This window comes from Pyrus communis, chromosome 3, assembly GCF_963583255.1.
Source record: "Pyrus communis chromosome 3, drPyrComm1.1, whole genome shotgun sequence".
In the NCBI taxonomy this organism is placed as follows: Eukaryota; Viridiplantae; Streptophyta; class Magnoliopsida; order Rosales; family Rosaceae; genus Pyrus; species Pyrus communis.
This window is the reverse complement of record NC_084805.1, coordinates 11,959,787-12,103,965: the sequence shown is the minus strand read 5'-3', so window position 1 is coordinate 12,103,965 and position 144,179 is coordinate 11,959,787. Positions and strand designations below refer to the sequence as shown.

Here is a 144,179-nt window from a genome sequence, read left to right as displayed (position 1 = left end):
TAAGTGTTAGTCAATCTATCGTTTTACGAATTCTCCAAAACTAATTTCAACGATCCAAACCGTCAAAATTGTTTGTATATGCTTGGAGATCACATCAGCAAAAAATCACAAAAAAAAAACATTCAGAGATCAAGGAACGGGACAAAGCTTTTCAATGGTTATAAACGAAAAATCACGATTTAACGGTTATTTTAACTCCGATTTTGATGATTTTTTATAACTACACTCCTTAACCCTATATGAATACAATGAATGAATTCGATCTTCAATTTAAAATATTTACACAAGTGGATACCATAAAATCTTATGTTATACTTAATGAAAGTATAAATAAACTCTAAGTGTTAGTCAATCTATCGTTTTACGAATTCTCCAAAACTAATTTCAACGATCCAAACCGTCAAAATTGTTTGTATATGCTTGAATTTTCGAGTGTAGATATAGTACTTGAACGAGAAATGTTTTAATGTTTTGAAGTAATATTTATGTGGCAATGTGTGGTATGTGCAAAATTTTAAAAAATATATTTTTTTCTTAACGAGTCATAACGGGTCGGGTCACTTTACCCGTTGGGTAAAGTGACACGACCTGTTAAGGACCCGTTAAGATAACGAGTGTGACACGACACGACCCGTTAAGATAACAGGTGTTACACGAAAACGACACGAACATGATAGACACGACCCGTTTGCCAGGCCTAGTTTTGATGTAAGACTTCTGGTACAATTTTGTTGGCTTTGGCCTTGATTATCTTCGAGGGAAAATCGTGATATTTTCTTTTTGTTTGACAAAAAATAAAGATTTTTTTGCTACCCTTTTCTGGACATGGATTGGAGGATGAGGAGTGAGGACTTTGTTAAAATGAAAAGAAATACTTTTTTTTTTCTTCTTAAAACGTTAGGGTAAAGTACATTTTAGCACCTTAATTTTGGTTCACATAATAATTTGATACCTCATGTCTTAAACATTTTAATATCATACATCAACTTACGAATTCATTGCAATGTTAAATCTCTGTTAAATTTTTTGTTAATTTTTCTATTAAATGATGATGGTGGTCCACTTCTCGCCTAACTGAACTCCACGCTAGTATGAATCCTCCACGTGGAATAAAAAGAAATTTTAAACAAAATAAATAAATAAAAAATGAAAGAATCGAAAAAAAAAAAAAAAACAAAGTTCATGAGCTGCCCGTGCCCCCAGCCAAAAATCCACCACCCTCTCAAGAACCCTAACCCCCAATTTCTAGCAAAAAGCTTCCCTTACCACTCCAAATCTCGATCCTCACTTCCCTCAAACACCATCTCGAGCTCCACCTCCGGCCTTCTCTAGATTTCACTGATCTCAGTCCATCTCTTTCGATCTCTTTGCTCATCCTCTCCATAGACCTCTCGCTCCTTCATTTCTCTCAATTTAAAGGTGGCTCATCTCTTACCTCTATTCTCTCTATTTGATGGTGGGGACCATTCTGTCCTCTTCAAACACATCCATCAATGGGATGGGCAACAATTATGGTAGATGAGTAACCGCGATTATTTACGCATAACCATTTACGTTCATACCCGCATAATCGTTTACCTGTTGGTTAATTGCATAAACGGTTATACACATACCCATAACCGAAACGGTTAACCATACTTATAACAATGTATCCATTTAACCATAACCGTTTACCCATTTTTGAACTCGTTTATCCTTTTTTTACCCATTTACCCCTTTTTCACCCGTCTACATGTTTTTTTTTCTTTTAACAACTTGAAAATTACAAAAGAAAATTTTGTTATAATTTTCGTTTTCTAACAATTAAACACCGTTATAGGTACATTTTAGTATGCATTTCCCTATTTTAATTATTTAAATCCTCATACAATTTCAATAATTGAAATAATGGTTTATGAAGGATATTTTTCTGCTACGCCCAAGCAAGTCTTTAATTATAATCCATATGATTACAAAGTAAAGCTTCTAAAAACAAAATATAGTCATTATCTTGAATACTAGATGATTCAAAGCTCCAAAATATTTCGAAACTAAACTCTTTCAAACACTAATGCTTTAGCACGTTCAGTCACAAAGTCTCATCGACTTGTTGTCACCAAAAGAGGCCTTCAAAAGAAAAGTATAAATTGAATTAGTATCCCATTTAGGAACACTAACACCAATTAGCATGAATCCAACAGAGGTAAGTAATTACAAAATGTTTACATTGTACACTCAGTTATCAGGAAGAAAAAAAATAAGGCAAACAAAAACGAAGTACCAAATCAATTGAGTTAGTATTGATAACAGTGTTCTTGATATATGGCACCCAGGAAACCAGAAAATACGATAGAGAAGAGTGAGAAAGAATGATAGAGAAGAGAGATAGAGAGAAATGATATCTTTGTGTATTACAATCTGATTGCTCCTTACAAGATCTTACACACTTATATACACAAGTGTTAGCTTATCTCTTAAGCCTTTTAACCACCACACTCTAACTAATTAACTGTCTTTTATATCACTTTTGCACATTTTGACCCTGACCATACTACCCTTCTTATGCTAGTCAATATCCCCCCGCAATCTTAACTTGGGGATCCAAGCTTAAGATTGGAACAATGTTTGACAAACAAAGGCCCATGTAACCCCTTTGTAAGAATATCTGTAGATTGATCTTCAGTGGGAATATAAGAGACTTCCAAATCACCTTGTTGCACCTTTTCTCTAACAAAATGATAATCCGTATCCAAGTGCTTGATTCGAGAGTGAAAAACCAGATTGGCACTTAATGCAATTGCAGACAAATTATCACAATGGATAACCGGTGATGTGGGCAGAAACACAGCCAAATCTTTCAAGACTGCCCTTATCCATGCTAGATCAGCTGCAGTGTAAGCCAAGGCTTTGTACTCGGCTTCAGTAGATATGCGAGAGACAGACCCTTGTTTCTTGGACTGCCATGAAATGGGACTATTGCCAAGAAACACAAGATAACCAGTCACAGACCTCCGAGTGTTCAAATCTGCAGCCCAATCAGAGTCTGAAAAAGCCTCCAAACTCGGTGTTGTCGCTGCAGAATATACAAGACCATATTGAATGGTACCCTGAAGATACCTCAAGATTCGCTTCACAGCTCCAAAATGAACCTCAGTAGGTGCTTTCATAAATTGACACACTGAATTAACTGCAAAAGCAATATCCGGCCGAGTAAATGTCAGGTATTGAAGAGAACCAACAATGCTTCTGTAAAATGTAGGATCAGGTAAAGGCATTCCTTTAGTGAGAAGCAACGAGCTGTGTGGCTTACATGGTGTGGAAGATGGTTTACAAGAATCCATTCCAGCTTTATGAAGCAAATCTTTGATATATTTCGATTAATTGACAAAGATATCCCCATTTGAAGGATATGAAATCTGTAGGCCCAAGAAATAGATGAGTCGGCCCAAGTCTTTCAATTCAAATACTTCGGAGAGTTCATGAATGACCTGTTGAATTTGGACAAAATTAGAGCCTGTCAAAATTATATCATCCACATAGAGAAGGAGAATGATGATATCAGCACCAGTGTGCTTTACAAACAAGCTTGTGTCAGACAATGAAGCATGAAATCCCATAGCACACAGATAGGTGGTAAACTTAGAATTCCAGGCCCTTAGTGCCTGTTTAAGGCCATACAGGGATTTAACGAGTTTACAGACATAATTGGGATAGGTGGGATCAACAAAACCTTGAGGTTGGTGCATATAAACCTCTTCCTGTAAATCCCCATGCAAAAAAGCATTTTTAATGTCCAATTGGTTCAACTTCCAGTGATTCATCGCGGCTATAGCAAGAATAATGCGCACTGTTGTATGTCGAACAACAGGACTAAATGTCTCGGAATAATCAATGCCATGCTCCTATGAAAATCCTTGAGCCACCAATCGAGCTTTATATCTCGATACACTACCATCAGACTTCTTTTTGACCTTGTAAACCCATTTACTACCAACCATAAATCTGTTACTTGGATATGGAACTAGCTGCCAGGTCCCCTGAGCCCTGAGAGAGTGATATTCTTCCTGCATAGCTTGCTGCTAATGGGGAAGACTTGCAGCTTTTCGAAAATTTGAAGGTTCTTTAGTATCAGTGATCTCTGTCACAAAGGAATAACCACCAGAGAACACTTCATCTGCTGTAACCTGTAAAGACTGTAATTCTGGAAAAGATGTCAAATAAGCAGCATAATCTTGTTGTTGTATAGTCCCACTTTTCAATCGTGTGACCATGGGATGAATAGACACTGCATCTGGGGACATGGAATGATTGTCAGAATGTGCACTGAATGAATGAGAGATAGGAATTACTACCTCCAGTGGAGAACTCGGTTGGACAGACAACAAGGGTGATGCATTGACTTCTGTATTGGAGTGATGATGGGATTCAGATGGTTGTGAGTAGTTAGACCGATTAGCAGAGTCATGAGATGCTGCCATTTGAAAACTTGATTGCACACTTGACATTTGCAACTGAGAGACTGAATCTAACATTGAAGCTGCACCTGATACTGTACTATGCACTGTAGGAATAGGCATTTGAACCATAACCACATCTTCTGATATGTGCTTAGACTGTCCAGAACGAAGGCACCTTCGAGATAGGTCTGCCTTATAGGGAAACACTTCCTCATTGTATATAACATGCCTAGACAAGATCAATTTTCCAGTGTTCAGATCATAGCAGATTGCTCCTTTGTATCCTAAAGCATAACCAAGAAACACACATAGTGAAGATCTAGGTTGAAACTTGTTACTGGTATATGGGTGTAGGAAGGGATAAATGGTTGTGCCAAAGATTTTAAAGTTGTGAATATCTGGTGTGTGTCCAAACAACATTTGATAATGAGACTGAAATTCTAAGACCTGAGATGACATTCTGTTAATTAAGAAAACTGCATGAGCACAAGCATGATACCAGAACATTTGAGGCAAACTTGCTTCTGTCATTAAAGTAATGGCAGTTTCTACTACATGACGATGTCTCCTTTCAGCAATACCATTCTGCTGAGGAGTATAAGGACATGAAATCATGTGTGAAATACCCTTGCTTGCTAGAAACTCCTTAAACTATTTACTCATATATTCACCTCCCCCATCAGACTGATTGAAGCATGAAACTTATTAAGCACAAACGCAGTGAACTTCACAAAAATTGAACAAACTTCTGATTTATTAATCATAGGAAAAATCCACATGAATCTGGAAAATTCATCTACAAAAGTAATGTAGTACTTATATCCTTCTATAGACTGAATTGGAGATGGACCCCATACATCTGAATGGACTTTCTCAAACAAACACTTAGCTTTATTCTGTCTTACTGGAAATACTTGTCTACACATTTTTCCTTGTACACAAGAAGAACACAAAGTTGGACAAGAATCTTTATTAGTACTAATTTCAGCAATCTTCAACATTCTAGCTAAAATGTCCTCTGATGGATGTCCTAGCCGTTGATGCCAAATTGCAGTCCTTACTTTCTGTCCCAAGAATGCAGCACATCGACTCAACCTTGTAGCAAATGAGTTATCAAAAACAGTGGCTGGAATCATGAAAAGTTCCCCATCATCACTCATTCCGTGGTACAAAATCACCCTTGTTGCTTTGTCCTGTATAAAGAAATCCACATCATCACAAATAAACCAACAACCATTATCTTTGCATAACATCTTAACAGAAAGAAGATTGGCAGTAATTTGAGACACATGCAAAACATTATGCAGAAGTAAAGCATTATTTGGAGTTGTAATTGTAGAAGAACTAATGTTCTTGACTGCCAAACCTTCACCATTTCCAATTGTTATCTTCTCATCACCATTGTAAGAATTGACTTGAGAGAGTGCATGAATATTGGAAGTCATGTGATGTGTAGCTCCTGTGTCTAGAATCCAAGTATCCTCAGTGGATAGCCCATGTCCATTGTTTTGTGGTGCATTCTGTCCAATATGAGCCTGTGCAGTCATTGCAGTCAAGGAAGAAGGTGGTGGAGTACCCTGATAAGCAAAATTACTGCGATGATAACACTCCAGTGCAATATGTCCTCTTTTCCCACAAATCTGACAAGCAAGAAATCCAGAATTTCCAGTGGCAGCTCTGTGATAGCAATTAGCTGCTGTATGGCCCCTCCTAGAACATATCTGACACTCAGGTGACACCCCAGATCTGCAAGATGTATTGCCATTCCAGGTATTACTCTTGTGAAAACCATTACCAGAGAAACTACTTCCATTCTGTGACTGAACACTTTTACCATTACCAGAAAAATTGCCATTAAAACTGCCATTGTTCCCTCTGTGACCAGATAAATTTCCATTACCAGAAAAGTTTCTTGAACCATTAGTACTTCGATGATCAAAATTCCCATTGTTATAATTGCCATTATACCTCCTATTGCCCCCTGAGAAATTGGTCTTCTGAACAAACATGTCATCATTCCCCACAAAGCCTGAACCACCATGAAATGCATTGGAATGGTCACCATCATACTCCCCTTGAAATCTGTGAGAGTTGGAACTTTCCCCAACTTCAAAACCAGTATGACTATTCTGAAAAGAACTGGAGCCTGATCTATCTCCCTGAACATACATTGCTGCCATGGATGTACTCAAAGACTTCATTCGAGATTCAATATTAGCCTCTGCCCCAAGAAGTTGAGCCCTTAAATCTTTATATGAAATAGGAGAATCCCGAGCCAATATCACAGTCTTTATCATCTCAAACTCAGGAGGTAGGCCAGAGAGCATAGCTATAAGAAAATCATTCTCAGTGATCATTTCTCCAGCAAACACTAGTTGATCCTTAATGGCTTTAACCCTTAAAAGAAACCTATCCACAGATTCCCCACCTTTTTGGATAGTGTGGAACTCACTTTTCAATTGATTGATTCGAACCATAGAGACGGACGCAAATCTTTCTTGTAAACAAGTCCAAGCCTCACACGCAGTCTTACTACCAATAATGTGTTCCATAACATCATCAGACAGTGTAGCAATAAGAAGACTTAACAACGCTAGATCCTTCTTCACCCAATCTTTATATGCCATCGTAATTTCAATAGTAACTCCTGACTTTGTATCAATAACAAATCTCGGAGGACATGGATCTTCACCCGTGAAATGATCAAAAAGATCATATCCCCGAAGAACAGACTGGAACTGGAAACTCCATTTAACAAAATTGTCATCCTGAAGCTTTACTGTAAGCATCCCAAACAACCCTTCAATCTTGACATTAGACGCCATTTGAAAACCAAACAAAGTATAACTTTGACCCTTAAAGATACTACCCTTCTTTGCCAATGGCTATCGGCCTTTTTCCTTCCTCGACAAACAAGCACGTTTCACAATCAAACAATGGCTATTGGCCTCGTACTAACTCAAAAAATGGCTATCGGCCTTTGATCCTACTAACAATGGCTATCGGCCTTCAAATTCATAGAAATAGAACACACACACTTCACCTAGAACATATCACAAACAGATGGTGTGCAATGCGAAAACAGAAACCAAGAACCTGATATGAACGAACCCCTTGACCCTTTTTGACAGAGAAAAGTAGCCAGCATCAACCATCTCTCGCAGTTCTTTAATCGTCAGCGGAAGAGAACGGCACCCAGAATCGTCCGAGCGATTGATACCATGATAACAGTGTTCTTGATATATGGCACCCAGGAAACCAGAAAATACGATAGAGAAGAGTGAGAAAGAATGATAGAGAAGAGAGATAGAGAGAAATGATATCTTTGTGTATTACAATCTGATTGCTCCTTACAAGATCTTACACACTTATATACACAAGTGTTAGCTTATCTCTTAAGCCTTTTAGCCACCACACTCAAACTAATTAACTGTCTTTTATATCACTTTTACACATTTTGACCCTGACCATACTACCCTTCTTATGCTAGTCAATAAGTATCACCACTCATCAATATGCATAAATAGAAGGTTTACAATCTATGATTTGTCACACACCCATATGCATAAATTGAATTAGTATCACCAATAACTCCAAAGTAAAAAACAAAAATAAAGATTAGTTTTTACCACATTCACATCAGTATCATCACCGAATGAGGAATCTTTAACATGAGGAGTAGAGTTTGAATCTGGGTCAATAGTAAAAATTAAAATTAGGCTAAAATAGTAAATTTTTGAACATATACATAATTTATATGAAATTTTACAATAAGTACCTCGCATCTGACTCCACAACCAATCTCGAGAACACATGAGTGTTTCCACTGCTTGAATGAAGTCGGCTACGGTGTGGACTGATAATCCTACCACCAGTACTAAATGAAGACTCTAAAGCTACTGTAGATACAAGATTAGCCAAAATATCTCTAGCTATTTGGTGCAAAGTAGGATATTTAATCCCATTTGTCTTCCACCACGACAATATATCAAAATTTTGAGTTCTGGGCAAGACTTTCTTTCCCAAATATAGGTCTAAGTTAGATTGTTCATTGCCGATGGTAGAATCTATAACAAACTAGTCATAGGATGTTAAATGATCACCATCTCTGAAATCACATGACTGTGATGGAAAATCAGTCGAAGAAGAAGATTCAGAAGATCGAATCCCATGTCTATGCTTCAATTCATACTCTTTAACCAACTTAACAGCCAAGTCAAAGACTTTCTCAATTTCTGATGAAGCATTCTCTTTATAAATAAGAGAAAAATAATACTCGATCAATTTCATCTTGAACCTTGGATCCAGAATAGCAGCAATTGCCATAGCACCATGAATTTTATGCCAATACTTTTCAAACTTGATTGACATCTTTGTTGCCATTAACTTAACTTCAACATGTTCAGACTCAAGCCACTTACAGATTGCAATCCTAATCCGACAGACATTTGGAAAATAAAGATTTGATGTGGGATACTTGATCCCAGAAAATAACTCAATCACTTGGTGAAAGATCTCCAACTTTTTAGCAATCATGTTAGTCTTCGCCCAATCTTCTTCACTTGGAACATTTTTATATAAGGGCTCACACTGCTTTAAACGAGGAAATACATCTTTATATACCAATTCAGTGGTAAGCATCACATACTTCGAGTTCCACCTAGTTTTACAATCAAGGACTAACTTCCTAGAGAACTTAATTTTCATTTGTTGAGCTATCTCAACAAATTTTTCCTCTCTTTTTGCTGTCCCAGACCAATATGCAACACTATTCTGAATAGTATCAATATTATCCCTAATCACATTCAATCCATCTTTAATTATCAAATTAAGTATGTGAGCACAACAATGCATATGAAATAATTCTCCGTTTAACACAAGTGAAAGCTTGCAATGTGTCACTATATCCTCAATCATGGCATCATTTGTAGAGAAGTTATCTATTGTGAGAGTAAATAACTTACCATCAATATTCCACTCTGATAAGCAATCTATCATTATAGCAGAAAGTGTCTCGACATTATATGGGCATGGAACATATGCAAACCTGATATAAAACACCACTTAATTACCATAACTTTGAGTCTGGCGGAGAGATTGAAAATTTAGGATTTTTATTTTATTTTATTTTACTTTTTTATAGAATTTTACATATATTAAATTAAATGGGTAAATGGATACCCGTTATAATCACAGGTAATATCCATAATCGATGGATAACTGTTATAACCGTGGGTAATACCTATAACCGTCCATTTAAATTTCACAGATAAACGGTTATGGGTATAACCGTTTGTTCGTCTAAACGGTTACCCATAACCGTAATAGTGAACTTTAAATAGACAGCAACCGCGATTACCCAAACCCATGGGTATTTTACCCATCCTTACCCACCATCCTCTTCTCCCACAAACTCGACCCTTCGGCCCTAGCCTAACTCTTTACTCTGCAGCCACATGAACCACTTTGATTAGCCTAGGAATCGAAACCCTTTGGCCACAACTCTATGCACAGGATCACGCGACACTGGAAAAAATCCATTACGCTCAGAGACTGCTCCAAGCCTCCAACGGCTTCAAACCCTTGAACTTCTTGAAAGCTTCGAAGAACGGCATGGTTTCCGGGTCAGTCTGGGCTGGGTCCTTAGACATTGGAGCTCAAAGATTTTGGGATGTGGGTTTTTCTCTGATCAAGTTTTTTAAAGAGAGAGAGCAGAGAGGTGTGGTGTGACATTTCCAAGCAAAAGGGCATTCATTTCCAAGGAATTTTGGGAGATAAACAAAAAAAAATTAGAAACTTTAACGAAAAGTTTCGGTACTATTTATTTTAACAAAAAATTACATTTTTACACTAAAAGGTCAATCCTAATACTATTCATTTTACTCTTTATTTTTCTTTATTGTTAAAACTCAAAAACTTTTAAACTCTTTTCATTAGTTTTCCTAAAAAAAATTCCCTTTTTTGGTTGTTTGCGGTTGATCAAGATGAAGAACAAAGATGGGAGGAGAGAGAGAGGACTGAGGTGCAAACTGTGCACAGTAGGAAGGTGGGGAGGAGAGAGAGCACAACCCTTTTAATATTTTTTATTAGTTTTTGGTCTACGTGGCTTAAACTTGACATCTATATCCTAGAAAGAGATCATTTCCGGATCTCTTCCACTAAGGCCATTGAATCAAGTGATCCGGACCTTCCAAATTTCATCCAACGGTAAAAAATTATCATAACTTTTAAGGGGTTAAAACAAGTAGGCCGTTGGATGAAATTTGGAAAGTCCAGATCACTTGATCCGGTGGCGTTGGTGGAAAAGATCTGAAGAGGATCTCTTTTCCTATATCCCAACAGGATCCTCTTTGGGTCCTTTTGGTAAGGATCCTGGGGATTCGTGAATCGTATCCATTCATCGTACATCGTGTAATCAGTTTTTTTCAAGTACTGTTTATATTTATTTTTAAATAAAAATATTTAAAATTTTTTCTAACTGCATGATATACGATGAACGAACACGATTCACAGATCTCCGAGATCCTCACAAAGAGGATCCGGACTCATCCATATTAGCAAAAATATGGGCCCACATTTACCACGTCAGCATTTAACAGAAAAATTAGCAGAACAGTTAACAGGGGTGTAACATTGTAACAAATTTCTAAAATGATGTATGGCATCGTAATTTTTAAAACATGAGGTATGAGATTGTGGTTCAACTTAAAGTTGAGGTGGTTTTATGTAATTTACCCTAAACGTTATTATTTTCACTAAAAGCAAGGAATGTTGGTTTAACCTCACAATAGGCTAGCAATAATATGGTTCAAATTCGTCTCTGGTAAGAATCAAACTTAAGATCTCTTACTTACATGTAAAGAGTAATACCACTAAACCGTAGTACTAGTGGCACATAAAAATAAATACTTAAATTAGAAAGAAAGTTATGTTATGCAGTTTTTCATTTACTTATTTAGGGAATTGTTATTAGCGCTCCAAAAATCTCATTTGGCACTCCAACCTTTCCATAATTAGAAAGAAAAATACCACTTGTGAGGAGTGTAAAATGAGATTTTTGGAATGCTAATAACAATTCTCCTTATTTAATATATATATATATATATATAAGTTGCATTAAGTACTTGTTGAAGTTCAATTCATCTCTCATAGCAAGTCCATTCATTTGAGGAGGGCAAGGATAGGGTTAAGGAAAAGGCACTTGAATTGCCTTTACGATTCACTCTAGCCATTAGTTGTCTTTGTACAACTCTACTCATTTGGAAAAGGGTTTTTTTTTTTTTTTTTTTTTTTTTTTTTTTTTTTTTATCAAGAAAAGAAAACTTAATTAATAGAAAAACCCCGAATACAGCCAGTTGCACCACAATCAAAGTTTAGAGCTTAGACCGCAACAGAGGGAATAGTGAAATCCCAAATAAGAATATTAGGACTACTGAATCCTACACTAGTAATTGCATGAGCAAGAAAGTTAGCCTCCCTAAATACATGCTTCCATGAGATGCTTTGAAAAATAGTGGCCAGACTTCTGATATCCATAATATTGTTCTTGATCGTCCATGGAATACTAGACATGAGCAAGAAAGTTAACAAATTCCAATTATTTTTTACATTACCTTAATGATACTCTTTACCTATGACATAAGCCCTCATTTGAACTTTTGCAGGATGAGCTTTAATGTTTCTAAATATTGGGTTTTTTCTTTCATTCCAGATCTGCTAACATACAAGCAAAGCTTTACTTAAAGGGGACATATTATCATTATCTTTAGCAGGTAATTGGTTTAGTCAATTAACAATATTATTTATACTCGAGCTTGCATTTGGGTTGAGGTCCCTAATATAGACCAAGCATTCTTAGCAAAACAACAAGATATAAACAAGTTCATTCACTGAAAGCGTTTTTAGAGAATATTTTTTTGTTCCAAAAACACTTGAAGTGTTTTCTGGAAGAAGCATCATAATAGAAGCACCAGTTATATATTCTTCTTCCAGGAAGCACTTTAAGTGATTTTTCAGAATTTACTTGCATTTTTACTAAGGATTAGTTTCAAAAACATTTTTACCAACAGTGCTTTCAGTCATTTTAAAAGCACTTCTAAACGAACTCTTAATCTTGTGGGGGATATTCAGTTTCCATGGTTTACCTATAAGACTCTGTCTCGGATGGTTGTTCTTAATCTCATTCTGTACCCAAGTTGTAGATTTGCCCCAAGTCATCACATCTCTCTCCCCTGAGTAGGTAATGGTATACTACAATTTGTTTTAACGATATTATCCTCTAAGACTTGTAGCAAATTATTACCATCCCAATGTCCATCGTGATATATTCACTAGCAATCCATCTTATGTTGCGGCTTATTTAATCTGTCAAGGGAGAGAGAGGGGCGCAGCAAAGAGAGAGAAAGAGAGAAATGTGTTGTAGTGAGGGTTGTAGAAGGGTGTGTTATTCCCCCTACGCAGTGCCCTTATCTTCCAAGGAAATACAGTCGTGATAGGGAGAGAATAACTAGTACCAAATCTAATCTAGGATTTACACAATCACACTTTAATATAATATCTAAACACTCCCCCTTGAGTGTGTAAATACTCAAATAGATTCGTCATCAGGTAGAGTTGAGGAAGTCAATGTTGTGTTTGGCTCATATACTTATGAGTTGGCAACAATTTTGCATGTGTATAACTTTGTGAATGCTACAAGGAAATGGCAGCATCCATTTGTGACTTTGTGTTTTGCTTTCGGTTGTGGCATGGAAGTCTTCGTTCAAGAGAATACATGGTAACTGCCACAAGCAAAGTTGGAAGCAAGCAAGTCTTTACTTTGTGTTTGCTTGCATGCAATTGTGCATGTTTTCTTTTCTATGCATTAAATGGCAAATGGAAAAAAGGGTTGCACTCTATAGGCTAGGTACAACAAAGGGGTGTTGAACATGCCATGTGAACTTAAGATTTTCTTGGTCTTGGTTGTTGGCATAATTCTTGGTGTATGCCTATAAGTGAAGGTAATATTCATGCATTGTATAAGCATTCGGCGGAGAACACAGATGAGCGAAAACAGAGAGTGAGAGTGAGATACTCTTGGGGTAGAGTGAGCTCTTGGGAAAATTTTGTGAGTGGGTGTACAAAGGATTTGGGTTTGGGTTATGTCGATTTAACTCAAGTATATCTTGCACTAGTTATTCTCATAGTGAAAAGCAATATCTTTCTAGGGACGTAGGCAGGATTTTGCAGAACATCGTAAATCTCTCAATGTCTTTATTTATTGTAATTTATTCTGTTAAACTGTGGTATTGTATTTTGGTGACGTTGTAATCAGAATCTCGCACTGACTGGCCAAAGCTCAACAATTGGTATTAGAGCATCGTTGGGGGCTTTGGTTCGTTAGAGGTCCATATTTGTTGTTCACCATGGAATTTTCAGTTGAGAAATTTAATGGGAGAGACGGTTTTACTTTTGCAGAGGAGAGTAATGGAAGCCTGAAGAAATGGAAGATGTGCAAGGACGCTTGGATCAACTGCGAAAGTTGATGTTGAGGAAGAAGACAAAGGCCTCTTTCTTCTTACCTCACTTACAGATTCGTACAAAAACCTGGTGAAACTTTACTTCATGGAAAGATACAGTAAGTTTGGAGCAGTGCAGGCTGCTTTGGTGTGGAATACACACAAAAAGAGACCATGGACGATGGTGGGCACGAGACTCCTTTAGCTGTTCAAGGTTGGAATCATGGAAGAAAATTGGAAAGATGATCTGAGAGAAACAGCAGGTTCATATCCGGTTCTGGAGGCAAGGGTCCACAGTGCTACGATTGCAAGGCTGGGTTGTAGCAGGTTTGTGGCGGAAGACTTTGAGTTCTAGGTACTTGAAGCAACACTTCTCCTTGTGATGTATAGACTCCAGTGTTGCAAGGGTTTTGCTGCAGGTGGAGCTATAAGATTCACAGGTGATCAGATGGCCCTGAGGAAAGAGGAAGTGTGGGGAATTTTGTCTGGCTCGACAAGTTGTTGCTCAAAACAGACACTCTGACAATCTTCTAGGTTGTAGACAATGAAGAGGGGGAAATCCTGCTGGAGGAGACAAGGATGTGTCGAGATCTTATCTGAAGCTAAATGATGATTTTTAGCTTGCAGCAGTTGCACATACATTGGCAGTGACTGAATCGGTATAAGACCAATGAAGTTGATTCAGGGTGTGCATGCTGGTAAGTAAGCCAATGAAGGCTTTGGTGATGGATGCAAGGATTTTTGCATGGTATATTTGCCAAGGCGGAGATTGTTGTGTTTGGCTCATATACTTATGAGTTGGCAATAATTTTTCATGTGTATAACTTCGTGAATGCTACAAGAAAATGGCAACATCCATCTGTGAATTTGTGTTTTGCTTTCGGTTGTGGCATGGAAGTCTTCGTTCAAGAGAAGACATGGTGACTATCTCAAGCAAAGTTGGAAGAAAGCAAGTCTTACTTGCATGCAATTGTGTATGTTTTCTTTTCTATGCATTAAATGGCAAATGGAGAAGGGGTTGCACTCTATAAGCTAGGTACAGCAAAGGGGTGTTAAATATGACATGTGAACTTAAGATTTTCTTGGTCTTGGTTGCTGGCATAATTGCTGGTGTATGCCTATAAGTGAAGGCAATATTCATGCATTGTATAAGCATCCGTTGGAGAACACAAAGAGAAAACAGAGAGTGAGAGTGAGAGTGAGCAACTCTTGGGGTAGAGTGAGCTCTTAGGAAAATTCTATGAGTAGGTGTACAAGGGATTCGGGTGTGGGTTATGTCAATTTAACTTAAGTGTGTCTTGTGCTTGTTATTCTCATAGTAATGAGCAATATCTATCTAGAGACGTAGGCACGATTTTGCTGAACCTCGTAAATCTCTCGGTGTCTTTATTTCTTTTAATTTATTCTATTCAACTATGGGTTCGTATTTTGGTGAGGTTGTAATCAAAATCTCGCACTGACTAGCCAAAGCACAACAGTCGACTCATCGACACTGATTATGGGAACACGTTAGTCTCAAACAAAGGAACTTGCATATGGAACTAAGTCTCACAAAAACCCAATGGCTATGGTAAAACCCGAGGCAGGACAAAAACCCGTAGTCTAATGAAAAGTGTGTGAGAAAGCGCAAGGTCAAATGAAACATCTACGGGATGTGCATTAGGGATTTGACAAACCCAGGATGGATGCCTCGTCAAAACCTCGTTAGGTAGCAAAAATCCAAAGGGAAAAATGCTCCTAATCGTAGGAAAAAAGAGTAAATTAAGATCAAGCAAGTATACTTTGGATACTCCTCCTAAGTTTGACATAATTCCAAAAAGGACTAACATTGTTTCAACTCAAAAAGTTCATGTATACCTATTCCTTGAACAAGTTCTGAAACGTAATCTTCGACAGTGATTTGTTGAAGAGGTCGGCCAGGTTGTCTTGGGACGAATTTGTGTGACTTCATTCTCATGATGCTCTTGTTGTTAATGTGAGAAGAAAAACTTCGACGCAATGTACTTAGTGTTTTCTCCTTTGATGCAACCCTTCTTGAGCTGTTCAATGCATGTTACGTTATCTTCATAAATCGTCGTAGGGACATCGACGATGGGCCAAAGATCACAAGTGCTTCAAATATGGCCCACAATTGCTCTTAACCAGTAGCATTCCTGAGTAGCTTCATGTAAGGCGAGTATTTCAGCATAGTTTGACGAAATGGCAACTAAAGTAGAGACAAGTTCTAAAAGATGCTAGGTGCTAGTTAGGCGGCGGGTTGGGGCCTAGCGCCTAGGCGGTTAGGCGGGGACTAGACGGATTTAAGTAAATCTATTATATTTCGTGTAAATAAGTGTATGTTTATACTTAAAATATATATAATTTCATCATAAACTACAAAATAGAATGACATATATATTATGGAGTATTGGAACATAATGAAAACATGGGAAACAAGCATATAATGTGTGTTCATTTAATTATTCAGCAAGTCTCTTACAATTTATTGAAAAAAATAAAATACAAAATGAAATTATCTATTTTTTGTCTAAGTAAGTCGCAACCTAAGCGGGTGCCTAGGCGGGTTTGGGCGGACTAGACAGGTGCCTAAGCAGTCTAGGCGGGTGCCTTTGTAGGTGTAGGCGCCCTTTCTTAATTTTCAAACGCCTAGGCATTCATCAGGGCAGTGGCCAATGCATGTCGGTCCCATCTTTATTAGAGAGATGGTAATGATGGTACAACTAGATGATAAATAACATTTTTGTAAAACTATTAAATAAAAAAAATTAAATGAAAATTGGGAGATTCCTGAGTATGAGGGTTAGAATACTTTTGTGGTTGGCAGTGGTGGGGGGGGAGGATGACAGCCATCTCTCTTCCCCTTTCTAAACTATCACTCTCATAGCACGTTTGGCTGGCCGGATGAGATTGGACTTGGATTTGGATTTTGGGATAGGAGATGTCACGAGGGCAAACCACAATTTACTCTTGAAATAATTGCTTATGAACCTTATCTCAAGTGGAGATTGAGATCACCTTCGGATCTCACACATAGTTGCCGACGGAAATCTTGCAACCCCCCATTAGCCTCATCCCACTTGCCCACTTCACACATAAAATCACACCCTCATCTCTCTTTCTCTTGAATGGTCTGGATTGTTGGGTTGGTCGGGCTCATCTCCATCTCTCTTTCTCTTGAAAGTGTGAGATCTAGAGATGATCTCAATCTCTTAAGTGCCATGGCCCGATGATTGGGCAAGGTTTAGGGTTCAGGAAAGGGATGGAGTTTCCTCTTTCCTTTTATTTTCAATTTTATATGGAGGTTAATTTCAATGAAAAAAAAGACTCATGTTTAAGTCTTAAATTCAAATAGAACCACATTTTGCCCCAAGTACTGGAGAGCATTCACTGCCACCATGCTATCCCTGTCCAATAATGTTTTATCGCATGGAGAAAATCTTACACATGACAATGCATTATTTGACCAAAATGCTATGTGGCGGTAACTCTATTCCATGCATTATTTGACCAAAATGCTATGTGGCGGTAACTCTATCCGAGTACTAACCACTCTATGAGGAAATATAACAGCATGAATTAAAACTCTTGGACCCCAATAGTTCCACAAAATTTAAAGCTTTTCAAGCAATGCAGACCCAGAAGTGACATTGCTTAATATAGAAAGCCTACCACATAAAAAGGAATCCAAAAGCAAAACTCTAACTATAGCTAAAGTTCCTTAAGTACAAAAACTAAACACTTAGAGAAGCACAATGCAGAAGCATGACTTTTCACCAGTACCAAAACACAACCCCCACATACAAAAACATTTTGCTTCTTAAATGATCTGCAGTTCCAAATTCTTTCCTCCGACATAAGGTTCATTCAAAGGAAATGGGGGGTGATCAATCCAGCAACCTCAAGAAATCCAACACGGTCCTTCCCGGCAAAGATCTGCTTCAGCTTCTCATCACAGACTATGATCCTCTTGTTTTGGGGGTCCTAGAAGAATGATATCAAAGGACAAAGTCAGCAAAACTTAAAGGCAGTTAACACAAAACGTAGACATTCTAAGCAGCATACGGGGAGATAATAAGATAGTTTAACATTAATAAAACAGAATACAATCCTAATCAAAGTTCACAATAGGAATCAAAACCACAAGCAAGTACACTCACTTTATCGGACCCCTAAACGAACTTGGAAAACATCTATTATTTGAATCCTACGTACTATATATACATCTATATATATATATATACACACACACACACACACGTAGCCCCCAATAGAATCTTTAGATAGTCACAAGAAAGGAATTAAACTGTATAACCAGTACATGAAACACCAGATTCAGAATGGAAATGGGGAAAAATTATATAATTGACCTCTTTTACGTATATAAACTGAACCCGAGCAACACCACCATCCTACTAGTACTACGGAAGAATAAGTATACGAAATACTGTATGGAAAGAAAAAGTAAAGGTAGTATATAATTCCAGTCACCCAAAAGTTCAAATAACTTCCACAAGTGCTGCTAACTAACACAACTATCAGTCTAGAAACACTGAACTCCAACAAACATAAAAGCATCCAGAAAACAACATAGAGAAAGATTTAAGAATAAAATAATAAACTTCCTGACATATCAAATTAGAACAGCCTTATCCAGTCCTATCTAAACAGGATAACAAGCATAGCAAACCCCAGAAACCCTGAGTACCAACCTAAGCTATAACAGCACTCCTCATTTTCCATTCAAACATTGCCTAAATCCTACATATAAAACCCCACAAAATAGCGACAGGATAAACCCGCCTAAACACACGGCAGAAATGAGCTCTCGAATCCAGAAATAAAAAAAACCCAATTCTCATACACATCAAGATAGTCCATTCCAAGTTCAAACAAGCACAAGACATCCAAGAATTTGAGCTTAAACCGGTTGAAAAACTTATTGTAAGCAAACCAACTTTTAAAAATCCACATTTTATCTATGCCGCCGTAACCTTGTCCGAACAAAAATCCACTCACATTCACAACATCAAGTAATTTCAGCACAAAAACAAGAAAACCTACATTTCATTCATTGCATACCAACATAACCTTATCCACACTTGTCTTCTCTAAAAAATAATAATTATACCAATTAAACCCCAAATGGACAAAAGGGTTTTAAAAAATTCAACCACAAAGTGAAAAAATGCAAACTTTAAAATTAAAAAAAAACAAAAACAAAAACAAAAACAAAAAACAAAAATTCAAAGTAAACCTGAAGATTGTTCTGCTTAATGTGGGCCCAAATCTGCTTCAGAGCTTGGGTGCGAGAAATCTCAGGGGCACCCACAAGGGCTTGCATCTCGAGCGAGACTTTGCGAGGCTTCATGATGCCGCGGGGCTCGCGGGGGGTGGTGGTGGCCGGCTTCGAGGCAGTGGCAAGGGTTGGGATGCGCACCATGCGCAGGTTAGCGGGGGCGAACCTGAGGGAGGAGGACGAGGAGGAGAAAGGAAGGCTGACGAACGACGACGTCTCGCCGGAGAAGAAGGTGGAGGAGATGAGGCCTGTGGTCACCGCCATGTCGTTTGGTCCGCTTAAGGGATAGCGTTTTGAGAGTCGGGAGTCTTGTAGGGTGGAGGAGAGTGAGTATTCTGAGCCCGCCTTATTCCCTTTTATCTTGGCTCGTCTTTATTTGACCTTCAATTTGAATAAATTTTCTTTTTTAATTGAGAGGTGTTAGGTTATCCTCACTTTTATCTTGGCTCATCTTCACCTTGTAAGTGAAAAGTGTTAGGTTCGATTTTCGTCAAAGATAAATTTGAACTACATTATTGTTAGTCCATTATGAGGCTAAGACCACCCCCTCCCCTCAGTATAAAATAAATAATATCGTTTGTTCAAAAGAAAAAAAAAATTGTAATTACAATCTTATCCGATTTCACATGCTTACTTTTACTTCTCACACATGTTTCTCAATTTTTTGTTTGTCGGGTCCAATTAGTTTAAAAATATTAATGGCAAAATATTAAGGCTTTTTATATTAGCACTCTACAAAATGTTGAATGCAATCCACATTAAAATTTAATATTAATTGACTTTTTTACCCTAATATGTAATGGCAATTTTGACCTTATTAGGTTTAAAAAAAAAAAAATAATTCTAAATACACCCCAAATCACTTTTAACGTATTATTTATCTTCTTCCACTATCAAACTTCTCCGACCCTCCATTGTCGAACAAAACCCTAACCAATGAAACTACAAACATGTTGATTGAGAAAAATTATTTTTGACAAATGAAACATGAAATTGATGTTTTAGAAGCTTCACATGAGGTAGGACTTCATATTTTTTATTGTTTTAGTGATTTTGACAACATCAATAATTATTTAATCTTGCTTTTGCTGCGTTATTCAAGTTTCTATATTCATATTCATCTTATAGGGATCACAAGGATTACATGAAGAATTAAACACCTAAAATTATCACCGAATATTAAAAACAAACGACATGGGTTTTAATGGTGGAATTGAAAACAACCCACATATGCTTTAAATCCCAAGTGGCATCTTTTGTCAAAATTCCAGTCGGCATTTTTTGTCCAAATTAAAAGCTTTATAAGATTTGAGGAATGTGAGGTGTATAGAAAATATGGGATGCATGTAGAAAATGTAAGGTGTATATTGAGAATGTGGGGTGTGAAGGTATCATGGAGAAGTATATGGGGTGTATTAAGATAATTTTTAATTGAAAAAGCAAATGTGGGGTGTTTTAAGTATATATGATTTATTCAACAATTTGTGAGATGTTAATATAATAAGCCAATATTAATAAAGTTGTGTGGGAGGTAAAAACTGGTGTGCGTATAGCACTATCCTTTTAATTTTGAAATAAAAAGTGATGTCTGTAGACTTTTTTTTTTTTTACTTTTTTTTTTAGTACATCGATATTTTTACATTAAGAGGAGGGGGAGTTCGGCTGAGCCACACAATGGGTAGCCTAAGTTGGTATCGAATTCGCCATCCACGAGATTCAAACCTAAGACCCCTTATTTCCAAGTGAAGAGGAATACCACCAGACTATAGTACTAAGTGGCTTTTTTCTGGTTTTAGGACATTTGAATTAAATTGAAAGAAATAGGAACAAACAAGTGTGTGCAAAAATGAGACAATGTGTTCGCTCCTTGGGCAACAAGCTTGATTCTCTCTATCCATCTCAAATGAGTGCATTTTTACTTACTATCCTAAAGTTACAATAACATCACCACCGCAATAAATGCAGTTAAATGAGTGTGATTAATCTCTTCTAACAGTGAGTACCACAATGGGTGATGCTCACTATTATCAGTTTTGGCCCATTGTTGCTATTATGATTAATGAGATACAAAATGTGTTCTAGGGAGCACCAAGCACCTATTTAATTAATTAAACAGGTAGGGCTTTTTATACAATTCAGCTTCCAAGATTGGGTTGCTCTAATACCAAGTTAACTATTAAAGAGTATCAAAGATGATTTAGTTGCCCACTACATATTGATATAGTCTTCAACTTAATCACATGTACAATCCAATAAGTGTAGAGTTTTATATAAAAGGCCTAAGCATTCAACATAAGGGATAATTTCACGAGGCTTCAAATGTAGGGAAATTGCTGTTAAATATAAAGGTTTCAGTAGTGCCAGTTGTTAAATGTATAGCTTGTCATGTGTCATGTACCATTGATTCTTGTAGTAAGCCTTGAGTTAGTTATGGCTGTGTATTTATAAGATAAGTCAATGCCTTGTAATCATTATGCAATTGTAATGAAAATATTGTTTAACAAGATTTTCTCTCTTCACTCTCTCTACATTTTTGAAAGTGTTACATTTCTTTGCCTTCTTTGTTATCATGATATCTTCGCCGATTGAGGCTCACGCCGTTGACGACCATACTGCTTCCACTTGTCTGGTTCTTGTTAGAGTTGATTGGAGTTTTGCATCAGCTAATTTGCTGAGGTTTGTTTGGCGTAATTTGCTCAGGTGTTACTTGTCGATGTTGTTGTCGAAGTTCGTTTGAAACCCTAGCGATTGGGGTTTTTCATTTCGTCATTACGGTCGATCTCTTTTCTTGCTTCAAAGAGGTTATATTCTTTCTTTTGTTCTTGCACAGATCTATTGATTCTTGGTTGGTTAGGTCTTGTCGGCATATAAACCCTAGAAATTGAGGATTGTTGTCTAATTTGTTGATTGCTATTGTGAATTGTGATTCTTTGTTTTGTAATTTATCTGTGTTGTGAGTTGCTTAACTGTTAAGTAATTGATATGTGTTTGCATATTCACAATGGTTACCCCTGCCTAACTCTTACACAATCACCTATTTCTTCATTGATTCCAAGTGTGGGAAACACAGTCACTGTGAAATTAGATGATTCGAACCATGTGACTTGGAATTTCAAATGGAATTGTTATTAGATGGTAATGAAATTTGTGGATTCATTGATGGATATATTCCTTGCCTTGAAAAATTTGTTGATTCTGATTCTGAGGGAGAGGTTGATGACAATACACAAGTTATTTCTAATGCTTATAAGGTGTGAAAAATACATGATAAAGCCTTGATGACCCTTCTTATTGCTACATTGTCCACTGTTGCATTATCTTGTGTAATTGGTTGTTAGAGTTCTCAAGAAATGTGGACTAATCTTTGACAACGATTTGCTAATATGACTAGAACTAGTATAGTGATAGGAGCATATTTATGCGACTTTGTTAGTTTAATTCCTTGCATTTAATGAGTTAGTTTCTATTTATTATAGTGATTTAAGCTATTTTCTTGTGTTTGTAGGTTCAATTGGCTAAAGTGGCAGGAAAAGGCAATTTGTAGCATTTTAGAGCAGTTTTGGGCTTGGAATGGATAGCACATGCATGGAGCAAGGTGGATGGACGAAATTGAGGTTCAAGAAAGGCTAAAAATATGCTAAAGAGATGGAAGAATTAATTCAAGACAAAGAAGATATGGAGCTCAGCAAAGAAAGAATGAAACATGAGACAAACTACCTTATTTTGTCTTAGCCAATCCTAATCCTACACTACCTAAGTTCCAGCTGTTAGGGGGTCCCTAATTATATTAGGACACTTAAAGATATGTTTCTAGAAGGCTTAATCCTATTCCTAAAGGGATGCCACACCTTGTCCTTCTAAAAGACATTTCCTTGCTGTGTAAGCCCTTTCCCTTTCTCTCTAGGATCTGTCGCACCACTCTTTCCCTTTTCCTCTTGGATTCTAACATTTATTTACCCTTTTTCCTTGAGGATTTGGTGTAAAAATCTGTCTCCAAAATTAATTAGGGTTGTGACTCTCTTGCCATATAAATTCAAGTATCTGCCGCATAATGGGGGATTCCTGACCACCATCATTCAACCATCCGTCATTCAACATAATTCACACCAACCATCCATCACACACAATAACCCAATTTCATACACAAACACCCTTGTGCCGCAACCTTGCAAGGAGAAAGGAGATGAGACCCTTGAAGTCGTGCCCTGCCATTCAAGTTTAGATTGTTGGAGCGTTTCTAAGTGTATTTAATCTTTTGTTTTCAATGTTTAATTTAAGTTATCTTTCTTTAAGTGCGAACATGATGAGCTAAACTCGTTTTGGCTAGAGGAGAATTCAAAGCCATGAACATATATGTGATATGAATTGATTTCATCCAATTATTGTTTCGTAAAACATGAATGTGATTTGCTTAACTGCTTGATTGATAACTTATTCTTGTATGTTGATTGAGGGTGCACACTTAGTTTGCATGCATGAATTTGATGCTAAAATATAAAGGATTTTCACATAATTGTTATGAACTTATATTTGCAAGTAATGGAGGTCGCTAGTCACGATCGTGTTAAGTAAATTCCTGGCAAGAGTATCATGCTTTTCATAGTTACGAATGACATGTCAATGTTTATGATTTCCATAGAACTCAATGATCTTTGATATGTATCTTTATCATGTTGTTCATATAGGGAACTTGATAAGAATAATTTGATTGCGTCGCTGAGTCCAATTCAATGAAATTAGGAAAATCTGATGGTTAATTTGTGCAGTTCACGATTAACTTGGGGGCATTGTCATTCATGGTTTATTGGAATAATAATTGGAAATCGCTTTGTATGCATATGTGTCATGTGTGGAGAATGACCCTCCAGTTAGCCATTCACCCATTAAAACACCTAATCTCGTCCCAAGTTGTTTAGAGTCTTTAAATCTATTTACTTTTACTTTAAATTCGTCAAAACCAATTCCCCTTTTAATATTTCATGTTTACTTAGTTAGAACCTGTTTGAATTTGTTTCTTTTAGTGTTTTGAGTCAAAGTTAAGTTAGAATTCATCCAAAATCACCCTTAGTTTCTGTTTTGAGTCATTAGAGTCTAGTTTTCTGTTTTTGAGTCTAGTTTAGTGTTTTCAAAGTTTAAAATTGAGAGATTAGCATCTATTCTAATCCCCGGCCTATAACGATCCTTACTTATTCATACTACAACTATATAAAAAGGGTTTAAATTTGTGTGCTATTTTATATCACATCATATAGTTCAAATGAAAATTGCTTTGCAAAATATCAAGAAATGACCTGAGACAATTGATGATTATCTTCAAAGGATTAAGGATGCTAGAGATCAACTAGTTATATAGTTGGGGTTGTTATCTCTCATAAGGACATTGTGATTGTTGCTCTTAGAGGACTTTCTCCAGAGTACAACACAATTAAGGTTGTGATTTGTGGCCATGAAAATTTTGTGTCATGGAAATGAGTTGAGATCACAACTTGGGGCTGAGGAGTCTACTCTAGAAGAAGTTAGCAAGTAAGTTCCTTTAATGTCTAATATGCTTGCTCATCATTCCTCAAATACTAGAATTGATATGGGAAGTTCTTCTAGTATAACACAGTACCATGCAACACATGCATCTAGTGACTAATTTGGTCCTCCATTATCTTTTCAATTGTTTCCTCAACTTCAACAAATGTCATTTCCAACTCAATTCCCATAAATGAATATTCCTGGATCATTTGCATTTGTATCTCAAACTGGCTCAAGAACTTAGAACAATTTCAGGGGGAACAATTTTAAGAACAAGGGCAAAGGCAAGAGGTTTTTCTTTGGATCTTAGCCTCAGTATTCACAACCACAATTCTATGGAGGAAATCAATTTCAACAACAGTCTCAACTTGGTTTTCAATCTTCAGGACAACAAATGTCACCCTCTCAGTCTTATCAATCTTTTCAGACATGTCAAATTTGTGACAATAAAGGGCATTCTGCTCTTAATTGTTTTCAAAATGGTTGTCAAATATGCCATTGTGTTGGTTATATAGCTGCTACATGTTTTGACAGGAATAACTCCAACTCTCAGTCATTCATTCCATCACAAGGTTATCAACCATATTCACAAGGTTATGAAGCTCCACAAGCTTCTATTCCTCAATATGCTTAATCTCCTGGAATTCTATCTCAATATCAACCTCCAATTGGTTTTTCTCCTCATCAATATTATTCATCTGGTAGTGTTCCTTAGACTTACTCGCATACTGAACTGAACGTTAAAACCACTAGATCACCTTTAGCTCCATAACAAGAGTTATGATTACTTGATTCTGGGGCAACCAATCACATGACATCTGAGCTATCAAATCTTCAAATGGCAGCACCTTATCCTTCTATAAAGACTATTACTGGTGAAAATGGTAAAGGTTTACCTATTGCACATATGGCCACTCTATCTTCATACTAAGTCTCATAATTTTAAATTGATTTAGTCTTACATGTTCCTCAGTTATCACAACATTTGTTGTTAATGAATCAATTATGTGGAGATAACCATTGCAGATGTATTATTGATGAAACTTCTATATATGTACATGATAAGGTCACCCAGAGAGTTATGTTCCAAAGGCTGAGTAACAATGCATTTTATCCCATTCTTGTGTTCAAATCTTCACACAATTCTCTAACAGCATACTTAGCTCAAAAGTTTCTTCTACTTTGTGGTATTGTAGGTTGGGTCATCCAACTAATTGAGCTGTTAAACTAGTTGTTAGTAAGTCTTCTATACCTTTCACTTATAATTCATACCCTTAAACATGTACAACTTGCTTGCAATACCTTTTCCTTCCATTGCATCCAAGTTTGTAATACCTTTTGAGGTCATTCATTCAGATGTATGCTTCCTGCACCTCAAATGTCTATAGAATGGTGTAGGTACTATGTGCATTTATAGATGAATGTACCAGATATACTTGGATTTTTTCAACAATCAATAAAGCTGCTATGTTTGGAGTATTTTTGCAATTTCAAGCTTTTGTTCAAAAAAATTTCAACTCCAATATTAAAGTTTTTCAAAGTGATGGAAGTGGAGAGTACATTAGTCATCAATTTCAATCTTTACTCAGAAAAAAAAAAGATTTCATTCACCAAAAATCTTGTCCATATACACCAACTCAAAATGGTTTAGCTGAGAGAAAAAATAGACATGTTACTGAGAGTGTTATTACCCTACTTCAAAAAGCTTCTCTAACCTCTAAGTTATGGTCTCGTGGTTGTGCCACTACCACTTATTTGGTATATAGGATGCCTACACCTACTTTGGGTATGAAATCTCCTTGTGAATCATTGTATCACTCTCCACCTAGGCTAGATCACTTAAGGGTGTTATGATGTGCTTGTTATCCTTCTATGAAGCCTTTCAGATCTAATAAACTTCAACCTAAGACCACTAAGTGTATTTTCATGGGGTATTCAGCTTAATAAAATGGATACATTTGTTATTCTGTCAAAGGTCACAAATTAATTGTCTCCAGACATGTTTATTTTTATGAAGATATATTTCTCATTTTACCAAAAGTTATTTCCATAAGATCCAAGTCATCTGTGCCTACTCCAGTTGTTCATAATAATACTTTTGTGTCTACCCCAGTTATTCATGTACCTCTACTAGTTGTATTTAAACACAATTACACTACATCCTCTCCTGTTACTTAGTATCATTCCTGCAATATTGGTGATCTTAACCTCACTGGTTCTTTTTCAACCTCAAGGCCAAATTCAGTGTTCTAAGTTGTTTTAGAGTTACATCCAACTACTACTACTTCTTAAGTATCAAAATTGCAGCTTGTGCCTATTCCAGCTCAAAATACTCATCATTTGCAGACTACGTCTAAATTTGGGATTTTTAAGAAGACAAAGGCTTTCTATGCTCAGGTTCAGTCTACAAGTAACACAAAGCCACAGTCTTTCAGTGTTGCCTCTAAGTCCACTTATTGGCAAAGTGCTATGAATGAGGAAATGACTACACTTCTTCAACAACAAGAGGAAATCATATAGGTCTATTGCTAAATATAAGGCCAAATTGGTGGCCAATAGGTTTTCACAAGAGGCAGGTTTAGATTACTATAAGACTTTCAGTCTTATAATGAAACCAACCACAGTGATATTAATGATGTCATTAACTACTACAAATGGCTGGAAATTGAAGCAACTTGTACATGTCTCAGCTTCAAGGTTTTATTGACAAGACATATCCAGATTATGTTTGTAAGTTGCAGAGATCTTTGTATGGTCTCAAACAAGCTCCCAGAGCTTGGAATGGCAGGTTCACCAAATTCTTACTCTTTTTGGGTTTTAAGTCCTCTTATGTTGATCCTTCTATGTTTGTAAAACATGATGGCACATCCATTGTTATATTACTGTTATAGATGAATGATATCATCCTTATTGGTGCTAGTAATGTCAATATTCAATCTGTGATATCTTAGCTCAACAGGAGTTTGATATGAAAGATTTAGGGATTCTTCATTTATTTCTTGGACTTCAAATTGAGTATCAGTCATAGACTCTTTGTTCATCAGTCCAACTATGTCAAAGATTTATTGCACAATACTGATACGCTCAACCATAAACTTTGTATTGCTCTCTGTCATCATAATAAAGTTATTGAGTCATGGCAGTCCAGTTTACTCAGATCCTAAAACCTATAAAAGTATTGTGGGGGCTTTACAATACTTAACATTCACAAGGCCAGACATTGTTTATTATGTGAACCAAGTATGTCAGGTTATGTGCTCACCTCTGGAGTCTCACTTTGTTGATGTCAAGAGAATATTGAGATATCTCATAGGTACTTTGGAATGGGGATTTTGTTTTAGTCCTGGTCCTTTAACATTGAAAGTATGCATAAATGTAGATTGGACTGAAGATCCCAATGATAGAAGATCTACAATAGTATTTGTCATTTTTATGGGAATAATCCTGTTTCTTGGAGTTTTAAGAAACAACATACTATCAATAGGTCCTCAACTGAAGGTGAGTACAAGGTAATGGCTACAACTACTGCATAAAGTGTTCGGTTCCTCCCCAAAATACCAATTGGTTTATGGTGGAACCTCAACTTTCTTCATGGTATAAAAGCAGGTTGGTTCACGTGTGAAGCTTAATGGCCAAAAGTGCTCCACATCACTCAATTCGTGTTGTCCACATGTATGGCTTGAAAATTCACCACACATGAGGGGACGTGAGAGAATGTGAAAGTAAAAGAGTACCACATTGGTGAAAGGAGAAACCTTCCAATGGTTGATAAGAGGTTGGGCTACTCCCATATTGCCAAGACAAGTCAATGCCTTTTAATCGTTATGCAATTGTAATGAAAAGATTATTTAACAAGATTCTCTTTGTTCACTCTCTCTCTCTCTCTCTCTCTCTCTCTATATTTTTGATACTGTTACATTTATTTGCTTTCTATATTATTAATTGCTTCAATAGGTTAGTCATCATCAGTCATCAAAAACTAAAGGATTAATCTACAAGTTTATAGAAATTGATATATACATTTACAAATTTAAGAAGATTTATGCATTTGTGTCCTTGCATCTAGGGTCTTCATCTATCTTGGTCCCTTATTGAGTTTGGACTTTGGAGCTATTCAATTTTCCTTTACCCAAGAGGGGAAGGGGAGACAGTTATCTATTCATTCACATTTTAAATTAATTGGCATTTGGGGAAATAATAAAATTATATTAGTATATGCCAACACACAAAGTGTGTGAAGATTTTTTTTTTTTTTTTTTTTTTGTTGTTTGTATTTGAACAAACGATAGTATCCATACTAAGGGGGTATGAGAGTGGGCTAAGCCTTTACAGGGACTTGCCATAATAATGTCGTTCAACTTCATCTTTGGCGAGAATTGAACCTAATACCTCTCACTTACAAGTGAAAAAAAACGTGCGAGTGCGGAGAAAATGGATAGAGGTTTTTTATTTTTTAATATTAGAGATATGTTAGAATCACATGTAGGGGGCTTAAGAAAAAAACAATAAAATTTGGCTCATGTGAAATTACATTACTGCCCATGTTTTTTTATTTTTGTTCAGTTTTGATTAGAGGGATAGAATGGTAATCTTATAGAGTTTTGGTTAACTATTAGGGTTCCATTATTATGTAGTTTAGATTAGACTATGACAAAGGCAAACACCTTAGGGACGTAAGAAATTGAGGTGTTAAGCCTTGAGTAAATCACACATTCTTTCCTATTAGAGCATCTCCAAAGGAGATGCCAAAAGATGATAAAAGTCAAATGTTAATTTGATAGTTGATGTGGTAATGTCAGTTTTTCTCTTCCTCCAACCCATATATTTTTTTTTATATAAATGATATTTGTAGGACCCATTTTTAAAAAAGAAACCAATTAAAATAACTTTTCAAGATTTATAATTGGTGCATTAATGAGACTCACACAAATATTTAAACAAGAATTGCCATCACATTTTCTCATTTGTCAAATTTGGCAGCAAAAATTCATATGTCAATCCACGTAGGATTGGCACATAGGTTAGAGCTTCTTCCTACCTTCAAATTTGATTGCAGGGTCCACTTAAGATTTGACATCTCCTTTAGAGATGGTCTCAAATTTTGTGCTTAACTCTAAAGTGATGTTTGCATGAGTACATTTTCGTCAATCAATTAGAAGATGACATGTGTACTATGTGAAGTTTGTCCACATGGATTTGCCTCTCTTATATGCTTGAAGTATCAGCATACCTCATCGTACATTGAATAGGCCTAAACAACATTGTGTTATATGCCTGTAAAGGCTAGTGCAGTCTGCTGGGATTGCATATCACATATGCCAAGCATGACCTATAACTCAAATGAGCCTGGCGAGACCTGATGGCTATGTTTTTTTCTTTTGGTAGAAAGGAAATAACACTACCAACAAAACACATTTACAAGATAGAGGCCCACATACAATAAACATACAACAACGACATTATGGACCTCCAAAGTACAACAACGAGCCCAACAAAAAGTTAAGAGCCCAAAATGAAAGAGAAACCTAAAAACCCCTAGCAGCCTGCATCCGCTGTCGTCATCGGAAACACTTGAACCACCCAGCTCAAACTAGTCGCTTGAAATCAAGCCAAACTGGGCCCCTAAAGTGGATAAAAAGAAGACTCCAACATCCTCTAAAGAGCACATGAAAGATCGCGACACAAATCAAAAGAAGATCGTAGGAGACAACCTATGAGCAATAGAGCCAACAAGGGCAAGTAGAGGTAAGGAGGTGGTGAAAACATCGGAGCATCAAGAAAAACCAAAGCTCTACGCACCTTCCTTGAAAATGGAAATCACTAAGTATTGTGTTCACGGTGTTAATTAGTGGAAGCAGATCCAAAGAGCATGATCAATGGAAGAGTGAGCCAATTGGAAAAGGGTAGGCAATAAAGAGTTGGAAATTAAGGAGGTGGAAGGAAAAGTAGATTGGAAAAGGGGCATCAATACAGTGAAAACAGAGGCAAAAGAGGGTCGATCCAGCAAAGGGGCAAAGGAAAAAACAAGCAGGAGCAAAAGGAAAGAAAGGGAAAATGAGAGGAGGAGCATGGGGCTACCACCAACCCTAGCCATAGCTAGGATTGGAGGCTGGGAGGAGGAGAACAACGAAAGCCGGATGTACACTCACACATAGGCGGTGAGAAAATCTCTTACCAAATGGGAGATCCTAATGGTTATTTTTGGGTGAGGGATTTTTAAGTTCCAAGGATCTAAGCTCAAGTAGTAAATGGATTACAAAAAATTAGATATGAGTGATTAAAAAAGCCTACATGAGCATTACAGAGGAATGTACGATGGATTTGCAAATGATACCGTCCAAGTAGAGGTTTGCTAATCCCTCTCATATACTTTTCTAATATGGAGGGAGTTTCTAATCCCTTTTATCTAATTTTTGTGATCCATTCCTTGCTAACTTGACCTGAATTCCTTAAAGCTAGGAAATCACTTAAACTTACCCTAAATATTCCTTCAACCTAGACATTTGCTATTTACAACCACGATATGATTAGTGGCTTAAGGAATATGGGGCTTTTAGTCACTCCAATTACACAAACTCTGAAGTTAAACAACTAGTTGACTTGATGGACATATCAATGTATTAATTATAAATAATTAGTGTGCATCAACGTGTCACCTACAATAGTTGTGGATGCAAATTTTTGTCCATGGGTGGATTGACGAAATCACACTTGCAAATCAAGTAGCATCGTTAGTCTAAGCGACAAACACTCAAGAAAAATGGGGGAAGTGTCTGCCAAAAGGCCTCTAATGCCTAAGTTAGAAATAGTTTGAGAGACATTGAACAAAGAGAATTCTGAGTAGTAAGTGGCAATTACCGATTTCCTTATTTGACTTGGCTATTTATAGGAGAGACTCTTTTGGGAAGTGAGATTTCAAGTCATGCTAGGCAGACCATTGTGCTATACTAGCGTGGTGCATACCATACGCCGGAAGCTACTAGGAAAATCCATGGTGGTAGGTTTTTGCCAAGTTGATGTGCCAAAGCTATACCTAGAAAATGGGTCGTATTTATCGTTTTCATGTCGCTTTCGTTTCATACACGTTATCTTAACGGATTATGTCATTTCAAACACATTATTTTAATGAGTTCTTAACAAGTGACCCGGTAACGAACCAACTCGTTAACGGGTTATATCGCTTCGTGTCGGGTTAATTGGTCGTGCAAGAAATCATCATGCCTGATGTCTAAACCTAGTAAACGGGTCGTGTTTGTGTCACTTACGTGTCATACACGTTATCTTAATGGGATGTGTGATCCAATAACAATCTGACTTGTTAATGGGTTCTTAATGAGTGACCCAATAATGACTAACTCGTTAATGAGTTGACCTGAAACTTGTTATTTTGTGTCATTTCATGTCAGATTAAATGGGTTGGGTAAAAACTTGTCAGGCCAAGTTGGAGCGCAAGACACACAAGGAGACACCGAAAAGTCAACCTTGCCCCCTTAAGCCGAGAAAGACACAGTGACAGGAGTAGGGATATCGTGGACCCGAAGGACACCTTGAAATGTGTATGAGCCCGAAGGCCCAAAACATGGTGGGGAAGCATGCAGATGCTTAGCCCCTTAACGTCTTGTGTGGTTTGTCCACGACGTAAAGGATAAAATCGTTTTATTGAGCCAATAATCCACGTGTCGTTCTTTATTTGATGTGGTTAATTTATGTCTCCACAATAATCATATTCAATTTCAAACAATATAAAAGATCTTCACCTTCAACCTTTGAGAGATAACTATTCCTACACTATATAAACTTTGATTCTCAATATTTTTTCATTCAACAAGTGTAACTTGGGCATAGGGAAATTTTTGGCTTACGTCACAGTAGTGTGATTACTACTCATTTGTCTCTTCTTATTTTAGGGATACAAAACTATATTTTAAAGTCGTGTGGAATTTATTTCCCACAGTGCTCTAACATAGGAATTAGATAGAACTTTTGACAAAGCGCTTTTCTATTTTTTTCTTTCCAAAATGTAAGAATGACGAGAGCTGAACTCGTGTCACAAATGAGTTAGGTAAAATACTGTGTAATTGACGGTATAACTAACTTATAGGGTCGTAAAAGTAATGTCAATCCAGAGAAACACATACAAAATTACTATGAGCACACATTTTGTACTAGATTTGAAAAGAACATTGCCAGCCTAGCTAAACCTTAAGAAACAAAACTGATGAATTGATACCATCAACAAATCACCAAAAAAGTGGAATGATACAAACTTGTTACTCAAGCCTGTGGAGCATTGTAGCTAGCATAGATAATGCTGGACCAATCTAATGATTAAGCAACACAATTCCTTTGGCAATGAATATCAAAATGGCAGTGGGAAAAAGGAGATAGAAATTTATAATGCCTCTTCATGACACTTCCATAGATACATATATACATACATATATGTATGTATGTATATATTTATATATGTATATATATATATATATATATATATATATAATGCTTACATATTGTGTCTCGTAAATTATATAACCATGCATGCACTGCACAACAACGTTAATATATTATATACAGTTTATCGCTTCTGAACCAGTTCAAAAAAAAAATAATAATAATAATAAAATAAAAACCTTAAAAAAATGAGCTCAACCAACGGGGAAGGAGACGACACCTGAGCACCTGAGCTTTGTTGAGTTGTGGAAACTGGAAAGGAAAGAAATGGCCAACCTAAGAGGGGGTACCAAGTTAACATCAACCAAAAATCACAACTACTGGTCCCATGCCGTGCAGTCTAATCTACAATATCAGATATACGACTAAACTAAGAAAGACTAGATTATGACAATTGTTCTTCTATCGTAACTTTTAAAATATTATGTTGTTAGATTGTAAATCAATAGCAAGTTAAAAGCATATAATACAATAATGTCAAAAAGTAATAAAATTTCTACAATAATTAACTTGTTCTGGATGAAATGGATGGAATTTATGTCTTAATGTTGAAGAATATTTGATATTCAAATCTTTCCTTATCTCATCGATAGAAGAAAGAAAGCACTACACAATAAATTAATAAATTTATTTATAAGTGTTTTTGGTGTAACATTATTCATTAAGCTTATGATTTTGTTTAGACTTGTTTCAATCAAAATGTAATGTGTCTCGTTTGGTCTTGTAATTTTTTTTTCTTTCTTATCAATGGAGGAAGCCCTATAATGTTTTAGGGTGAAGACCCTAAGCATTAGTAGGCATGGAGAAAAACTTTCACTCTAACAATTAAAAGTGAGAAATATCACTAAATTAGTTGATCTTGGAAGAAACAAATTCTTCCCCATTTCCCTTTTTAGCTTTAAAGTATATACACACAAAAAATCAAGAAAAGTCTATAAAATTGATCTCATTCCTTTTGCCGCTAGAGAAAAGCAAGAGAAAAAAAGAAATCCTAACTGCCGACTTCTGCCCTTGACGTTGATCCTTCTTGATCTCTTTCTTTTTTCCTCTTTGTTTTTAGTTTTATTCACTCTCTTGCTCTATTAAGAAGAGCCTTCAGTTTGTGGTTGGTCGATCTCTCGCTTTAATGGGGAAAGTTTTTATTGTTGTGATCATGGTCATGGTTTGTTTAATCTTGGATTCTAGAGTAGCGATTGTTGTTCAAAAATGAGGTAGTGGTGTTTATAGTTTGTGCGCTCAGTAAAAAACCATGACAAGAAAACTCGACGTTTGTTGGAGGGGGAACTCATAGCAAGGCTTCTTTGCCAATGATTGCAAAATCATCAGATATTGGTACAGTCTTTTCTCGTGGAGCATGTACTATAGTTCTTAGGCTTGCAATGTTTTAGTCCTCATGACTAGGGTTTAAGGTTTAGGACTAAGAGTCCTCCATGATTGAAGAATCGTATTATGTTTCTTATGTATTTGTAATTGCAGGGTTGTGATATTCTTATAACATATGTAGTCACTTGAGTTGTTCTAAGAGCCATGTTTATGTTTTTTTTTAATTATTATTTTTAATGAAATTTCTTTCCCTAAAAAAAATTGATTTCATTCCATTTTTTTTTTTTTGAAGGTCTTGTAGTGGATCAGTTGTAAAATAAAGCAATTGAGCATTTAATAAATTGAAATTTTAAAAGTGTAGTGAGTAAAAAAAACTGTGTAAAAGGGTTTGGTAAATTTTAATGTAAAAGTGATATAATTGTATATATTGACAAGAATGGACATTGTAGTAGAAGTATTGGTGACAATAGTAGTGGCATGGGCAATGGTGGTGATGGCAGCATCAATGGTGGGGTATGTTACAGTGCCAACAATAGGGTGTGGTGGTTGGCGTGTAGAGGTAACAATGGTGATAGCGGCAACGGTGATGGTAGTGGCATTGTTGGCGGTGGAAGTTGTGGTGATAGTAATGGTGGTGTAAGACTAATGGTTCCAGTTGCAGGTGGTGGGAGCAGCAGTGGTAATGGAAACAGTAGTGGTGGGGTATTGTGGTAATAATGGGTTGTGGTGGTTGGAGTGCAGATGGAACGATGGTGGTAAGGGCGGTGGTAGTGGTTGTGGTGGTGCTAATAGTGATGATTTTAATGGTGATAATGGCGGTGGTGGTATAAGGTAGTGGTTTTAATGGTAGGTGGTGGTGGTCATTTTGTTCTCCAAGGAAAAAAGTATGTATAGAAGGACAAACATGTCATTTAAAAACTAATAAGGGTATTACAAGAATTAAAAATATTAAAAGCATAACTTTGCTTTTAATGAAAGCAACCTACTAGTTGCTTAATTTTATAAGCTGCTGTCTAGAGGTCATTACTTTTAAAATAAGCAGGATCATTTATATTTATCAAACACTTTTTATTGCTTAACTTTAAATTCAAGTGGCAGTTAATAGAAAAAGAAAAAAAAAACCAATACCAAACGAAATCTAAGACACGTGAACAAGATAATGATATTTGTAAAGCATAGCCTTTTTTTCCAAACGGAAAATTCTATTCTAATCCTTGAAAAAGATTACTTTTGGAATAAAATCTTGTCTAAGATAAAAAATTAACTATAGTCCTTGCCATTTAATTGTAATTTTCGAATATTAATTACGTTGTAATAAGTATTGAGTTTTTTGTGTGTAGGTTATATATTGATTCCTATAAACAATAAAAATGTTATTTATCATTGATAATTATAATTAAGTTCCCATACTAAGAAAAGACATATATTCTCGTTTACTTTTCATTATACTTGAATTTCTCTATATATATGTATATGCATTTTAAGCACCTATGTATGTTAAGATATTATAGTTACGTACCGATACATTCATATCGAAACTTATATATGTATGATACATTCGTTTCAAAACTTATGTACCAATGCATTTATACTGATACATATGTACCGATACATTTGGACCGAAACTTACGTACTGATACTTCTGTACCTATGTTTTTTTTTTCAAATATAAATTTTTTGTTGTTAACTTTTTTTAAATATAAAAATTTGAATTTTGAATAAATTCGATATGGTAAGTTGATAAAGAATAAACGTGCTATAATTACTTAAATATGAAAAGTTTTAAGAATAGAGACTTAGATTAGGTTTAAAAATAAAATAAAAAAAAAAAAACCATTCATTTTAAAATCTAAAAATAATCTTATTTAAACCCTAAAAATTAAAAGCCTCTTTTTCAAACCATTAATACGAGGTTTCTCTTTGGATTTTACGTACTTACATATAGCAAAGCAAAAATTACTACTAATACAAATTTGTGTGTAGAGTGTAGACATGTTTTAGATTTGCACATTCATCGCAGCCACATTGACTTATCGATATATGTATTATTATTTCATAATTTTTCACTTTCAAATAATTACTCTCTTAATAATAATGTTTTTTTGTGTGTGGCTAAAACGGTATCTGAGATTGTCATAATTTTTCACCTTAGTCTCTGACAATGAAATAGATAGAAGTAGTCTCTAAGCTTATCCACCGTTTATCATTTTGGCATTTTTGTGAAAAATCTATTAAATATCCTTGTTAAATTGTTATGTGAATGATCACGTGAACAAACTCAAAGAACCCACTTTCATCGATTTTCATTGTCATTAAGAATCACATTGAAAAGTTATGCTAAATCTTAATGCCATTTTAAATATAAAGCCTAAAATAATCAGCTAGTTGTAGACTGTAGTAGTAAGATTGCAGTTGAAGGGACTGATCACGGGGTGACAGATCGTAGCCCTGAGGATCCGCACCTTGATGATTTGGACGTTGAGCACGTATATAATTGCCAAATACTTAGCCTACAAATCACAAGTGTTCGTGCTCACAACTCTCAAGTGTGATAACGTTCATTATCTTATTTATTATAGGAACTTTCATGAAAATGGTTTGAACTAGGTTTATTTTAACAAAAAATCATGCTATAACTTTATTTAATAAAAAAAATTAAATTTTAATGAAAAATCCTTAAATTTTAATAAAAAGGACAAAAAAAAAAACTTAAATTTTAATGAAAATGACACAATTTTTTTTTTAAAAAAAATTGACGCTCAGGACCTGTACACTGTTTATGAAACTAAATACTATTTATGAAACTGAACGGTACTATACTATTTGTTGGTCTAATTTCATAAATAGAGCCTAGTTTTTTGTGCACTTTCATAACTAGTGTCTAGTTCTTGATCATGTTTTATAAATAGTGCCTAGTTATTGGATCTAGTTTCATAAATAATGTATAGTAATTGGTACAATTTTATAAATAGTGTCTCTTTCTTGATCCGGTTTTATAAATAGTGTCTAGTTATTGGTCCACTTTCATAAATGGTGTCTAACTCTTGGTCATGTTTCATAAATATTATCTAGTTCTTACTCTAATTTCATAAATAGTATATAGTTCAATTTCATAAATAGTTTTCACCAATTGGTTTTGTTTTAGAAATAATGCCTAATTCTTGTTTTCGTTTCATAAATAATGTCTACTTATTGGTCTAGTTTCATGAATAGTGTCTACTTATTGGTGAAGTTTTATAAATAGTGTTTAATTCTTCGTTTAGTTTCATAAGGTTCAAAACTTAGATCCTTTTTGGTCTTGTAAGAGCATCCATTGCGCCTAAAACGATGAACCCAAAAGTGATTATTTAGATAAAAAAAAAAAAATCTATTAATGTAGCTAAAAATGGGAGAAAAAAGTGGAGTGTGAAAGAGAAGGGGGGGGGGGGAGGGGAGGGGGGGTGGTTACGCACCTAGCGCAAGTTGGGTTTTTTTTTTTTTTTTCAAATTATTCTTTTGTCTTTATTATTAAATAAAGTTACTAGGTGGTTTTTTATTAAAATCTAAAGATTTAGAACCCTTTTCATTATTTTTCTTATTTATTATTCTTATATAGATTTAAATTTTGATATTTATGTCTATCCACTACAAAAATTTTGAAATTAAATTTATCTAACTGTGATAAATAAGATGATAAATATTACTATCACTTAAAGGTGATGAACAAAAATATTTTCATTTTGTGTGGATCACACCACAAATAAAAAATAAGTCCAGGCCCACTCGTCATAATGTTCATTGATACTCCTCAACGGTAATCATGCATAAGGTTAAGTGGCTAACTACCTTATTAGTGTCCATCCACCATGCACTACAACAATGATTCAATCACATGGAGGTGGGAACATACCAAATAACTCACTTTTTATCAGTTGCCAATGAAAATGTGGGTAGCATTTAAGAATTTTGTAAATAATGAGATAATAGTGTATAGGATGATCGTATATGTGAATCAAAAGTGTCTACAGTAGAGTTACGAGTATAATTTGAGTGAGTTAGAAGATTATTCTAAACCCAACCAGAGTCACGATGAACAAAAAAGTATTATCAAAATTCAACAAAGCAATTGTACTTATTTAAAAAAAAGGTATGTTAGAGAGAGATCAAAATTTTAAATCATATTTGCAAACCCAAAGATGTGTCAGTAATAAAAAATAAGCATGTTAATCAACATTTAAGTAATAATCTAATCATAAATAATCATATCATTTGGTTTGCAAAATTGATTTAAAAATTTTGATGTCTCTAGTATTCTTCTTTAAAAAAATAGAAATAAAATTTAAAAAGAAGAAGATGATATAGTAGTTGTGATATCCTACCACACTTGTTGATACATAAGATACATCACAACCACCATATCTTCTTCAATCTATTTCCATAAAACTAGGTCCATGGAGAGAAACTCTCATTACCCATACTTCATTTCTTTATCTTTCTCGTTACACGATTAGTCATGACGAGAGAGATAGAACAAAAATAGTGTATACACAACTAGTGAAGAGAGGTGGTGGAGGTTGGAGTTAGGGTCGCTACCAAAGTTTTAAATACAAATTTTACAAAAAATATCAATATCGATGGTCCTCTAATGAAATGATGGAAATTTGGTTGAAAACTTAAAGAGTGAAATTTTGAGAAATGTTGAATCACCCAATAATGCATTTATAAAAGACATGTATTAGTTGTAATATGATATGCCACATGTGGTATTGCAATTGCAAATGAACAAAACGAAGATTAGTATTTAAGCAAACATGTATGGTCCTACTACACCACGAGACATCAGTGCCTCTGTTTTTACCTCAACCAACCGAAACCGGAAGGGCTGAAAAATGTAAAAAACGTAAAACGCACCCAAAACACCCAGATCTAACGGTCCAGATGCGTTTGGCAGCACCGCGTGGATATAAATAACCCCCTCTCTCTCTCTAAGTTACAATTAAGCCAACGGAGGCTCGAACCAGCTAATAGTTGCTCATGCTAATAACGAGAAGGGCCTATTTAACCAGTTCCAATTGCCCGGTGTGTCTCTCTCTCTCTAAACCCAAAATTGCATAACTCGACCGAGTCGACTAACTCTCTCTCTCTCTGTTAATCACAGAGAGGTCAGATATGGATCGCAAGACTCTGTTCTTCCTAGGTTTTATCTGCATTGTCTTCGCCGGTGTCGGAGGCCAATCTCCCCCCGCCACCTCACCCACCACCACTCCTGCTCCCCCTGCTACACCCACAACTCCGCCACCCAACAACCAGCCACCACCCTCTCCTCCCGCCAGCACTCCACCTCCCGCCGCCACCCCTCCTCCCACGTCAGCTCCACCTCCGGTTGCCACCTCACCGCCCCCAGTTACCACGTCTCCACCTCCATCAACTCCTCCCCCTGTCTCTGCACCCCCGCCGGCCATCCCACCTCCAGTCAGCTCTCCTCCACCCGCAACTCCACCTCCAGCGACCCCCCCACCCGCCACTCCTCCACCTGCAACTCCACCACCAGCCACTCCGCCACCCGCCACTCCGCCACCAGCAACACCACCACCGGCCCCTCTTGCGTCTCCGCCAGCTCAGGTACCAGCTCCAGCTCCCACCGTGACATCTCCAGCCTTGGCGCCTTCTCCTCTCGCACTGGCCCCAGGACCACCGGCGCCACCAGTCGGAGCTCCTACGCCGACCCTGGAGGCCGGTGCTCCGGGACCATCATCTTCAGATGATCAGGTACTTTTCGCGCTTCTATTTACTTTCCATTTTAGAGACAATGGTCATTCTCTAACGTACGCTGCCGTACGGATGTGAGCGTTCAGTCCCATTCCAGTTTGTTTACATTTCTCAAAGCATCTCAAAAAGCAAAAATTAAAATTCTAACTGCGGAGAAATTTTTAAAAGCATCTCAAATTCCAAAAGATGATCCATCATGTATTTTTACGTAAATGATAGAAAATTTTATTTTTTAACTTATTAACCTTTTAACATACATATTTTATAATTTGTATAATAACACATGATGTACCACCTCGTGTACCGGTCGTATTAAAAAATCTCTCTTACATGCGCACTATTTTGACAAAAAAGTGGTTTTCTGATTTTTTTTTTTTTTTTTTGGTTTTTTTTTAAGCCAAATTTTATATAAATTGACATTCTTCACGTTACCATCAAATTTGAAAGCAATGTTCCATTTTTTTTTTTTTTTTTGGTTTTATTTTAATGTTAAGACCACATATTTTCGTCTACTTGATTTTATAAATAATTAAAAAAACATTTTAATTTGATATTTCAACTGTAATAAGATACTTACAAATTATTATTTTGCTACATTAGCTATAAAAATAAAATTTGACATGTCTCAAGTTGATTATCCAAATGGCGTATTGTTTAAAAATCGTGGGATCTTTCTAACATCAGCCGATAGTTTGACTTTAAATGTTTCTAATAGGACTATGTGTTGCTACCACGTGGCAACACAAGTCCAGTCAACGGTTTAGTGCCAGGGTTCAGATCTACTGTGCCCAACCTTCCTCTGCCCAACCTCGTATCCTGTTTTATTCAATTAATAGTGGTTAACTTTGTTAAATCTTCTACTTTTTTGTAAAATAATAATAAACCATAAAAAGCCTTGTTTTCCAGTTATGGATATGCTATCCTAATTTTGGTGTCTCATTTATGTCTCCTTATTTGATTGACATGTGTCCATTCTATTAACTCAAAACTACCACTGTTAACTTTTACTATATTAAAATAAACAAACTAAACATAAAATAAAAGATGAAAAACCTAGAAATTCCATCTCACTATCATATTCCCCTTCGAATTTAGATCCGCTCCAGACCTTAATGTATGGAGCCTCCTCATCCATTAATCTGGGCCACACAAATTGAATCCAACGGTTTCCTTTAATTCATATTCCTGGCCACCACACACAACCAATGACCCTAATATGACTTGCACACCAATCATCGACCCATATTTGTGGATGAGGAGGCTCCAGACATTAAGGTTCGAAGGGATCCAAATCCTTCCCCTTTTACTATCTCGTCACGACTAGAGTGGTGATGGGGTTTTGATCTTTTCGCATTCTAGGACCGGCGTTGGCCATGGACAAGATTTTGGGTCTGGTGTTCGTTAGCGAACTTGGCATCGTAGATCAAGTCATCTCCGGTGCCATTTTCCGGTGAAGAAACTGCCTCCCTAGCACATGAGCCTAGGTATACCATAATGGAAGGCAGATCCTTTGTAGTGTATGGTCTTGTCGGGGCAACCGATGCCTTTCTCTCCTATGTAGAGAGCCCCAAAGTTCTTGGTGGTGTAGGGGGTGGTGTAAGCGAAATGCTCCATCATGATACGGTCGACCGGTTGGTTTTCGATCGTCATTTCAAAGAAAACATTAGGGTTTGCCATCGCTAGATTTGATTGGTTCGTTCTAGATAAGAGAATTAGGGAATAGAGTGCTAAAACCAAGAAAGCGAAAGCCCCAAAACCAGAAAGCAAAAAGATCGTCATCACGGTTCCAGTGGTGAAGAAGGAGTAAAAGCGGAAAAAGATGGTGACTTAGGAATTTTTGGGTTTCTATATCTTTTATTTTATGTTAGTTTTTTATTTTAATATAATAAAAGTTAACAATGTTAGTTTCGAGTTACTAGAATGGACACATGTCAATCAAATAAGAATGAGACATAAACGAGACACCAAAATTGGGACAGTAGACCTGCAGCCCTGTTTCCCCTCATGTTTCATCTTTTCCATTGATATCCTTCATGAACACGCACCCTTTCTTTGCTCTCTTGATCTCATAAACCAGCATTTACTAAACATACACCGATTCAACCCCGTGAGCCACTGCACGCAGTCATTGGCAACAAGTAAAAGTGCCTTCAACCTCTTCCTCTGACTTTTCTTCTCCACCCAAACTAAGTTATTCTTCGGTAAGGGTGAGCACTTTTCATGGGTCACCCGCCAAAACCGACCAACCCAAATCATGATAAGTTAAACTGGGTCAGTTTTACAGTCTTAAAAATTGAAACATGGGGCATTACCTGCCCACCCGTTGAAGGGAGAAGTTGAAGTTGGTTTTCAACATTAACAACACGTTACAACTCAACCTGTCCGCATATGTCAATTATCTACCACTTGAGTTTCTTTTTTGGTCAACCTATTTTCCTGGCAATGGTTTTGGATGATTGTCAAACCAACACCCCTTGATCGACCAATGGGTTGAGGTAAAATCTGAGCTGATCCGTCCGCTGCTGACTCCTAATTCTTCTCATCTCCTCCCCAACAAAGGCGAACCCAACACTAACCCACAAAATCTCCATGCCCAAGGCTATAATAATGAACAAGACCAAATTGATTAGAATGTCACATCTAATTTTTCCTTCTCTTCGATTTTTTTCCGTTCATCCGCCCAAATCCCTAATTCAAAATCCCATCTATAATCTCTAAATTGAGGTGTGATGGTTATGAGTGGGTTCGAAAAAAAAAGGAAAAAGGACCGAATACCGAATTGAAGTCGTAAAAAACCGAATTTAAAAAAAAATCAAACCAAATCAAAATTTTTTGGTTCGGTTTCCATTTCAATGATTCAAAATCGAAGTGAAACGAACCAAACCGAATTGAATTGAATATATATTGATTTGATTTATTTATTTGTGTTGGGTATTCATTTTTGAAGCTCAATTTCAAGACCATTAACAATTTTTAGGCCCAAAGCCGAACTTGAAGCCCAATTCCTTCCCCTAGCCCGCATCTTCCTTATCTCCCCTTCTTCCTTCCTTTATTTCTCCCTCTTCTTTCTTCCTTATCTCCCCTGCCGCATTTACAAGCTCTCCTAGACTCCATCACCAACATCTCCCTCCGCGGCTCCATCACCCCCTTCCTCGCCGCCAACTGCACCGCCCAAGAGGAACGCCACCCGAAATCGTCCTTTCAACTCTCTCCTTGTCTCCACCCTGTCTCGGCAGTGGTTGTGGTTGAGCGGCACATCCCCTTATCGACTCTCTCGACATTCGAATTCCCAACCAACAACCACCCAATCATCAACAATCAAATTTTTTCGACATGGAAAAAATAAGGAAACTTTAACGAAAAACTTTCGGTATTATTTACTTTAACGGAAAATCACATTTTTATACTAAAAAGTCAATCTTGATATTATTCATTTTATCCTTTATATTGTTCAAAGTTTTCAAATTATTTTCATTACTAACCAAACAGTATTGATCATTGCATTTTGAATTGGGTGATTGTCAGGTTTTTTTTTTATTTTTATGTTTGTTAAATTTATTGTTTATCTAACTAGCACGACAAAAAATGATTCACCACACATGAGCGATGATTAATAAAACGTTCAATTTAACTAACTATATCTTCGATAGTTGTCCCACGTTAAAAAGAAAAGCAAGCTTTGCCTTAGTTGCCAAGTAATTTTGTGTCTCTCCCTCCTATTGTCAATTGGTATTAAGTTGGATGCCCGCGTTTTAGATATTTTGTCTGATGAATTTTGACAAAATTAATTTTATTTAATATGCAGAGTGGAGTTGAGAAGATGTGGTCGATGCAGAAGATGGTAGGGAACTTCGTGTTTGGGTGGGCACTTCTCAGCTTGATGCTTTAGATGAGGAGATGATCACCCTCTCTGCCTGCAGGCCTTCTTTTTGTATTTGATCTCTTCTACCATATCTGTGGTTATTTCTTCTTCTTTTGATATATTAATATTGTTAGCCCAGGTTTGAATGGGGACTTGATCACCACTTGTATTTGAACTATACACATTACAATTCTGTTGAATTCTTTGGGAGATTTTTGAGGGGAGCTTTGTATTGATGTCACTATTGAGAGGGTTTTTTGTTTTGTATTGAGATCATTAGCAGTTTTAACACACACACACACACACACACACACACACACATACATATATTTTCTTCAATGCTTTATCCTTTACTTTTGCTAACTGGTTATTTCTAGTCAAACATTCTATTGTGCTTTGGGATATGTTATTTAGATTGGAGAGCTTTTAGTCGTTAGATTATAATGATTCGGTTCGTCTCGTTTGGTATCTGGAATCAAAATGAATTGAATAACTATCTAGTACAACGTATCTTGAATAGAGAAGTGGATGTCAACTTTCAAATTTTGTTCAAGTTGGAGGTAGAAGAGAGATTAGTCATGAAGAAAACTTCACTCTTCCAAACCTACTATTGTTGTGGAGATTTGGAGGGGAGAAGTTTTCCTCATAACTAATCTCTCTTAACTTGGAGTCTTGGACACAATTTGGAAGTTGGCATCTATTGTTTTATTCAAGTTACATTGTACTGAAGAGTTATCTAATCATTTCCAATATTAGACACCAAACAAAAGCCTAAGAGATTAATGCCTTGACTGGAAGTCCTTTTGTAGGAAGTAATTATGTTCATAAACAATAGAAGTAAAAAAAATTGAAAGTACTTTTGTAATCCGAAAACACTGATTGGATTCGATTATGATATAGGATTAGAGGAGGGAAGCATTAATCCAATGTTGTATTTGGTGCCTACACAACCGAGCCTAGGACAATGAGGCTCTCGGATAGGATCATGGGCGCTACGATTTCAGGCTAGATCTCGAGTCCGAGAATCATGGATCTACGTCCCGTGTATGAAACTTGGACTTTTTTCGAAGAAATGAGAAAGGCCTTCAACTGAGCTCGTGTCCTTGTGCTGGGCCGGAAGGCTTTATGCCTTTCTGGATTAATGGACTAAAACATGGATTGGCTGTTAAGAGTTAGGGTTCAAAAGTGCTCTCAAGTAGTGCTTTTTTGTAGTCTCCAAAATGATTAAAATCCAAATCGATAACAAACTCTCCCATTAGCACTATAATTTAGTGATTGTTTTAATTGTTAGTAGAAAGTCTGAGTTAATTACGCTAACATCTTCTGAATTTATTGAGTTTTCACAAAATTCTCTCACGTTTGAGACATTACACGAACATTCATTTAGGTTTTAATTCATTTTCATATAACCCCTTCAGTCAAAATTCTGTTAATAAATTGACAACTTTACCCTTATAACTAATTGCTTAAACATTAGCAAAAATCTTTTCGCAAGAAATCTCATTATATTTTTGCGCTACGTCACAAGAAAAAACCTTTTCGCAACGCGAGATATCGAGTGATTTGCATAATATCATGCGTTTTTTCAAACCTTGGAATAAATGAGGACCAAGAACTGGAAATCAAAATCAGAATCGCAGTCAAGGAGTTTTAGTATATATCTGATTCAACCAATTGCTAGGGTTTCGTCCCAAAATAGTGCAGCACTTAGTTTTGTATCATAGATTAACGTTCATGGACAAAAGAGAGGTGCGGTAGCTGTGGCAGAAAATGAGGTGGCGATGGGCAGTGACAAAAGGGGGTTGCTGGATATACTTCAATTTCCTTATTGAGTTTTCAATTTTTATTTATTTTTATATATTTGAGAGGATAAAAATGGAATACAATTTTTTTTTTTATGTAAAACAATTTTTTTTTATAACAAACGATATAATCTAGACCAAGTAAGAGGTGAGCTTAGCCTCATAAGAGCATCCCCAATGAGGGGCTCTATATGGGGCTAGAAAGTGGTGGATATAGCTCAATTAGAGCTCCGAAGAATTTTTGAGGCTCTAAAAAAAAATATCTCCCAATAATGGGCTATATATCTTCTGGGCTCTATATGGGGCTATATATTTTATTCATGTAGTAATTTGATTATGCGATAAATTTATTTTTGTTTTAACTTTTCTTAACTTGATTTTTTGACGTGTTATCTTAAATTTTAATTTATGAACTTTTTAACCTAAAAAAAAATTCAAATTTTGATAAAGTTAGATTTCATCACTTATGCACTGTTGTAGGCTCTCTTGTCTCAATCTCATCCGTTGGTTTGTTTCTATGAAATCAGACAAGATAAGATTTCATTTCATAATAACCATTGGATTTGATTATCTTATCTCAATCTCATCCGTTGGTTTAGTTCTCTGATTGACACATTCTCCGAAATCAAACAAAATTTCATTTCATAATAACCATTGGATTGGATTATCTTATCACAATTTAGTTATGTTATTTGTTTATATTTTCGGTTTAGGTCTCTAAACTACCAATGTTAAATTTCATCACTTTTTTGTGAATTTTTCAATCTACAAAATTAAGCACAAAGTACTACATTTTTTTTCTAATCAATCACACAAAAAATAGTCGTTGTTTGTATATGTTTTCTTAATCAAACATAAATGGTTGAAAATAAACCCTTAAAATCTTAAATGGTTGAAAAATAAAACCTTGAAATCATGTTTTGGAATTACAAATGGGCTCACCCATTTCTAAATTAAAAACAAACAAAAAACAAGATTGGACCCTCAATTTGGTGTGGGTCCCCCTCCTTTTTTGGGCTTGATGTAGCCTAATTTTTTACTACCCAAGGATTGAAGTTGCTAACCCATTTGGTGTATGTAGCTCCATTTTCCGGCCCGTTGGGATGAAATATTTTGTTAGAGCTAACAAATGTGATAGCCTCAAGGAGGATAAAGCTCCCATTGGGGATGATCTAATGTGCTAGCAATAATATGGTTCGAACTCATTTTTGGTGAGAATCGAACCAAAGATCTCTCATTTACAAGTGAAGAGGAATACCACTAGACCGTAGTAGGAAGTGGCAGCTGTAAAACAATTTTAATTAGCATCCATAATATAACACATGTCAAATTTTCTAGTGCTTGGATACACGATGATGTGGTGTTAGAAACATCTAAGAATTTCTCTATAGTTCATCACTTAATAAGTAGATATCATATAGAGCAAGTTTCTAACGTGAAAGTTATAACTCAAGTGATTAAGAACATTTATCTTGTAACATCCCACATCGACCAACGGAGAGGCGGTGATGTGCCTTATATGTACATACCTACTTCCATATAGTACGAGGTATTTTGAGAGCTCACTGGCTTCGGGTTCCATCGGAACTCCGAAGTTAAGCGAGTTCGGGCGAGAGCAATCCCATGATGGGTGACCAACTGGGAAGTTCTTGTGTGAGTTCCCAGAAACAAAACTGTGAGGGTGTCGTCGGAGCCCAAAGCGGACAATATCGTGCTACGGCAGAGTCGGTCTGGGATGTGACATAATGGTATCAAAGCCACTCTGCCATGTGGTGCGAGTGTGCCGACGAGGATGTCTGGCCCCTAAGGGGGGTGGATTGTAACATCCCACATCGACCAACGGAGAGGTGATGATGTGCCTTATATGTACATGCCCACCTCCATATAGCACGAGACCTTTTGGGAGCTCACTGGCTTCGGGTTCCATCGAAACTCTGAAGTTAAGCGAATGCGACTAAGAGGAATCCCATGATGGGTGACCCACTATTGGGAAGTTCTCGTATGAGTTCCCAGAAACAAAACTGTGAGGGCGTGGCCGAGGCAAAAAATGAATAATAGCCTGCTACGGCGAAGTCGAGCCCAGTATGTGGTGGAGCTCAGGTCAGGATGTGACATATCTATCCACTTAGAGGTACTCTGTATGCATTTCAAGGCATTCTCATATGTGTCAATGCATACATTATGTATTTTGCTAATTGTATCATTCCTCGTATAACGTTGTATGTGTTTCTCAAGTGATTAGGAGCATTTATTTATGCACTTGAGATACTCTGCATTCAAAGCATTCTTAGACAAGCGACAGTATGTAATCTGAATTTCGTTAGAGCGAAAGCAACTCATCCTAGCATTTCTTGTCAATAGACTAATATTGTAAATGTTTTTTTTTCTTTCTAATTTTCAAATTGAATAAAATTTGGGAATCTAATACTTTCTTTACCCAAATTACTCCAATGTCACCCTAAATCAATGTCCTGTGGACCAGGCAATATTTACGCATGCACGCGATTGCCCAATAAATGTCTTTGTAGGGGTGATGAGATATTAGATTTTTCTAACAATAAAGAATGACTCAAAAGTCTCTCCAATAGAGAAATGGAGAGAGTATCAACACTTATTTGCATACATTTATTGGGGCATTGCAGTGCAGATTTGCATTGGTACACACTACCATAGATTCGACTCCATTTATTTTCTCCAATAAGAATGGGAAGAAGGTTCCTTTGCCGACACTACCTTAGATTTTTTATTTTTATATTTTATAACTTTATATAAAAATATATATTATATTTTTCTAAAGTAAATCTTATGACATTGACAAATTCCCACGTACCTATTTAATTCCATCATATTGAAGTGCTCGACTTGCCATCCAAATTGAGGACACCTCCCTAAACTCTGCTCTCTTGCAGGATGAAATTCCATATTTTATCAAAGTCAATCAGAGTGTGAGAGACCCAAGTAAATATGTCAAGATTCTACGGTTAATTAGAGTGTTGAAGATTAGCTGATGATATACCAAAACTTCATGAATTCTAGATAGGTATAAACGTATAAGTGACAGTAGTTTCATTTTTGAGAAAATTGTTGATAAATGATCAAGGTGCATATTTTTTTAGCTTCCCAAACATGAGGTAGACGGTAGAATTAGAAATTAAGATGTGCTTAGTGTTAAATAAACGAATATAAGTTCTTAAAACTCGGAAATTGAAGAACCCTAGCTCCATAGAGAGATGATCCAAGTGGCTTGGAAGTCAAAGTTTCAAACCATCTCTTCTCAAGAATCGAAACTTGGGTTATGCACTAATTTCATTGCTTGCTCTACTGCCTTCCTCTGCACATGGTTGTTGGAATGGGAATCGAAATATATATAATATTCAGTGTCTGGGAATGTGAATGTCCCATTTATTTTTATGTCAAACTTAGTAAGTAAACAATATCAGTGACATCCTAGGGAAGGAGAAGGAAACATATGAGCTTGTACTAAAAAAAATGATGAGATTCCATTCCCTACATAAAAAAATGTGGAGGCATATTTAATTCTAAGTTCACGAAACTAAATAGAACTCTACTGGGACAAATTAGTGGATCTCTCCCTTGTGAATTAATGTAACACCACCGCCAAGGCGCCAATATAATGAGCATTAAATCCTAAGCTTGAAAAATGAACTAGCTTGATATGTGTACAAAACTTTTTTAAAACACGTTTTGGAATTGGGGTGAAATGGAGGAATTACTGGCACCACCACCATGAATGAAAATAGCACCAAAACGTTCCAAATCAAACTAATGACCTTCACCTATATTTAGGTCAACAATGCTCATATATATTTTTTTTGCTCGAGGGAAGCCGCCACTTGCAAACTGGCGTGAGTCAATCTTTTAAAAAAAAAGGAATGTAAATATTGTGTAAATATTAGAGTCATTTATTAGGAAGGATATATTTGTGTCCTTTATTAGGAAGGATATATTTGTGTCCTTTATTGTTTCCTTAGAGAACAAGGATTGTATGTACTTATATACAAAGGTATGCAATACATGAAAATTAAGCCGTATATTTCTATTTGGCATCCAAGCCTAGTCGTAACCCTAAACCAGAGAAACAATTTTTTAATCATGTTGTTGCTGCTATATTCAAAACTCGTAGTTTTTTGTTCCTCGCTGCGTTTCTGCAGGAGCCAAAGCAGTGGGATTGTGTTGCTGTGCTGCGTGCTTGGCTGCGTTGTTGTGATGGCAAATATTGAAGAAAGCTCAAGGCTGAAGTTGGAGGGTGGTTCACGTGCAACAACCAACAATTTAGTTTTGAGTCCCGTAGTGATACAGAATAATGCTTCAAGCGTACAGATATCGTAAAACTCAATGGATCAAACTATCCATTGATCTAAAGTATTAGAGATGCATATTGCTGGGTGTGGTAAAAAGAGATTTGTGACAGGAAATATCAAGGAACCCAAGGAAGATAGTGTTAAGTATGAAACATGGGAAACTGGGAATGCAATTGTGAGAAGATGGTTGATTAATTCCATGGATCCTACCATCATGCGTTTTTTCATCCATCTTCGTATCGCTAAGGAAGTATGGGAAAAGGTTGGTCGAACGTATTATGATGGTTTTGATATCTCTTAGATTTATGAGTTAAAGTTAAAGTAGTTTCGACTTCGTTAAGAAGGGTGTGTTATTGGCGTGTACTATGCTGATCTCAAAGTTGTCTAGCAAAAACTGTATCAAAGAAGACCAATCAAGATGGAGTGTGCGATTGACTTGAAAATGCTTCGAGAAGAAATCCAATTGGACCGTGTTTATGCTTTCTTAGCGGGACTTGATGATATATTTGATAAGGTACGTAGTAATATTTTGAGAACTCAACTCTTACCATCTGTCGATGAGGTGTTTTATGTTGTTAGGCATGAAACACAACGCCATGCTACCATGATGGGAGGAAGTAATATAGGTAGCCAAGGTGTAATCCCAACACCATTAGTGGCAATAGTGTTACGACTACCCTCTGTTGGCCGACCGTATCTCTCATCTTCATCGGCAACTTCTCATCCTTTTACCCAAAAAAATAAAGATGATATGATGTGTACTTTCTGCGGTCAAACCCATCATACTGAAGTTACCTATTTTCAAAAGTATAGAGTTCCTGAATGGTTCCCCAAATTGAAGAAAAAAATGTGTGCAAAGGAGTGAGATGCTAATGAAGCAAGTGGGAGCTGTGCATCTATAGCTATTGCTGCACCTAGTACTAAGGAGACCGTGCCCACCCCTGGAGATCCGAGTCAAACCTTGTTGACTATGACTAATCCTAGTGAATCATCGTCCATTGCCGGTATTATGGGATATGTTTTTTTAGCCTCCAACACTAAGCATCATACAGGTTGGATTCTGGACTCTGAGGCAACAAATCATAATGCATTCAGTAAAAATTTGTTCACATCTATGACAACGACTCCTCGAAAGTGTACAGCGATGGCTAATGGCACCACTGCCCAGGTTACTAAGGCTGGCACTGTGGACCTCACGCTGTCTATTTCTCTTCACCACTGCTTACTTGTTCCATCGTTGTCTCATCATTCATTATATATACCTCATGTTACTGAGCAATTAAACCGTGTTGTACTTATGTATCCACTATTTTGTTTACTTCGAGATATTCAAACCAAGGAGATAATTGGGCGTGGTACAAAGAGAGAGGGGTTGTTTTATGTGGATGACGTCATTCCTGGCAGAGCTAATGCAGTTCGAGCATCTCATACCAGTAATATGCAAGAAGTTTGGTTATTGCATCGTCAAAGGGGGTGATTGGTAAGCACGATGATAGAGTGTGCTTGGAAGTATGGGTGAAGTTTCCGAGCAGACATGACTAATGCTAGAGCTAATTTCTCAATGTTGGAGTATCGTATCTCTGCATCTTGTAGAGCCTTGCTAGCGTAGTAGACAGGTCGTTCGATACTACCATCCCTACGAATGAGGACGGAACTAACTGCTGAAGCTGAGACAGATAGATAGACAATTAGGGTGTCGCCAACTTCAGGTTTGGAAAGTAGAGGGGCTTTACTCATGTACTCCTTGAGGTTCTTAAATGCTTCGGCACATTCATCGGTCCACATAATGTACTTTTTACTTCCCTTAAGTGCTTTGAAAAAAGGAGCGCATTTGTCTGTGGCCTTAGAGATGAACCTGGTCAAGGCTGCCACTTTGCCAGTAAGGCTCTAGATGTCTTTTGAGGTTACTGGTTCTTTCATGTCCATGATTGCTTTGATCTTCTCGGGGTTAGCTTCAATGCCTCGTTGGCTAATCATGAAGCCCAAGAATTTTCCAGAGCCCACACCGAACGTGCATTTGTTGGGGTTCAACCTCATTCGATACTTCTTCAGGATGGAGAAGGTTTTAGACAAGTTGGCAATGTGTTGGTCAGCATGTTTGCTTTTGACTAACATATCATCAACATAAACTTTCGTACTTTTCCCAATCTGTTCAGCGAACATTGAATTGACTAATCTTTGATAAGTCGCCCCTGCATTCTTTAGGCCGAATGACATGACTTTATAGCAATATAGTCCTCTATCAGTGGTGAATACCGTGTGTTCTTGGTCTGAAGGGTTCATAAGGATTTGATTGTACCCTGAGTAAGCATCCATGAAGCTCAAGAGTTCACACCCTGCTGTAGAGTCTACATATTGGATCTCAGTTAGGCTTTTGATACTTGCCTCCCCTGAGGTCTTCCACGTGAAACACTTGGTGGCCAGGCTTCAACGTTTATTCATTGTTTTTCATGGCCCTGTTGGAAGATTCAGATATGGGTGTGCCACCGCTTATGGAATATATCACATTCACTGGGCGTTGGTTACGGTTATCCATTAGAGGGTGAAGGAGGAACTGGTCAATTTTTTCTTCACATGCCAAAGCTTCAATATGATCACGGAAGGTGATACATTTATCGCCGTCATGGCCATTATACTCGTGGTAACCACAAAACATGCCTATGTTCTTTGTGGACTTGAAATCTGGCTCCCTTGGCCTTGGCTTTGGTATCAAGTGAGCTATACTGGGGTAAATGGCCGTGCATGTGGCGTTCAAAGGTGTGTATGTCTCATACCTCAGGGTAGGACCATTCTTGACACTTGTTTGGCCCACTGTGTTGACTGCCTGGGGGCGGGTATTATCGTGGTGATACCTTTGGTTATCGCGATAGTGCCCCTTACTCTTTTTATTAAAATGAGACTGGTGAGGATGGAAGTCTTTCCTCTTGCCCTGAGAATGATACGCCTGTTGACTTGGCGAGGTATTAGGTAGAGCAGGGGGAAGCGTTGCTGCTGTTTGGAAGGTTGAGGTCTTCTCATTCGGTTGGATTTGGCTTCCACTCCCCATTTGCTGATAAAGGATGGCTGTAGGGAGTTTCCCTTGATATGTCATTGCCTCGGCGGAGGCATGGTTATAAGCCTGTGCCATTGCCTCAGAGTAAGTCTTCCAAGTGTTAGCATTAATCATGTACTTGAAGAAACAGTCGTGTAGGCCTGCCGTGAAGGCTTTAAAGACGGTCTTGTCATCTGCCTCAGTGTAGCGAGAATACTCATAGCTGAAGTGGCCGGCATACTTTCGTAGTGACTCATCCGGCTTCTGGCGAATAGTGTACAAGTCATCTGCGGAATGCAAGCGATCTGTCTGGAAGATGTGTTGAGAGACAAATAGTTTCTTCAGTTCCTCAAATGAGTCTATTGTTTCAGGTGAAAGACGGCAATACCAATTTAGAGCTCCGCCAGAGAGGGTAGAGGGGAAGAGAAGACATCGTTCTTCATCAGTATGCATCCGATATGCATGGTGGACTCAAAGAGGTTAAGGTGTTCAATCAGGTCCTCCCTTCCATTGTAGAGTTGTAAGCCAAGCTTCTACTTTGTCTTTGCTTAGAGGGGGTGTCGAGGATCTTCCTTATAAGAGGGCCAGGCCTAGGTTGGTTCCAGTCAGGTATTTCGGTCTGACGTTCGGCCTTCAACTTGTTTACTTCCTCAAGGAGTTGTAGGACAATGGGGTCCTGAGTGGAGTCAGGTACTGCTGGGTCCTTCTTCCGTAAGTCTCCATCTCCTCTTGGAAGTAGGAAAGCTTGGTCAAGGGCATGGGATTTTTCTTTGGACTCACCGTACTGACTTCCAAGGCTAGCCTGTCAAAACACCCCTGAGTCCCCTGTACCTTCATATTCCCCTAGGACATGTCGCTCATTCCCTAGATTGGAAATTGGCTTGGGGCATGGGAGATGACCGAACCTTTCAGAAACCCTTAGATCATTGACCTTCTAGCTTATGTGGATGGGGTTCTCTCGACGTTGCCTCAGGAAGTCCCGACAGTCGCAATAAACGGCTTTTGATCCTTCTACTCCTTCTGCAAGAAGGTGTCTTCCTCCACTTCTCCTGCTTCGGGTCGAAGCAGCTGGGTCGAGAGAGGTCTCATGTTGATCAACACCTTGATGAGTAACTCGCTCCCCATTAGGGATATCCATGTTGAAGGCAAGTGATCCCCCATGTTGGGGGGCACCCAAGTGGTGGTTGACTTCCTCGGGGGCGATAAGTTCGTGTGTTTGAGTATGCCTAGCTTCATGGAGCATTCTGAATAGCTTTTCATATTGCTCCTGAAGGATCTTATTCTTTATCGCTATCTTGTTGTTTTGAGCTTCTAGCTCGTCGACTTTAGCCTGAAGAGCAAACCTCTTTCGTTTCTTCTTTCGTTGCTTTGCACTAAGTGCGAGGGGGTGTCGTTCTGCATGTTGTGGCTCCCTTCACTCCCCATGTTGGAGAAGGGTGCCTAGTCGAAAGAAAGTGTGTGAATGGTGGAAACCAGCTTGACAAAGCTGGAAAGAGTAGGAATAAGTGCAGCTCCCACAGACGGCGCCAAATGTTGATGCACAAAATCGGTGAGGACTTTGGTACAACAGAAAGTGTCAAGTTTGTGACTTTCGCTAGATTGCTCTGGTCATTAATGTGGATAAGTATGTAAATGGATAGAGACAGGGAAGCAAACAAAACAAGATGTACGTGGTTCACCCAGATTGGCTATGTCCATGGAGTAGAGGAGTTCTCATTAGTTGTGAAGGGTTTACACAAATACATAAGTTCAAGCTCTCTTTTAGTGAGTTCTAGTGAATAGTTTAGTACAAATGACATTAGGGGTTATTGTGGGAGAATGATCCCCTTTTATAGAAGAGAGTTTCTAGCTTTGTTCTGACATTGACACGTGTCGTGTTGTGATTGGCCTCTGATATCGACACGTGTTGCGCTATGATTGGCCTCTGATATCGACATGTGTCGCGTTGTGATTGGCCTCCTAGTTAGAGGAAAAGTCTTGTGGGTCATTGACGGTATACTGTAGACTAGTGCTTAGTAGTTTCGGGATTGATCAAGTATGGTACAAACAAGATTCATCGTAGTAAACTGAATTTGTGTGCCCTCCAATGTGTCTTTGTTGGTTTTACATCACAACAGAAAGGGTAAAAATGCTACCATTTCGAAACTCGACATATGTATGTGACGATAGATGTTACTTTTTCGGAATCCGAATATTTTTATACTCCATTACCATCACATTTAGATCACTATGGGAGAACACTCATGGTGATCTTGGTGATTTTGGTTGGTTAGATGTACAAGAAGACGTGATTTTTGCTTCAGGGGGAGTGGGCCTTGAAGAAAACAATCAAACTGGTGCAGCAGTGTCTCGGCCAGCTCCTGTCCATACTGCTACAGGCTTTCGGCTGTTATCTGTCGAGAATGTTGCAGACTATCGGCAAGGCCCTGTCGAGGAGTGTGCTGGTTTCTTGCCAACTTTTGTTAAAGATAGAACAACCCAACAATAGGTTGCTGCCAAACCTAGTACAACCAAGAATATGCATACCCTTGCTGAGCCTACATCACCCTTCTCTCTAGCTTGATAGTGTCATCCAATACATCTTTTTTGAATATCCTTGAGGTAAGTACCATAGATGCTCATGTATCTAAGCCAAATAATGTTGTAAGTAGTATAAGTTGCCACTAAGGCAAAATCGTGGTATACCTCCTGACAGGTTTTCTCCAGAAGGAAAAGTGAAGTATCTAATAGCCAATTATGTGTCATGCAAAAATCTTGCACCTAAATGTCAAGCATGGGTGAATAATATGGAGTCAATTACCAACCCAAGTAGAGGAAGCTTTGAAGGATCCAAAATGGGTTGAACTAATGAATGAAAAAATGATGGCATTACAGAAGAATAATACATGGAAAGTAATGGAACTACCAAATAGAAAAAAAACCAGTTGGATGTCGATGGGTTTTTACAATTAAATACAAGGCCGACTAATCAATTGACAGGTACAAAGCAAGGTTGGTAGCAAAAGGATATACTCAAACGTATGGTGTTGATTATCAGGAAACTTTTTCTCCAGTAGCCAAGATAAATATGGTATGTGTTCTTATCTCATTAGTTGCAAATTTGGATTAGCCACTGAAACAGTTTGATGTAAAGAATGTTTTTCTTCATGGGCAACTAAAGGAAGTAGTATATATGGACTTTCCTCCTGCATATGATGCCGGAAGGAAAACCCAAGAGTGTTGATTGCAAAAGTCACTCTATAAACTTAAGCAGTCACCTCGTGCATGACAGATATTATCAAAGTCATTCCGATCACACGTTGTTTGTGAAATAGAGAAATAGTAAAGTGACAGCCTTGATTATTTATGTGGATGATATGATAATAACAAGTGATGATTCAGCTGAGATTGTAAAATTGGGGGAAAAAAAACAACAACAACCTTGCTGCCAAGTTTGAGATGAAGAATTTAGAAGATTTAAAGTACTTTCTTATAGTCGAAGTTGCTCGCTAGTCCAAAGGTATTTTCTTATCTCAACGTAAAATGTTCTAGAATTATTAAAGGAAACAAGTTTGCTTGGGTGTAAACATGTGGATACTTCTATTGTGGAGAAACATCACTTAGGAATTTATCCGGATCAGAATCTGGTTGACAAAGGCAGATATTAGAGACTGGTAGGGAGATTAATTTATTTGGCCCACACTCGTCCATATATTGCCTATGCAATGAGTGTGGTGAGTCAATTTATGCACTCACCAAGTGTGGATCATTTGGCTGCGGTGATGCGGATTTTAGTGTATTTAAAGTCTGCTCCGAGTGAGATAATTTTGTATGAACATCACGGTCATATGGGGATTGAGGGGCTTAGTGATGCTGATTAGGCAAGTGATGTGACTGATAGGCATTCTACGTCTAGGTATTTTACGTTTGTTGGAGGAAATTTAGTTACTTGGAGAAGTAAGAAACAAAAGGTGGTGTCACGATCTTCTATAGAAGCCGAAAATAGAGGCATGGCGCATGGAGTATGTGAGTTCTTTGGTTGTGAAAGTTGCTTTGGGATCTCAGGTTCAAGCAAAAAAGGTGATGAAATTGTATTGTGATAATAAGTCGGTGAGGGAAATGGCAGAGAATCTAGTACAACATGACATAACGAAGCATGTTGAGGTTGATCGGCAATTTATTAAAGAAAGGCTTGAGAAGAAGATTGTGTCAATACCGTTCATAAACTTGCAGATGTTCTTACTCAAGCCGTGCATAGTAGGAATTTTAGTGACTCACTTATCAAGTGGGCATTTGTGACATCTATGCACCAACTTGAGGGGGAGTATTGGTGTGAGTCAATCTTTAGGAAAAAGGGAATGTAAATATTGTGTAAATATTAGAGTCCTTTATTAGGAAGGATATATTTGTGTCGTTTATTGTTTCCTTAGAGAACAAAGATTCTATGTACTTATATAAAAAGTTACACAATACATGAAAAATTAAGCCGTATATTTCAATTTGATCAAAGGGAAGTCTACATACTTTGATACTGAATGTATAATATTTGATGACGTTAAATTTTTTAAGATATACTGAGCAAAGAGAAACACTAGTAATAATTTTTCACTATTGACAAAAATAATTTTCATTCATTTTTCCAATTAGTAAATAAACCAATGCAATCTTAGCCATTTAAAATAAGTTTAATTTAGCTACTTAGTACTACAGTCTAGTAATATTCCTCTTCACATGTAAGTGAGAGGTCTTAGGTTCAATTCTCGCCAAAGGCGAATTTGAACCACATTATTGTTAGCCCATTGTGAGGCTAAGCTCACCCCCTCTCCCTTAGTGTAGATAATATCGTTTGCCTAAAAAGCAAAAAAGGGTTTAATTAAAGGCTTAAAAATGTGTAAAAATATTTGTAAAACAATTTGGCCCTTGATCCTATCACACACACACACATATTTATATATAAGGGCACTTTATTAAAAGGGATCTCCATTTTTGGGTAAAAATGTTGACTAATTGTAGGGCCCATTCTATGTCAAACTTTAACGATCCGAACCGCCTATTTTGTAAGTATCAATTCATAGATCATCCTTACCAAAATTCAATTTAGTTCGAAGTCATTTGCCTATTTAATTATCACGATGAAATCTCATTATTTCTTATGGAATAAAGTGTTCATTAATTTCCTTGAACACAAGTAGATGTCTCAAATATTTCCGATTCGGCTAATATTTTGTAAGGATGATCTATAAGGTCAAACTTGAAAAATAGACGTTCAGGTCGTTAAATTTCAATGTGGTGTGTGCTCTACAACTAATCCTTATTTTCTTTAAAAATATGAAAATTTTGTCCCTTAAAGGCCATATGTGTGTGTGTGTGTGTGTGTGTGTGTAAACATTTGTTGCAGTCCTATTAGATTAGGAATGTGATTGTGTAAATCCTAGTGTATCTAGAGATATGTTGGAATATTCCCTTGGGTTAGATATTATCCTATTAGAGTTGTAATCCTTTTAGGGTAAGGATTTAACCTTCTCTACTACTATAAATAAAGGCACAATGGGGTGATACAACACACACCTCACAATTACACATCTCTCTATTTCTTTCTCTATGCCGCACCTCTCTCACTATGGCCTCCATAATTGTTTAGTAAACTATGCCTATAACACGTTATCAGCACGATCTTGACGTTGCGCTAAAGCGAGTTTGATCTTTAAACAGTGGAGTATTACGTTTTAATCATTCTTTTTATGATTAATTTATTATTATTTTGAATTGATCTACATGCTATTGATTCAATTTAATTTTTCTTTATTGAATGTGATACAATGCACTGGAGATGCAATTCTAGCTTTTAGTGAAGGAACTTCTACAAATTCAAAGACTCAATTGTTTTCTGCCAATCAGGTTGTTTTAAAACAAATTAAGATATTTGAAACGACTTTGAAATATGAAAACATTCCCCGTGATGCATGAACCCCCTATATTTATATTTTCCTTTCAATTATATAATTGCATATGTGTTCATATATTGTGTAAATATATATTTGTTCATGCAATATGCAATTATGCTATGTGGAATTTGTGAGTCAAAGCATCAAAATCAATTTAGAAGCAAGTAGAGTTTTTAACCCTAGAATTCAAAAAAAAAAAGAAGGGAAATCTAGGATTTTTTCGTGGTTGAGCAATGACTCCACACCATTCCGCTGAGCCAAGCTGGCTAGCCTGTAGCCACGCCATAACTAGGACGGTTCGTTTCGACGCCTTGCACATCACCAAGCCTCTACCTGGGTTGGTCCAGTATACTAGTTTGGGTGAGATAATGGAATTGGAATGAGATTATCATCGATGATGTTTTTACTTAGATGGTAGCTACCGACATAAATGAAAAGTGATGATATCAAACCGTGTTCTGTTGATTTGTGACAACGTAGAACTGATTGGACAACCGAAATCACAATCTAGGTTTAAATTCCTTACTAAAGTGTGTTTTGGACCTATCATTCCTACAGTGCCCAAGGTAACCTTGTTGTGTTACAAGAGAGAAGAAGCGTAATGAGATAAATGAAATAATGCAATATGATGCACGCCTTACGACGTAAGGTTTCGCTCAAACTCCTTGTGATTGACTCTAGCATTACAAATTTGGTTAATGTTTCTCCATAGGGATATTGATACGGAGATTAACTTGTAAGTTCCCGAAGAATTACATGGATTGACTCAAATAGTTCCAAACCACGGAAGACCCTGTCAACTAATTTGAGGCATTCACTTACATATTGAAGCAATCTGGTGGATGTGGTATACCCATATAAGTGATTATTTGATCAGTTAGGGATGAATTATGCCCTTACATGTTAAACTATAAAGTCATATTTTGAATTGCTAGAGTTACAATTTACATCATTAGCATGAATCTCACTAAGACTCTAGAAGAGCTTAAGAAAACTGTCTTGCACCTGAGGACGGAATTTTAGATGTAGGATCTTAGGAAACTTGTTTATGCCTTAACCTGAAGTTCAAGCGTTGTTCTGACGGTACTTTGGTCTATGAGTTAAACTACACCCTGAAGGTGTTACCTTTGAGTATACATATGATCTTCCATACACTATATGCAAATGAGACCCTTGAAAAGGTTATGGAACCCGAAGTTCCATATCTGAGTTCAACTTTGTGCTTTGTTGTACTTAGCTCATTACGTTGAATAGGACATCTCATTCATTGTTGATCTATTGGTAAAGATGCAGTGTCGTCCCTACACGCAACCACTAAATTGGTATTAAAGACATTTTTCCGCTACCCTGAAAGGTACTATGAATTTGGGCTAATCTCAACGCATCCCGAGCAGATCTGACCCCCTTAATCCTCGGAATAATGATTGCCTTGTTGTTATGTTGACACTGGTTACTTATCAAACTCGGATAAGGCACATCCCCAAATGGTTATGTTTTTACCATTAGGGATATCGCAATGTCGTGGAGGTCCAGGATATGACCTTAGTTGAGAAATCTTCGAATCGTTCCAAGACTCACCTCACTTCACTACGCCACACGTGAAATATGGTTAAGAGCTCTTGTTGAGCATATTCAAAGTACCTAAGCTGTTTTCATCCATCGTTGAGTCCCAATGATGATCCATGAAGATTATGACTCATGTATCAACCCAACCAAGACATGATACATCAACGAAGTCAACACTAAGACATATTGCGTCTACATCTACATCAGCAAAGCATCAGGAGATTGAAGTCATGCAAGCCAATCCCAGACAACCTTGTCGACCTTTACATGACATCATTGCCGAAGTTAACCTTCCAGAAGCTTATCCGAGGAATTGGTATGCCTAACTATTCATATGCAATGTTTGTAGTTCTCATTTGGAAGTTTTATCAAACTCAAGGGGAGTATCCAAAAGTATACTCACTTGATCTTAATGTACTTTTCTTCCCTAAGATTAGGAGCATTTTTCCCACTGGGTTTTTGCTACCTAACTAGGTTTTGACGAGGCACCCATCCTGGGCTGATCATACCCTTGTGAGTTCTTCTACTTACGTCCAAAAGACGTATAATTTTAACTTAAGCAACTTCTCACTTTTTTCCTTAGTCTATGAGTTTTTCTCCCACCTTGGGTTTTACCATAGCGAGGTTTTGTGAGTTTTATCTTTATGCATTCTTCCGTTGATTTGAGACTCGCATTCACTCATTGTGCCGACGACTTCATCAACTGTACTTACTTCATCACGGAAGACCTGATGCGCCATTTAGTTGAGTATTTACACACTCAAGGGGAGAGTGTTGCAATCCTATTAGATTAGGAATGTGATTATGTAAATCTTAGTGTATCTAGGGATATCTTGGAATATTCCCTAGGATTAGATATTATTCTATTAGAGTTGTAATCCTATTAGGGTAAGGATTTAACATTTCCTACTACTATAAATAAAGGCACACACCTCAAAATTACACATCTCTCTCTTCCTCTCTCTGTGACGCACCTCTCTCTATGGCCTCCATAATTGTTCAGTAAATTATGCCTACAACAACATTGAATTTGATTAAAAATAGTAACATCTGTGGTTTTTGGTGGGAAGATTTACCAGATTAGATCGTTCAAGCTAATCCATAGAGATAGGGACGAGTGACTAGTTAGGGTTTAGCCACAACTAACTTAGTTGGATGGTCCCAATCAATTAGTTAATTAAGCACATAGCTTATTTGTGACCCATGTATAGTAGATCGAGTTTTTCAAAGTAAATTTGCAGTCGAAAGACGAGAATTAGGAGAGGGACAATTAATAGGATGGCTAAATGTTTGCTACCTATTGGAGATTATTGATGGTCCTGCTACAGTTATCCCCTAAATTATAGTAACTTGGAAATGAATACCCAACAAAGTTTTTTTTCGAAGCCTATTATTTTGCACCATATACTCCATGTATTGTACGAATTTCAAATTTCTTTATAAATGAATATCGTACTTTGAACTAATAAAAAGAACAATATTTTTAGGTGAGAAAATTTCCGTTGTGGTTGTGGATATGAGTCTACTCTTGACTGCACAATTCCAAGTTGGGATAATGGCAAACAGATGAGATGAATCATATGCTGATAAAATAGAGGGAGTTCCAATGCCAAAAAACGAAAGTGTGAATTCAAGGCTCTAGGTACTTGTCCCATAGGTTGGTTTTTCTTGTGGTTTGCATGTCATACACACCTATACTCCAAAAGCTGCTACAAAATCACACGTATCTTTTTGATTGAATTGTATTGTAAGTTTTGCTTTTGAGATTAGTCCACCTCGTGAGCATGGACGAGAAAATGAGTCAGGATTATATTAGGTTAAGAGTTTGATTCTCTTAATTATAATAAAAGAAAGCATTCAAGTTTCTCGTATGCTTTTCAACTACACATACAACAAGAAAAATCATTCAAGTTTCTCAAGTTGAAGCATTTTTAAAATGATTCACGAGGTTTCAATTTGACCCATAGCAGTTTATTCATTCAACCAGTTTTACTATTCAATCATTTATTAAATTGACCAGGTGACGAGGCCATTTCTTTCTCCATCTCTCTCCTAACTCAATCATATGAACAAGTGCAAAACTCAAAAGTTGCTACTTTGTTAGATACTTGTTTTAGACATAGAACAAGGATAAAAACCAAATGGGTAAAGAACCATATTAACGTTGGTTTCTAAACTATATAGGCATATTGACGTTGACGCATGCTATGTGTTTATGGAGCCTATCTTGAAAAGGGAGGCAGATTGTCTACCATTCTGTTTATGTGTCATTCTTATCCCCTCATATTTTGTACGGTCACGGTTAAGTTACGTCAACATTTTATATTAATTTTTTAATAGGAATAATAAGACAAAAAGAAATAGAAATATAAAATGTTGATGTGCATTAACCATGACCGCACAAATAAGAGGGGATGGAAAGGGTATTCAAACAGAAGGGCAAACAATCTGCCTCCCTTGAAAAGGATAATAGGTCCTCCTCCTCCACTATGCCAAACAAACCAAACAAAAAAAGAAAAAAAAAAAAAAGCTTAAAATTTTTGAATTTTAACGATAATAACAAAATAAAAGGTAAAATAAATAGTACCATAATTAACTTTTTAGTGTAAAAATATGATTTTTCGTTAAAATGAACAATAGCATAAACTTTTCGTTAAAATTCCTAAACAAAAGCCCCACATATCTCCTGTCATCAATTGGGAGACTTTGACCGTTCAGAAACATCATGATTGGGTGGAACCTTCAACCTCAAGTGGCGCAAACTATGGCAATCAAGTAAGCAATTAAAGAAAGTGATCACACATTTTTTCCCCCCCTCATATTTATGTCTATTCTGTCATCCTGCTACTCATGAGTATAAATTTTATGTAAAATCTAACAGTTATAAAATCTATTAAATCTTTATATACAAAATTTAAAACGCTAATTTTGCGGACCATAAAGAAAAAGTTATTACTTGTGACCTTTAAATTGAATAATTTAAAAAATAAAAAAACATAAATAAATAAATAAGTGTTTTAAAATAAAAAAGATGTGTGAAAATTAATTTTTTTTAACAAACGATATTTTCTATAATAAGAAAGTGGAAGTGAACTTAACCTCATAATGAGCTAGTACTAATATGGTTCGAATTCGTCTTTAACAAAAATTGAACTTAAGATCTCTGACATATAAAAGCAGAAACTACTTTTTAAAACTTAAACAGAAAGACAATCTCTGGAACAAAATAAAAAGGACAATGCCTGCAAAGGGAAATTAAGACAGAAAAGGAAAGTGAGGAGGTTTGGAGGGACTTTAACCACATGGGATTAGGAGGACTTATTATTTTACCCCAGTGAGAGTGCCTTGCTGTAATCATGTTCTAGCAAGGATTGCAGCAAACGATGCAAACCCAACTGGCATAACTTCTTACTCTCTCTCTCTCTCTCTCAGTGTTTTGGTTTAATTTGCTGGGTGTGGATCGACCAACGGTCAAAGTAGGGTTTAAAAAATTGATATTCCTCGATAAAGTTGCAGAGACCCCACACCAGTGGAAGCCTTCTTTAATCTTTATCAGTTGGGGGCAGTGGGAAGAAGAAAGTGCCAAGCACCCAGGACTTTTATCAGTTCGTAATTTTTGAATAGAAAGGATTAGATTGAGGAGAATGAAGAGTTGGAATAGAGAAGAGTCATAATTAAATTGTTTTTGGAATTAGAATAAAATTGGTATAGATTTTATATAAATTATTTACTAATTCAGTTGAATCCGAATGAAAACCAATATAATTATTAAAATATTTTTAGTTAAAATAAATTATTTTATATACCAGTTTTCTGACAGATTTTATATACTAATTAATTAAAAAATGTTAATGCCCCCAATTCACCAAATATTAAACACAACTGGAATTTAATTTAATTTTAATTATTGTTAATATTATTGTTGAATTTCATATTAAATTGGATAACGGTTGACGGTGTTGGGTTAATGTAAAAAGTATTCTTAGAATATTAGAAATAAGTATGGATATAATAAGGAGGAAAAAATTCAATCCGATTCTTCCAACAACTTGGAATTCAAACACAACCTAAATGTAGAGAATCTAATTTCTTCAAATTTTGGAGTTGGATTTCAAAATTCGGATAAATCCCACTAGCTTTTTTATTCCTTAATATTCGATAAACAATGGAGTAACCTGTAATCAAAATTCAATTCCGCATTTTTTTTACCAAAAAGAAAAACAATTCAATTTCACATTTTGATTCCGATTACCATTACATAAAGATAATATGCCACAGGTGACCACCAAAAACCCTAGATGCTGTCAAGCACCCTAGAAATCAAAAGATAAAGCCATCCATGGAGATAATATCATACCACCAGATATCACCAGTTATATATATTTATCTAAACACTCAAGAAAGTGAACATTAAAACAAAAACAGCAAACCATCATGTAATAAGCAGGTGAACATTAAAACAATTTTTTTTTGTTGTCTTACAATACATTTGTTAAATTAACCATCGACAGAATTCAAACTCACACCTTCATAAAAGAACTCAACACTTTTCTTTCACTGTAGTAAATGGCCTTGCACCATTAAAACAAATTCTTGATGGACATAAAAAAAAAAATTAAAGCATTTAAATTGCAGAATTTATGCAGAAACTCAAGAAAGAGAAGGAAGGATGGTGATTCCTATATGTTCATGAAAATTAAATACTTGATGGACAATGACAAAGTTGCAGAAAATACAACTAGCTAGAGACCCATATCTTGGTTACACCAGTTAATAATAAAGAAACAAAAACTCAGCACAAACTTTTCTCCCCATACCTTCTATCTCTACTACTTTTGAAAAAACCATCTGTTTTCCCTTCAGACCCTAGAAACAACTTCTGCATCAATCACACAACCACAACAATTAGCACACCTGAAAACAGTAAGACTATCGAACTACTGGCATTAGGCTTCAAACTCCATGCCAGAAACCCGCGATCTCCTTAATATCGCCGCTCCTGAATTTGTAGAAAGATGAGCTTCGCCACCTTCCCTCTTGCACTGAAGGTAAACTAAAACTTAAACCTCCATTTGCTCTATCCCCAGCTGGAAAAATCGAGCTCCAACACCTTTGTTGGATTCTGCACTGAGAGTATAAAGATTCATTCAGGCCGAAGTGAACCCTGTGAATAATTATGCTCTATTTACAGATTAAGAGGCATAAAACCAACGTCAAAAAACGCGACGCAACTCCTACTTTGTAAACTTCTAAGGTGTTAGCTGATTTAAACTCGCTACCAGTATAAACAATTGCCCTAATTAAGTGCATCCCCTTGTTAGACTTCCATCTTCCAGGTCAGGCTATCAACATTAGCATTGTGCTCTTTCTCCAGCGCAGCAACTTTGGCCCGATGTGCTGCTACTGCAATCCCACCACCCTTTCCCCTTTCATCATGTGGAAGCTCGCTCGCTTCACTGATTGTCCCCGATCTTAAGTCAGCTGGGGGGATGAAGCAATCCATTGACAAACCTGGAACATTAAATGCAACCTCCTCAATTGTCCAAGCTTCTTCCATCCTTGTTTTGGTATGGCTCATTGCCATTTCACCAAACCTGAATAGGGTTACCACGGAACGCCCTGAGTGTGCAATCATGATTCCTTCAACAGGCCTGTAATCATCAAGGAATGAATTGATTGTGGTTTCCCAGTAAACAGCATCGCCACCATTGGATTGGATGCGGGTCAGATGTGAATCCTCCATATGAACAAGAAGCCCTGTTTTCTGGCTGAAGTAACCAAACAACACATGCCTTATGATCTCGGCAGGGCCTTCACTCCTGGCCTTCAGAGTCTGAGGATCAGCACAAAGCTTGAGGATGAAGCAATCCTCACCATTGATCTTCCTCTCTCCTATACATCTTGCATCGGTAAACATACTAGCCGTACATCTTGGATCTAGACCCTGAAAAGGAAAATGCGAAGACATTTATGAATTGGATGACTAATTTCATGGCCAACGAAAAGAAGCATCAATAACCACATAAAACTTCACCTGAAGTGCCCGACGCAAGGGTCTCACTGGTCCTTTCGCAGTATGAGCACCAAGCCACGGTGTATGCCTCCAGACAAGCTTCCCATTGCAACCGGCATGAACCTTGCTGCCACCCACCGCAAGCTCTACATACCACATGTCCGGACTCATCTGCCAGAGCACAAACCCACCTGACTCGGCACATCTAGAGGCATTTCTGGTCTTCATCACCTTCGTTGCCGTTTCAAACTCAGAAGCAACCATCCTAACCTTTCCCATGGCATAAGCATTTTTTATCGAGTTCTGCAGCTTCTGCCCACCAGATGCCGCTGTGTACTGTTGCAGTATGTACTGGGCAGAGGAAGTTTCCTGCAAAGATATCACACGTCAAAACCAACCCAACATCTACAATGCCGAATCAATTTTAGCGTAATTTTTCACAACAAATCCGAATCTAAAGTGCAAGCTAAAGAAAAATCTTCTACAATAAAATTACTAGCTTTCATGTTAGGTTGGTGAGAAAATGTGAAAACACAGGTAAGATAGAAGGAAAAATAAATAAATAAATAAATAATTGTTCTGTATCTGGAAAATAAGAAAACAAATTCAACCAGCCAGTGAATCCCATTGGCCTGCTGAGCTCAACTTTCAGCAATATGTATCGGCTGCTTAAGATTCCATTGTGTCTATTTTCACACTTAACTTTCTCGCTTGCCAAACAGGGAGAGACCAAGATTGAAAAAAGTAATAAAAAAAGAATCACCAACGTCTAAATCACAATTGAAGAAATTGGAGAAGATCAAATTTTAAAACAAAAGATTAAACAAACAAGGACTCTGGATGCAAATCGTAACCATCCAATGATGTTCTTCAAATTTAAGCAAAACATGAAGAAATAAATAAATAATCAGTGGAAATCTATACCGTAAGAAGCAAATCACACCCATTGCAAAGAAAGAACCAAACCTTTTTTTTTTTTTTGGGAGAAAAAAGCCAGAAGAATCCAACCATTTCTGTAAAATAAATCCAAAACCCAAATCTTTAAATCTTTGTCGCAGTCAAAATTTATACAAATTCGAAATACCACCACCGCAGTCCCCAGCAGCATACAAACAAAATGCATGAAAGCAATTATTTTGTTGTTATTTTGCAGTAGCCATCTCAGAAACTAAGACAGAAAAGTTCAAAGAAAATGGCGCAAAAGCCCCAGATGAACTTCGAACAGAGCTAGAGAGAGAATGTTAGAGAGAGAGAGAGAGACTGACGATGGGAGTGTCCTTGATACTGAGATGGGGGAAAGGGTCGGTGGTACTGACGTGGAGGGGGGCGAGAGGAGCACCCATGACTCCAAGCAGCAGTCTCAGATCAGACCTCTTGCTGTTGTTATGCGCGACGGAGCTCATGGAGGGAGTCCGCGACAGCTGCCCTCGCATCCACTGGCCCAAGCCCGACCCGACCCGCTTCGAATCCCCAAGTTCCCCTCCGTCCGGATCCGGACCCTCCATCACCGGCCTCAGGCTCCCGGATCTCCCAATCAACGCGTCCGGCTGCGCTACCAGCTGGACGCCGTGCCCATTTCCGTGATGGTTCTGCTTCTTCCTCCGGAGCAGACCCGTCATGGGCGACCCAGACCGAGCCGGGCTGCTGGCCCGCGACCGCGAGGGGCTGAGACCCCGAACCACCTCGTCCTTGAGAGCAGAGAAGAAGCCTTGTTTCTTCTCCATTTTTCGGTTGCGAAAGTCCTGATTCCTCCTGACCCGGTTTTTTCTCGACCCGAGAACGTCGTGTGGCGGGTGGGTTTTTGTGGACTAAAAGAAAATGGGTAGGGAGGAGTTAGCACAGAAAGAGAGGAGGGCTAGAGAGTGTGGAGAGTGGTGGTGGTTGTTGAAGAAGAAGAAGAGTGAGAGTAGTAGTGAGACTGGTTCTTCATTTCACAGAGAGAGAGAGAGAGAGAGAGAGAGAGTAGTGGGAAACTGAAGCATTTGGGATCAAAAATGTTTTCAAGAGTGTGACCTTGGGTGCTACTGTAGGAAGGATCCACGATTTTATTATGTTTTTCTTATTTTTAATTTATTAGAGGAAAAAGATATCATTTTTTCCTACTTCAATTTGTAAATTACTGGTTTGGTCCCCACTCGGCCAAAAATAAAATAAAAAATAGCAACAATAAATTTTCATTTCATACTTTGTAAATTTGTAAATGTAAAATTAAGCGATGAATATAGAATTTTGTGAAACGTGTTATATATAGGCAAAAGAGAGATAATTTTTGTTAGAGATTGAAATAGAATGGGATCTATGTATTACTCTGTCTTGTTCTCTTCACTTGTGTTAGATAAAGGAAATGAAGGCTAAAGAAAAGAAGTGAAAGAAATTTGTATAATTTCTGCTTTCTGCTCTCATCTTTTGTTGGTTGTAAGAAAAAAACGAAGTTGTTTCTATGTATCTTCAAAGTTACAATATGGCTCCTTATATGGGTAAAAGTTGCAGAGACAAACAACCTTAATCTTACAACTATGACAATAACAAAGCAAAGAATGTTGTAGCAAATAGTAAGGTGAAAGCTTGAGAACTATTTATCCTATGTAAAAGTCTTAAGTGAATAGTAAGGGCTTCTCCAACGTGCGTGGGGCATCTATATTTACAACATTCCATCATGGATACCCACGCATCAGTTATAGTTGCCTCGTTAAAATCTTGCTAGAAAAAAATTATTAGGAAAAATCCTAGTCAATGGAAAAAGAGTACAACTTTGCTTGGATCATTGATATAGTGTTGAGTGTGCTTTTGATGCCTTGTAAAACCTTGCTAGGGAAAACCAAATGGAAAAAGTCATAGTTAAAGGAAAAAGAGTACAGCACATATGTGTTCTGAATTCTCCCTTTGATTCTGCACTTCAATCTAACTAATTAATAAGTCGGGGTACTCTGACAACATGCACTAGCTTCTAGAATGTACACTATGGTAGAGATTCGGTGAAAGGTCTACCTGATTATCGTTTGAACGAATTGTTTGAATTCAATAACCTTAACCTTCTGAGCCCATATGTATAGAAAAACATTGGAGATATGTGATTACTTTTATTGCCTTTGATGAATCCTTCTTTCATTTAAGCAATACAAGCTGCATTATTTGCATGAACGATAGTTAAAGGGTTTTTTTCTTTAAGATAGGCCACATGAATTTCGGATATGGTGGATCATTGATCTTAACAAAAACCATTCACAGTTGGCTTCATGGTGAACAAATATTTCTGAGTGATGGGAAGATGTAGCAACTAGTATTTGCTTTGTTAAGCGCCATGATATTGCTATAGTTCCATAAGTGAACACATATTGAGTTTGTGCGGGGGCTTTTTCCAGATTAGAGAGAAAATCAGCATATGCATATCCAACAAGATTCTGGTTATTTTATGGATTTCTCATAATAGAGTAGGCCCATGCCTGTTATCCTATAAGGATATTATAAAACATCGGGCAGAACTATATCTTGCTAACAAGTTTATTGAAAAAGTTATATCTAATCTAGTACATTGTGCTATATACAATAAATCACCTGTTGCACTCAGATATGGTACTTCTGGACCAAAAACAAATTTGTCATCTTCTTTCAAGTGAAATGGATCTTTCTTAATGTCAAGGGACCGAACGACCATTGGTAGTGTCCCTTCTCTTGAAATCTTTGCTAGCATGCGCCACTATGTAACACTCCCTTAATATACTAAATCAATGAAACCTACCAGCTGCATAAGATCTTTAATACGACCAACCATATTAGTAATAAACCCCAGCATTCTCATCCCTAATTCTTCAACAGAACCAACTCCTCCAAAAGAGTAATTCCACCACCAAAGTTGAGAACCCATAAGAAGCAACAAGGACAGCCCTACCCATATTGGATTTCATTCGATTGCAACAACATAGATTGCCACATTCCCTTGTAATACAATTGCATCCCTAAAACTACTAGCATAGTTGCAAATCACATGCTAATAAAGAATACAATCAAATGTCAGTCGTAATTTATTAAGAGCAAAGAAACGACAATACTTTAAGCAAGTTTTACTTGTGAAATCGCATTGCGATTTTGACTCCATAAAACCTTAAAACGTCGAGCAAATAAATGAATGTGCACTTTCAATCAAATGCCCAATCCTTTGTCATAAATCTACAAGATAAAAAAGCATAACTACGCGCACTATAAGGGCAATGGGAGAACAAAAAAAAAACATCAAAAGGTTTTTTAACTTTCGGATTCAGAAAGTAAAATTAAAATAAAATAAAATAAAACCAATACAACTGTTTTGTTTTTGTGTTGGAAATTCATTTGTTCCTCGTGAAAGCTTCTAATCGAGTTTATGCGACCACAGCGTTGAAGTTTTGTACCCATTTTTTAGTTGACAGTTTATTTCCTCTATATAAACATTCTGCTCTGTTTGCAAAAGCAAAGACGTGGAGGAAATCATGAACATGCAATTCTAGTTTTACAGAAATACCCAATTTCTTTCATCCGATTATTTTTTCTGATTTTTTAGAAGAGTGCTTTACTGTACAACCTCCCACCAAAATTAGATCGTGGGATAGTTGGAGAAAACTGCTTAACTTTGGCAACTCCATCGTACTCCATTTGAGGGGTTTAGCACGTCCCCCTTTTCTTTTCTTTTTCTTTTTATTTCCAATAAAAGGGATTTTAAATTTATGATTCTTCTACAAAACTACCTCTGGTTTCTTCTTCTTTTTTTTTTTTTTTTTTTTTTTGTTCTTTTTTTAACCAGTTTTGGATTTTATTTGTTTGAGGGACTTATATTCAATTTTTCTTGTGAAGGCTTGTGACCCCAAAATAGATTTGTGGCTTTCTAATAGTAAAGATAGATTAAACTAATTAACATGATTAGTGAATAAGTGACTCCTAAGGCCATCTCCAACCCAAGGGTTCAGAGGGCCGAAAATAGCCCAAAAGCCGTCTCCAACTGAGAGTTAGGCCAAAGGGCTCGTAGGCCCACAAGACAAAAAAGGGTCAAAGAGCCAATCGGCTAGCCCAACCCAGCCAGCCCTTGGCGGGGCCATAAATTTGAATGCAACTATTATATTTGAATTTTTTTTTTTTTTTTTTTGTTTTGTAAGCAACATTAAACAAGATTAAATAACATTAGCAACGGCTAGCTGACGTTAGTTACCGTTGGATTTGATTTTTTTTTTTAATATTAAAAAGTTCTCATTTTTTTCCTATAAATTTAAGTTGTTGTAGTTGGCACGCCCCGACCGAAGTTGAGGCATGCTGGTTGACACCCGAAGGTGACGTAACCAAAAAGGAAAATGATGCATAAGAAAAATATGGATAAATTTAAAAATAAAGCTAACATTTATTTAATCTAAAGTAGCGAGTGCTACTAAAGTAGCGAGTGCTTAGTAGTAGGAAGAAACCATAAAACACAAACGTTCAGAGCATAGATGATAGTACGACAAAAGTAGTATAGTCGAAACTAATTAAAGTACTTAATACACAACTCAGGAAAAAGCCCCTACCTTTATCTATGGAAATGTCAGAATACGCTAGAGATTCCTCGTATGCCACAACGAGTTCAACTATCTAAGTCCTGGAGAGGAGAAAAACAGAAGGGTGAGTGGGCAAAAACAAAGGTTTATAAAATACATTTATTTTTTTAATATACTAACCCCTCGCCGTAAAACATGTATAGTTTCCAGAAAATCATACTACGTATAAGTATGAAATCAACTATAAATCAACAATAAATCCATAAACACGCCAATCATAATATCTCAATCGTAGCATAGGTAAAATCAGGTGCTCATCAATCTATGCTAGCACACGAGTTCATGCAGATGGATTCTGACATGAACAGGACTGGGTGTAATCATAATATATGCCTTAATACTACAATCACGTGAAGACTGGTGCTAGGCGCATCACATACGAGTCGAAGTTGCCTATTGCAACTTGTACAACAGGACTGGCACCTATAATGGATCCAAGGTGAGCATGCGTTGTGATATGAATATACACATGAAGCTTGGCTCTGGTCTGGGCGAGTACTACATCGGTGCAAGCATGCATTATGAGCAAGTATAATATGTATGAACATGCCATGACAATATGTAAATCTCAACAATATAATGGCATTTTTAAAATTAAATAAAACGTGGCATGATAAGCGTAAAATTAATCAAAACACTTGTGAAAACTATAAAACTTTATATATTATATATAAAAACAAATGCCCACTCACTGATACGTCGATGGATCGTAGCCTCCTAGCCTTGTTTGTCCTCGTACCTCCTCGGGGCAAGTCTCACCTATATGTGAAATAACTTTACTAATTAATTAATTAATTAGGACATACACTAAAAGGTTAGGAAAATCCCCCATAGTTTGCTCAAACAGAGGGTTTAAATATACGAAAACATTCTACTTGACGTCACGGACCCAAACACATCAAGCACGCGCCGCCCGGAGGCCGGACGCACCCTCATGCGCCGCCAGGTCAAGGGCACACGCGCATCCACTAGCAGGCCACGAGCCTAACAAACTAACAGAAACCCTAGGGAATATTCCGTTAAGTTTAACGGTGTTACCAAACGACATCAAAATATTCTGTTAAGTTTAACGATGTTACCAGACGACATCAGAATATTCCGTTAAGTTTTAACGGAATATTCTCCTTCTTCTTCGATTGTCCTCCTTCGTCCGCCATCGCCGTAGCCATTTGGTTCGCCGGTTTTTGGAAAAATTCGCCAGATTTTTGGAAAAATTTTAAAACTTTATATCTTCTTCATTTCTCAAGCATTTTTTATGTACTTTATATGGAAATGAAGCTTATGAAGAGTAGAACAAGTCTGTAGCTTTCGAAAGTGCAAAAAAGTGGACAGAAATGGGCTAAAATTAACTCAAAGCCCTCAAACCTATTTTAGTCGTCTCAAAACTGTGTGTTTTCACGATGGCTCCACTTCGAACTTAGGCTAGGGACTCCGAAGAGTTGCCTAGATGTCTCCAAACCTTCCAAAACCGTGCAACTTGAATGGAAAGCCGTTGGAAAAATCTACACCAGAGTCGAAGCTCCAAGTTGCAACGAGTTAGACACTCAAAACTCAACCACTTTAGGATCGGCTCGTGTTGATGGACTCGTGGGGATGAGGGGAGCATGATGGTGGTGATTTAAGGGTCGATTTGTGAGGTTTTATGATGATTCTTTGTTGTTGCAGAGAGAAGGGAGACTCGAGTGAGGGAGAGAAGAAGAAGAGAGAGAGAGAGAGAGAAGGAAGTGTTCTTATTGGACAGAAAGGAGAAATTATCTAATTGGGTGAGGTAAAAGAGGAGAAAAGTTGATTGGTTGGTGAGGAAGAATAAGGCACGAGACAGAATTTAAAAAGAAGAGGTGATAAAAATTGTACAATTTGAAATCACACAAAATCTAACGCACCTTATCAAAAGTAGTATTCTAACACTAAATTATTAGTACACACGTGTACAAATATATCCATTGTTAACGCACTTTAACTAAACATAACTTTTTCGTTACAAGTCCGATTCGGGTCTAACTTACGCTTGCGCACTCATAACAACGAATACTATTTAATTACGATAACGAGAAAAATAATTTAAGCTGAATAACTACGTCCACGTCAGGTTCCACTTTTGCCAAAAAGGGCATAAACATCATTTTACACACTCAGGGAGAAAATTACATGGAAAATTAGGGACGGGTCATCACAGTAGTTTTTAAATTTAAGTTGTAGTTTTTAAATTAAAATTGTAGTAGTTTTTAAATTTAAATAATAAATTATATTTGGCCCTATGACCATTTAGCCCTCGGTTGGATATGGTTACTTGTTATAGGGCTATGTTTGGTCCTACATTGTTCATTAAAATATTAATTTCTTGGAGGGCAAGAGGGCTAAAACAAGCCCTCTGGCCCTCCTTCATTTGGAGATGGTAAGAAATGTGGCCCGAGGCTAGCTAACCGGTTGGGTTAGGCCAGCAGATTGGCCCTTTGGCATTTTTTTGTCACATAGGGCCCATGAGCCCTTTGGCCTAGCCCTCTGTTGGAACGATTTTCAGGCTATTTTCGGCCCTCTAGCCCTCTGGACCCTTCGGTTGGAAATGGCCTTAACCTTATAGCCCTGCAAGAAATTATATTTTAATGAACAGTGTGAGGCTATATTTTATGGAAAGGGATCCTCTCCGGATCCCTTCCTCATTATATTTTAATGAACAATGTGAGGCCATAACTTTTAAAGTAGGCCCTTATTTGTAGCCGTTGAATTAAATTTCGATGGCTTGGATCCCCATAATTGGTGGATTAGGAGGAAGAGATCCGAAGAGGATCACTTTCCATATTTTATACCATCTCCAACCGAGAGGGCTAAAGGGTCATAGGCGAAACATAATTCCCTCAATAATTTATTATTTTAATTGAATAATATAGTTAATTAAATTAAACTACCATATTAAATAAGGTTTTCATACATATTTGGAGTGTCACTTGCCACGATAACGAAGAAAGCATGGTATTGTTGCACCTGCCACAAAGTCAAGCTTAACATTCTGACGTTAGAGGGTTGGGCTTGAGGGCTGGTTGGCTAGAAATGGCCAGCTCGTTGGTCTAGTTTGGGGGTTTTGGCCTAGTGGGGCCCACAAGCCCTTTGGCCTAGCCCTCAGTTGGAGACGATTTTCATGTCATTCCGAGCTATTTTTAGCCCTATGACTCTTTGGTCAGGTCGATTAGAGATGGCCTTGATGCGAGATTTATACGCACACAAATTAAACCCTCTTTTTGACAATTGTAGTATAAGTATAAGTAGGGATCGTTCTGGACCGGGGATTAGGAGGGATTGTTAATCACTTGGATTTGACTTAAAAACGTAAAAACATAATATAAAACACTAAACTAGACTCAAAGAATGTAAAACTAAACTTTAAAACACTAAAACAAATCAAAAGACTCAAAATGCTTTTAAAAACACAAACTAAAATGCTATACTAAACTCGAAGAATTCAAAACTAAAAATAAGAAAGATTAAGACTAAGACTTTAAACGAAATATGGGGGGATTGATTTTGGACGAATTTAAACTAAAATGGATAGATTGTAAAGAAAACAAATTGTAAATATGAAATTGACGGAAATGAATGGATGGTATGGCTAGCTAAGGGGTTCATCTCCATACATGTTACACTTGCATAATAAAATGATTTCCAATTGCATTTCAATAAACCATGAATTCTCAACACCCCGGGTTAATTAGGTCCGCTTAAATTAACCGTCAAGTTTTCCTTAAGTTAATGAATTGGATGATTGCATACGACAACCCAAAGCATTCCTCACAAGTTCCCTACATGAATTGCATAATAGAGAAACAAGCAAGAATCATTAAGCATCATGAAAACTATAAGTGTTGACGAGGCATTCGTTACTATGATTGCATGAAACTTATGCCAAGAATTCGTTTAACGCGATTGTTTATAAGCAACCTCCACTACTTGTGAATATAAGTTCATAACGATTAGGTGAAACTCACTTATATTCTAGCGTCATATTCATGCATGAAAATTAAGCGCGCATTCTTAATAAACATACATAAATAAGTTATCAATCAAACGGTTAAACAAATTGAATCCACAACTTATGAAACGCAATTAGAAGTAATCAAATCAAAATGCAAGCATAAACATATATTTCGAATCCCCCCCTAGCTAAAGGGGGGTTTAGTTCCTCATACAAAACAAAGAGAATTGAAATTAAACATTGAAATCAAAGAAACGCCTAAACATTCCAACAACTCAAACTTGAATTGTATGAACGTTTAGGCCCTCTTCTCTTCCTCTTTATTGTAGCATAAGGTCTAGGGATAATTGGTTTGGGGGATGGAAGTGTGGAATGGAAAAGGAGTGGTGGAGAAATGGAAGGGGAATGGAAAAATGGTTTTTGGATTCTAAGGGAGACTCACGGCTAAGAGAGAAAGGGATGTGTTTGTGGTGTGTTGTGTATGAAATGAGATGTTTTGAATGATGGGAATGCAAGGGTATTTATAGGAGGAGTGGAGATGTATATGGCTATTTGTTTAAGGTGTTTGTGTGGAGGAATGATGGAGAATTGCATGTGGAATGGCTGCAATGATGAAGAATGAAAGCTGGAAAATAAAAGGGAAAGCTGGAAATCTGAAAATGCAAATGGGAATCCTGAAATGCAAAGGTGGCCACGGTTTTGAGTGTGTTTTGTGTTGGAAATGCATGTGAATGCATGTGAATGTTGTTTGTGTGAAGTGTGTGTGGGTTAAAGAGTGAATGGTGGTGTAATGATGAAGTGTGATGGCTGAAAATGTCAAGGGAAATGCATGTGATTGCATGGCAAAGAATTTCAGGATGCATGTGTGTTGGTGTGTTGTGTGATTGTTTTGTGGTTTAAGTGGCTTAATTAAAGAATGGGAGTGCATGTGGCTTAGGTGGTGTAATGATGAAGTGGGAATTGAAAGAATGTGGTTGGAAAGTGGAAGGGAAGGCACGGCACAAAGGGGGAAGTGTTGGAAATGCATGTGATGCATGCCAATGTTGTCTTTTGGTGCATGTGTGTGTTGAATGGTGTCCTTTAATTATGCACGGTTTAGGGCTGTTAAGGGGAGAGAAATGGGAGTGAATGTGGCTTAATGATGAAGGGGGAAAGCTTGGAAAGCATGTGGCAAGGTTGGTTGCATGATGATGATGCATGTGAGTTGAAATGCATATGTTTAAATGGTTGAAATGTGTAGATGATTATGAGTATGATAAGTGATAAGTGAATGATGTATTAAGTGATAAATGAATGATATGTTAAGTGATAAATGAATGATATGTGGTGAGTGATAAGTGAATGGAAGTGATAAGTGATAAGTGAATGGAAGTAATAAGTGATAAGTGAATGGAAGTGATAAGTGAATGGTTTGATAAGTGAATGATATGATAAGTGAATGCTTATAATAAGTGAATGATATGATAAGTGAATGATTTAAGTGTTTAAAATAGGGAACAAAGCCCTTCCTTGCATGGCAAGGAAGGGAGACACAAGGAAACACACGACAATGTCCTAAGGCTGCAAGGAATGTTGTTTTTGTGTTCTAAAATGCGTAGGAGTCTTCAATGATGCTTAAACATGAGGTCTTTTAGGATTTAACTTTCCTACTTCAAGTCTTTAATTTCGTCCATCCTCTTGGCTCCAAGCATATGATATCCATTCCAATCTCTAATTTGCTCCAAAAGGCTCCAAAATGCATCCTTTTGCATACCTTGCCCTTAGAACCTGAAAACACACAAAAGAAGCATAAAGGACTAAAATAACTAGAGAAACATAACGTAAATGCACGAGAACAAGCCATTTAAGTCGCATGAATATGCTCCTATCAGGCCTAACATCACAAAAGTAGGGACGATTTGGGTGGTTAGGTTTGGTAGATTATGGTTGCAGTTGTCGAGCATATATTGAGTTCAAACTAACAAAAAGAGTGAAGCATTCATAATACCCAAATTACTCTCCTCTCATTAGGATTCAAAAAAATAAAACTAAAATTCACAAAAAAAAAAAAAAATGCACATAGGGGGACTGTGAGTGATTACGATCATTATTTTATAAAATTTATTTTAATAAAAAAAAAAATCTAAACTAAGGACAAGTAAAGAAAAAGTAAAACAATAAAAAAAAGTCAATTGCCACATGCAAAGGTGTGTGACAAAATGAGGGTAGTATATGAAAGAGGCAACCTTTGACAGTTATTGACAAAAATTATCCATATTTTGACCAAGTAAGAGGATGCCATTCAATGGTTTTGTTGACATAGAAGATGACTGCTATATGGTCACGCTTGTGAATACTTACTTATTAATCTCAGTTTACTATCCTGAAGTTTCGTGGTTTTCAACATTTGGTACATGAAGTCTTTTTCATCCTAAAGTCATACCTCAAGTCTTAATTTTGGGACAGTCTTATACATCTGTTAAGTTGACTGTTAATTCAGTCGTTAATTGGTGACGTGGTGCACACATGGATAATGAATAGGTGCCATGTGTCAATATGGACCCACATGGATATTAAAAAATTTAAAATTTTATTTATTTATTTTAAAAAATTAAAAAAAAAAAAGAAATGGCCACAATGATGCGGGGTCCTTTTTTTTCACCCTCACCACCTCTCTATTTCTTCATTTTCTCTTCCACAGCCACCAAAGTAGGTCTCCGAATCGGCACCACCACCGCCTTCTCTGTCGACAACAACAACGGGGCATTCATCGCTGTGAGTTTGAACCAAAGTAGAAAGCCATAGGCCTCTAGAGACTTGCAACTACAAAAAAAAAATAAAAAATAAAAAAAATAAATAAAAGATCAATTCCAAATCTCTCAACAATGGCAGCAAAGGAATAAGGGTTCTTTACAAAAACCCAAGGATGAGCCATGGAATGAGGTCGATGAAGCTCTTTGCCACTGTAATAGCTGCCCAAATCCAACGATCACACACTGCGAGGTGCAGCGTCGGGCCCGGGCGCCCCCTCTAGTCTGCATGAACTTCTGCAGAGAGGCCAGGGCCTCCTTGATTTCAAACACATTGCGGGGAGACCGAGCCAAGTTGGGTTGGGGATGAAGGGGTTAGGGGAGGGATGAGCAAGGCATTTGCATCACATAGTGGTTTCTACATTTCTTCTGGGTTGGATGAAATTGCAGTTGGCTTTAAATCCCCCAAAAGGGAATTTAAGGTTTCTCCCTCCTTCAGTACCTCACAATTTAAAGATGCAAATTCAAGAGCTTTTCCTGCATTGAATGATGATTTCTTGGGCCCATGATTCTCTCAGATCATGAGGGTTTTGAGAATTGGAGGGTCAGAAAACCTAGCAATTTCTAAGTGCATGTATGTAAAGCTCTCTCCTTTCTCCTTTTTGACTTTTGGCTTTTAGCTTTTGTAGATTTTTGTGCTTCCCCATTGCATTTTGCTATTTTTTTTAATTGGGAATTTATGGTTTTTTAGGCACAAGCATATGTTTGTAAGTAGAGCTATGAATGATGGGAAAAAACCCTTCACCCCAACATGGTGGAAATCCATTATGCGAAAGAACTTGTTGTCGACAGAGAAGAAAGAAAGATAACACAGGCCATGGTGGTGCCGATTTTGAGATCGGCTTTGGTGGTTGTCGAAGAGAAGAGGAAGAAAGAGAGAGATGGTGAGGGTGGAGGAAAGGGAGCCCACATCTTTATGGCCATTTTTAATTTTTTTTTTTTTAATTTTTAATTTTTTTTTTAATATCTACGTGGGCTTATATTGACACATAGCGCTTAATCATTGTCCACATCGACACTATGTCACCAGTTAATGGCTGACTTAATAGCCAACTTAACGGATGTATGAGACTGTCCCAAAATTAAGACTTGAGGTACAACCATGGGACGAAAAAAAACTTCATGTATCAAATGGTGAAAACCACGAAACTTCAAGGTAGTAAACTGAGATTAATCCTATAATTAAATAGTGTTATGGAAGGTCCTACTTTGAAGTATACATCCCATCTCATGTATGATATGTATAACTGAGGCCATCTCCAACTAAAGGAGGGCCAAAGGGCTCCTTTTAGCCCTATAGCCATGCAAGAAATTATATTTCAATGAATAGTCTCAGACCATATTTTATACCATCTCCAACCGAGGGGGCCAAATGGCCATAGGCCAAACATAGCCCTTTGACGAAAAACCATCTCCAGGAGAGGGGGCCAAAGGGCCATAGGCCAAACATAATTTATTATATTAATTGAATTAATATGATTACTTAAATTAAACTACCATATTAAAATAAGGTTTTCGGACATATTTTGAGTGCTACTTGTCGCCAAATGAATAAGTCTTCAGATTTCTTATCTTTATATAATCTCAATATTTTTTTTGGATAGAATTTTGAGTGACACATGTCGCTAACATGAGTAACTCTCCAGATTTCTTATCTTTATGTAATCTCAATAATATTTCAGATAGGATTTCAAGTGTCATGTGTCGCTAAAATGAGTAACTCTCCAGATTTCTTATCTTTATGTAATCTGAATAATTTTTCAGATATGATTTCAAGTGCCACGTGTCGAGATGTAATTGGTTGTGTAAATTTTAGATAGGATTCTTATCTACATGGCATTTCTTATCTTCAACTTCCAATGTTAATAAATTGGCTATATATTAGGGTACACACCTTCTGAATTCAAGTTTGCAATGAATTCCAACTTTGGATCCTCTTCCCATTCCAACTGGGGGTCCTCATCCAATTCTGAATTGGAAGATAAATGGGCTCAGATGAGACGAAAAGATGAGGAGTCTGATGAAGAAGATGAAGCATGGCACAACACAACATATATTGCAGCAATGGTTGGGGTTATGGCGTTTGAGGAAACTGAAGAATAAGTTCATTGGGGTAGCTCTGTTGCTGGTCGTTCTTACAAACCACAAAATAAAGAGATGGCGTATGAGACTCTGATGAACAATTACTTTAACTCCAACTCGGTGTACACAAAAAAGGATTTCGGACATCGTTTCTGGATGATGTGTCATGTCTTCGAGCGTTTACTTTATGATGTCCAACATGTTAATCCATACTTTCGACAGAAGATGGATAGAGTAGGCCACCCTGGTTTCTCACCTCATCAAAAGGTTACTATTGCACTCTGAATGTTGGCTTATGCCTCCCTAATTGATGCGAAGGATGATACAAATGGTAAGTCTGAGTCTACATGCCTTGATAATCTTCCTGAATTCTGTCACACAGTTGTTCATATTTATAAAGAAGAGTACCTCTGTGAACCAAATCAAGCAAATCTGGCTCATCTCCTTTGCAAAGTTGAAGACTGAGCTTTCCAGGCATGATAAGGTCATTAGATTGCATGCATTAAATGGCAAGGAAGATTTAGCGAAAGATCAAGAAAGCCAACTATTGTGTTAGAGGCGGTTGCCTCGTTTAACACATGGATTTGACATGCTTTCTTTAGAGTCCCAGGATCCCAAAATGACATTACAGTACACGGACGGTCACCCCTCTTTAATAACCTGACGGAGGGCAAATCACCTCAACTTTATTACTACATCAACGGGCGTTAGTACAATGTGTGGTATTACTTGGCAGATGGAATCTACCCAAAGTGGGCAACACTTGTCTAAGCAATTGCAAACCCTGTGGATGATGCCCAAAGGTGGTTTACCTTACACTAGGAGGCATACCGGAAAGATGTTAAGAGAGCTTTCGGTATTCTACAAGCACGGTGGAAAATCATTAAGGAATTTACAAGAGGGTGGAGTTGAGATAAATTGAACTCCATCACGATGTCGTGCATCATATTACACGACATGATTGTGGAGGATGAACGAGATGGCTATATTGATGGAGAGTCCGATGATAACCAAGATGATCCAAATAGGTTAAGGAGGGCCCGTGCGAAAATATATAATGGGCCTAATTTGCCTTTAGATCAAAGAATTGGTAATATCTCTTTAAGTGAGCACATGAGGCGTCATAGGATGATACGTTCGCGTGCCACAAATAAGTACCTATGACAGGATCTTGTTGCATATCTTTGGGCCAAAAGAACCATGGAGTAGGCGTTTAAATTTTATGTTGTTAAATGTTTTGTTTAATATTGTTTAAGTTTCATGTTGTTTAAGTTTGAATAACTCACCCAAGTAGTACTAGGGTGGAGATTGTGTTGTTTAATGTTGTTTAATTTAAAGAGTACAAAAACTTAAATTTAAAACTACAACTTAAATTTAAAAACCACCACTTAAATATTGAAGACTACAACAACATCATTTTAAAGACTATAATCATCATTTTCATCCGCCATTGTAGGAGTATAGTCGAATGTAAACAACTCCCGTCGGGCCATAATTTGCCTCTTTTTCCTCTCAAAATATGTCTTACTCATTGGAGTGTACTCCGAAGTGTTCCTTCACATGTTCCTATCATCCATCTCTTCTTGTATTTGTTTTACCGGTTCTTAATGCCTACGCTTCCTTTCTTCCGCAGCAAGGGCATTTTGCTCCGTCATTAATTGCAAGGAGGACGCCATTTCCTCTCGAAGGGCTAAATCATCCTTTGCCTTGCTCTTTTCCTTAATTTTTGGGCCTTGTTTTGTCCCGTAGCCCTAGGTATGGAAGATTCACCCAGAGATGGATTTTCTACCCTTGTTTCTTGAATGATAAGAGATCCTTGTTCATCCCCAACTGCATTTGAGGAAACATTTCCGAACATTAGCATAGGACCAAATCTTTCTTGAGGTGGATCTTCAAATAACACCCACCCTTTACAAATTTCCCAACAACCGTGATGACTAAAGGGTTTTTTCATGTCCTCCATATACAATTCCTCCGCTTGGCATACCTAGAAAATATAATTACAAAAATTAATGGAAATTAATTTATGAAATTAAATGTAATATAATTAAATATTTAAAATAACATGTGAAAACACTTATTTTGTCATAGTAATTGGCTCCGCTTTCATGTAGACGTACAATCTTCAAGATCTATACACAACTATACTGGCGAATCTTCAAATGCAAGTTCTTTATATTATTTATATTACATAACAGACTCAGATTTTTTTTTTCTTGCTTCAATAATGATAGTGTTTAATGTTTACTTGGCAAATGCATATGTTTTCTTGCTTACTTTAATTAACCAATAATTTAATATCATTATTAATGTGCTTTTGGTTTACCTTGAAGTATAACGATTTGATGCAGTTGGTGTCCTACCAACAAAAATCGAGTTGCTGCTTCAAGAAGTATGAAAGAATCAGAAAAATAAACGGTACGAAATTCAAAGCATTGCTTTAGTCAACATATGCTTAATTTCGTTACGGTGGGTGAATCAGAATGCTTCTTTCTTCTTTCTTCACAGTTCACATGACATGAAGAAGCACTTTGTTTCTTCTTCTTTTTGAACAAACGATATTGATCACGAGCCAAATTTTTATCTATAGATATGAGTTTCATACTCTTCATAGAACTTAGTTCCATGACAAGAAGAAGCAAATTTAGTCGCTTATAAGTTATAACACATATGACGATTTACTCCTGCACTTGAGATACAAAATTCATTAACTTCTATAACATGGCTTGTATAAGAAACAAAAATTACAAAAATCACCACATTGATAGCATTGCATCCTTGTTACAATACTAAACGATACGTAGCATTGCGAGGACTGATAATAACAATATAATATATCGATAGTAATTGAGTCAGTTCACTCTTATATTCAAACTCATTTTTAGAGTTATCTTTAAAAGAAGTTGATATTTGTTAAGGGTTTTTTATCACAAATGGTCCCTGAAATTGACCATCACCATCAAGATGGTTCCTGAAATTAAAAATCAATCAATGTAATTAAGTGTCGCAAATCAATGTGGTCATTCTGTCACAATTCTGTTAAAAATTTCGTTAAGTGCTGATGTGGCACATAAATAGGCCCCATAAGATTTACTGGTTTTTATCACAAATGGTCCCTGAAATTGACTCACACCATCAAGATGGTTCCTGAAATTGATCCACACCATAATATGGTCCCTGAAATTGAAAATCAATCAATGTAGTCCTTGAAAATAAGTGTCGCATATCAATATGATCCTCCCGCCACTATTTTGTAAAAAAAAATTTGTTATGTGCTGATGTAGGTTTAATAATTAATTAAAAAAGTTGTCTAAACGATGAAATTTCTTTTTTCTTATAATAAGGCATACTCCGAAGAGAGATCTATTCCATAAATTCATAAAGGCACTAGGCTTAACCAAGGCCTAAGAGGGGTTCGGAAATATTTTTCAACCAACAATAGACGCACCTCAGTTATAACCTCATTATCCCAATGCAAACCTCGCCGTTCTTTGCATCACCAGACCACCAGGGAAGCACCAAACAACCTCTCCAAGATTAAGGTTGTGAGGATGTTGATCGCCTAAATGTTAACGGTGATGTCCCAGAAGTCATTTTCAATGGGCTAAGCTGTCACCAAAGGTGATCTTGATCCAAGTTCAATTCGGTAAAGGGTGTCGAAATGTGTAAAGATGCATATATTGGTACTTTTTTTTAGAGAATAGAGAGCGAAGGAGGTAGACAAATGTGGACTGAGATCGGAGGTGATTACAGGACTGGGTTTTGGGTTGACAATTTTATTATTAACTATTAAATTATTAAGCCTATTTGTAATTTTTTTTAATTTAATTAGACTTGTGTGACCCATTTATGTGTCACATCAGCACATAACAGAATTTTTGACAGAATTGTGACTGAAGGACTACATTGATTTGAGACACTTACTTGCGGGATTACATTGATCAATTTTCAATTTCAATGACCATTTTGCTATCGTGAGTCAATTTCAAGGACCATTTTGATGTCGTGGGTCAATTTCAAGGACCATTTGTGAGAAAAAATGACTTATGAGGCCCATTTATATGCCACATCAGAACTTAACATAATTTTTAATATAATTGTAACGGAAGGACCACATTGATTTGCGACACCTATTTTCACGGACTATATTGATTGATTTTCAATTTCAGGGACCATCTTGATAGTGAGGGTCAATTTCAGGGATCATTTGTGATAAAAACTCATTTGTTAATTATAAGGCATTTGTTAATCCACGAGACATGCATGAATTTGCCATCCATACATTGATTTAGCAATCATGTTTTTGCCTGATTTGGATTGAGATGTGGACTCGTTTGACAAGTTCTTTTAAATAACTAAAAGCGCTTTTAGAGAAAATGTTTTTGAAACTATTCTTTAGTAAAAATGCAAGTTAATAAAACGCAAGAAGCACATACTTGGTGCTTCTTGAAGGAAGCACTTCGAGTACTTTTGAAATCCAAAAATATTTTCTCTAAAAGCACTTTCAAACATAAAAAAACTACTTACTAAACGAGCCTATAGACAGAGAGATTAGAATTGTTGAAGAAAAGATCTGAACTCATAAAATGTACCTCACTCACCATTCACCAAATCTGCATTATCGGATTGTGTTTAGGTATATAGTGGCATCTCATGTGTGATTCCTCAGATATACTTTTGGACTCTAATTCTGAACAATACTTGGTTACTCAAAGATGAGTAGGAACTCCTACTCAAAAACTTTCAAAATTGTTCATTGTCAATTTATATAACTTCGTGTTTTTAATCAGATTCGTTCATATTATAAATCACCCTATAAAGATCGCCTTTGTAAAAAATCAATTAAAACTAAGGTCGTTTAGTCATTAAGCTGTTTAAAAACAAACGGATGGTATTAATAAAAGAATCATGAACCGTCTATGTATTTGCTACAATACATTGACTTAACGACCTTAGTTTTAATTTATTTTTTGCAGATATGATCTTTACAGTGTGATTCATAATATGAATGGTTATGATCATAAGCACAAAACTCTGTGATTAAAACACTAAGAGTTTTGAGTAGAAGTTCCTACTCATTTTTGAGTAGCCAAGTATTGTTCTTCCTCAGATATGCCACAAAAAGGATTTAACTTCGCTGCTGAAAGAATCAGCAACCCCTCCTGCTGAAAGTCTATCACGGCGTGACACGTGTCCAAGTTGTGATTAAAAAAATCACAACTTTTTAATCACAACTTGGACACATGTTTAGCCGTGATTAGTTCTCAGCAAGAGGGGCGGTTGATTCTTGAGCAATCAAGTCTTGTTCCTACAAAAATATCTAAACACCAAAAAAACTAATAAAAATAGAAATAATCGAATTAAACTGTGGCCATTAGAATGAGAACTGAAAGATCATGGGTCCAATTGTGCCTTACATGTTTATGGTAAAAGGGCAGCTGCATGCTGTAGACAAAATTGTTGTTCCTTGTAGACAAAGGCATCTTCATTGCACATGAATATAATAATAATGTAATGAAAAGGGTTTTCTCATCATTCCCTACTTTATTCATAGTCATTTTGCGGTTTATATATATTTCCAATAATCATATTCTATTAGTCTTATGATCTTATCGTCCAAAATTGCAGCTTCAAAGTATAGTATGCATGTAAAATATTCTAGCATAGTCTACGTGTGCTTAATTATATAGAACTTAAGAAGTAACTATATAGTAGATTTATACAGCAACAATCACTTGTTTAGGTCCACTCTATAGTGGTATCTTCACGGCCGGATTCATTTAGGGACTAGGGTTCTGGGACCTTCCCGGAAAACGAAAAAAATGGCTTGGAAGGTCTCCCAAAAATATTATGGCATTCTGGTACAAGACCCAGTAGTGCCCACCAAGTATTCCATTAGATACCTTCTCCGTATGTAAACCTCGATATGCAGCGACAACATGGTTTGATAGTGTCAACAAGCCAACAAGTGTTTAACGAAATGCCTCACTGAAAAAACTCAGTATTATCAACTAAACTCAAAAAAATTGTACGCACTGCGAGCAATGTTTTTGTCTATAAAACGTATACTATAGGACCCTATGAGGTATGATTAATGGTACTGCCATTGATTATCTTATAATTTAAATTGTTTATTTTTTTTATTTTTTGAACAAACGGTATTATCTACACTAAGGAATGGATGAGTTTAGCCTCACAATGGGCTAGCAATAATGTGGTTCAAATTTGCTTTTGGCGAGAATCGAACCAAAGACCTTTCACTTACAAGTGAATCCAATCAAGAAGTTAGTGCTGTTTTAATCTACTAAATAGTTAGCGTTTGAATGTTCGTCACATATTAGTTGTGTTCAAATGCTATAATAAAGTCATAACGTGCTCTAGTTCATTCATGATAATGGCTATTTTTATTGTTTATCATTAGATTCATGAAGTTTTCACTTGTTTCATCGTTTAGACCTGCACAGGAAGCCACGTTCTAATGCATGTGTTAATTACTAATCTAGACTAGCATATGATAGTTAAAAAATTGAAAATAACAAGATAAAAAGGCATGCTGGTCTTCTTCACTCGTCTTCGGATCCCAAACCATGGTTCCTTTTTACTCTTATGTCACTAACAGGCAACAGCCTTCCTCCTTTGCGTATCAAAGGTACGTGCAGTCCTAATTTACGCCAAAAAAAGAACTTAATTTGTGTTGTGTGTGAAAGAGGAGAACAACAATTATAAATGGAGTCATTGTTGTGTGCCGTTTCGAATACAATGGCAAGCAGTGAAAAATTTACGTACATTATGATTGGAACATAACGCCACCGTGTCGAGTTTAGAGAAAGCTTGAGGCAAAAGCTTTGGATTGCATGGTCGTTGTTTGTGACAGTGAGCTCAACTTTTATGCCTTCTTTTTCTTTGAAGAAGATGGAGAGCAGCCAACATGCACTTGAAATGGAGTAGTGCAAATTGAAGATGCAAAGAGATATTGATGTGGGGTGGGGTGGGGGGCATCTTTTTGTTGAGTTGGATCTATCTATTCTGGGATGACAATTGACTAAAGAGAGCCATACAATTAGAGTTTAAAAGTCGATCGCCAAAGAATTAGATTTGGAGCAATCTGCTTTCTTTCTTTTTCTTGTTTCAGAAAATTAGCTAATTGTGGGCAGTGTGTATGAGGGCTTAGGCCGTTTTCTTTGACACTTTTTTTTTCTTTCGCATTGATATATTGCATGTCATTATCCACTAGTAGGAATTGGTTAGGTCAGAAAGGTACCAAAACTAGCCGCACTATAAATTTTTTTAATCAAATCGTAAACCAGATCAATAACAAAATATCGACGGTTTATGTGTTTATGCGACATTAGACGTGGGATGAAGAGAGAACATGAGAGGGCAATCACAATAGTATTGTATTCAAGGGGAAATTTTTACGCATGCATATTTTATTTATCTATGCTTATGAATTGAATAAATCAAAAAAAATAATTAAAGATAAGAATAAACATAGTGTGCGAAAAGAATAAAAGTGTGCATAAATCATTTTCTTATGATAGTGTAAGTTGCAGGAAGAGCTACCCCTTAATAGCTCTTCTAGTCGTCGTTTCTCCAATATAGACAATCAATTGCATTTGATCCATAATTTATATATATATATATATATATATATATATATATTTACAAATAATTCTGAAATGAACTCCCTCACTCTTGATCTAGTGGTATTCTCTTAACCTAAATTGATTATTTATGTACGTAATTCCAACCGACAATATCCAATTTCCAATCCTAATTGAATATTATTCACCTTGACCCAACCTATACTGGAGACACATGGACTGATGCTACTAATTGCAAGTTTATTAAAAGAATCAACTAGTTTTTGATTTAGTAGTACTTTTCCTTGTAATAGTGAAATTTTAAAGGCGTCTCAAGTTCAAATTCTTTTTCCAAAGGACATGACACACATATGTGTTTATATTTAATCGAAATAACTGAATCCATCATGAACCCAACAAGTAAACTCAACTTAAAGCTTCATTAATCTTCCTTGTTTAATAAACGTAACTTAATCAACACGGAGCTTGGCAGGACTCCAGCATTTTTATAAACTTTGCTGCAAAAGTGGTAGCATGCAGAAATATATTATAGAATGAGCAAAGCTATTTCTCCATACACAATGAGCTTTACGTTAATTATGATTCATGAGAGGCTCCTTTGAATCAAATGAAGTGATATTTGTGAGGTAGTTTCTCATACAAAGTATTGATTGTCTGAAAACAAAACATAAAAATCAAGACTATTATTTTTTCAATTGGTGAATTGTCATGGTAATTTGCTTCACACTGCATTTTGAGTTTAAATTAGCATAACTTTTTTTGTCTTTATTGAACATTTAGCGTAACTTAGATATCTCTTATAATAAAATGTCTCGACTAGACAAACAGAATGCAAATACATAGTTGGTATCTAAAAGTAAAAGTTGAAATGTTATTTAGTGCCTTGGTTCTTCTAGTTTTGATTCATTAAACCTCAGCAATGACATCCTCTTGTAACTACTACTGCTGACCTTGTCCAAAAAAGGAAAGAAAAAAAAACTACTACTACTACTACTGCGAGAAACGGGTGACGACTTTTCTGTTGGCCATGGCTGCCGTGTGCAAGCCAAAAGAAGACAATTGCAGATTAAATAACAAACTGAAATCATCCAACTAGGCCTAACTGGGCTTCCAGGTAAGGGCTATTGGGATTCAAAGTTGGCACTTAGAAAGCAACATGCATGTTTGGGCTCTACGGTGGTCGTAACAGCAAGTTAAGAACTTGTTATTTGTTTTCCTATGACAAGGGATAATAACAATTCTATGTTATATTTTGATGAGGTTTCGATTTAGTCCAGTTTCACATTGAAATCGTAGTTGAACTAATTGTTAAAGTTGTTAGTGTTTCCTACTTTAGAGTTTGATTCGGCAGTCTGTTAATAATCTCAACTTTTAAGGGACTAGTTGTTTGTTTGACCTATTTCTTAGCCATGTACCCCGTTATTAGGTTTATTAAACGCGGGTTGCAATATTTTCTGGTTCAGTAAAATAAGACTATTTTCCCAATTCGTGTGTGTATTTTTAACATCTAGTATCAGAGCCCCATCATGGGGCGTGATAAAAACTTGAGAAGCAACAGTCTTCTATGTGTGTAGCTGCAAAGATATTGGCGACTTAAATCAGTTTTTTGGCAACAAGTGATTTGAAGGTTTTATGGACACTACGATCACTGGAGTGTGCTCATGGATAATTTTTTGTATTCAAAAGAATATTCGAGCTGGTGGAAACTGGGATCTCTACAGCAGCAGAAGGGGATGATCTAACTGACGCACAAAAGAAGAAGATTGATGAACAAAAAGCTGAAAGACTTGAAGGCCAAGAACTATCTGTTCCAAGCAACTGATTGATCAATCCTGAAGACCATCTTGAAGAAAGACACAACAAAGGACATTTGGGACTCTTTGAAGTAAAAGTACCAAGGGAGGACACAAGTAAAATGTGCACAACTACAAGCTTTACGCAAAGAGTGAAGTTCTTCACTTGAAATTAGGGGAATGATCTGTGAATGACTATTTAGCTCGAACCCTCACCATAGCCTACAAGAAGATTATTCATGGAGAGAGAATGGCGGATGTTGTTGTCATTGAAAAATTCCTGAAATCTATGACTCTAAAATTTAATTATGTTGTGTGCTTTATCGAGAAGTCTAATGATCTATATATGTTATCGATTGATGAGTTATAAAGCAGTCTCCTTGTGCATGAACAACAAATGAATAGCCATGCTGTGGACGCACAAGCCTTAAAAGTTATTCATGAAGACCAACCAGGAGGAAGAGGACGTGGACGTGGCAGATTTAGAGAAAGAGGAAGAGGAAGGGGTAGACAGGGATTTGATAAGTCTATCCTTGAGTGCTACAACTGCCACGAACTTAGACATTTTCAAGATGAATGCCCCAAGAAGGAGAAGGACACAAGGGCTAACTGAGTAGAAGCTGGGGAGATGCTATTGATGGCTTACGTGGACATCAACGAAGCTAGCAGATAAGAGTTATGGTTTCTTGACTCAAGCTGTAGTAATCATATGTGTGGCAAGAAAGACCTTTTCTTTGACTTTGATGGAAACTTCAGAGAGTTGGTGAAGCTGGGAGATAATTCAAGCATGGTTGTGCTAGGGAAAGTCAACATCCGTATGCAGGTGAATGAGATTATACAGATAATCACTGGGGTATTCTATGTACTTAGTTATAAAGAACAATTTGTTAATCATTCAGCTACAAGATAAGGGGCTTGCATTTCTCATGAAATGCAAGCCCATTCTCCTGTAGCTGACTAATACTTAACAAATTGTTCTTCAGATATGGTACATAGAACACCCCAGTGATTATCTGTATAATCCCATTCACTTGCATTTGGATGTTAACTTTCCCAAGCACTACCATGCCTGAATTGTCTTACAGTTTCACATACTGTCTGAAGCTTCCATCAATCAAAAAATAAATAAAAAATCTTTCTAGCCACATACATGATTATTACAACTTGAGTCAAGAAATCATAACTCTTCTCTACTAGCTTCCTTGATATCCATGTAAGCCATCAATAGAATCTCCTCATTTGCTTCTACGTAGTTAGCCTTTGTGTCTTTTTCCTTCTTCGGGCATTCACATTGTAAATGTCCAAGTTCATGGTAGTTGTAGCACTCAAGAATACACTTTATCAAATCCCTGAGAGAGGACTGATTATAGAGACTGCAATGTCTTCAAATAGAATGTTCATCATGCTTGCTCGATCTTTGCCAAGGGACCAAAGCCTCTCTTACACAAGATCTAGCTCGACTTTGGCATTGTAGATATGGACACTTAACTTCAACGACTTGAGAACTCTTCAGCAAAAGAAGATGGTGAGTGGACTGCCACAACTTAAAACTCCTTCAAAGGTGTGAAAATTGCTGGGAAACAACAGAGAGATCCATTTCTAAAGGAGAGCACATAAAGGGCTTCCAAAATTCTTCAACTAATGCATGCCGACATCCGTGGACCAATTAATCCCATTTCAAACAAGGTACCTCATTAGCTTCATCGCTGATTTTAGCCATAAAACTTGGATGTATTTCTTGGTTGAGAAGTCAGAAGCTTTTGTCACCCTTAAAAGTTATAAGACTCGTGTTGAGAAAGAAACTGGTGCATATATAAGAGGTCTTTGTACTGATCGTGGAGGTGAATTTACATCACAAGAGTTCACCAACATTTGTAATGTAAATGAAATTAGTAGACAGTTGACAACCGTATACACTCCACATAAAAAAAAATAAAAAAAAGTCTTGCAAAGAGGAAGAATCAGGCTATTATGAATATAGTTCGAAAGAATGCGTTCGGAGAAGTAGATCCCAAAGACTCTCTGCCTGGGGCATGAGTGACAAAGAAGGCACAATAGTTTATGACAATGAAGGAGAAAACGAATGATCCAATGGCACTATAGAAGAAGAAATGGAGAATGGTGTTCCAAATAATTAATAAAAGAAAACTCACCTAATGAAGCACGAATTAGAAGGGAACCAGTTTCGATGAGGGATTATGAAAGTGGACAAGGTCTTTCTGAGGAAGAGGACATGGAGAAGCCATATTTGAAGACAGTGATTCTACTTCATATACAGATGTTGTGAAGAGTGCAAAGTGGAGAATAGCAATGGATTCGAAGATATAAGTGATAGGAGCATATTTAGGCGACTTAGCTAGCTTATTCTTGTGCATTTGTGCTATTATTTCCAAGTTAATGTCGTAGTATAACTCATTTTCGTGTGTTTGTAGGTCCAAAGGGTTAAAGTACCAAGAAAGTGCATTTTGATGCATTTTGGAGCAGTTTTGGGCACTATGTGGATAGCTTGCATATGGGCCAACATGGATGGACGAATTTGGAGTTCAAGAGGCTAGAAATATGATGAGAAGAGGAAGGAACTAAGCTCAAGACAAAGTGGATAAGGAAGTAGATCAAAAGAGGAAACCCTATCCAAAACCTTATCTAAAACCTTATCCAACATTATCCAAAACCTTATCTCATCCTATCTTATCCTAACCTAATCTTGTTAGCTGCAAGTGGACCTAAAAACCTAATTTCTAGAAGCCTTATCTGACCCTAAAAGGGTGCCTCACCCTTCCCCCTTTTATTTCTTCTAGAAAACCCAAAATCAGCCACAAAACACCTAGTTTCTAGAAGGCCCAATTTTGGACGAATTTCCTAAACCTTTTCCCTTTTGGATTCTGATTTGTTAGGCCTCATTCCTTGTGGATTTGGGTTACACAAATCCTTTTATGAAACTAATTGGGCCAAACTCTCTCCTAGGTGGATTTGATCACCTATAGCCGAATTCTAGTGCCCTAATCCACCAAATTTGTTACGTCTAACCCTAATCTAATTAACCCTAGGACTATATAAACATAAATTTAGCCAAAAATTCGAACACCCCCTTATGCTATTCAGAAACCTATTGCCGCAACACCCTAGCCTCCATTCTCAACCTCCATACACCTCCCTACATCTCCATACACATCTGCCGCACCCTTACCACCATAATCAACCATCCTCCATCCCTCTAAACAAGAAAACACCATCCAAAACCCCCAATTCCACCACACACACCTTGTGCCGCAGCAAGGAGAAGGAAGAGGAGCCAAGCCGCGCATCAAATCCATCTTGGAATTGCTGAAACGTTTAGCTGTAATCTTTCTTATGATTTCAATGTTTAAATTCAATACTTTTTGTTGTGCAAGCATGAGGAACTAATCCCCTTTTGGCTAGGGGGGAATTTCGAAACCATGGTTATATTTGCATGATGATTTGATTACTTTCAGTTGTGATTTCATGAATGATGAATTCAATTTACTTATCTGTTTTAATTAAAACTTGTTTATGTCTATGAATTGAGAGTGCACACTTAATTTGCATGCATAAATATGATGCTAGGGTATAAGGGAACTTCACCTAATCGTTGGGAACTTATATTCATGAGTAGTTAAGATTGTTGGTCACAATTATGTTAACTAAATTTTTGGCATAAGTATCATGCGCTTTCATAGTTACGAATGCCTCGTCAACACCTATGATTTCCATAGAACTTAATGATCTTTGATTGTCTTTCTTTTATGCGCTTTCATATAGAAAACTTTTAAGGAATAATTTGATTGCAATGCGCTAATTCCATTCAATTCAATGACTTAAGGGAAATCTGAGAGTTAATTTAAGCATACCTAATTAACTTGGGGTGTTGAGGTTCATAATTCATTGAATAAGCAACTGAAGATTGTGTTGTATGCAAGTATGCCATGTGTGGAGAAAAAACCTCCTAGCCATCTCACCATCCACTTAATTCTCTCAATTTCGCCCAAATCTGCCTAGTTTACATTATTGTTTTGTTTGTTTGATTTTCGTCCAAAACCAAATCCCCAATTGTCTTAGAGTGTCTAATTGGTTCAAATATGTTTTAGATTGTGTTTTTAAGAGTTTTGAGTCAAGTTAGAACCAATTTTCGTCCAAGTTTGTGTTTAGGCTCAAAACTGCCCAGTTTGTGTTTTTAGGCAGTTTTGAGTGCTTTTAGCCTATTTTGAGTCTTGTGAACTTGTTTGAGTCTTTTTAAGTGAGTTAAGTGTTTTAAAGGTCAGTTTTATTTATTTGAGTCAGTTTAGAGTGTTTAGCAATCCCTCCTAATCCCCGGTGTAAGAACGATCCCTACTTATTTATATGCTACAATTGTCAAAAGAGGGTTAATTTGTGTGTTAAGTTAATTTCCACATCAATAAGCCATACAAATAAATGATACATGGAGTTGGCAGATACCTGCTGGAGGAAAGAAGATTGGAGTAAAATGAGTTTATAAGACAAAGATCAATGAGAATGTAGAAGTGGATAAGTACAAGGCTCAACCGGTAGCAAAAAGATACAATCAGCAATATGGAGTGGATTATGCTGAAGTATTTACACCTGTAGCTCGATTGGATACAATTCGATTGGTGATTTCACTTGCAGCCCAAAAGAAGTGGACGATCTATCAGTTAGACATGAAGTCAGCCTTCTTGCATGGCGAACTGAGTGAAGAAGTATTTATTGAACAGCTGGATATGAACGAAAGGGTAATGAGCAGAAGGTGTACAAACTAAAAGAGGCACTATATGCCTTAAACAAGCTCCTCGAGCTTGGTATAGTCTCATAGAGTCTTATTTTGTGAAAGAAGGTTTCAAGAAGTGTCCTTATGAACATACCTTGTTCGTCAAAGTAGCAGGTGAAGGTAAGATCTTAATTGCTTGTCTCTATGTTGATGATCTCAAATTTACTGGAAATCATGAACTTATGTTTACTGAGTTTAAACGATCCATGGTGGTCGAGTTCGATATGATTGATCTTGGAAAAATGAGATACTTTCTTGGCATCACTCTCATAAGCATATTGTGGGAAGTGAGTCTAATGTACTTAACTGCCACCCGACCTAATAAGATGTTTGTAGTGAATCTAATCAGCATATACATGGAAAGTCCTACTGAACTTCATTATTGATTATACAGATAGTGATCCTACTAAACTTCACAATTGATTATACAGATATTAATTATGCAGGAGATCAAGAAGACAGAAAAGCACTTCGAGATATTTATTTATGATGAGCTCATGGGCAGTGTCATGGTCCTCAAAGGAACAACATGTAGTCACCTTATATCACTAAAGCTGAGTTCGTTGGGCAGCTTCAGGTGTCTATCAAGCAGTAAGGTTAATGAGACAATCGGTGCAACTCGGTCATGTCGTTCAACACAAGTTCGCAATAGTTTATTGCGACAACAATTCAACAATTAAGCTTTCAAAGAATTCAATGATTCATGGTCGCAACAAAACATAGATATTCGTTTCGCTTTTCTTCATGAGCTCATAAAGGATGAAATTGTGAATATGGCTCATTGTCATACTCAGGAGCAAGTTGTAAACATAATAACTAAAGCCTTTAAAGCTTGATGTGTTCTTGACGATGCGTGATCTAAATAGGTGTGTGTCTGTATCTAGGCATAAACTGATTGCTAATAGCATTCAGTTTAATGGAGGATGTTAAAAGTTGTTAGTGTTTCCTAGTCTTTAGAGTTTAGGTCGGCAATCTGTTAATAATCCCTACTTTTAAGGCCCTACTTGTTTGTTTGACATATTCCTTAGTCATGTACCGCGTTAATAGGTTTGTTAAACATGGGATGTAATATTTGCTGATTCAATTATTTCGTAAGGCTATTTAAAGCCAACCCAGTTGTTCAGTTAAATAAGACTATTCTCCCAACTCGTGTGTGTATTAAACAAGTACTAAGTACTCTGTTTTAACACTAATTACAGTTAAAAAAAATTTGGATCAATTTTAATAGAAACCATGTTGTGAAATAGAAACCAACCAAACCAACGTTAGATAATCTTTACTATTAGAAAGTCAGAACCCTACTTTAAGGTCACAAGACTTCACCAAAAAAATATTGAACATAAAAGCTGCTAAATATATATATATATATATATGTATTAAACTGACTGAAAATGATAGATGCAAATTCGCAAGGTAATTTTGTCAAAAAATAAAAATAAAAGAAAAGCCGAAATTTAAAATTCGTTTTCTTGGACGGAAAAGTAAAAACACAAAAGAAAAGTGAAAGACTCAAAATTCGGAGAGAGCCCCCCATTGTGCTAACTCCATGATATGAGAAAAGCTATCAACAGTTCCGTTCTGTTTTCGTTCATTTGTCACCTCCATAATTTTCTTCCTCCACGTAATTAATGGTATCGACTTGATATTGTTACCATTTGGGACGTGAATTGCAGTTCTAACTCTTTTATTTCCAAGTAAGTGGTGCAAATTCTGAATGACATAAATCTTACTAGTTATGCCCATCTTCATTTCGGGTTTTTAGTAGATTGAAACTTACATATTATGTAGTTTGTGTAAGATAATATTAATAATTAGAGTCATAATACATGTGGAGCCTAAAATAATTCCAAAAATTTTAGAGACGACACATGGACTTTTGCTCAAGAAGGACAAGATTGCCCTCATTAAATGGGCATGCTCCTCAGATACTCCCACATGTAGCACACACCCCTGAAGGACCCTGCAGCTGAATACGACTATCCACAGCTCACCTGCCTTGGCAAGGAAATGTCAAAGCATTAAAGATAAGAATTAATTACCCAAATCCTATCTTTAATACATTCCCAATTGAAGATTGACTCCGTCCAAGTGAGTAATCCCTATTTAAGTCAATTAGGGATATTTACTCCATTATCTCAAGATACTATCTCCTATTTAATATCTTGAGAATATTTCTCCATAAAACCTTGGCCAATAGGATGCCGCCATGTGTAGGGTAAAACCCTAACACCATGGCTGGCCACTCCCCTATATATACCTCCAATTCTACCAAATTTCAATAAGCTTTTCCTATCCCTAAAAGCCCTAAACACTTACTATTTTTCAGATAAACTAATTTAGGCATCGAAGATCCATTAGCCTAACCCCTACCCCCACCTCCTGGGTGCGTGAGGCTTAGGTCCTTGATCAAAGGTGTTGATTGTTTTGCACGTGCGTTTTCGTCAAAGCTAGAGATGGTGAAAGTTTGCATCAACAAATTGGTGTTTTCATTAAGAGCTTATTCAAATACTCAAATAAGCCTCTTGGATTTGGTTTCTTGAATTTTCTATTACGTTGAATTTCTTGCACGTCATATCAATTAATTTTTCCTAGAAAAGTTTCTTTATCAATCTTTGGAGAAAATATACAATGGTAGGAAATTCGGAATTCACGACAAACGGAACCATGTACGTACAAGGATTTAGACCGGATAGAGGAGATGAGGACGTAGACCCATAATAGCTATCCTTAAGACTCAACGCGACGATGGGAGGAGCCCCATTGCCGTGAAGCCACACCACTGCCGCGGTCACCACTTTGCATCCCACGGCAAGGACCATCGTAAAAATAGCGGCCCAAACCGAGGCCCAAGGCCAGCTTCCACACATACGTGCCCAGTGCACCCTTGCACATGTTTCGTCCACCTAGTCGAGTTGGCCTGCCCCGCGACCTGCTCTGGCCACCCGGCCCCCGACTCAATCCAATCTGAGGCCATCTCCGACGATTCCGATTTTGACCACCAGTCCCGAGATCGACCTAGAGTTATTTTACCCCACTTTTTTGCAGGAATGCTCACTTTTGGCTCAAGCTTTGTACTTGCAGTCCATTACACTTCTACCACACATAAAAATGCCCATCCTCCAAACTCTTTTAACCCAAACGATAAGCATCACCTACCCTAGCAGGTTGCCAATTTGACCAGTGCCCTCGCGCAGCAAACCACTCTGGTGAACCAGCTCCTTGAGCGCATCGAAAGGCAGCGCACTCGAGACGAGATATCCTAAAGTAGGACAAGGGCAGATAATCGTGACTCGTTCCAATGACGTCTAGGCAAACAGCCGCTCAACCCATCCTGAACCATGATTTCGTGTAGTGTGCACTCTTGTTTAAGCCCTTGAAAAAACGTCTTCTCCCGCCACAATGCGCAAAGAAACATTCATTCTCGACTGGGCTCACGAGTCAAAGTGCATTTGAGGTTGGGTCCACACTCTGACGAGCACTTTAGACATTCTAAGCGAAGCGTCCACACGAGGCTAGGCCTAAAAGGAAATCCTCCTGCAAGGCACCGGAGTAGGCAACCACATGACGGACCGAGAAAAGTACGAGAGCAATCCAGCTCGAGTTCCACCAGCAGCCCCCGCTAAAAGCATTATAGACCAACAAGTTAACACCAGGGGCAGCTGAAGGATCAGCTGCCCCACCAGGTGCAAATCCTGAAGGAAGTACAAAAGCTTGTAGCAGAGTAACTGTGTGGATTCCAGCGTATTGAGATTACCGAAGATGCCCTTTGTAGAGACATGGCCAACATAAGCAGGTCACAGTTTACAAACAAGATCGAGAAAACAGAGCCACCATGGAAAGTTAGCCCGCCATATTTCAACTTGTTCAAAAGAGATAAAGATCCGCATAGGCACCTAATGCACTATCAAATCACCATGACCATTTACAGCAACAATGACGTTCTCATGTGCTAGGACGCTCCAAGGCGAGGCACAAGACTAGTTTCATACCCTACCGCCACACTCAATCCAAAACTTCAGCAAACTTTCCTTGGTTTCCCCTAAGGAATATTCGTTTTACTGCTCAATCAAGAAGAAGTCTGATCACCTTTTGAACATGAAGAAAAACCTGAAGAAGTCACTTCGCACGAACGTCAAGAGGTTTAAGGCGGAAACGCAAAGATCATCAGATGCTACGATAACATTGTAAGCTCAGCCTTCCGAAAAGGGCTCTCAGCAGATCACCCACTTTTCGGAAAGCTATTCATGTGTGAGAACTTGAACCTAGCAAATTTTTATGCTTTGGCAGAAAAACACTCCTTCTGGGATAAGGCTAAACATTCCCAGAAGCCACCTGAGCAGCCGCGCAAAGGCACTGAGCTACTTTAGAAAAAGATGGGCGATAAACCGTTCAATAATAAAAATAAGCCAAGAAGCAGATGCAATGATTGATCCCTAGCGAAAGAAGGCTCGGAGCCCATGGTGTACACCAAGTTCTCAATCTCGATCAACCAAATCCTTTGCGATCTTAAAGACAAGTCGTGGTTCAAGATGCCGCAACTCATGAAGAAATATACTTTCAAGATGGACTAGACGAAATACTGTACATTCCACAGAGGTTTGGGACACGCAACCAACGACTACATCACATAGGTGAAGTACCTTGAAAGGCTCGTGAAGGAAGGCAAGTGCGACCAGTATGTCGATAGGCCAGCGAGAAGTAGACGCCAATGCCAAACCCCTAGCTAAGACGATTCGAATCAACGACATCTTTGCCAAATTTGAGCATCAAGGGGCCACTAACAGTTTTAAAAAGAAGAAGATCCAGCATTCAAGATCGATCTTTCAAGTTCAAGCCATAGATGTTATACCTTGACCGATCGTCAGCTTCATCAAGCAAAAGGCTAAATGAGTAAACTTTTCCCACAACGACGCCTTGGTGATTTCTGTTCAACTAGCCCATGCCATCGTTAATAGAATTATGGTGACAGCTCAGTCAATATTTTAAAACTGTCAGTCATCCAGAAGATGGGCCTAGAAAGCACGATCAAACGCAAAATGAAGGTCTTGACCAGATTCAACAGACTTACCTCAACTGCTATTGGTACAATCATGCTCGACGTAATAAGCCCTCCAATTGTCTTATCATAGAACTTTATGATCATTAACGATCCATCCCCTCATAACGAGATTCTAGGCCAACCTTTGTTAGTGAAGATTGGAGTTATGACCTCGATCGAGTATCAGTTGAAGAGATCGAATGTGACTAGGCCATGTCTCGGTAATGCACTGTACAAGTTCTGAAGGAATCGAATAAGAAGTATTCGCCCTAGCAATAGCAGCTGAAGTGCAGAAAGACGATTCTACCTCCACCAAATAGCAATCATAGCAAACGAGTCAAGAAGATGACGTCAAGGTTGACAATGCCCTGGCAAATGAATTAGGATGGAAACCCAAAGAGAATGCATAGCACATCATTCTTGACCCCCACCAGCTAGAGAATACGGCTAGGATTGGCTTACGTCTGAGCCCGACGAAGAAGAAGGAACTCACAGTTTTCCTTAGAGAGAATTGTGACATTTTTGCATGGTCACCATCTGATATGCATAGCATTGATCCAGCGATAGCTTGCCACAAATTGCATGTCGACCCCACTGCCAAACTTGTGATTAAAAAAAGGAGACATTTCACACTTGAGTGAGTAACGATTATTGAGGTAGAGATGAATAAGCTACTGGAGGCCGAATTCATTAAGAAAATGGTGCACTCAGCATGGTTAGCCAACGTTGTGCTAGTGATGAAAAAAAAGAAGGGCAAATAGAGAGTATGTGTGGATTACACCGACCTCAACAAAGCGTGCCCTAAAAGCAACTATTTGGTTCCCCGAATCGACCTACTCATTAATTCAACATCTAGGAACCAACTCAGCTTCTTGGACGTATACTCAAGCTACAATCAGATTACCATACATGCGCCTAACAAGGAGAAAACCGCATTCATGATTATGCGAAGCATATACTACTATAAAGTCATGTCATTTGGCCTCAAGAACGAGGAAGTTACCTACCAACGACTTGTTTAACATGATGTTCAAGAATCATATCGAAGTAACCATAAAGGTCTACGTGGACAATATCATGGTGAAAGGCAAGCAGCGGTCATACCACATTGGCAACTTGGCGGAGACTTTTGACATCCTCCGAGAATACCAAATAAAGCTTAACCCAGCTAAGTGCACATTCGGAGTCTCATTAAGCCGATTCTTAGGGTACCTTGTAACCCAACGAGGAATCGAAGCTCATCCAAGGCAAATCAGAGCAATCCTGAGCATGAAGTCTCCCACAACTCTAAAGGAAATCCAAAGTATGACCAGACGAGCAGCTGCACTCAATCGTTTCCTCTTGCGATCCACCGATCGATGCAATCATTTCTTCAAGGCGATCAAGAAAGCGCAAAAAGATTAATGAGACAATGAGTGCAAAAAAACATTGAGCTCTGCCCGGAAGTAGTACCTGACGTCACCTCTACTAGTATCCAATCCGAAAGCAACGAAAAACCTATACATCTATTTGGCGGTATCAGAGGTAGCAGTGAGCTCTGCCCTCATACGAGAAACGATGGGAGCTTAACTACCTGTATTATACACATCTAAAGCTCTCTTCGATGCGAAAGCCAGATACCCGAAGATTGAAAAACTAATTTTGACGCTAGTTGTTGCAGCTCAAAAGGTCATACCTTACTTTCAGGGACATCCAATCATCGTTATGGCCCAATACCCATTGCGATCAGTTTTACATTGTCCATACGTTTTTCAATGAATGATGAAGTCATTAGAACTTGGCCAGTACGGCTTAGCATACCAACTTCGCACGGTGAAAAAGGCATAGGCATTGGCCAACTTCGTAGCAGAATTCACCCCAAGCCTGAATGACACAACAACTCAGCCCAAAAACACCCCAGAGGCAACCGAGCACACCATATCTGCATCAACCCCATTTGCAGGAGATTTCATGTACTTACACATCTCATCCAACTACCAGGTATCAGGAGCAAGCCTATTTCTCACTACCTCGGACGGTTCGATATTCGAGCATGCAATCACTCTAAGCTTTAAAGAGTCAAACAACGAAGCGGAGTATGAAGCCCTATTAACAGGTCTCTGATTGGTAAAAGACCTAGTAATGAAGAAGTTCACGATCTATTTCGATTCCTAGCTGATCACCAACCAAACCTCAAGGGAGTACGCAGTAAAACATCCAAGGATGGCCCGATACCTCGAGAAGGTATAAAGGCAGCTAGCGACATTCCAGGAGTACACACTTACTCAGGTTTCACGAACAAAAAATGCACACGCAGATGCATTAGCAAGCTTAGGCTTTACCTTAAACCATCAACTCAAACGCTTCATCCTAGTCGAGTACTTGGAGAAGCCGAGCATAGATACAGAACCAGTAATCTAGGTGGCGCATATCAACAAAACTCTGAGTTGGTACGATCCCATCATCAACTACATAGTCAATGGAACGCTCCCCGCAGACAGACTGAAGTCCAGCAAGCTCCAAACGAAGGCAGGGCGCTTCTACATGTGGAACAGAATGCTCGTTCGATGATCTTTCTCAGGACCACATATATGTTGCTTATCGCCTCCCAGTGACTTTAAGGTTCTTACCTCAATCCACAAAGCGTATGTGAAAACCACTCTAGAGGTTGCTTCCTGGCACAAAAAACTCTTAACACACGCTACTACTGGCCAACCATGCATCAAGACGCCAAAGAGTATGTATAATGTTGTGACAGCTACGAGCATTTTAAGCCCGTGCCCGTAATACCTACAAGCGAATGAGAGCAGATGCATGATGATCGTAGCAACCGACTATTTCACGAAATGGGTCTAAGCTGAACCCATGACTACAACTACCTAGATGGATATATAGCGCTTCTCATAGAAGAACATCATATGCCACTTCGGCATCCTTCACTTCATCATCACAGACACTAGTCTGCAATTCGTGGGCAAATACTTGGCAAAGTTCTTTGAAAAATATGGCATCAAGCACAAATGTCTATGCCTTAATATTCGTAAGGCAATAGGCAAGCCGAGGCGTCCAACAATACCATTCTTAACTGCCTCAAGAAGTTCCTCTTAGACAAGAAGGGCAAGTGACCAGACAAACTCCCTAGTGTTTTATGGGCGTATCGCACCACCAAAAGATGAGCAACCGGCGAAACTCCATTCTCCCTGGCGTTTGCCTCTAAGGCAATCATTCCTCCCAACGTCGTGGTGCCCAACATCAATATATTGCCAAATTCTGAGCAGAATGAGAAGGAAATGGCCACAAACTTAGACTTGGCAAAGGAAAAGCGCAAAAAGGTTATCGCCTACATTGTGGCCTATCAACAACAAATCCTTTCTAGCTATAACAAAAGCGCAAAGATCCGGCAGTTCCATCCAAGAGACTTATTCCTCAGAAGAGCCTTCATAACTGCCCGCAGAGAAGGCTCTAAAAGGTTGGCTACCATCAGGGAAGTTCCGTATAAAATTAGCCGAGTAAGCAGGAAGTGCAGCTACACCTTCACCACTATAAGTGACAAAGAGATTGAAAAGCAGTGGAATGCATACAACTTGATAAAGTACTACGTGTGGCCTCCCACCATTCCTTGGACCCTGTCCAAGGCAAATAAAGTTTGATGACTCAAGCAACTCAGCGAACAAGACCTCATATGCCGAGGATTATCAATTGTTATGCTATTTTTTCTTACAAGCAAAGTTAATACATTTCTCTATTTTCAATGAAGATTGAAGGAATTATTCACAAGCCTTGGCAGAATGCATAAACATCTCAACTGACTAACCCTGCCAAAGCAGAAAACGCATCTGCCCTTGCAGGCATGACTTATGCTCTCCCATCAGGAGAGAGTAAACTAATCCGGGATATCCAGACGTGGATAGGTTGTTCGACTGCTCATTCCCCCTAAATGCATCGACTACCTATGCTAGACAACTCCCAGAATTGGCCACAATAGACTTTGTAAAGTTTAGCTTTAAGTGTTTGACTTTCCATGTCAAATATTGTAATTGAACCATCACACATGCTCAATCTAGCTTTATAATATACTCAGATTATGGGTTGTTGTTACTGGAGTAAATTTTCAAGAAGTGGCACATTTCAACGCAAAGGTTTGTTCATGCATGTGCATTTCATATCTTTATTTGTGTTGCATTCTGCCTAGTTTGATTGTCTAGTCAATTTTGCGCACTGACTTTTAGCTATCTAGGCACACAGATTAAGACAGTCCATATGTGCTGATTGACACCTTTCTGATGGTAGTCAGTTTCTAACCATTGATCTTCCTAGATCTCTTTTGCAGCCGACAAGTGTCCTTAAGACAAGTTGGCTGATGGAAAATATAATTTCCTTGGGTATATTTACTTCTAGGGTTTTAGATTATTCTTTGAGGGTTTAGAACTTAGTTTTAGAGAAAGAGAGTTGCCTTAAAGGCTTGAAGCTTGCATCTTCTCCATTTATAAACCTTAACTGCCACACCTTCCTCATGCATTAAACATCGAATCATTATATATTAGGGTTGCATTGTTTTAAGGTTTTGCATTTATGGCTTGTTCTGGTTTTAAGCTTTAAATTTGTTTTAGACCAAGCTTTTGGATTCAAGTTAGATTCTTCCTTCAACTATTTGACTGGAGAATCTAACTGTTCATTTGAATCTAGATTTCATGTGCATATCATAAAATCATATCACATCATTAATCGTGTTAATCTCGATGCCACAAGGTGATGAGCTTAGGAGGAGTTGCCACTTCGTGAAAATCGAAGAAGTCCATCTTGTGAAAGGCAAGGTTGCACAAAGGTAAAGCTGCTTTGTAGATAAGGATCTAGGAATTAAGCTTGTGTGATCTTTGTATGAATCTTTGTTTACACTAGTGGATTAGACTCAGTGGAGAGTTCCCGGTTTTTAACCCAGAGGTGGAACGAGAAGTTTCAAATCATTCTTAAGGCACACGATCTTATTGTTGTTGATTATCCCACTATTGAGTGGAAGGCTCCATTGAGGCTAGTCAATGGAGAGTCTGTGATTAAGCCAAAAGGTGAATGGACTCAAGGAGAAATTTCTTCGGCTATGGCAAATAGGAAAGCAAAGAATGCAATTGTTTCTGCCATTTCGTCTAATCAGTTTGCTCATGTTTGATATTGCACTACTGCCAAGCAAGCTTAGGACAAACTCTAAATTCTTCATGAGAGTGATAAAAAAGTGAGAGATCTGAAGCTCTAAATGACCCTTTCAAAATTTGAGGATTTGAGAATGCTCGAGTCTGAGACTTTCTCGATCTTCTATGAGAAAGTTAAAATGTTAACAAATGAAGCCTTGGGGTTAAGGAAGCCTATTGATTAAACAACCAGTGTTCAAAAGATTTTGAGATGCTTGCCCAAGAGATTTCAAGCAAAAAAGGCTGCCATTCAAAAGTTTTGAGGACCTAAATGACATCAAGCTTGGAAAATTGGTTGGGAAAATCATTACCTATGAGATGGAGTTTGACATTGATGAAAGTGACTGCAAGAAGAGAAAAGAAGTGGCCCTTCATGGTGTTCAGAACTGTGAGGTTGTTAGTGATGTGAGTAGACATGCCTCAAAAGATGATCTTACTCTATTTGTCAAACAATTCAGAAGAATTCTCAAAAACAAAAGGAAATATTCTAAATAGTTTAGTGAGCCATCAAGCAGTCAAAAAAAAAAAAAAGACCCACTGGAGTGAAGAATAAAGGATTCACTAGAAAATGAGACAAAGGTTTATTGAAGATACCTAGTCCCTGCTTTGCATGCGATGGAAGTAAGCACCGTGCTGCTAATTATGCTAACACCAAACTCCTTAGTTAAAAGCACGAAAAGGCAATGATGGGTGCTTGGAGTGATGACAATGAACAAGTTTCTATGCAGTCTGATGAGTCGTCAGATGATGAAGAAAATGTTGTTACTTTTGTTGCTCTAATTGAGGAAGTGTCTCTAAGTAATGATGATTCTGTTCTGAATGGCAATAAGGTGATGACTTATGATGAATTGTGCATTAAGTATGATACACTCTTTGATGAGACTTGTTCTACAAAAGTGGAGAAGATTGAACTAGCTAAGAAAGTTACTGAGTAGAAATCTTATTTTTCTTCCCACTCAATACTACGATATGGTGGTATTCCTCTTTACTTAGAAGTGAGAGGTCTTAAGTTTGAATCTCGTGGATGGTGAATTCAATACCAAATTAGGCTACTCATGGTGTGGCTTAGCCAAACTCCCATCTTCCCCTAATGTAAAAATATCGATGTACTAAAAAAAAAAAAAATCGTGTTTTCCTTGGATGATAGAAATCTTGTTTTCCTTGGATGCTTCTAAACTCCCTAAAAGACTTGTTACCTTCATTTGCTTCACCAATCCGTCTAAAGTATTATATATGCCCTCAATTTGAGGATGTGAAGGACACCCCACAACAAATTCTTGCACAACATCGTTAATGCTGATCCAACTACAGCCGAGTTGCATTGCCACCCTCTTCTCCCTCATAAACCGTCGCAGCTCAAAGACATCACCCCATCGATGATCGGATGCCAATGTATTAGTTAGCATCACAAAGTCTCTGGAATTCTTAGGATCCACTTGAGCCAGTCTATTGGAAACATATTGAGCCACGTGTACTCTAGAGTGGAGCAGGCAGCCGCCGAGCAGAGCACCCCACACAAAATTATTAGGCTGAAGGGCCATGGATTTTACAACCTCTAAAGCTTCTTCAAGTAGGCTTACCTTTGCAAGGATATTAATGTAACAAGCATAATGTTCAATTTCGAATAAACAGAAAACCTTAAGGTCATACTGTTAAATATTTAATGTCCTTCCTTCGATAAACCAAAGTGACCCCATGCACATAAGGCACCAAGGAAAATACTTGCATTGGGTTGCAAACTGAACTGTTGGCTTTTAAAGAATAGCCTCAAAGCCTCATCTCCTTCACTGTTAACCGCAAGACCCATGACCATGGTGTTGAATGAAGCAATATATTTCATGAACATCTGATAAAATACTTCTTTTGCCCTCTCCAAACTCCCGCATTTTGAATATATGTTGATCAATGATTCAATGCAGTGGCTAGGATTCTGTTTGACCCAATTACCTTTTGCTTCCTTGAGATTTCAGGTATTAGTAAACCCATGAACCAAGGTCTAAATAGCCAATTTGAGCGCAAGCTGAAAGCACGCTGACCTTCGTAACATGGTTAGGCCCATAACTGAGGTTTTCTACCATTAAGCGGAAAGACTCAGAGACTCCAGAGGACAACCATTTAGAACATATGCACCTATCATGGCATTCCAAGCAAGCACGCTTTGCTTTCCATTATCACCAATTTCATCAAATTTTTCCCTACTCTTCTTAACCTTTCCTCATTTCCTGTACAAAAATAAAAGGACAGTGTCAACAAAGTCACAACCAAAATTCTTAGTATCAACAATATTTGATAGGATCTCAATCCATTTCTCAACTGCAACCATGTCAAGATTTGAACACACTGATAAAACGTTGACCATTGTATCATCTTCCGGCCCCAAATTTTCATTAACCATCATTAAGATAAGCTTCAAAACTTCCTCACTCTGACCTGAATGAGCATAACCAGCAATTAACGATGTCCAACAGTAAACACTACGCTTCTGCGGCATTTCATCAAACACCAAACGTGCAGAAGCCAAATCTTTAATTCCGCGAGCATACACCTAAAGCAGACTATTGCAAACAAATGCATTGTAAAGAAACCCCATTTTGGTAACATGGGTTTGAATCTATTTGACATAACGAGGATTTTCGGTGCGAAAACAGGCTTTGAGAAGGAACGAGCAGGTGATGTTATTAGGCAAAAAAGAGGTTTATTTTAAGCATTTGAAGAGGGAAAATGCATGGGAGAGTAGACCATCTTCAACCAAGACCCTGATGATTACATTGAAAAGGAAAATGTTGGGTTTTTAGAGCTGATGAAAGACTCAGAAAGAGCGAGACGCAACTGGTAATGGCCGATGAGACGGGTGGCGATCAAGTTGTCCTGGTGAGCACCGAGCTGAAAGACAAAAGCATGGATTTGAAGGAGGAGAGGGTGTGAAATACGGCACTGGAGAAAAACAGCTAAGTCAGTGGAGGGATTGAGAAGTGGATAGGATGAGAGTGTGTGAAGAAGATGAAGAGCAGAGTAAGATGATGGACAGAAGCAAGTTCTGAGCTTTTGAGGAAATGAAAATTGTTCAAGTGTGGAAGAAGCATACTCTTGAGAGTGTGTCTTCTAGATGCTTGTAGTTTGACTAATTCATCTTAGTTTACAATTAGTTTTTAAACTAAACTTTCATTAATTGAAGTTCCTAAATTTAACAAAACATGCATTATTTTTTTCTTTTTTAACAAACGATATTATCTGTACCATCTCCAATTCTTAGGGATAAAGCATAAAAATTTATAGCTTAAATTTTAAACTATAACCCAAAAACTACTTTTCTCTTCTAACCCTTATAGCTTAAAATTTTAGTCTGAGACTACTAAATAATGATTTTGGCTTTTTTCTTTTCTTTGATATTTTTTTTTAAAAATAAAATTTAGGGCAAATTACATTTTACCGGTTCAAGTTTAGGGTCGATTGCAATTTCTTACAATATTTTTAAAACATTTCAATTTCATACATTTACTTATCATTTTATTTCAATTTCATACATCCGTTAGAAAATCTGTTTACTAAACCGTTAAGTGATGATATGACAAATATGGGATCCACATTTGTGCTGACGTGGCTGCTAAATTTGTGCCACATGGCAAAAAATAAATTTGTATGCATTAAAAAAAAACCCCCAAAAACCCATCTTCTCCCCGACCCACCTAAATTTGTGATGATGTGGCAAATATGGGTTTCCGGTTTTTTTTTTTTAAATGTATAAAAAATTATTTTTTGCCACGTGACACAAATTTGGCAGCCACGTCAACACAAATGTGGATCTCATATTTGCCACGTCATCACTTAACGGTTTACTTAACGGATGTATGAAATTAAAATAAAATGATAAATAAATGTATGAAATTGAAATGTTTTAAAGATGCTGTAAGAAATTGCAATCGACTACAAACATGAGGGAGTAAAATGTAATTTACCCTAAAATTTATGTAGATTATTCTAATTTATTTTATGAACCTTTTAATCTAAAAATATTTAAATTCCGATAAGTAATTAAAAATCAAATAAATACATAAGTATGTAAAAAGATTTAAGTTAAATTTGATTTAAATAATTTTCTTAAATTAATTTAGACCTATTTAATTTTGGGCAGTGGTCTAAAGAAGTGGGGAGTGGGCTAAGCCTCACTAATGTGGTTTAAATTAATTTTTGACAATAATCGAACCTAAGATCTTAGTTACCAGTGAAGTGAAATACCACAATACCATTGTACTAAGTGACCATTGTGAACGTAAGTTATACACGGCTTTGCAATTAGAGTGAGCGTGCGTGCACTCAATTCAAGGCGATGCTCGTTGCGAGCATGTCAACACTGAGTCGGGTAGCGAGATGGGTCCAAACTCACGGGTGTCTAAGTTTGTCAATGCTCGAACTCAAAAACATCTAGTTAAGTTCTCATTTCTTTGGCATACTTTGCTCTCCAAAAATATGGTACACCTACAACCAACACTGTTCTCGTTTTTAGGTAGACATTGATAGTGTTTCAATTCAAATTAATAAAGTTTCAACCAACACTCCGATTAATTAAACAACAGCACAAGTTTTTCTACATCTCTAGGGTTAGAAAAAACCTATTTTTACAAGCACAAAAGATCTAGATACATCATCACCCAAACACAAATGAAACCAGGAACTACTGACCCATGACATCAATCTTGGCAGAGCTTGAACGGAAACTAGAGTACCAAACCCGCTAGCCCGACATGAAAGACATGGCTCGTCTAAAATCCAAAGATTTGAGGGCCGACCCAGGAAAATGCTTATCAGGAACCCATAATTCTCCATTTCGTGGCAGCAGAATTTGTTGTTGGCTAGTCTTCTTGGCTTCTGCAGAACTTTTTGCAGATGGAACTTCTTGTGTTTTCTTCACAAACTCAAAAAACTCCGCTACTTGTCGAGCATACCTTCAAAATCCAAATTGCAAAACAAATTAGAATGGCAGTTAGAACAAACAAGATAGAGATTTATCAGCATAGCACCAATAGATAACAGATCAGTCCTAATATGTAATAAATACAAAGGAATGCGAAAGAATTAAGTACCCAAACAGCACCATAGTAATGCTAACAGGTGATTATTGTTTTAGCAACCTGACCATATCATCAATAAAACTGGTCAGGAGGTAATTTTCTTAAGCATTAGCACAACCCCGTACTGTCTTCCACAAGAGTGTGACGGGTTCAGAACGTCTAGTTCAGACTGACATTTCTTTCACAAAAGTCATCACTTTATTAGAGACCACTCCTACCAAATATTAGAATATGATTAGCCCAACAAAGGCCAAACACAACACATGTTAGCTGTTTTCGTTAAGATTTCAAACAATTAAGTCAATCCAAGAGCATATGGATACTTTTAAATATATGAGATATAAATAGATATAGAGAGATTATATTCACACAACCCAAATTACTTCCCCCACACCTTTTTATTTATTTTTTAAATATTTTTTGACACACCACTAACACTTGATGGAAAATATTAAAAAATTAAAAAGGGTGTGGGGGAAGTAATTTGGGGTGTGTGGGCAATCTGCATATGTGCCTATGCTTATCACATAACAGTTAAACCAAACCGATACTCGATGATGTTTTTACATGATGAGTAAAACAAACTTAGCAGCCAGATTACTCGGGGACATGAAGTGATTAACTATTAATAATATACACAAAGAATATGCAACTTTGAGTCATAGTCATAGCAGACACTCCAAACAACAATATAACAAAGCATATTTCCAAGAAAAAGTCAGAAACAAGTAAAATTCTCATGCAAGCTTCTTAAGGATAGGCTATCTTACTGCCTCTTTGCGTCAATGTCTTTGTTAAAATCAATGTTTGGCTCACAGTCAAGAACCAAAGCAGGAACCTGCAGACCATCAAAGAAAAACGAATCATATTATCAGGGACATGAGGTAACAGAAGGCCAACCAGATTACTGTGAATTGTGAATATGATACCTTCTGAATGCTGGAATGCATATGATCACCCTGCAAATAGAACACACGGTCCCTGATATCAGAAGGTAATGAGCTGTCTATTTGTAAGGCAGGCTTACTAATGGACAATACACCATGATTGCCACTCTCGAATGGGAAAAGCCAGCTTTCATGTTTTTCATGTAAGCCGCGGAGATACTCTAGGCTGACTTGATCTTCCTCTGCTCTCTTGCGTAGCTTCATTCTCTGGTGACAAGTATCAGGACTTGCTCTCAGATATATGAAACCATCAGGGACAAGCCCGGGCAAGGATGATACAACTGGGTCAAACCAGGAGTCATAGATACTGATCTCCATCTCATTCATCCATTTCGCTTCATGAACCGCTCGAACGAAAACCTTTATTATGTAAAATGAAATAAATGCATCAGCCTTGAAACTTTAAGTAAGGTCTGGTTCCCCTTGAATTATTAACCAAACAGGAAAATGAAAGAACTGCAAAGTTTCAATTCCATAAATTTTGGACAGTGTTGGAATTTAGATGAGGTTACAAAAATTCAAAATCCATTTCCAAATAAAACAGTTTTTTTCCTTCTCTTAATGGAGGAGCATTTACAGTTATATATAATGATATAACAGAATAAGGAGTGGAGTTAACAGTTTTCCCCAACTCCACGGACAAATTTAAAGAAACAAAGATGCAATAATTCAAGTTAAGTAACTGAAGAATAACAGGATCTTACCATCCTGTCACTAAAAACACTCCTTTCCATCAACCGGAGGGGCTTCATACCACCAGAGGATTCTCTCTCCTGCATTAACCTTGTAACAAAAACATAATTCTGGAAGGTATAGGCATATCTCTCTGGATGAGCATAGAAAGCATCCAATATATTAAAATGGTCAGGGCCAACATCTTGCCACTTATTAATAGGTTCTGGAACCACCTCAACAAGATCTCTTAACTCAAGTGTTTCATTTGCTATTCTCTGAAGAAATGTTGACTTTCCAACACTGATGTTTCCTTCAACGCAGAAAGTAAGTCGTTTCTTCTGCTTTAGCTTCAGTTCTGAGTTTGAGCCCTCCTCCTTCGATTCTTCATCGACACTCTCTTTAATATAAGTAGTGATACTCTCAGCATGGTTTTTGTGGATGATTCCTACTGAACTTCGTAAAAACTCAACCATCTTCTCACTAGATTTTCCGAAAAACTGCAAGCAGCAGCTCAAAACTCCTTGTCATTATAGATTCAAAGGTGTCCATATATCAGCTATAATGTAACTATTAGAGAAAGAGAATTGGTTTCTTTACAGCTTCCAAAATCCATGCTACATAAAAGTAAGCATTCTAAATCATCCTTACCGATTCCCGAACTAATCCGAAAAAGGCTTGAATATCTAGTCAAATTCATTCCAGAAATCCAAAATTTAGAATAATCTAAACCACTAAAAATTCAAGGAAAAAAATTATCATCAATCCCAAACCTGCATGGCAACAGAACAGAACATTCACAACATATAAGCTCTTAAGAATAAGTACAATACATACACCATACCTTATCTTTGTACAGTTGCTTGAGCTCGGCAACTCCCCCAATACCCTTTTGCATCAGCTTCCTCAAGTTCCTCGGCCCCACACCAGGAATCGCCAACAAGTCCGGGCTTCCGGCCAACAAACCACCGTCTACAGATCCCCTCTGTCGCCGACTCAACCTATTCGGCTTCTCATCCCCCGAAACCTTTTCAGGGTTTTCACCAGCGCCACTGCCCAAACCCTCAAAACCCTCCTCTAAAATCTTGCAACCCTCCACGGCGGAAACAGAAAATGACCCATCAGAGCTCGTGTGTAGCCACGCCGGGCGAGAGCCCAAGCCGGAGTCTTTGAGGACAAGCCAAGCCCGGGATGAGGTTCTGCCGCCGACAGAGACAGAGCAGCGGCAGAGGCCGCAGTTTGAGCGAGAGGAGGGAGTACTGGAAGTGGGTTTGTAGTGAATGGTCGAGGCGAGGGCCGAGCCGCCGCCGCCGCCGGGAAAAGCTGCAGTTGCAGCAGCGTGCATTGTTGGAGGTTTATTGGGTGAGACGCTGAGAGCTTTCGATAGAAGGTCAGAAGCAAAGGGGAGAGAAGAAAGAGGGGCGGCCTTAGCCGAAGTGCAGAGAATGGGGCCTGATGAGCTTATACGAAGCAGTTTCTGCATCACTGCTATGCATTTCAGAGGATATTTTCTTCTCTATTTTCTTTGTTTGTCAGAGGGAAAGAGGGGGAAGTATGACGAGAGAGAGAGAGAGGGTTTTGACTTCTGAGGGTTTTTGAATCTCAGAATTGGGGGAATTTTTTTAGGGTTTTTTTTAACTCAATTGCAGTCATTGATTACTGACGGGAAGGGCCTTTTGTCTTTTTGGTCTGTCTGCCTGTTTGGTGCGGTGGGCTGTGTGTTAAAAGGTTTTAGTGGCGGTGTAATCCATACAATTTTTTTTACTTAAATGATGGTATTCGGATAAATCATATAAAATTACTTTAATTATAAGCCGAATCATAATTTCATATTTTATGCTTTTACAATATCATATTTTTGTTAAATTTTTTATCAATTTTAAGTGATGACGTGACAGTGCAACGTCCACTCCTTGTCCAATTAAATTTAAAAATTAATTAAATATCATAAGTTTAAACTTTTTAATCTAAGGATATGTATTCAATTGGGATTTTAAAGGATTTTAATTCTTTTAATGAATTTCAATCTGGATTTTAAGTGATTCTTTGAAATTCAATATATATTCAATCAAGATTTTAAGATAGTTTATTAAAATCCTTAGAAATCCCTGTGTATTCAATTAGAATTTTAAAGAAGTTTATAACATTTCAGGTGTATTCAATTAGAATTTGAATTTAAAGAATTTTGGAAAGTTGAGGAATTAGAGGGAATTGGAGAAATTTTGTAGTGTATCCCATGAGATTTCGAGGGAATTGAATCAAAATTTTACATGAAATCTCTACGAAGTAGTTAAATTCCATTACAATCCATGAATTTCTCACCAAAAATCTCAGCTTTCTAATCTTCTTCTTCAGCTCTGCAGAATCCAAGACTCTCCCTCCAAACCAATCTCCAACCCCGTTTACCATTTTCTTCCTCAAACCCAAAACTCTCTCAGCTGCTCTTTCCTCAAGCAAGGAAAACCCCATCTTGCCCTCCTCCAAAATGACATCGAAGGGCCTTTTCCCCATCTAACTTGCACCCCGCTGATCCAACCCAGATTACATCGACACCCAAATCCGATGGGCGGTCCATCGACGGTTTGAATGCGAGATTTCGATCGAATCTCACCGGATCTGGAGATGAAAACGACAACGATATGGTCATACTCGACCTCTACGCTCCACCCTTGTCACACTTTGAGCCTGCTGCCGAAGTTCATCACCTTTCCCGATGATTGCGTAGTTTCGATCGTTGTTTTGATTTTTAAATCGACGGAAGCCATTTTCAACTGCAATGAGCATGGGAATCCGATTGATTGTCGCTGTAGTTCAAAACCGTAGGGTCGCTTTGTCATCGCCATTATCCATTCCGATCAAATCTGGGACTAAAAGAGAGATGAATATGCGGAATTGGCCGGGGAGAATAAGTGGAGGAGACATAGAAGGTGGGGATACGGTGTTATTTTTTTCTTCTGGGTTTAGGATGGGATGGTATAATTTTCTAGTTCGATTTGGATTTGTATGCCTTTCTGGCAAGTGGGAGTGAGGAGGAAAGAGTGAGGGGAGATCGAAGGGATGACGGCGTTCGAGGGAGAAGGGAGGCATTTTGGGAGAAAGGATGGAGAGATTCTTTTTTTTAATTAATTTTAATTGTTAAATAAAAAATTAACGAGGTATGATATTGCAACGAATTTATAAGTTGAGGTATGACATTGCAATTTTTAAAACATAAGGTATGAGATTGTGGTTTGATCCATAATTAAGGTAGTTTTGTTGTGACAACCCGTCCCTAATTTTACGATTTTATAAATTTTAAATGAGTATTGATTTTCATTGATCATCTTTTCGTGACGTGTATAAGCTATTATTTTAGCGTATTCTTGAAGTACTGGACGATACGAACGTGTAGGTGCAAGCACGATCGAATTTGGAGCTACGACTAAGATTTTATGGAACTACGAAACTTCAGGGTGTTTAATGAAATTTGAAATTTGGGTATTTTATTATTTTAATACTTTCTAAGTGGATTTTTGAATGTTGTATAATTTTTCTAGTCCGTGGGACCGAACTTGGATCATTTCTTGAGCCCAAGGAGAGGATTCTCCTAACCAAGAACTGTGAGCCTTTGGATTTTTATCCAACGGATACAAAGAGGGTGTTCCTTTAAAGTTATAATCCAACGGTCCACTCAAGCTCTCCACCCATTTTGTGCCATGTGTCCCTTCTCCCTCTCCTCCTCACTCGCTAGATCTCATCACTCTTTCTCTCTTCACTTATCTCTCTCCCTCTCAAAATTGTCCCTCTCGTTCCCCCCTCGCACATCCAACACCGAACCACCAACCCTCACAACTTTGGCGAATTGTGCCACCACAAAACCATTGCTATTCCACCCAGCTTCATGGCAAACCACTACGATCATCACCTTGTTTTACTCACGATACTAGGCCTAAAACATTTCTCTGCAAATGGCAGCCATGGCCACTGTCCACCATATCTTTCGACGAAGGTGAGTCTCAGAAATACCTTAGGTGAATCTCTTTCGTTGTTTAATTTCAATTTTAGACATGGTAGGTGATTCTTGGACTGGATTTATGGTAGATATAACTCAGGAAAGTTTCCCAGTTTTCTGGCGAGGAATCCAGCGGCTTCGAGCTGTTTTCCAGCCAGCCTCAGCCACGGTCGAGGAATCCAATGGTATATTTGGATTCCTTATTCTCTGAGCTTCAATTTGATATATGGAAGGCTATTTTTAGTTAAGTATTTGGGTTGGTCGGAGTCCGATCACCATTTTCTCAAAATCCAGCGGTTGCAGTGGCAACCTGCAGGAGAAGAAGAAAAAAAATGGACCTTAGGCCCAAATCCTAAGCCCAATCGATGTGCCGGGCTAGAGTCCGGTCACCATTTTCTTAGAATCCAGCGGTTGCAATGGCAACCCGCCGGAGAAAAAGAAGGAAAAAAAATGGACCTTAGGCCCAAATCCTAAGCCCAATCGATGTGCCAGCCCAGCCCAGTTCCAATTGGGCCAGAATATTCTCTGGAATGTTCTTACAATATTCTTTGGAATATTCTTAGAATATTCCTTGTGTTGTCTTTTTCAAAATTTCTCGGAAACCCTCATAGGCTAATTTTGGCGGCTTGAATCCGGTGTTGACATCCATTTAGTGAAATTCCAAAGTTTTAACATAGTTGACCACCAGAATGTCTCGATTGATTTTTAGGGTTGACCGTTGACTTTTCGTTGACTATTTACAAAAACTACCTAGGACCCCTCTTAGCGTATTTCGACACGCTAATTTCGAATCCGCCGTTTGTTTCTCCAAATTCAAACGTTTTAATTGAGTTTTATTAATGTGTCTCAATATTATGCTTAGGTGCAATTATTATCGGAGACTCCGACTATCCTAGTTCGAACGGCTGCGACCTCGCAAGTAACTATGAGTGGGTTATTTCTTTCATATAGTGTGTGTGTGTGTGTATATATTGGTTAGTTTCCACATATATACTTAATCAATGAATTTTCTAAGTGATTGCCATAATTAAATTAACGTTTATAAGAAATGCCTTATTGTTGGAAAATTATGAAATAATCCTACGAGATGCACAAGTAAGCTTACTATAAGGGGATGCCTTAATTATATTTATGTTCATGAATAATGTGACATCGATTAGAATTATCGAATCACTATAGCATGATTATATTTGTGTTATTTGCTCATCGTTGCTGCACCGATGTTAGTACTCACCCGTGCCAGGGTCATGCTTCACATATATGTTCATATCACACCGCACGCTCACCTTGGATCCATTGTAGGTGCCAGTCCTGTCATACAGTTGCAATAGGCAACTCCGACTCGTATTTGATGCGCCTAGCGCCAGTCTTCACATTATTGTAGTACTAGAGCATATATTATGATTACACCAAGTCTTGTTTATGTCAAATTACCTCTTCATGAACTCGTGTGTCAGCACGTGTCGACAAGCACTCGATGTGATATGTTTATTTATGCGAGAATATGTGATTACGGACATAATGTGCTTACTTACAAAATATTGTGCCGTATTGAATTCTTGAGATTTTGTAGGCTACGGTAAGTAATTTCCTACTATACGTAGTATGTATATTTTTGGAAACTATATTTGTTTTACGGCGGGGTGTTATTACATTTTTGAAAAGGTTTTTTTTTTTTTTTTTACAAAGCTTTATTTTCAGGCTCACTCACCCTTGTTTTTCGCCCCTCCAGGTTTTAGTGCTGAGCATCCGTGTCGACGAGTATTCTTGGCAAATCTCAGTGAAAGTGGCTACCTTTGGTGGTATAATTCTTATCTTACCTTAATGTACTTTATTTATGCTCTGACATCACATGTGAAATGGGTTCATTTCTGCTCATAAGTGTGCTTTTAAAATTCAGCACCTTTAGGTTTAAATCTATTCACTTATTCCACTACACTTTATGGCTTCGTCACCTTCCAGGTGTCAGCCAACACAACTCAATTTGGAGTCCAAGTGGATATTCCGGGTCGGGGTGTGTCATTTGTGTAATTTACTCTTGTTATTTTAATTTAGGGTATTGTTAGGGAGACTAAAATTCTAAACCAAATTTATAAATCAATTGATGTGGAAGTTGATAATTAGATTATTACTTAAGTGTTGATTAACGTGTTTATTTCCTCTTGGTGACACATCATTTGGTTTAAAAATTTTGATCTTCCTAGCATTATCCTTCAATTTATAGTCATCGGATCAAAATAAGTGAAAAGATTCGAAGGACAAAAACTAACAGCCCATTAGTACTACGGTCTAGTGATATTTATCTTAACTTGTAAGTGAGAAGTCTTAGGTTCGATTCTCACCAAAGACGAATTTGAACCACATTATTGCTAACTCATTGTGAGGCTTAGCTCACTCCCCCAACTCTTAGTATAGATAGTATCGATTCTTCAAAAATAAAAATAAAAAAAACTAACAGAGACTATGTAGATAGTACCACCTTTTAATATCAGTTTTGTCTAGCTAACCACTATGTTAGGATATCAAGAATGACAAATTTGTAATTAATTTATCCTTTCACCATCTACTGTACTGGAAATGTATTGTTGTATATTCACGGACTGTTTAGTTTTGATCATGTACTTTCAGTTGTTCTAATTTAATCACTGTAGTTTAGCAAACAATGCAAAGAAAAAAGCAGGTCTACCCAAAATCACATTTCTCCTTTGCCATAGATAAAACTTGAATTTCCTCCCCTTGTCATCAGATAAAATTCCTCCATTTTCTTTTTGTGCAGTTTATTCCTTCACCAATCCATTAGCATAACTGATAAACAAGACAATCTTAACTATATTAAAGTTTTGGGAATAAATGAAATTTCCATCTACGGTGTACATGTATGCAGACTACACTAGTACCTACCTTCAGACTTCGGTATCTTCATATCAAAATACAAATTTTGTATACACTCATCAACACATCTATGTACAATTAAACGGAAGTGAGACAAACATTTAAGCAATTTGATCAACGCAGAGTTATCACTTGCAACATCGCTTATCAGGGATAGAAGTTTTGACAATGATTAACCATAGTACAATCTAATATACTTAGAAGAAAATTTACAAATATCAATATAGAATTATGTTACTATAACATGACATTATAAAGCATGCCATAGTTGCACTGGTCAGTAGCATATGAGTATATACACGAAGGCCCACTATCGGAAATGTAGATTCACCTACTATTTTGAATACCAAATCAGGAGAGGTTTTTTTTTTTTTTTTTGGTCGATGGGAATTTTTATAACAAAGTACATAAGAACAAATTACAAAGACTCCACAGGTGAAAGTGAGAAATAAAAACAGCCTATAAAAGGGGTCAATACAGACAAGACGCCATATATGCACACAATGCATGAGTTAATGTTCCTATCTATACCGAAAACAAAAAATTACATAGGAGCCCAGAAGTTAAGGCCCAATTGTAGAGGCCCAAAAGTAACCACACAAAAAAACCTAATAACCCTAAACATAGCTTCACCAGCCGCATACACGGGCAAAACAGTGAAGATGCTCAGCAGACAAAAAACCAAGAAAAACCACCACATGGAGCACAGCTTGAACCCATCACAGTCACAATGCGGGGGAAAAAGTGCCAAATCTGTAGATCCAATGAAACCACACCAATACTGATCACCACGTTTCTAGTCCTTAGCGGATACCAAGCACACAATGGGCAACTAAATGCCCAGAACCAAGCAGTAACAAAAAAGGTCAGGTGGTGTAAACACCATTATGAAGAGATACCGGACCTTTATAAGGGTGACAACATATAGTTGTCTTTGACCGGAGAGAAGCATGAAAGAAGCAGCAATCAAGTGTTGAGGTAAAATCCACCAAATTTGGAATTTGATTCGAAGCTTTGGAAGATCTTGAGCGCAAGGCCCCAAATTACAGCCCAAAGGCTCCAAATCAAATTACCATGATACATGGGCAAACAGCCCGGAGATAGTACTCCATCCACACCACCCGTAGATGGTGGGTTGCTCCACCGTTCCTTGACGGGAAACGGGGCCACCGCAAGTGCGGGGAAAGACAAAAGGCCTAGAGATTGTGCTCCATCCACTCATTCTGGAGAACAACTATAGATCCCCAAATTGCAGATGAGAAAGGGGGTCATCGCATGTGTTGGGCAGGAAGAGAAGGAGGAGGAGGAGGAGGAAAACAAGTTTGAAAAGTTGGCTGCCATCGACCCTAAGCAGAAGCTAGAGCCCAGCGACAGGAATAAAGATGGAGTTTAGGGTTTCTTCTGAAGCGCCCCGTACACGTGATATAGTTTCTAAATATTTGACTTCGGAAAATAAAAAATCAGGAGAGTTTTCAATGTTGAAGAAATAGTAACCTTTTCTGGCTATAATGATCTCAAATAGTCCAACAAATCATTCTTTTCTTTCTCAACAAACTGTTACATTTGAAGACTAGCACTTTTCCTCTTGACTTCATGGAGTTCCTTCAAGAAAGTGAAAAAGTAACATGAGAATAAAGTATAGACATGCACAAACAAATAAGAGTTTACTAGGGTTCATATACGCACTCACGCACGTTTTTTTGAATCACGGCGTGCTACATGCTACTTACACGTTTTAAATGTATTTATATGCGTAAAATTGATAAAGGAAAAATCAAATATTTGAAGTAAATGAATAATCTTTGATTATACTAGAAGAAACCCCTCATAAACCAATTAAAGCAGCTGAATCCACATAATAAAATCGGTTCTCTATTGAATTTATATTAAGAATAGAGAAAAATAATATTTAATAAACAACTTATTGAATCACATTATCGTTAACCAATTGTGAGGTTGAGCCCACCTCCTTTCCCTTAGCATAGATAATATATTTTGTTAAAAAAAAAATAGAACAATCATTTGACAACTAATTTAATCACATTATTATCCGCATGCGAAAGACTTTTTTTTATAACCGGCATTACACACCTCTTAAGATGTTTTGAACGTATTTAAAAAATGGAGAAAATAATATTTAGTGAACAACCGATTGAATCATATTATTGCTAACATATTGTGAGGTACTAATTATTATAAAAAAAACAAAACAAAACAAAAACTGTACAAAAAAAAAATTAATTATTAAAAAAACATAGTTAAAATGATGAAAATACCCCTGCCACATTTGATGCATTATTTTGGGTTGCTTTTGAAGTTTTTTGTTTAAGGGGCATTTTTGTCTAATTCTATTTGGTGAAGCTTGTGACACCAAAAAGTTCTATTCATTGGGCCAAGAAGAAAACCCTTATAAACCAATTAAAGCAGCTGAATCTACATAATAAAATCAGTCTCTATTGTATTTATATTAAGAATAGAGAAAATAATATTTAATAAACAACATATTGAATCACATTATTGCTAGCCTATTATGAGGCTAAGCCCACATCCTCCCCCTTAATGTAGATTGACACACCCCGACCCAGAAAGTCCACTTGGACCCTGAATCGAGCTGTGCTGGCCGACACCTGGAAGGTGACGAAGCCATAAAATGTGATAGTGTATAAAAAGTGAATAAATTTGAATCTAAAAGTGTCTAAGTACCAGAGTGCGCTATGAGTGGGAGCGAACCCATTTCACACGCGATGTCAGAGCATAAGTAAGGTACAGTAGTGTGGGTAAGAATCATACCCTCAGAAATATCCATTAATACTAAGATTCACCACAGATTCTTGTCGATACAAACTCAGCAGCTAAAACCTGGAGGGCACCAAACAGAAGGTGTGAGTAAGCAATAAAACCAAGCTTCCCAAAGTTATTACCTCTCTAAAAGTAATGCCCTAAATGTAAAACCCGTATCGTTTTCCATAAGACAGTACAACATATATACATATATCCAAACCATACTCAGAAATGACCAAAACCACGGTTTGCCATCAAATCCACCATACATTAATAAGTAGGCCAAATGAACTAAATCAATACAAAGTGATATATCAGTCAGAATCATCTAAAATGACATGTACAACTTATCCGTATCTCATCAATCATGGCTAGCATATAAGTCGGAGTCACCTCTAGTGACCTGTACGACTTATCCATATCTCATCAATCCTGGCTAGCATATAAGCCGGAGTCACCTATAGTGACCTGTACGACTTATCCATATCTCGTCAATCCTGGCTAGCATATAAGCCGGAGTCACCTATAGTGACCTGTACGACTTATCCATATCTCGTCAATCCTGGCTAGCATATAAGTCGGAGTCACCTATAGTGACCTGTACGACTTATCCATATCTCGTCAATCCTGGCTAGCATATAAGTCGGAGTCACCTATAGTGACCTGTACGACTTATCCATATCTCATCAATCCTGGCTAGCATATAAGTCGACTTATCCATATCTCATCAATCCTGGCTAGCATATAAGTCGGAGTCACCTATAGTGACCTGTACGACTTATCCATATCTCGTCAATCCTGGCTAGCATATAAGCCGGAGTCACCTATAGTGACCTGTACGACTTATCCATATCTCATCAATCCTGGCTAGCATATAAGTCGGAGTCACCTATAGTGACCTGTACAACTTATCCATATCTCGTCAATCCTGGCTAGCATATAAGTCGGAGTCACCTATAGTGACCTGTACGACTTATCCATATCTCATCAATCCTGACTAGCATATAAGTCGACTTATCCATATCTCATCAATCCTGGCTAGTCAATAGCTCAATAAGTATACCTGCACACGAGTCGGAACCACCTAAAGTGGTCTGTACGACAGGACTGGGTGTAAATAAATACGCTCAAGTGCTACGATCACGTGAAGACTGGGCGAATAATCGCGGGTCACCTACGAGTCGGAACCACCTAAAGTGGTCTGTACGACAGGACTGTGCACCTACCTTGGATCCAAGGTGAGCGTAAGGTGCGGGAGGTGAACATCACGTGAAGGACTGTGCCCTGGCCACGGGCGGGAGCACTAACACCGGGGTGCAGGTTTATGAGCTCTCAATGCATCTCAATATAACATGTGCAACTCATGGCAACCAGTACGATACTATCGAAGTTGCCTAACTCATAACTGTAGTCATGCTATAACGCAATCGATTCAACTAGTACCATAAACTCACCTGAACTTACCTGGGTGTCCTGAGTTCACCTTTGCACTTGAAAGCATTCCCAATAATTATATGCAAGTAATATACATATGGATATATCATGATGCAATCTACTACTCAACCATGTTGTAGCATTTTCAATTATAAACAATATGGTGTGAAGTGTACAATCAGTAACGCCCTACTCCCAAACTACTTATTTTCAGGGATAATTATCCATGACAACCCAATTAACTCTAATTTAACTAACTAATTCACAAAACTAAAACTTGTCTTTACCAATTTCCTTCACATTACTCAATTTCCCAAGCAAGGCTTTTGTCTCAAATATTTTATGGCTGCATCTAACGTCTCGTTAGACTGCCTACGTACCCTAAACAGGGATCAAGCCATTCGTAGTTCACATAGTACTTCAAGCATTCACAATAATTATATATGAAAGTAATATGCCTAATCAATTTAAAGGTGTCGATAGAACTCTCAATAATATGTACGATAAAAAGGAAAGGATGCACTCACCTGGAGTCCACGCTATGATTCTCTAGCGCACGCATCGAGGCGTCCTGAATGATTGGTCCCTGTGACCAATTATCAAATCACATCTCAGAACTCTTATCCGTAGAATATGTAATTCACATAAAACACAACCTCAACGACATTCTAAAATAGTTTGAGACCCATTGACCACAAGTCAACCGTCGATCAAAGATCGACGGTAGGGTTTACAACCCTGTATAACTTGACCCGGAAGATCCGCATATCAGATTTCCAATCCGCAACTCCCAACGATCCAAAATATGTTTCTAGAATAACATATTAAAGTTTCATTACGATCCAACGGTCAGATCTCCGCCAATTGCCTAAAACAAGTGGTCGTGAACATTTATTTTACTAACTTACAATTCCAATTCAGGAAGATCCGTAAGTCGGATTCCCGATCCGTAAATTCCTATGATCTTTAAATATTACGTATTATAATGTACCCAAGTTTGGTGACGATCCAACGGTCGGATCGTCGATTCACATTTTCATCAAGCAATGTATCGTAACGAATTTAGGTTCCAACGATCAACCTATGTCATTCAAATAACAAAACTGAATTCAAGACATTCGACATAGCCTAAAAATAGCATTGGCGGCCCACTGGCCATGCGCCGCCGCAGGTGGCGGTCGGCCGCCCCGACTCGCCGGAAAATCCAACTATTTCCAAAAATTCTCAAACTTCACAGAAATGAAGATCTCAGTGAGTGGAGCAACTTTCATACCTGCCACGAAGTCCAAAAGTGAACGGAAGATGGTCAATTTTGCCCACGAAGCCGGCGGGTGCCTAAAACTTCCCGACGTCGATTCGTCGTCTACGGTGGTCCAACGGGGTCAAGGTTGGTTGGGTTTTGCTCCTGGGATGATGGGCTACAAAGCCCAAGTGGTGGCATCGGCCATTGCTTTGCCGATTTGCCGGAAAATCGAAAAGGGTGGGCGGAGCACCATTGATTTTTGTCAACTTTCGTGGCCTCAAACCTCCACATCCCATGATTAATCAAGGTGGTTCTTGGGTGGGTTTTGTAGAGGGGAATGAGAGCTTCAAGATGGTGGTGGTGGCATCGAAAAACTCCACCGGAGTTGGCCTGAATCGGCCTTGGAAAATGGGTGGTCGCGAGTGGGAAAACCCACGGGAAAAGCTGGGATTTTTTTTTTTTTTTTCTTTCTTTCTTTCCTTTTTCTGATTGGGCTTCACCTTAAATAACCAATTTCTGATTGGGGATTTAATTTAATTAACACTAAACCTTGAATAACCAATTTCGAACGTCCGTAACTATACAGTTATAATCCGGACTCGCAAACGGCTTTCGCCTATGCGTTCACATCCACGAGTATTACGAGAATATGTTAAAAGAATAAGTCATACGTCTCTCTAGACGATGGTCAACAGAAGTCAAAGTCCTTACCTCTAGGGCAATTTCGTAAATTCACGCTTTTAAAATAAAATAAAAACGTAAAATTTGGAACGGGTTGTCACATAGATAATATTGTTTGTTCAAAAAAAAAAAGATCATTTGACAACTAATTTAATCACATTATTATCTGCATGTGAAGGACCTTTTTATAACTGACATTACACGCCTCTTAAGATGTTTTGAACATATTTAAAAATAGGGAAAATATGAACAACTGATTGAATCACATTATTGCTAGCTTATTGTAAGGTACTAATTATTTAAAAAAAAACTGTACAAAAATAAATAAATTAAAAAAACACTGTTAAAATGAGGAAAATACCCCTGCCATATTTGATGCATTATTTTGGATTGCTTTTGAAGTTTTTTGTTTGAGGGGCGTTTTTGTCCAATTCTTTTTGATGAAGATTGTGACACCAAAAAATACTATTCATTGGGCCATTGGCTTTATATATACATTTGATGGATTATTTTAAATTGCTTTTGAAGTTTTTTTGTTTGAGAGGCATTTTTGTCCATTTATTTTTATGAAGCTTGTGACACAAAAAAATACTATTTATTAGGCCGTTGACTTTATATATAAAGATGAGAAAAATGGAGAAAATCTCTAACAATGCTAATGTAAACTCAACTTGGAAATACGAAAAGAAGCTCAAAACATTTTTGTTTCCGAAAACTACAAGGACAAAACTCTAATTAAAAGATTAAAGATTTTTGTTTCCGGTAATGAATAAGAACTTTTTGGTTCTGTCGTACAGACAAGGGACTGACATGAAGGCAACATAATGAATTCATGTTAATCAAATCCAAACTCTTTACTTCGTTGTATTTTGTCATCTTCAATAAAGATGGTTAAATGTCCAAAAGCAAATAAATGGTTTGATTTGTCAAAAAACTAATTTCTAACCGATGGTTAGATTATAATTTTGTGGAGCCCACCAGATCATTATTTGATTAAAGAGACATTAGACTAGTCAAATGTAGCCCTCGACTTCGTCCCTTTTTTAGGATTAGCTCCTCAATTGCAATAATTGATTCAAATTCAATGACTAGATTTAAAAACATCAAACGGTAGTTTAATTAAACTAAGCAATAAATTTAAAGTATAAACTAAAACTAATAAATTATTAAGGGAATATGTTTAGCTCATTCGGTTAGAGATGGTATATGAATACGTAAGTTGAGTAAGTTGTGGTGGCAACCCATACAATGCTGGGTTTTGGGCCTAATCATGTAACGACATTGATAGCAGACTACACCTGCAACATAAGCAAACACTTTTCTCTATTCATCAAGGCCCAGCCCACTTAGTACACGGCAGACACACCGCAAGCACAAAATAGCAGAGAGAGAGAGAGAGAGCGCGAGCGCGCAACGGTGGCCCAGATTTATAGACGGCTGTGTTTAGTGGGGAACCGTTTCTTTTCCCTCGGCGGCGTGAGCAACTGTCGGGACCGCGCACAACCACACAACACAGATCCAATTCCCTTCCCATCTCAACCTCCTCCCTCCCCCTTTCTCTCCTCCCTCTCTCTCTCTGCAGTGGGGGAAACCACTAGATTCACCAGGTAACTTTTTAGCTTAATTTACTTTTTTACTTTAATTATTATTTTTTGAAAAATTAGGTTTCTGAGAAAATCGCTTCATGCTTTAGGTCTTGTTGTTGTTCTTCTTCTCCAATTTTGGTTATTGTTGGAGAAGTTGCCTGAACTCACTGAGTTTCGGTGGGGGAAGAATTGAGCTCAGCTGCGGATAAGTTGAAGCAGTTTTGTTTTCGTTATTTTCTCGGCGTTTCTTGGCAACCAAACAGAGGTTGAGGTAGAAAGAAACATTTATTTATTTTTATTCTCTAATAAATAGTTGTTCTCTAACAATGTTGGCGTTAGATTAGAACCTGTCTCTTCACTGTTAATTAGATATAGGCAAGATGCATTTAGTATGTACACACTCGGCGAGTTTTGTGGTGCCGAATAAGCTCACTCTAGAAAATTTTAGGACAATGGATCAGAGGCTACGATAGTCTAGGTTGCGTAATCTTTACTGCAAATACAAGAGTTTTTGGAGTTTCAGTGGAATCCTTGTTCTCATGATCTGTGTGGGTGGTGTTGCATCGCGTAGCTAGTTTATGTTCCGCCCAACTCTCTCGTCACTGCTTATTTCCTGTTACTTTCTGCCTTGTACTCCCCCATTCATACATACTTAAGTACGATTTTTTTCACTGGTATGTTACGGGAACGCCATGTCTAATTCAACCTTTTGTCAAGAGGATGAGAAACGTCTTTATCTTGTTCTCTTTTCGCCCTCTATTAATGAGGGTGGGGTGGTATGCTTGGTGTCCAAATGGCAATCTTATAATCTTTTACTCTTGCTTGCAGGCGTCTGGTTTCATTCAATGCAACAGCATCGAGAGTTTTGTATGGTTGGAAATCGTATTTGCATTGTCATTTTTGTGTGAGGCGTATTGTATGTAAAAGATTTTTTATTTGTTAAATATGATCGGGTAGCAGAGTAGAGAGAGGTGTTGGTCAGTTATTATCCTGATTAGATATTTGAATAGCATTGCTACGCCGAGTCCTTGGAAAAATAAAACCAATTTCTTCACAGGGTATCAAACAGACAGAGTTACTGATACTTATCCGTGGATATTCTTACCATCTTAATATGGCTGATGCCACACAACTGGATATTCCTCCAGAACGTGATAGCAGTCATGCAACAAAATGCCAAGAAGAAGGTACATCAGGACAGATGCATGAAATTGGTTCTGAAAGTCATTGTAGTGAACCAACAAAACAAAACATTGGCTGCGCCATTGTTCATAATGAGCTACGGGAAATCTGCAATGCCGGTGGGCAGTCACAGTCATTATCTGAAAATGTGACTGAGAATTCTCATCTTGAACAGTTGGGACAGCCTTCTGAAGATGTGAGCAAGAGTAGTCAAAGCGGAGCTGAAAATGTTTTTACAACACAGATATCTCATTCCAGTTCGGGATACAAACAAGATGAATCGTTACAAACCATAACTGCAGTGTCTCCCTGTACCGTGAAGGGCCAACTGCGATCATTTTCTGAAAATGTGAGCAAGAATTCTCTTATTGATCAAATGGAAATGCCTTTTGAAGATCTGGGTGTGAACAGCCCGACCAATAAAACTTCGTGCTCTGAACAAAGGCCGTTGGAACAGGAAAGTTATTGTGCTTTTGGAACTTCATCTGGTGAACTAGCTGAAGAAAAGCATCCTTCTGCTTCAGATCGTGTACAAAATGATCAAGTATCCATTTGTGGTAGCAATGAACAATTGCAGTCATCTAGTGAAAATGTGAACATGACTTCTCTTAACGAACAAGCAGGATTGCCTCCTGAAGATCTGTCAAAGACTTGTCAGACTGGCAAAGTTTCATGCTCTAACCAGATTACATTACAGGTGACCAATGAATTTGCGTGTGGAAGTGTATATAGCGAATCAGAAACACAAAAAGATCAGCTTGACTCTCTACCTGCTCATAATAATGAAGTTACAACTACTGAAGCAGCACCCAGCTCTATTTTTTTTGAACAATCGAGGCCCTGTATTGAAGCTGTGACCCAGGATCCCCCTACTGGACATTTGGAACTACCCGTTGAAGGCGCAAGCAAGAGTCCTTCTAATGATAAAAAAATGGAACCACTTCCAGAGGATGTGACCCAAAATTTTAGTCTTGAAAAGACAGAAACGCCATCTAAGGATGGACCCAAGGATAAGCAAAAACCAAAATCAAGAAAGAAGAAATATATGTCAAAATCTTCCCTTGGCAGTGACAGAGTTCTCCGCTCGAAGACAGGGGAGAAGCCTAGACATCCTAAATTAAGTAATAGTGCAACTCTTGAATCAAGTAACAGTGTTGCAAATGTAAGTAATGTTGAACATAAAAGAAGGAAGAAGAGAAAGCAGAGACAACGGAATAGAGTCATAGATGATGAATATTCAAGAGTCAGGAAACATCTGAGATATTTGCTGAACCGGATAAGCTATGAGAAATCTCTGATTGATGCTTACTCCGGTGAAGGTTGGAAAGGATCCAGGTGCATAAGTTCTCCTATATCGTTTTCTTTATGAAGAGAGTCATTTGTAATTTTGATGTCTAGTTGGTTTCTTTATTTATCAGATGCTAGAGGATTTAGATATTTGTGTTTCAGAAAAATCTGTTTTTTAATACTTGAGGTCTTGTGGTATGGCTTTTTTGTTGTCGGCAATTTGGTCATGTTTAATTTTCTACTTTTTATGGTGAGTAATATCTTTGGCTTTGGTTTCTGAGTTCTGACTGCTTTTGTAATTTTGCAGCCTAGAAAAACTGAAGCCAGAGAAGGAGCTTCAAAGAGCGACTTTTGAGATACTTCGACGCAAGTTGAAGATAAGAGATCTATTTCAACGTCTTGATTCGCTATGTTCTGAAGGAATGTTTCCAGAATCTTTATTTGATTCCGAAGGACAGATTGACAGTGAGGATGTAGGAGAATTCTTCAATTTTAAGTTGTTCCACTTGTTAAGAAAATTATATTTCTCTTCTTTGTCGTGATTTATCGTCTGGTTTACTTTTCCTCTGGCATGAGTCGCATGACAATACTGTTACGTTTTTCTATTTGTGCTTTTTACGTATGGGTTCTGATTCTGATTTTTTCTGTTTCGCACATGAAGTGTAACTGTATTTTAAAATTTATATCATTGGGCAGATATTCTGTGCAAAATGCGGATCCAAAGACGTTTCTCTTCAGAATGATATTATACTCTGTGATGGTGCTTGTGACCGTGGGTTCCACCAGTTCTGTTTAGAACCACCACTATTAAGTGAAGACAGTAATGGCCAAGCACTCCCTTGTTTTTTGTTACTTATTATGCTTAGTTGCTTAATTATTCATTTGGCAGTTCCACCTGACGACGAGGGTTGGCTATGCCCTGGATGTGACTGCAAAGTTGACTGCTTTGATTTGCTTAATGACTCTCAAGGAACAAATCTTTCTGTCACTGACAGCTGGGAGGTCAATGCCAAAAGCTGTTATGCTTTCTTTTTTGCTTTTTGTTTTTTTTGTATTTTTTTTTTTGCTTAAACACTCTGGTCTCTTATCACACTCCTATTTCATGTGCAGAAGGTATTTCCCGAAGCGGCTGCCGCAGCATCAGGACATAATCAGGATCACACCCATGGACTTCCATCAGATGATTCTGATGATAATGATTATGACCCTGATGGTCCAGAAACAGATGATGAAGTTCAGGGAGAAGAATCAAGCTCTGATGAATCTGAATATGCATCTGCGTCTGATGGACTTGAGACTCCAAAAAATAATGACGAGCAGTACTTAGGACTTCCTTCTGATGATTCAGAAGATGATGACTATAATCCTGATGCACCTGAAGTCATTGAGGATGATAAGAAGGAAAGTTCAAGTTCTGATTTTACATCTGACTCTGAGGATCTAGGAGCTGCTCTTGATGACAATAATATGTCTGCTGAAGATGTTGAAGGTCCCAAGTCAACGTCATTGGACGAAAGTGGGCCTCTTAGAGGCTCCAGCAAACAAAGTTCTAGACGTGGGCAAAAGACACAACCTTTAAAAGATGAGTTATTATCTTTATTAGAGTCGGGTCCTGGCCAAGGTGGTGCAGCTCCTGTTTCTGGGAAAAGGCACATAGAAAGGTTGGACTACAAAAAGCTGCATGATGTGAGTGTCTTTTCCAAGTGCATCTTGATTCTATGATCATACCACCTTCACTTGTTGCCTTATATAATATCGTAGTATGGTATTTATTTCTACTCCACAAGTTTCCCAGTATGCTTGGTTAGTTTGAATTGGAGAATACGATCTTTACTCCATTAGACGTAGTAATAATTGATACTTTAGGCCTCACAACTTTGATTGTTAAAACCGTGTCCTTTCAAGCATTCAGGGTTACTTTTCTTCCTGTCTAACTTTAAGATTTGGTTGTGGTATAGTCGGTGTTGCGAACTACACATGTGAATCTGAAAATTTAGACTCCTGTAATAATGACTGGTAGTGTTCAGTGCTTTAAAATCCATGGCCCTTTACCTTAAAAAGTTAAATAATAAGTGACTGAAATCTATTATGCAGTATGAATAGGTTATAAATTTTAACTCCCGTCTCTGTGTATCATTCCCTTGTTGGTAATGTTTGTACTGTGCTTGTTATCAGTAGTTCAGTACTGTGTATCGTACTATGTTTCTCTTTTATTCTTGTTTTATTTCAGTCACTAGTTTGCTTATGTTTGCTCTATTTACTCTATTTACCATGAATTCTAAAGGAGACGTATGGAAATGTTCCTACTGATTCAAGTGATGATGAAGAGTGGAATGATTTTGCTGCACCGAGGAAAAGGAAGAAAGGTACTGGACAAGCTCCTACGGTGTCACCAAATGGAGACTCGTCAAACATTAACAATGGAGTGATCACAAATGATATAAAACATGATCTAGATGAGAATGAGAATACTCCTAAAAGGACTCCTCACGGAAATAAAAATACTCCTAAGAGAGCTCGTCGAAAGTCAAAGGTTGAAGATACAATTAATTTGTCGAACAAATCACGTAACGGCTCTACTCAGTCCGCTTCTACTAGTGAGAAAGGTGGATCGTCAAGATCAACATATCGAAAACTTGGGGAAGCTGTAACTCAGGTATTATGGTCCAAGTTTTTTCTAACTCTTTCTAGCATATGAAGTTGAAACTTGTCCTTATTTTTTTCCCCTTTCTTATATTATAACATCTTATCCTTGGTTCCGTTAGTCTAGTTTTTTTTTCCTATGTAAGTAAGCTATCACAATTGTTTGTGCAACTCTTATGTGTTTGGAGAGTCCGGTTGTATGGTTAACCAAAATTATCATTAACCTCGTCGGTTGATATGCTTCCATGTTGATGGATCAACAGATTCAACACATTAATCTATAATGTTATCAACCTGATGATAAGACAAAAAAAATCCAAGCTCTAGATGGCGGTTCTCCACCTTAAAGGAATAAAGCATTTAGAGAACGAGTTCAAAAATTGATAAAACGCAGCCTGTAAAAGATGGGTACTTATGGTACTGGACCGGGGGGTGGGGGGTCGGTGGCACTGGTCAACGGTCAATCTTTCATCTGCATGCAGTTAGCTCCTATTTGAAATTTTTGTGTAAGAACTCAAATGTAGCAAAACTTAAAAGTTTAAACCTAAACTCTAGGTGAGATACCTGTGTCAGTCAATTGAGAGTAAAGAAAACACCGTTGGTCGACCAGCCTCGGGAGCCAGGCAACTGGCAAATGCGTCTGAATGAAAGATTGGACGTAAATTTCAGGATGTACTACAAATTCTGTTAAGTTTATCTTATCAGGTTTAATCTTGTCGAAATGTGTAGTCTAGATTGACAATCAAACAACATAAAATGGTATCTTGCAAGAGAAAATTACCCTATTCTATGATTTCGAAGCTCTCTTTCTCTCTCTCTCTCTCTCTCTTTGTGAAGAAATGAATATCATAAAGGTTATTTATTTATTATTTATTTGCCAAAATTTTAGAGGTTATTTGAAACGATTGTTAACTGTTATTTCAGCGACTATCCAAATCGTTCAAGGAAAACCACTATCCAGACCGATCTATGAAGGAAAGTCTGGCCCAAGAACTAGGAATAATGGCTAAGCAGGTCAGACTGTTTTCTTGGCATCAGTATTACAAGTTCCCTTAATTTTATAAATGTGTTAACATGAAATCATAATTTCTTTAACCTGGTCTATTATTGCAGGTAAGCAAATGGTTTGAAAACGCTCGCCACTGTTTGAAAGTGAGTGTGGATAAGAGTGCTGCAGGAAATGGCACGCCCTTGCCTCAAACAAATGGAAAACAACTTGAACAAGATGGTACAACTTTTGGAGCTCAAAACAAGGAGTTACCCAGGACAGATGATCCTATGACAGGTTCCTGCAGCGGGGAAGTGAAAGATAGTGAATTGGTGACTCCGAAAAGCAGTAAACGAAAGGCTATTACTCCAAACAATAGAAAGAGGGAGCGTCAATCAGATGATCTTGATCCAGAAAACGAGACACCTGAAACTAATAGAAAAGGTACCCGACTTATGACTAGACGAAGGAAATCGATTGCTTGATTCAAGTTTTGGTCTTGTAGGAGAATAATTTTAACCATTTACACCTTGCAAGAGAGATCTCTTGTGTGGCGAGAAAATCTGGCAAAATCCTGAAGGATAATCCAAGAAGTTGGCCAATTTTTTATGTACCTTGGTGATGAGCTTGGGTTGTTTCCTGTTTCGGGTGAGTCAGAAGAAATTGCTCCCCTATACTTATGTATAATGAGTTTGTGAATTTTAATTACTGAATTGTTGTTCTTGCTATGAAACAGCTCCCGTCTTCTCACCGGTGTTCCATATGTGAATTTTTGTTTTCCTTTCCTATAACCTGAAGGACTCTATTTCAATGAAAAATGACGAGTGCTTAAGTTTGGATCGGTTGAGTTTGAGCCTGGCTTGTTTGTGGAAAGATCAAGGTTATGCTTTGCTTTGCTTGGCTTGGCTGGACTCGTGTTACGGAGTTTAGTACAAATTGGCCCTTACTCCTTTGTTTAGCATTTAGTAATGTGATGCAGTCAATTACTTGATTAAACTTGATCCTTGTTGGCATTGATATAAAAATTCCCGCCTTGTGCAACTTAGGCGCTAGCTGGCAGGCCACTGCCCCAATTAGTCCCTAGGCATTTGAAAATTAAGAAAATGTGCTTAAACCTGCTTAAGTGTCCACCTAGCCCGTCTAAATCCGCCTAGATTGTGACTCTCACTGAAATAGAAAATTTTTATTTTTATTTTGCATTTTAATTTTTCAACAAAATATGACACTCTTATTGAATGCCTAGATAAACACTTTATATGCTTGTTCTTCGTGTTTTTTAAAACTCATTTGGTATTTATAAATTTGGAACTTGTGCTTATGGACTTCAATCATTGATCCTGACTCCCCCTTGAGGACAATTGAGTGTGTGCGCACAACTGTAATATGAGGCAATGTTTTTCTGTGTGCGGCGTTTAAACGTTGGTCGTTGGATCTAAACCAACGAACCAAATGGCGATGAGGGTTAGCTTACAATCGGATTGGAAAAACCCAAAACTGTTGAATTGTGGTGCTGAGTCAGAGTGACGATGGTTTTAATGACAGCGTCAGTGTCTTCAATGGTTGTGGCAGTAGAGATTTGAGATGGTGGAGATCTAAGATGTGGGTTTCCTTTTGTTTTTTTTATTTTGTTTTTTTGTTTTATGACAAACACTATTATCTAGATTAAGGGGGTAAAAGAGTGAGTTAAGTTTCACAATGGGTTAGCAATAATATGGTTCAAATTCGTCTTTGACGTGAATTGAACCTAAGATCTCTTACTCACAAATAAAAGAAAATATCACGATATAATAATACTAAGCGCCTTGAGTTTACATATTTGCATGTGTATGTGACAGAATAGATTCGAAATGGTGGAGACGATGGAGATCTTGGGAACCTTGCTTTACACAAAATCCGTCACCGCAAGAATGGATGCCCTGAAGATTTTATCTGGGCCCTCTTCTGACATCTTTTACTTGATTGACATCGTCTTCATCGGCGAAAGCGTTCATATTTAGGGGATGTTGTTCACATGTTACGGATATTTCGTAGATATTATGATATGGCATTCATATTTAGTATCAATATATTTATATAATGATGTTAATAAGGTGATGATATTAAGAAGAAATTTTTTAGTGTGTTGGATATACGATCAAGTACACTAATTATTATATTTATAATACAATTAGTTAGATTTTTTTTTTCTTTTTAATTTCTAACCAACTGAATTATTATATTTGGTGTTTCTGACCGCGTTGCTGTTAGGCTGAAAAATATTTTGGTATTCAGATCGTCTTTGTTGGAGGGTTTACCGCTCCTACAATAGTTTTATTTGAATGTTTCAAAGAATCAAACAACATTAAAACTCCCGAAAAAAGCGTCACATTGTGGAAGCTTCTCAAGAGTTGGCCCTGCTAATGCTGGGTGTCCAATGTTCTTATTAGATTTAGAACTCGGTCTATGCTTTAATTGTCTATCAGTTTGTATTTGTTTAATAGGGTGATGTTAGGAATATCAAAATTTTAAATTAAATTAAATTAAATTAAATTTCGTAAATCAAATGATGTGATTGAAGATGATTGGTTTAGTATTTAAATATTAATTAATGTGTTTAATTTCTATCGATGAAAATTGAATTGCAAATTTAATTTAAAAGTTTGATTTCTCTGACATTATTCTTTGGAATAAAGTTGTGTATCCCGATTCATATATCACAGCTAGCTAGCCTTTTCTCTCCCTTTCGGTGAGAGCCTTTCTCTCTTCCCGAGAGTGTTTCTCATTGGTATGTGAGTGTATTTTCGTACATCCTCTCTTTCGCAGCCGCCGATCCTAGCTCTGTCTAGGGTCAGTGGCAGTCCTTCGTTTCTCATTTCTTTTGTTTCCCTTTCTTTCTCCCTCAAGTTGTTATTTCCTCTGTTTGTTGGCTAGATTGGTCTCTTCCATCACCCTTGCTTTCTTCTGATTTCACTGTCCTTTTGGCCCAATCTCCTTTTCACCCACCTTCATGATCAATCTGCTCCATACCCTTCTTTGTAAAGTCAATCATTTCATCGATCTCACCCGGATCTGCACACACAAATCTTCAACTCCATTTCTTGCAATCTCTTCGGAAAGTGCATAGAGCTTCGGCTTGGGTGTTCACACCACCTACTCCTTCTCTTTGCCTTTGTTGGCACTGGTACTTGCGGGCTAGTTCTTCCCGCATGTTTCTTTCGATTTGTGGTGGAGATTTCGGTGGTGCTCTTTCGAGGATGTTGGTGTTTTCTTTTCATCCAGTTTGGGGACCATGTATGGCCTAATCTCAAGTGTCTATTGGGGTGATGGTCTGAGATGGTGGGTAGGAGGCGTTCCAGCAACGATGGAGGCTACAAGTTGTTAGGGTTTGTTTTAGTTTTTTTGGTGTTGGGCCCAGAACATGGTTTTGGGTTTTTTTGGTGTTGTTTCCTAATAGTAATCAAGATGATGTGAGATTTTTCAATGTACTCGGAACACACGATGATACATCACGGGTCTCTATACAAGTGGTGAGATTCTTGTGTTAAAAAATTAATAACATAAAAAAAAAAAATTTCCACCACTTACATAATATCTAATATTTTAATTTGATAATTGAAAACAGCTTTTTAGATATAATCATTGAGAACATAATTTCTTTAGGTTTTGATTTAAGGGATCATTTCTAGGTTCATCGTTGTCGGCACAATGGGTGCTTTTAGAGGACCAAACAGGGTTTAAGTTTCAAACCTTATGAAACTTAACTAAGAATTAGACACTATTTATAAAACTTGGCCAATAAGTATACACTATTTATGAAACTGGATCAATAAGTAAATATTTATGAAGCTAGACCAATAAGTAGAAATTATTTATGAAACGAAACCAAAAATTAGGTACTATTTCTAAGACTAAACCAATAGGTGGAAACAATTTATGAAACTAGACTATATACTATTTATGAAACTAGACCAAGAACAAGATTTATGAAACGTGATCAAGAACTAGGTAGTATTCATGAAAGTGGACCAATAACTAGGCAATATTTATGAAACCGAACCAAGAAAGACACATTGTTTATGAAACTGTACCATTACTATACAGTATTTATGAAACTGGACCTAATAACTAGACATTATTTATGAAACATGACTAATAATCAGGCACTATTTATGAAAGTAGACCAAGAATTAGACACTATTTATGAAATTAGACCAATAAATAGTGTAGTACCGTTTTCATAAATAGTGTTCAGTTTCATAAATAGTGTTCAGTTTCATAAACAGTGTTCAGTTTCATAAACAGTGTATGTGATGGATGCACGAGGTCCCGAGCGTCAGGTCTTGTTTTTTTTTTTTTTTTTTAAATTTTTATATTAAAATTGTGTCATTTTCATTAAAATTTAAGTTCTTTTGTCATTTTTATTAAAAGTTTAAGGGTTTTTTTTTATTAATATTAATTTTTTTTATTAAATAAAGTTATAGCATGAAGGTTAAAATAAAATTAACCCAACCCCTTTTCTTGAAAATTCCCTAAAATTTATAACAAGTTTACTTATTCAAATAAGAATTTAGAAATTAATCCAACTTCTGTTCTCTAAGTCACTACGTGTACTAATACATGCTCTATATTAATTGTATCAGGAATCATTGCTTGAAATTAATCCAACTTCTGTTCTCTAAGTCACTACGTGTACTAATACATGCTCTAAGTCACTACGTGTACTAATACATGCTCAATATGAAATTCATTGCTTGAAAATTAGGTATTATATTGTTTAGAGAAATAGTTGGTCTCATTCTTTTTTATTCTATCATCTCCATAATTTTTTCAGATCCAATTAAGAATACATGTCATTAAAAAAGTCTTTATAACACATGTTTAACGGAAGCTCAAACCAAACTTCACTTGTGTCGTAAATACGATTGAGCTGCTCACAAGCTTGACGAACTAAGCAAAGTTGAAGTCCAATTTATTTCAAAAATTAAATCTAACTTTGGTATAGATTAGCCACATCTAGATATTAAATAGTAACTAAAAGTATTGAAGGTTAGCAACACTAAACCTAAACCCGAAACCGTGCTACAACAAAACTACTAAACTGTAAGGAGTTAACCACAACTTACGTCATTTTCAACCGAAAGAGCTAAACATAACCTGTCTAAAATTATAGCCCCCCAAAAAATTATTTTTAAATAAACAGTGCATGCCATACTCATATATCATCTTCAACTGAATAGGCTAAACATAACATCTCAATAATATATTAACTTTAAGTTTACACTTTTAAATTTATTGGTTAATTTAATTAAACTACATTTGAGTGTTTTCAAATCTAGTTGTTGAATTTGAATTAATTATTGCAACTGAGGAGCTGAGACCCATAAAAAGTGTTAAGGCCATACCAATGGAGAGGGTTAAAGGTCTAAAAGCAAAAAAATGGCCTAATTTGCTCAAAACTCATCTCCAACCGATGGTTGGGCTATAGTTCTATGGAGCTCACCAGACTATTATTTGGTCAAAAGTGCATCAGGCTAGCCAAATGTATCCCCCCTCTTAGGCCATCTCTAACCAAATGGGCTATGTTTAGCCCTCGTCCAGATTATAGTCTTGGAAGAAATTTTTTTTTAACGAACACTGCCAGACCATATTTATATATCATCTCCAACCGAATGAGGCTATTTTTTAGCCGCCTCAATAATCTATTATTTTTAAGTCTGTTCTTTAACTTTATTGGTTAATTGAATTAAACTACCATATTTATAAATGTGTAACTCTCCAAATTTCTTATCTTTATGTAATCTTAATAATTTTTCGGAATGCTATGTTTGTTTTGCTTCAAAGTAAAAAATAATAATAATTTTCGGATAAGAGTTTTAAGAATGTGAATAATAGAAATAAAATGAGGTAAGATAGTATGGAATAGTGAAAAAGATGTGAGAAATGGTATAGAAATGGCTTTAGATACTTATAGGAAAAAATTACAATTAAATCTTTTTTTTTTTAATTTTGTCTTAAAAAAAAAAAAAAAGAAAAAAAAGTCAAATCCCATGTGAGTTACTGACAGCCACCCCAGCATTTTGGGCTGGCTGGCTTCAATTGCCCTGCTTGATGACCATGGGCTAGAATTTGGCCTAGTGTGTCCCCTTTTTCCTTTGGTCTGAACCTCAGTTGGAAAAGAGCCTATAGCCCTATGACCTGATCCATTGGAGATGCCCTAGGGCCTAATCGATTGGAGATGGCCTTAGCCTTTTTTTGGAGCTCAGTTTCTTAATTGTAATAATTGATTCAAATTAAGCGACTAGATTTGAAAACATTTAATGGTAGTTTAACTAAATTAACCAATAAATTTAAACTTAAAACTAATAAAATAATTATTGAAGGGGCTATGTTTACCACCTCCGATTGGAGATGATATATGAGTATGACATGACATTGTTCATTTAAAAATAATTTTTGGGGGGGCTATAATTCTAGACGGGGCTATGTTTAGCTATTTTGGTTGGAGATGGCCTAAGAGGGGGCTACATTTAGCCAGCCTGATGCCCCTTAGCCAAATAATGGCTTGGGCTCCATATAATTATGAGTCATCAGTTGGAGATAAGTTTTTAAGCAAATCAGGTCAATTTTTTATTTTTGGACTTTTAGCCCTTTTCATCAGAAATCGCCTAAGGCCATGTCCAATGGATCCAACCATAGGGCTATAGGCTCTTTTATAGCCCAAAATGAAGAAAAAAACCATCTCCAATGAAGGTCCAGGCAAAAGGAGAAAAGGGACCACTGGGCCAAACTCTAGCCCATGGCCATTAGGCTGAGCATTTGAAGCCAGCCAGCCAGCCAGCCCAAAAGCTGGGCCCAGCTATCAGCAACACACATTCTAGCTGACATCAACTCTCTATTAGATTTGAATTGTTTTTAAGACGAAATTAAAAAAAAAATCTAATTTTTTTCCTATAAATATCTAAGCCATTTCTCACATTATTTTCACTCTTCTATACTATCTTACCTTATTTTATTTCAATTCTTCACATTCTTTAAACTTATATCCGAATTTTTTTTTTTTTTAAGCAAAACCAACATAGTATTCTGAAAAATTAGTAAGATTACATAAAGATAAGAAATAGGAAGAGTTACTCATTTATAAATATGGTAGTTTAATTCAGTTAACCAATAAGGTAAAAAACAAACTTAAAAACAATAAATTATTGAGGGTGCTAAAAAGTAGCCCTTTTCGGTTGGAGATGATATATAAATATAGCAGTGTTCAATAAAAACTAATTTTTATAATTTGGACGGGGGATAGCCCTTTTTAACACAAAACCCATCTCCAATGAAGGTCTGGACCAAAAAATCTTGGGACCATCGGGCCAAAATCCAGCCATATGGCCAGCGAGCTGGCAGTCTTTAGCCAGCCAGGCCGTTCAGTTGGGCCCAGCTTGATTTTTTTTTCTTTTATGACAAAATAAAAAGTTCTCATTTTTTTTCCTATAAATACCTAAGACAACTCTACACCATTTCTCACATCCTTCTCACTCTTCCATACTATCTTACGTCATTTTATTTCAATTCTTCACATTCTATTCACCTTAAACACTCTTTTCATACACACCCCTCTCTTACCTCTTCCAATAATCTTTCCTCTAATTTTTTTTTTTCAATAATTTTCAAATGACCACATCTTCAAGTAGCACTCAAAATATGTCCGAAAACCTTATTTTAATATGGTAATTTAATTCAATTAACTAATAAAATTAAAAAACAAACTTAAAATAATAAATTATTGAAGGGGCTATATAATAACCTCATTCCGTTGGAGATGGTATATGAATATGATCTAACATTGTTCATTAAAAAATAATTTCTTGTATGATTATAATTTGGACAGAGTATAGCCTATTTGGTTGGAGATGGCCTAGGTATCAAAGAAAGGCTAGTTGGTGGTGCGGCGAGGCGACAAGGTGTAGGTTTTTGGGGTCCAAAAAGTTCAAGCTTTGGGAAGATTTGGGTTTGTGGAAGGAGAAAACAAGTTGTGAATCTACTGTGATGGCACAAATTTTGGTGGATGAACTGGTGGTGCGATTGGAAGGATCCTTAGAGTTATCGACTATGGAGTAAAGGGTGAAATTGGTCGATGCGGTACTGGCGGACCAACAACTCAACAAATGTGGAATAAGGAATATCCTCAAGAGTGCTTGGAGCGATTTGGGGGAGGTCATGATTAACTAAGTGAAGGATAATATGTTCATTATCATAATTAAGGATGAAGAAATAGCCTCCAAGATTTTGAATCAGGTGTCATGGTGTGTGATGAAAAAGAATTTCTCGGTTAAGAGATGGCCCAATGATTGTGCGGTGGAGGAAGTTCCAGTGGAGATGGTCCCCTTCTGGGTTTAAATGAAAAGGGTACCATTGTTCTTAAATACGGAGGAAAAGCAAGAAGATTCTTGCGAGTCAAAATAATGGTCAATACAAAAAATCCACTAGTGGATGGGTGTTGGCTTTCTAGGGATGGAGATCGTGATACCTGGATAAAGTTTAGTTATGAACATCTGCAAGACTTCTGTTTTAAATGTGTGGACGAATCGGTCACTCAGATAGAGAATGTTCCTTTGAGCAAGTTTGGGTGGAGGTGGGTTGTATGAGGAATGGACGAAGGCTAAAATGATTCGGGATGAGCAAGAAGAACCAAGATAGAAAAAGAACTAGTCTTCTAAACGTCGTCAACCAGGAATGGCCTGGTCTGCGCAGAGAGCCAGTGTTCAGATGGGGAGTAATCTCACGTCTGAGGAAGGGCGTAGCCAGAGTACAATAGGACCAAGTGAGTCCGTTGATCTTCACCAACAGCGGGGGCCAGTACAAAGCACAAAGTATCTGTTGAACACTCACGTTGAGCAAAATAGTAGATTTGCTTCCCTAAGTAGAGCTTACAACATGCCCGTTGGGGAAACAACCTCACATGGGATGCAACAATTAGATGGTGAACGTGGGTCAATTGAAACTCTTGAATGGAATGAAGCAGGATGGGCAATGTGGCTCAAGCTAGTAGGGTTGCATCCCAACAGTTGGGCAGTGAAAGTCAGGTTCAACCAAAACGACAAAACAGGAAATTTGGGGGCACCCAGGTGGGAAATCAGACCACACTTAGGATTGAAGGACACCAAAGTGACCTAATGCCACAATAGAGCTTTACCTTTACCACTGAGATACAAAACACCCAGGACTTGACAGGGTAAAAATAGATTGAGAAACTCTCTGAAGGGATGGGTTTAAAGAGTGGGGGGGAGGGTATGACCATTGGTGTTTGTAAATCACTAAGAGTTTCCAAGGGTTGGGGGAGAGGACGCAGGAGTAACGAAAGAACCCAATCTAGTGGCGTGAGTGGGGTTTAGAACTCTTTTAACGAAAATGCTTTACAAGAGGTACTTGTTCAAAATGATGAAGTCTGGTGATTCAAACACTTCCTTTTTTTATCAATCTATGGTCCAACGGTGGAGACACAACAGGTTAGCAAAAATCAGGAATGCAAATAGTCAGTGGATGGAGGATCCGGGGTACTGTGGATGATCATTTTAGGAATTTATTCACCACCAATGGTACCCATGACTGGGGGTCCCTGTTGGATTGTGTGAAATCTTTTGTTACCAGGGAAATTAACGAAAATCTGACCATGCCTATTGCGGAAGAGGAGCTAAAACATGCTATTTTCCAGATGGGAGGACTGAAAGCACCTGGACCTGATGGGTTCCAAGGTGTTTTTTTTCCAATCTTTCAAGGAGATTATTTCGCCAAAGGTTCGGGGTTTAGCAACTAGGCTTATTAATGGTGAAAACAGCACACGTGATCTGAACTCGACGCATATTGTGTTGATTTCATAAACCCCTTATCTCGAATTGGTTAATCAATTTCACCCTATTAGCCTGTGTAATTACTCCTATAAGGTCATTTCGAAGATCCTGGCCAACAGGTTGAAGCAAATCCTGCCAACTAGTATTTCTCCAAGCCAAAATGCTTTCGTGGAAGGTTGACAAATCTAGGATAATATCATTATTGCTCACGAAGCCTTCCTTTTCTTGAAGTTGAGGAAAGCCAAGATGAGATTTAAGTTGGGCATGAAACTTAATGTGAATAAAGCTTATGACCTAATAGAGTAGGATTTCCTCTAAGCTGTTATGGGGAATATGGGTTTCAATGATATATGGTTCCAGTTAGTGATGCACTGTGTTACAACGGTCGACTTTGTGGCGTTAATCAACGGGAGGCTTGGAAAGAAGTTCAAGCCGACTAAAGGTCTAAGACAAGGAGACCCACTGTCGCCCTACCTATTTCTGATTGTTAAGTGAGGTCTTATCGCTACTTATCCAGAATGCTTCGGAGTTGGGTTACATTGAAGGCATCTAGGTGAGTGGACAGGACCATGCTTATCACACCTCATTTTTGCTGATGACACACTAATTTTCCTCAAAGCCACAAAGACAAACTGCACCAATATTGTCAAGTTCCTTGATTCATATTGTCATGCATCGAGGCAGGATATGAGCCTCTAAAAGTCCACAGTGTACTTCAATTCCAATACTCCATTGCAACTCTCTACGGAACTTTGTGATATCCTGGATATACCGAAGGTGGAGGATCCTGGGAATTATCTTGGCATTCCGATGATGTGGGGAAGATCGAAAAAGAATGCCTTTGCATATGTTAATAATCGGATGATGGAGAAGTTGACCAGGTGGAAGCAACAATTCTTATCACAAGCTAGAAAAGAGACGTTGATTAAGGCAATTGCACAAGCTGTGCCGACTTACCCCATGAATGTGTTTAAACTCCCATAAATTTTGTGTAGTGATATTGATGCGGCTATAGGTGGGGCACCCGAGATAAGGAAATGAGAATCCATTGGGTCAGTTGGGATGTCATAGGAGCGACTAAAGTGGAATGGGGTTTGGGTTTTCGAAATTTGAAGGAATTTAACATCGCCCTCATTGCGAAACAATGTTGGAGATTGATTCATGAACCCAACTCTTTATGGGCTTGAGTGCTCAAGGATTGTTACTTTCCCAATGTTTTGTTTTTGAAGCGAAAAAAGGTGGTAGAGCTTCTTGGGCATGGTCGAGTCTGCTGGAGGGAAGGTAGCTGTTATTGTGAGCAACCCACTGGCAGATCATGAGTGAGGACCAAACTCACATTTTGGTTGATAGATGGCTTCCCAAAATTCCTATGGGCCATCCCACTCCTTTTCAGGGTAT

General features: G+C 37.5%; 5 protein-coding genes and 1 pseudogene across 8 annotated transcripts; 2 read left to right on the top strand and 4 right to left on the bottom strand.

Annotated features, from left to right (window-relative positions):
- Window positions 1–17,334: 17,334 nt before the first annotated feature.
- LOC137729153 (uncharacterized) lies at window positions 17,335–19,561 on the bottom strand. Its single transcript, XM_068467999.1, has 2 exons — window positions 19,188–19,561; window positions 17,335–17,914 (listed from the first exon to the last, which is right to left on the bottom strand). The coding sequence occupies exons 1-2, from the start codon at window positions 19,491–19,493 to the stop codon at window positions 17,798–17,800; spliced, it is 423 nt and encodes a 140-aa protein (XP_068324100.1). The 5' UTR covers window positions 19,494–19,561; the 3' UTR covers window positions 17,335–17,797.
- Window positions 19,562–39,664: 20,103 nt separating this feature from the next.
- On the top strand, window positions 39,665–44,308 carry LOC137727338 (classical arabinogalactan protein 9-like). The gene is made up of 2 exons (XM_068466205.1): window positions 39,665–40,271; window positions 44,077–44,308. The coding sequence occupies exons 1-2, from the start codon at window positions 39,672–39,674 to the stop codon at window positions 44,158–44,160; spliced, it is 684 nt and encodes a 227-aa protein (XP_068322306.1). The 5' UTR covers window positions 39,665–39,671; the 3' UTR covers window positions 44,161–44,308.
- A 21,046-nt stretch (window positions 44,309–65,354) lies between these two features.
- On the bottom strand, window positions 65,355–68,769 carry LOC137729666 (uncharacterized). Its single transcript, XM_068468669.1, has 3 exons — window positions 68,057–68,769; window positions 66,813–67,160; window positions 65,355–66,722 (listed from the first exon to the last, which is right to left on the bottom strand). Exons 1-3 carry the CDS (start codon window positions 68,513–68,515, stop codon window positions 66,096–66,098), a joined length of 1,434 nt encoding a protein of 477 aa, XP_068324770.1. The 5' UTR covers window positions 68,516–68,769; the 3' UTR covers window positions 65,355–66,095.
- Window positions 68,770–78,967: 10,198 nt separating this feature from the next.
- On the bottom strand, window positions 78,968–108,647 carry LOC137728176 (pentatricopeptide repeat-containing protein At2g20540-like; annotated as a pseudogene).
- Window positions 108,648–110,100: 1,453 nt separating this feature from the next.
- Window positions 110,101–113,881, bottom strand: LOC137729048 (uncharacterized). The gene is made up of 5 exons (XM_068467871.1): window positions 113,097–113,881; window positions 112,285–112,752; window positions 111,563–111,940; window positions 111,404–111,471; window positions 110,101–110,507 (listed from the first exon to the last, which is right to left on the bottom strand). The coding sequence occupies exons 1-5, from the start codon at window positions 113,733–113,735 to the stop codon at window positions 110,297–110,299; spliced, it is 1,764 nt and encodes a 587-aa protein (XP_068323972.1). The 5' UTR covers window positions 113,736–113,881; the 3' UTR covers window positions 110,101–110,296.
- A 12,795-nt stretch (window positions 113,882–126,676) lies between these two features.
- Window positions 126,677–134,123, top strand: LOC137729182 (homeobox protein HOX1A-like). Of its 4 annotated transcripts, XR_011067974.1 has the most exons (11): window positions 126,677–126,881; window positions 126,968–127,131; window positions 127,689–129,377; window positions 129,637–129,802; window positions 130,026–130,149; window positions 130,219–130,331; window positions 130,440–131,015; window positions 131,614–131,985; window positions 132,897–132,986; window positions 133,086–133,608; window positions 133,697–134,123. XR_011067974.1 is itself a non-coding variant. In XM_068468035.1 (10 exons), exons 3-10 carry the CDS (start codon window positions 127,975–127,977, stop codon window positions 133,443–133,445), a joined length of 3,204 nt encoding a protein of 1,067 aa, XP_068324136.1. In that variant the 5' UTR covers window positions 126,677–126,881; window positions 126,968–127,125; window positions 127,689–127,974; the 3' UTR covers window positions 133,446–134,123. The 4 variants fall into 4 exon arrangements, 3 of the variants coding, with proteins under 3 accessions (XP_068324136.1, XP_068324134.1, XP_068324135.1); XM_068468035.1 differs by having other exon boundaries at window positions 126,968–127,125; window positions 133,086–134,123; XM_068468033.1 differs by having other exon boundaries at window positions 133,086–134,123.
- Window positions 134,124–144,179: the final 10,056 nt, after the last annotated feature.

What these genes read in the sequence shown, in the direction of transcription:
- LOC137729153 (XM_068467999.1), bottom strand. Translation starts at nt 19,493, where the DNA reads ATGGCGGTGACCACAGGCCTCATCTCCTCCACCTTCTTCTCCGGCGAG. An exon ending in TTAAGCAGAACAATCTTCAG is followed by an intron (nt 17,915 to 19,187) that starts GTTTACTTTGAA and finishes TCATTCTTCTAG; the next exon opens with GACCCCCAAAACAAGAGGAT.
- LOC137727338 (XM_068466205.1), top strand. Translation starts at nt 39,672, where the DNA reads ATGGATCGCAAGACTCTGTTCTTCCTAGGTTTTATCTGCATTGTCTTC. An exon ending in CATCATCTTCAGATGATCAG is followed by an intron (nt 40,272 to 44,076) that starts GTACTTTTCGCG and finishes TTTAATATGCAG; the next exon opens with AGTGGAGTTGAGAAGATGTG.
- LOC137729666 (XM_068468669.1), bottom strand. Translation starts at nt 68,515, where the DNA reads ATGGAGAAGAAACAAGGCTTCTTCTCTGCTCTCAAGGACGAGGTGGTT. An exon ending in GTATCAAGGACACTCCCATC is followed by an intron (nt 67,161 to 68,056) that starts GTCAGTCTCTCT and finishes ATATCTTTGCAG; the next exon opens with GAAACTTCCTCTGCCCAGTA. An exon ending in CCTTGCGTCGGGCACTTCAG is followed by an intron (nt 66,723 to 66,812) that starts GTGAAGTTTTAT and finishes TTTCCTTTTCAG; the next exon opens with GGTCTAGATCCAAGATGTAC.
- LOC137729048 (XM_068467871.1), bottom strand. Translation starts at nt 113,735, where the DNA reads ATGCAGAAACTGCTTCGTATAAGCTCATCAGGCCCCATTCTCTGCACT. An exon ending in GTGTTTTTAGTGACAGGATG is followed by an intron (nt 111,941 to 112,284) that starts GTAAGATCCTGT and finishes TACATAATAAAG; the next exon opens with GTTTTCGTTCGAGCGGTTCA. An exon ending in TGCATTCCAGCATTCAGAAG is followed by an intron (nt 111,472 to 111,562) that starts GTATCATATTCA and finishes GATGGTCTGCAG; the next exon opens with GTTCCTGCTTTGGTTCTTGA.
- LOC137729182 (XM_068468034.1), top strand. Translation starts at nt 127,975, where the DNA reads ATGGCTGATGCCACACAACTGGATATTCCTCCAGAACGTGATAGCAGT. An exon ending in GAAGGTTGGAAAGGATCCAG is followed by an intron (nt 129,378 to 129,636) that starts GTGCATAAGTTC and finishes GTAATTTTGCAG; the next exon opens with CCTAGAAAAACTGAAGCCAG. An exon ending in ACCACTATTAAGTGAAGACA is followed by an intron (nt 130,150 to 130,218) that starts GTAATGGCCAAG and finishes TTCATTTGGCAG; the next exon opens with TTCCACCTGACGACGAGGGT.